The sequence below is a fragment of the Mirounga angustirostris genome, unplaced genomic scaffold (assembly GCF_029215605.1).
Source record: "Mirounga angustirostris isolate CCGP_5_RB_7025 unplaced genomic scaffold, mMirAng1.0.hap1 SCAF_4, whole genome shotgun sequence".
In the NCBI taxonomy this organism is placed as follows: domain Eukaryota; kingdom Metazoa; phylum Chordata; class Mammalia; order Carnivora; family Phocidae; genus Mirounga; species Mirounga angustirostris.
In genome coordinates, this window is record NW_026991712.1 from 175,493,009 (window position 1) to 175,635,728 (window position 142,720).

Here is a 142,720-nt window from a genome sequence, read left to right on the forward strand (position 1 = left end):
CCACCACCATCACTCACTATCACCACCATCACCACCATCACCACCACCATCACTCACCACCATCACCACCACCATCACTCACCACCACCACCACCACCATCGCCACTACCACCACCACCACCATCATCACCACCATCACCACCATCACCACCATCACCACCACCATCACCACTACCACCACCACCACCGTCACCACCACTACCACCACCACCACCACCACCACCGCCACCACCATCACTACCACCACCACCATCACTCACCATCACCACCACCATCACTCACCACCATCACCACCACCATCACTCACCACCACCACCACCACCACCACCACCACCATCACCACCACCATCACCACCACCATCACCACTACCACCACCACCATCACTCACCATCACCACCATCACCACCATCATCACTCACCACCATAACCACCACCATTACTCACCACCATCACCACCATCTACCACTACCATCACCACCATCACCACCACCATCACCACTACTACCACCACCACCGTCACCACCACCATCATTCACCACCATCACCACCACCATCACTCACCATCACCACCATCACCACCATCATCACTCACCACCATAACCACCACCATTACTCACCACCATCACCACCATCACCACCAGCATTGCCACTACCACCACCACCACCATCACCACCTCCATCGCCACTACCACCACCACCATCACTCACCACCATCACCACCACCACCACCACCATCACTCACCATCACCACCATCACCAGCATCACCATCATCACTCACCACCATAACCACCACCATTACTCACCACCATCACCACCATCTACCACCACCACTACCACCATCATCACCATCACCACCATCACCACCATCACCACCACCACCACCATCACCACCATCATCACTCACCACCATAACCACCACCATTACTCACCACCATCACCACCATCACCACCACCATCGCCACTACCACCACCATCACTTACCACCATCACCACCACCACCACCACCACCACCACCATTACCACCACTATCACTACCATCACCACCACCATCACCGCCATCTACCACCACCATCACCACCATCACCACCACCATCGCCACTACCACCACCACCACCATCACCACCACCACCATCATCACCACCATCACCACCAACATCATCACCACCATCACCACCACTATCAGTACCACCACCATCACCATCATCATCACCACCATCACCACCACCATCACTCACCACCATCACCACCACCATCACCACCATCATCATCACCACCATCACCACCATCACCACCACTATCAGGACCACCACCATCACCACCATCATCACTACCATCTTTACTACCACAATTGATACTGTTAATTATTAACATTTTTGATAGCTTTCTCTGTGATAGATGTAGAGCTAAGTAACTTTCATGCATAATTTTATTTAATCCTCAAAATGACCTTATAGGTATGTATGTTGTGTATTCTTTTCATTCAGATGAGAAAACTGAAGCTCAGAGAGGTTAAGGAACTTGCTCAGTATCACACAGCCAGTAGCCTGTGAAGTCATTTTTTTTTTTAACTCATCTGAGCAGACATTTAATGAGTATCCATTGGCACACATGATTGGTACCCCCATTACCAGGGACACAAAAATGAGTGTGCTTCTTGACTGCAGGGGTCTCTAGAGCCCTTTGAGGGAGATTGGATGCATATAATCAATACAAAGCAGCCTAAAAATGTGTCTTAGGCAAACTAACTGAGGGTGATGGGAAAGAAACGTTATGTGTCGTTCAGACCCATACCTAGGGGCACTCTTATACCACATACATTTTGATAAAAGCCATCCTAGGCTTTTTGGTCACTTAAGAGCCTTTTTGTCTTTATAACTGCGCCAGGAAGTCTCCAGGGAAGACTTGGCCCTCTCTAATTCCACGCCCCAAAGTCCTGGGCCAACTTCTTTTGCTGCTTTAGATTTACCTGAACCCTGTGTTGGTTTCCAGCTGGAGGGGAGTCTAGCAGCCTCTCATAGATGGGGAAACCAAAACTCAGGGAGGGGAAGAAACTTACTGAAGGCTCAGAGTATATTTCCTTTTTGTCAACTCCCTGACAGTGCAGACATTCTGTGAGAACTGTATGGACTCTAGGTTTATCAGGAATGAAAGGGGATGAAAGGCACCCACATTAAGACTGTCTTTCCTCATGGTTTATACAGTAAATGGTGGAGGAGGGGCTCCTCCCTCAGTCCCTTCCAAGGGGACCTCAAGACAGGCTGGTTGGGCCTGAAGGGGGGAAGCTGAGAGCTCTTTGTCCACCAGTCCTTCAGGCATTTATATTTCCCATGGCTGACCAGGGAATCCTTCCCTTAGAGGAGGAAGGTTCCAGAGCACATGGTATGGTCTCTAGATTCCTCATAAGAAAGATGACCAGCAGCATTTCAATCTGGGCTTCTGGCCTGGAGTAGCAGACTGGCCCCTTTTCCTGAGAGGCTAGAGCAGCCCAGAGACAGAGTTGGAAGGATTTAAAGATGTTTGGTCTGAGTGATGGATATACCCCCAACTTTTGGCATTCTCTCAAGAGACTACAGAAAGCCTTCAACTTGCCTTCTCATGATTTCTGGGTATAGGGCTAATGTTTCTCTGACTGTGACTCATGCTGATGTTGACTTCAGGGAGGAGGCGAAATGGTCTGGCTTGAGGAGGGCAACACTGGATTCTTTTGTTTGTTCATATGACAGATACTTGCACCTCCCACGAAGTGTCGGGCATTGTGGGTGACCAGTGGTGAGGACAAAGTAGAAGTGGCCCTTGCTCTTGTGGGGAAGAGAGACATAACTCCAGTAGTTACACAAATGGAAACGTTATTGCAAACACTTTTATTTAGCTCTACCCAAAAGAGACAGGGACTGCTAAGAGAAGTTATTAACAGGGAACTGGAATTGGTTTTAGGAGTCAGAGCTTCTTTGAAGAAATAATGACCATTATTTTACATATTGGGAAACTGAGGCACGGGAAGATTGAGTAGAATCCAATTTATACAGCTGGTAAGTAGTGGGGTGGGGATTTGAACCCAGGCCCTCTGGTTTTGCAGTCCAGCTTCTCAGCCATTTTACTCCCAATGTTTCTGGTGGATGAGTGAATTTAATGAGGCAAAGATGGAGAGGGCATGGGGATTAGGTGTGAGTTCCAGGCAGATGGAACAGAGCTGAATGGAAAATGCTGGGTGATAGGAAGAGTGCAGAGTGTTCAAGGAGCCAGATGGGGCCAGTGCAGCTGGCACAAGTGGTCCAGTGGTAGGAGGGCAGGGGGAGATGGGCAGGGCTAGACTGCATGGGGCCTAGTAGGAGCATTAGGGTTTGGGTCAGGATCCTGGCAGAACGAGCTCTACAGGGCAGGTACTCTGTCTTCCTCCACCCATGAGTACCCAGCTCTGAGCACACTGCCTGGCGCATAGTAGGAGATGATGAATGGCTAACTAAAGAGGGAGAGAACTCCCCTCTCTCCAGCCCTCACGCTGCTTGGCTTCCTCAGTTCCCACTGTCCCATCAGAATCCCCAGGGATCTTGTTAAAAATATAAATCCTGGGGCTGCAGCCCTGGAAAATCCAGTTTAGTAATTCTTGGTTGAGTCTGGGGATCTGTATTTCCAATAAGCTGCCCAGGTGATTCTGACCTGGCTGTCCCCTGGGGACCCCTGGAAGCCAATAGTTTGGCTTGCAATGGGCCACATGAAGGTGGGATGCTGCCCTGCCGACACTTGCTGGGGGACACACCTCACTGCCTCCCATCACAGAGTCTATCTACAGCCTTCTGGAGAGAAACACTCTCGGTAGGGGGTCTTCTGATGGCCTGGCAGCCCTCTTCCTTTGGGAATGCAGACAGCAGGTCTGGACTGAGCCTGACCACCTGACCACCTGAGAACCCTGGACTGGATCATTGTTGACCTCGAGTTTCATGTATTCCTAGAGGTCTGTTGGGAACCAAGAGAGAAATCAGTCAGTCAACCAACCAACCAATCAACTAGTCAATCCAGAAAAGAGAGGAAGAAGAGGGCGGGGATGGAGACAGGCAAGAAGGTGAACTAGGAGAGGAGATGGAGAGAGGTGGAGGATGGGGATGCAGAGGGAGAGGAGAAAGAGAGTGAATGGAGAGACAGAGACAGAGGGGAGAGAGAAGGCACCAGGGGGGATGGGGTGGTTCTGTGGGGACAGTCCTGAGCAGCGCCAGTTCCAAGAATCCCACAGCAGGGCACTAGATTTCCCCGACAGTTGTGGAGGGGCTCTGCGGGGTCACCAGGAAATGTGAGCACAGCTTGCAGGTGTTGACAGAGGTGGTGGGAAGATCTCTGCCCCCCGCCCCCTCTGCCGGGTTCAAGGCTTCAGTGGCTGGGAAAGAGCCCCCTTCCTTGCATCTTCACAGACCAAATAGGTTCAGGACTCCTTGCTTACCTGATTGGGTTGGCTACTCCCAAGGGCTCTCCTGGACATAAGGGCCACCTTTTCCTGATATCATCACTATACAGTGTTAAGGCACAGGAAGCAGGGAAGGCTGGAGGTGGCCAGGAAAGGTGGCCATGTCAGTCCCAGTGGAGTCCAGGGCTCCACTTTATGTTATTCAGAGTTTCAGCCCTGACATGTGGTGGCTCTAGGGACCCTCTCCATCAGGATGGACCACTGGGCCATTAGCGGATGGACTGTCAGTCACACAGGGCAGAAGAGGGCCCACCTATAGGACTTCTTCAGCTGAAAAATGAGGGCATGGGAGCAGAAGATCATACCTACAGCTATTATGTTGAGCTCCCATTATGTGTCCTACTCCTTTTGTAGGCATTCTAGGACCAATCCTGACCTGGCCACACTGGCTGCTCCAATCTCAGCCCCTGCCAATTCTCACCACTCCCTGTCTTCAACCTCAGTAGCCTCGTAGATGCCAAGCCCATTGCCACCCCAGGGCCTTTGCATGTGCTCTTCCCTCTGCAGAATGTCTCCCCCTGGTCTTTGCATGACTGGCTCCTTCTTGCCATTCATCCACATCACCTGTCTCAAGTAGCTTCCCAGTCACTTGCCATTCTGTGACCCACTTTTGTATTTTTTGTCACTCCACTCTTGGCAGCCCCCAACATGTGCAGTCCATTAAAACAGGGACCTTGTCCTTCTTAGTCTTGGGTATCCCACTCCCATCCCTGTGTCTTGCTCAGTGCCTGGCATACATAGGTACTGTGTGTCTATTTGCTGAACAAAATGAGTGAATGAGTGAATGAATGAATAATTGAATGAATGAATAAATGAAATGCAGCTAAAGCATTGGTGCTTAATTCATGTTATTTCATGTAGGTATTATGAATACTTACTTTCCCTGGTACTGGGGGGATATTACGGTCGGCCTCCTACACATGAGAAGACCCAGGTTCTCAGAGATGAGGTCCCATAGCTGGGACCCAGACCAAGGACTCTGCCCCCAGAGTCCTCTGTCTTTCCATTACCCCAGGCTGCCCCACCCTTTGCTGAGCCAAGAGGAGGCCCAGGCAATGAGGAAGTGGGAGTTATTATTGTATTTAGATGGGGAGGTGGTGGTTCAGGGTCAGTCACCAGCTCCTGGCTGGTGGAACTCAGCACTGCCACCCACAGGCCTTTGGTGATGACCTCCCTGAATGTTCTGGTTCCCACCCTCTGCAACTCTGTGATTCCGGGAAGCCCAGGGCAGGGCTGGGAGCAAGTGGCTGCTGTGTTGTCCCCCCACCGCCCCCCAGCAGCTGGGTCCTGTAGGAGCCAGGGACAGATGCCCAGTCTGAATAAGGTGCTGGGGCATGGGGGAGAGCGCTGCCCTCAGAACCATTTTGGGCTTACTTTCCAGCCAGACCTTGAGAGAGGGGGGAGGGGTGAGGGTAAGGGCCTTTCCTGATTTCTCCCTGGTGGTACAGGGTAGTTTGAGGCCTCCCGCCCACAGGACAGAGGCTCCTTGTCTTTGTGGGCAGCAGAAAAGCACCACGTGTGCCCGGAGCTTGCAGGGATGGGCTTCATGTGTCCCCTGTTGGCGGTGGCCTGCACCTCTGGGAGCCACTGAACTGAGGTTTATCATGGTCAAGGGGCAAGATCATGGCCTTTAGAGCTACCCAGGTATGGGTTCAAGTCCTAGCTCTGCCACTTACTGGCTATGTGATGTTAGGCAAGTCATGCAACTTTCTGAGCCTCAGTTTCCCTATCTGTACAGGGAGAGCACTTAGCAAAGTGTCTGGTCACAGGAAATCAAGCAAGAGGCGCCATCTCCTCACCATCTAGCCACACTCTGACTTTGGGCACACTGTCCTCACCTTGCCCTCCCTTGCCCCCTGGACAAAGGCCTCATCCTTCTGCATGGATGAAGCCTTCCCAGATACCGCAGAGGGCTGGTCAGCCCTGGCTTCTCTGGTGGGAGCTCTGGAGTGAGGGGGTTGTGAAGGTCAGTGTGTGTGCGTTGAGGACCCAAGCTGTGTCTCGTTCATCCATGTCCCCAGCGCCCAGCGCAGGACTCAATGCAGAGCAGGAGCAAAAGGGAGAGCACTTGAACAAATAGATGGGAGAGGAATTAAAAATAGGAATGAATTAATGAGGAGGAAAAGAGGGAGGATGGAAAGAAGAACACAGGAGAGGAAGGAAGGAGGGAAGGAAACGGGAAAGAAGAGAAATGAGAGAGAAGGCAGAGGGGGAAGATGAGTTCAAGGCTGTGTCCCCAGGCCCCCACCCCCTGTTCAGCGCTGACACCTCGGAGCCTGTCCCCTCTCCCCTGCCTGCTCCTTCCTGCCTGCTCCTTCCTGCCTGTCACTCCACTGAGAGCTTCAGCTGCCTCAGCCTCCCACAAAATATTCATTGTTCTCTTGCCTGCTCGGCTCCGTCTCTCCCTGCCTCTTAGGTGCCAGAAATGGTGGAATTATCAGAGGTAAAACATGTCTGTCACCAGGCCTGGTGAGCGGGGTTGCTACCACCGGCTGATTCATCAAAAGACGCTCCTCTTCCCGGGGCAGGGCTTAGGGTACACAGGCTGACTCAGGCCTGACTGTGTCTTCCCCAGAGGACTCAGGGAAGGTGGCAAAGACTATGGAAAGGAACAGTCCCTGGGGCTGGAGCATCCTTGGCTGGGGTGGGGGGCTCGGAGTGCTGGAAGGGGTCCGGGGGAGGGTGCACAGTGAGCTGGGCGTCCTGGAGGAACCCTATGGGCAACTCCTTGAGCACAATGTAGGGCTGCTGGGATCTTGGGATGGGCTTGTGCTCGGGGCAGGGGACAGACTCTCCAAAGGGGGCTGGAGACAGGCTGAGAGAGCAGGAGAGAGTTAGAACTACAGGCTGAGGGACTGAGGCCAAGAATCTGAAAGGGGGCTGAGGCCTGAGCCCGCCCAGGTGTGTAACGATGGCCACAGGGAGTCCAGCTACTAGATGTTGTTTACTGTGCACCCACCCTCTGCCAGGCCTCGATGGGTGTTCTAGAGGCCCTGTCTCATTTTATCCTCACACTAGGCATCATCACCATCCCTATGTCAGGAAACCACAGCACAAACAGGTCAAGGAAATCATCAAGCCCACGAGGACAAACTGTCAGAGTCAAGATTTGAACCAAGGACTGTCAAACCCTGTTGCCTCCCTGTCAAAGCTCACTTTAAAAAAATGATGTATTAATCTTTCTAGAATATAATAATCCATGCTAGCTGTAGGGATTTGGAAAGTAGGTTTCAAAAAAGAAGGCAGAATTTATTCTAAGCCAAGGTTTTTTTCTTCTATGCCCTTACAAAAAAAAACCCATACAGCACACACCACTTGGCAACTTGTTTTTCCTACTTAGCACCAGAGCATAAGCAATTTCCTAGGTGAGAACCAACTCCCAGTAAGTATAATTGTTAATGATTTTCGCAATATTCTCGTAGGGGATATGTGCCCCAATTTCCTTAGCCGTTCCTTAATAGCCAAAACATGGACTCCCAAGTCTTCCGTGTTATAAGCAACATGGATGCATTTCTTTGTGCTCAAGCTTCCTCCTGACTTCAGGTGATTGTCTGAGCCTAGATCTCTGGAAGGGGAATGATTGGACCAAAGGAAGGCCGGTTTTCCAGGGGCAGGTAGATGGGAAGGGGATTGAGGTTCCAGGCAGTCTGCCCCAGGAAGGGTGGTTTCTTTCCAAGGGAGACCAACTCATGAGGGAGGCTGGCTTCCTTTGGACTAATGTGTCCCTGATTTCCGGCCATGGGAGTGAGACCTAAAACAGAGGTTTGATGATTCCCCTTTGTTTCTCAATCCTCTCTGTGGAGCTGGTGGGTAGTTGTTTGGGGAGACCTTCATGTAGTCACTTAGTTACTGGAGGCATCTACCAATTCAGAGATCTTTGGGATCATCCCATCCATCCCTCCCCATATTCACATAGGTGTGTGTGTGTGTGACAGGTGGGGTCCCAGCAAGGACAGGTAACTTGGGGGTCACTCTGCCTGATAGTAACTTTGCTGCAGCCAGAGGCAAGCCCAGTCTGTTGTTCTTCCCATGATGCTAGATGCTTCTCATTTTTTGATTCCAGGCCATATAATTCTACACCCTGAGCATAGTGAATAACAACCGCTGGTATCATGGTTACCATGGTAACGTTGGCCCCAAATGTTCTCCCAGAGGGGCTGGGAGTGGGGCTTGGGCTGTGAGAGACCTAAGGCTGGGTGCGGCCTGACCTGGATGGGGCCAGAGTCCACTGGTGTCTCAGGCCTGAGGGATGACATCACCCCTAATGCCCTCAAGGAAGTCCCAGGGCTGGGCCTGGAGCAGGGACCGTCACCAGTGATATTCCAATTTGGTGTTGATGTTACCCGCGGAAAGAGAAGCAGGATCCATGTTTCAGATTTTTTTCTTTTTTTTTAAGACCAGAAAATGAGAGACACAGCTGAGTCCTGGAGCAGATGAGCCACATAAGCAAGGAAGGGCCACTGGAGAGAAACCGTGTCAGGCCCTTTTGAAGTTCCGGGGAGGGAAGAGAAGTGCTGGTGAGTGACAGGTGTTGGTTTGTTCTGGAGAAACAACACAGAAAAGTGCCCTGAGAGAGGGGTAGGCCCAGAATGGGGTTCCAGGGATGGAGGGGCTCCCAAGACACAGTCCCGGGACTCACAAGGCAGGATGAGCTCCAAATCCTGCTCCCCAGGTGTCCCCAGAGCCCTTATGCATGGGGGAGGGGAGGGGTTACCTGGGCTGAGGCTGCAGAAGAGGGAGGTGCTGTCACAGGGGAGGATGGGGACAAGCGAGGCCCTAAGAAGAAGGTGGGCCAGAAGACTCCAGGGCCCAGGGACTGAGGGGAGGTGGTCCACAACTTCCTGCTATCCTCAGTTATCCCTCTGCTCCCCTCCATTCCCTGCTCCTTGCCTACCTCCCTCTTCCCCAGTCTGTCCCTGCCACCCTCTGCCCTTGCTTTCTTCCTTCTCTCTTCCCCTTCCTTCTTCCTCCCCTGCCCCTCTCTCCCTCTCCTCTCCCTCCTTTCTCTCCTGTCTCCTGTTCCCCACCAGGTGACTGGAAATGCAGCAGTCCTCAGCCCCCCTACAGCAAAGCCAACCTGAACTTTACACATACACACATAGACACACATACATTCAACCGCGTAGGCTCTTCTTGCCTCCTAGTCATCACCTGGGCCTGCCACTGTTTGCTCAGGGGATCTAAACAGCAGCCCAGAGCAAACAAAAGTGAAAAGGAAAATCTATCGCTAAAATCCGAGGCTAAATAGACATGCACCTGGGACAGCATTTCCCAGACTGTGGCCTGTGAACTCCAGGTCCTCCAGGTGGGGGCTGTGGTCCAGTGACGCAGCTATAGTGCAGCCTTTGGAGCAAACCAGCCACGTGACCTTGGGCAAGTATGTCATCCCTCTGTGCCTCAGTTTCTCTTTCTGCAAAATGGTAATAATGTATCTGCTTCATGGGTGGTTGTGAAGATTAAGTGCCCTAAAATGGGAAGATCTTAGAATAGCTCCTGGCTTATGAGAAGGGCTATATATGTAGTGTGTGTATTTATAAAACCATTAGCTGTTCCTATAGGTGTTCCAGGGAAGGACGTTTGAGAAACACTGAGTACTTCTTGCCCACCATCTTGGAAATAATTAACACACAACAGCGCATCAGAGGGCCCGGAAGTCCTACAGCAGAGAGATCTGTTCAACTTTGTTTACCTTCATAATTCTCAAACTTGTTTTGACTGTAGTATTTTCCCCTTCCTTCTTTGGAGGCACAAAACACCTATCTCTTGGGACACGCCCACTTTGGAGGGTCACAGTTTGAGAAATGCTGGCTTGGGATTATTCACTGTTTGGAGACCATGGTGAGTGAGGTAGAGGTAGAAAGCATTATCTGAGTCAACAAAAAGATCGGGTCAAACCCCAGCTTTACTCTGCCAGCCACAGAGCCCAGGAAATGGTGCGGTCAGGCCCCAAGCAAGGAAGTGGCTTGCCCAAGGGAGAGACTCAAGACTGATTCACAGGACCCCTCAGTCCAGGACTCTTCCACTTCCTTCCTTGCTTCTCCCTCAATGCCAAGTAAAAGCAGGAAGTCCTATTTTGGGGGGAGGAGGCGTCCCTCATCTTTGAGACTGGTGGGAGTCTCCGCCGATGCTCCCCATTGGCTTTTCATGTCCTGCAAGGCTTGGGCCACCGTGGCCACGAAGAACATATGCTTTCCTCCCAACCAAGAAGAAGGAGGAGGTAAGAAGTTCCCACTCTTCTCTCCCCACTGAAAAGACTAAGAGTAAAAGAGCTAAACTTCCTGCACGGGCTGAGTGACCAGGCACTTTTGAGAGAGCCTGTGCGTGTGCCCCTGTCCCTGGTGCTGAAACGTGTCTGGCCCCTGGGTGGTGGTCCCTCAGCCCCAGACCCAGCTGGAAGAATGGCTGCAGAATCTCTTGGGGGAGAATCCACCAATACTGTGATTCCCAGGCCTTGCACCTTATCTGCTCAGTCAAAATCTCCTGGGGTCAGGAGCCAGCCTCCTCATGTTTAGAAATCTTCTGAGGGGTGGTTTGGGACCCCTGTACCTTAGGGAGCATTTGTGTACCCCAACCCTAGCCTGCTTCTCCCATGGATCAATGTTTTTCAGTGATATTATTTTCTGAAAACAATTTGTAATTTTGATACTCTCACAGAAAAAAATAAATCATTTTGTATGTTTTATATTAATGGAGCAGATTTTATGGGGGGTTGGCAGTTCTATTATGTTTACAGTGTAGCCATTTTTTTCCCCCACTTGGAGCTTGAGGGTGCATATACCCTCCTGAGTCCATATATGTGGTGCTCTGAAGTCCACTCCATTCTTTCCCTCGGCCTGCAGGCCTGGCAATTTAGGGCGCTAGAGCGGATTTAATTATGTTTCTGTGTTCTCTGTCCCCATGTTGCAATGCTCCAGGCATCAGTGAGATGCCTCTAGTGTGGTATTTACTCTTTCAGATACTTCTCTTTCCCTCTGGGACCCTGAGGACCATCCTCAGTGGAGAAACGGTCGCACCAAGAGAGATGCCAGCAGGATGGGGCCAGACAGCTTCCCCAGCCTCTGATGACCCCCTTGGGCTCTAATGCTATGGGAGAGGGCGGATCTGACCCTTGAAGCTCTCATCACCTCTAACTTCGCGGATGCCAGAGTGGCAGGCTTTGAGGCTGTGAGGAGGTATAGAGTAGTGATCACAATTACAGGCTCGGAGTCAGGCCTGGGTTCAAAGTCTGGTTCTGCTTTTGTTGCCATGTGATCTTGGACAAGTTGCTTTCACTTCCTGGGCCTCAATTGCCTGAAGTGTGACATATGGACAGCTCTGTCCATGCCTTAGCAGGGTTGGTGTAGAGATATGGGAGGGAATGGACATCAAGGTGTCATCCTTCAAGTCATCATGAGTTTTTCTATCATACAAATTAATCTCTACCCAGATAATGGCAGCAAACTTAAGGAGGGCATTTGCACGTTAATGCAATATTCTTGGTGGTCTACACACTTCCACTTCTCTCCCCCTCCCCTGGAAATCAAGTTCTAAGAATGAAGTTGAAAGTACATGTTTGGGGTCATGGAAGAGCAGGGTTGTGTGTCCAGGCAGAGTATTGGTCACTGTCCCCTCAGAGTATTGGTCATTGTCTTGCTCTAAGGGCAAGTCCAGTCCAGAGGAAGAAAGGAAGCTGTCCCAGGGGTTGGAGAAGGTCATTGAGTTTTCCCAGGCCCGGGTGTGGAAGCCTTGGGCCAGTGTGGGCCTGGAGCTGCTCAGGTCTTAGGGTTGGGCGGAGGGGAGAAAAATCAAAAGTCACAAACTGGGGGCCCCTTTACCTTGTTTGGACAGATGAGAACATGGAGGCGCAAGGGGATCCAGAGACTCGCTCAGGGCCACAGGGTTAGTTGGCAGCAGAAGCAACGGAAAGAAACTGGTGTCCTTTTCATTGCACCACATGGCCTCCTGGGCATGGTGCGGAGTCCAACTGCTGCGTCTGTCTAGAGTAAAAAAGACTAGACTCCTGGGGACCTGGGTTAGTTTCTAGGAAGGTGGATTAGATTGGCTCTGTGTGGCCCCAGGGAGAAGCCGCAGTGCTTAGGTGTTGGAAATATAGATTTTGGCATCAGAGAGACTGAAATGTGAACCCAGGCTCTGCTGTTCTCTGTTGCTATGAGCTTGACCTCTGCGAGACTCCGTTTATTCACCTGGGTGGTGGGACTAATGGGACACACTACCTTAGTGATGTTGTGAGTCACAGAGCCAGTGGCAATGCGTATTGATCTGTCTGTGCATATGCTAAGATGCTCCGTGAGAGCAAAGAGGTGATGGTACGGCCAGAAGTAGCCGAAATTGTGTGTGTGGACGTCCAATGACGGAAGGAGCTGCCTTATCACCAGAGGTGAGCAACCCCTGGTGGGGATACCACCGAGAGGATTCAGGCATCTGCTGGAGAAACGAACCAGTGCCTCTGATGTTCTGTGAAGCCCACTCTCCCCCTTCTCAATTCCCTGGCTCCTGCTCACCAGGGGCCTCTGTTTTCCAAAGCAGCAAGCAGCCTGCATGGTAATTACTTTTGGACTTATTAAGCATAATTATCCCCTAATCGCATACAACCAGTAATTATGGTGGCCGTTACCAGGGGCCTACCCATGCAGCACCACCCGCGGCCCTGGGGTCCAACACCCAGCTGGGGCCTGAGGATGGCCTGGTGTTCCCTGCCCAGGGGTTGGGGGGTGCTGGCCTGAGACGGGGCTGCTGCATCCCCCACCGGGTGCTCCTGCAGCCTGGGCACCCCGCTGGTGAGGAGTTGCTCACATATGACAGTCCCAGGGCCACTCCAAGCTCCAGCCAGGCCACACGCTCCCCACCCTGTTAATGCTTGCCCAAGCCACCCTGCATCTGCCCATGCTGTTCCCTCCTCTTTTCCTCTTCCTTTTCTCCAACCAACCACCCTCTCCTCTTCCCTTCCTTCAAATATTTTTGAGACTCTTTTATGCTCTTGACATTACTCTAGGTACTAAAGTTACAGCAGTGTTGGGAGCAGGGGACAAAAGCCATGCTTTCATGGGATTTAGCGTCTATTTGGGGGAGAGAGAGAGACAAAGAAGAAAATGGGTAAGTTATGCTCTTAGAAGAGGTTGAGCGCTGCGAAGGAATAGAAGGCAGAGTGATGAGGATGAAGACGAGGGAGGGGTTAGAGAAAGTCATAGTTTTAATGGGATGGCCAGGGTTGGTCTCACGGGGAGTGGCACACTTGAACAAAGACTTGAAGGAGGTGATGGGTTAACCTGTGATGATATGTGGGGAGAGAATGTTCAAGGAAGAGGGAGCAGCTAGTGTGAAAACTCTGAGGTGGGAAGAGCCACAGCTGAGGAGGGGGTGGTGGCTGGGGCAGAGTGGAGGTGGGGGTGGGGGAGGAGGTCAGCACCAAAAGGGAGCAGTGGAGGGAAGATTGCTGGCGCCTGGTGAGCCATTTAAGGATGTCAGTTTTCCTCTGAATCAAACATTTGAGCAGAGGAGCGGCCTCCTCTGGCTAGTGTTTTTGTGTCTCTGTCCACAGAAAGACATGGGGGCAGGGGTGGGGGGAGCCCAGTGAGCAGGGGCAGTTGCAACAATCCAGATGGGAAATGGTGGGGGCTTGGCCCGGTAGCTGGGAGGAGTGGGAGGATTCCAGAAATATTTTCAAGGTAGAGCGGACAGGATTCCCTACTAGGAGGGGAGAGAGGCATCAAGGATGACATCCAGGATTTTGGTCTCAACAACTGGAAGGAGGGAGTTGCCACTTAGCAAATGGGAAAGACAAGGGTGAATCAGGTTTCTGAGGAGGGCAGGTGCTCGGATGGGGACGTGTTAAGGTCTTGGTTATCAGAGAGACGTGCTAGTCTGGGATTCAGAGGAGACAGGTCTGGCTGGGGCATGATTGTGGAAGCCCGCTCTCCCCTCTTCGGATTTATCCCTGTCCTTCCCTGTCCCCCACTCTCTTTTTCTCTCTCCTCAGGGCTTTTTGTGTCTTCCTCCGCGTCTCTCTCCCTGGCCTCCTTTCCTGGGCCTCGGCCTCCACCCCTCCCTGCCCAGCGCCGCAGGGGGTGAGGCCCCAGGGGTGCCGGGATCTCCTGCAGCAGAGGCGCCAGCCAATCTCCCGACGTCTTGGAAGCAGCTTATGGGCCAAAGGGCTGCGCCTCCTGCCCGCATAATGCGCTCCAATATTTATTTACATGCGGGCCAGACTATTATTTATTAAGGTATCGCTGCCAGCTGTGCGTGGGCTAATTGTTCTTAATGTGCCCCCTCCGGGTTCCCACGGCGGCGACGCCTTCCTGGCAGCGGAGCCAGCGTGGCTCGGAGCGGGGAAACCGAGGCCCGAGCGCGCGGAGGGTGCTGGGAGTGCGGGTGACCGCGGGGTGCGGGCGACCGCGGGGTCCGGGCGCGGAGAGAGGCCAGTGCGCAGCGCAGAGGGTGCTGGGAGCGCGCCATCGAGAGGTGGGACACAGGAGCGCGGGCCGGGGGTCGCGGAGCTCTCGCCTGGAGCGCAATGCGGAGTCTTGGAGCGGGTGGGGGACCCTGAGCGCAAGGGACGGTGCAGGGAAGACGGGGGGGGGGGGGTGTCTTCTAGCAGGTGAGGGACCCGGAGAGCGAGGGGCCGTGCAGGGGGACTCAGGTGGGGGTCTTGGAACGGATCGGGGATCTCAGGACGGAGGGGCGGTGCAGGGGACCCAGGTGGGGGGTCTTGGAGTGGGTGGGGGACCCCGAGCGCGAGGCCTGGCGGGAGTGAGTTTTGGACGCACGACGCTTGGGCCTCGCGCGGCTCGCCCGGCAGTGGGCGGACGGACGGACCACCGCGGGGCCCCGGGAGGGGGCCGTCGCCTCCCCCCACCCCACCGCGTAGGCGGCGGCTTCGCCTCGCCTGGTTCTCCCGACGTCAGCAGCAGCCGCCGGAGCCGGAGGGAGCGGTTTAATTGGCAGGGTTTTAGGTTAAGGACAGATGTGGCTTCGCCGGGTTTGGAGGCAGGACGCGCGGGGAGGGGGGGGGGGGCGGGGGGGCTGGGGGGGAGGTGCTGGACGGAGAGGGGAGGGGAGCGGGTAAAATAGACTGAGAGAGACCCCGGCTGGGCGCCCCTGGAGAGAAGAGACAAGGCAGAGGTGGGCGACAGTTGGGAGCTAGAAGCAGATGAAGAGGGATGGCAAATACAGCTGGGGAAGAACCGAGGCGACGTGGAGGCTGCAGAGACAGCCGGGAGAGGGCGCTGGCGCTCTGACCTTCCCCTTGCCTGGGACCCCCCCCCCCCCCATTAGCACAGCGCCTCCCAGGCGGCCGTCTTCCTTGCGGGAGGGGCCAGCTTGGGGACATTGATTCATTTAATTTTATTACTGGTACGGTGGGTACAGTGTCTGCCCATTCCCAGGCCTTGTTGGTGTCACCCAGAAAGTTCTCTCCTGCCTGGGAACTGCAGCTTAAGAAAACCCAGGGAACCCTGCCCTGCCCCCTAGCCCTCCCCCCTCCCCCCCCCCCAGCACCTTGTAAAGGCTGACTTCAGGCAGGCATCCTAGCAGCCCCGTGGGTCCCCCTCTGAGGGGCACGGGGCCAAGCACATTTCTTCCTGTGAACAGCGCTGAGGGAGGGATGGTGACAGGCCAACGCTGGATGGAGTAGCCCAGAAACTCGCATTTTCCACCACTCAGGGCCAAACCTCTCATTGATGGTGGTTGTAATTTCACCAGGCCTCTGGCCCTGAGGGACAGTGTTGTGCTGACCGCGGAGCTTTCTGGAACGGCATCCAGTGGATCTGTGGGGTCGGTGGTTACTCTGCAGGTTCCCAGGCTTCCAGAGCTCATGTCTCCACCCCTGGACCAGCTGTGGCCATGCAGGACGCTGCCACCTGCATGCAGGGGCCTTGTGGCCCAAGGGAAGAGTCCTTGTCTCCAGGAGAGCTGACACAACCTCATGGGCATCCCCCACCCATGGATGTTCTGGAATGTTCTGAAGTCTGGAACCAGGATGGTAAAGGCACCACCGGGGAGTTATCCAGCCCTCCTCCCTCATTCCCCAGATGGGGAATCTGAGGCCCAGAGTCTGTGTGCTGGAATGACCTGGGCTTTCATGGAGGGACCATTGGCGAGGGGGCTGTGGACGGTGCCTGCCCTATCTCCTTATTTCAGCATCAGGGCAGCTGGGTTTTACTACAAAGTGGGGAGGGCAGCAAGATTCATTTTCTGTGTGCCCAGCCTTCTTTCCAGCTCTGCTCCCCGTCACCTCGTGCCCTCTGCTGTACTCTCTGCTGCCCTAGGACTCAGTTTCGCTGCCTAAGTATCTAGCTTGTGGGAACCATCCTCACCCACACACCTGACAAGGGCCTTCCCGAAGACCTCCCCTTAGAGTAGCTGTAATGTAGGATCTTTAGACCCAACAAGGGCAGGCCTGGGGGGACCTGAGTGACCTGGGTCCAGGCCGCATCGCTTCCTGGGCCTCAATATTTTCATCTGTGGAATGGGGCAGGGTAGACATTTGGAGATTTCTGAGCACCCTTTCTAGCTCTGATAGCTCGGAACTGCCCAGTAGGAGGAGCAGCTGGGACCTGGGTCGGGTGGGTCAGGGCCCATCTGCTGCTTCCCTTCCTTGGGGCAGGAGTAGAGGGGGTGATGGGGACAAATAGCAGAGAAGAGGCAAAGCTCTCTGGCCCCCAGGAACAGCATGTGCTATGCAGGAGGAGCATTTGTTACCCATTCTCCTGTGCCTGGAGCCTCCTGGTCCTCCGCTGCCTTCTGGGGAGGGACAGGAAGAGTGGAGCTGTACTTGCCTCCTGGGGGGTGGGGTGGGGAGGGGAGGAGGGGACTTAGGCGGCAAGGGGGCAGTGAACCTGCGGCCCCAGCAGCTGAGCTCGGCAGAGGAGGAGAAAATGAAAAGCTTGGTATCAAATGTTCCCTGCCCCTGCGTGGCCCAGCTGCCCTGGCCTGGTGGGAGCCGGCACCCAGGAGATGTGGGGTGAGTGAACTAGTGGGGCAGTGTGTTGAAGGAGAGAGACCTGGCCCTAGGGTTGGGCGGACATGGGTTTGGATCCTTCCCCACCTGTTTCTAGCTGGGGGACCTTGAGCAGATTAATTAATGTCTGTGAACTGGGGTTTTCTCATCGGAAACACCAAAAAGCTACTTCATAGAGTTGTGAGGAGCCCATGAGAGGCATCAATGGAAAGACCTTAGAAAATGGCTGACATTTAGGACTCCCCAATTTAAAACTTCTGATTATTTTTATTAAAGAGAGGAGGACTGGCTCACCCTCTAAGTGTGCACTTCAGCCTACATGTACTGAGCATCTAGGAGGTTTCAGGCACTGCAGAAGCCCGGTCTCTGCTCTCAGGTTGCTTGTAGTCTGATGGGGGAGACACACAGCCCTGAAATACCACCTAGAAGTGCTGGTAACAGCCATTACCTGGAGGACAAAGGACTGTGGGAGAGGTCCAGTCGGCCCTGGGGGTACAGGTCAAGGAAGGCTTCCTGGAGGAGGTGGGCTGCATGCTGAGCTCTTGGTAAACATCCAACTTGGCAGAGAAAACATGGCAAGGACATGAACAGCTTGCTTGGGGGACACTTGGAATCCAGCCTGTGTTCCTCTGTCACCTGTCGGAAGGTTGTCTCTACCAGCCCGAGGAAAGCAGCATCCTCCCCACCCTAACACTCCCTTTCCCCTAACATTGCTTCATTTTTCTGCCTTTTGCCTTAATGTATGTTTCCTTGATTTTGTTTCTTGTCTGTCTCCGTGAGAACATCAGCCCCACGAGTGCAGCATTATGGGCGCAGTTGTGCCCCTCACTCCCAAATTCCTGTGTTGAACTCTGAACCCCTAGGACTCAGAACGTGACCATATTTGGAGATAGGATCTTTCCAGAAGTGATCAAGTTAAAATGAGGTCATTGTGGTGGGCCCTGATCCAATATGCCTGGGGTCCTTGGATAAAGGGGGAATTTGGAGACAGTTGCGTCCCAGAGCCAAGGCCATGTGAAAACTGGGGTGGGGTCTGCTGCCACAAACCCGGGAAGCCCCAGCAGCTGGGAGAGGGGACCAGACCCTTTCCTTGAAGTGCTCAGAAGGAACCAACCCTGCCCACACCTTGCTCTTGGACTTCTAGCCTCCAGAACAGGAGACATGGCATTTCCTGCTCTGTGGTCCTTTGCTACACAGCCCTCCGGCCGCCCAGGCCGAAGCTGTTGGGTCATTGCGTGGCCCCGGTCACTAGGGGGCACCAGCCACAGTTCACTCATGGACTGCCCGTGCTTGAGACAGGCGTTGGCGAGGGCCACATCCTGGGTGGTGGCCCGTGTGGAATGGGGGGACCTGCAGAGCCAGGGCCAGCGTGTGATGCAAACAGGGGGTCTGGTGTCTTCAATCCCTCTCGAGTCTCGCCTGCCCGCTTTCTGTTCTTTCCCGGAGTGGTGATCTTTCCTCTGATCCAACCCTTCTTTCTCCCGCCCAGTGTGCAAAGCTCAGGGGACTTGGGGGCATCTCAGATCTCCCCGTGGGGGCGGGGGAGGAGGGCCGTCTTCAGACTGAGTATTGTCTCCCCACAGGGTCCTGAGACAGGTGCCACCGGAGCTGCACAAGAGTTGCCTCAGAGAGCACACAGTCTGATGGAGGAGACCGAGCCCCATTTGGAAAACCCCTGGTCAGATGGAGGAGATAAGATCTGTGCCCCTGAAGAGCCTCCGGTCTGATCAGGTCAGGGAGGGCTTCCTGGAGGAGGTGGGCTGCACACTGAGCTACACAATCCTGCCCTGGGAGAGACCAGCAAGTATGGCTGGGAGCTCCCAGTCTGATGGGGGAGATAGAACACACATATGTAGACACTAGTAAATATCCCGTAAGAAGCTGCTGCTGGGAGGAGGCCTGGGAAGGCTTCCTGAAGGAGGAGGGCTCTCACGGAGTCTGGAGAAGGAGGGGTACTAATAGGGTGGCCAGGAGGAGGAGTGGGCAGGGCAGGGAAGGCCCAAGTAGGCGCCTCCTTTCCAGTTCCAGGGGAGCTAGTCCAGTGCCTGGACTCACGGGTGAGTACGTGACCGGCACAGCCTTTCAGTGGGCTTCCTAGCCATCACGAATCACCCATTTTTAGCAGGGAAAAAAGGCTGTTGACAGGGGACAGGAATAGCTTCTGAAGCCTCCCTTCATCCCTGCCGCTGCGCTCCTCTTTCCCCGAAACGTCTCTGCAGGCCCGGGCCTGGAAGGCAGTGCACGCCCACAGCGCCCTCTGCTGGAAGGCATCAGACAGCACCGCAGGCTCTGCGTGCCAAAGCATTTGTGCGAACAGCCCCGCATTCCGGCTCTGTGGAAGCCCCAGATTCTGCGGTCAGGAGTGAAAGATAGGCGGGAACTGGGTCAGTACCTGAGAGGGTCCATATCTGCAACCTGCAAGATCTTGGAGCTTAAGATCTACTTGGAGTGGCAGAAGGAGCCACCATAGACAACAGCCCCACCCAGCCCAGAGCTTACTGGAGGCTCAGGAGCTCTGAGTATCCAGGGCCCCGCCTCCCCCCAGGCTAGGAGGGGACCTTCTCCCAACGGATGACCTATGTCTCATTATATCGAAGAGGATGTGTCCCTTTCTTTCTCCAACCCTGGATCTGGGGTGGCTAGACTTCAGGTGAGTGGTCTGGATGCTTCCAGAAGGGATTCATCATTGGGAGATTCTAAGTGATGCTCCTACGAGAAGGAGGGTAGCTGCTGCTGGAGGGCAGAACGAGAGAGCTTGGCAGAGCTAGGCTAGGAGTCAACATACTGTTTTCTCCCATTTCAGACAGAGATAAAGATTAATGAAGCCTAAGGGAGCTCAGGTTTCTCAGGACGCCAACAGTGCCTTGGAGGGAACTGGCAACCACAGGACAGAGAACCCAGGAGAGCCAGGACCTGAACCTTGGGCTCCCTTCTTCTCTCCTTCTGCAGAGTTCCTGGAGAGAATCCAAGGGTACTGAGTCTCTGCTTTCCTGAGTATGTTTTTCATAGCACGAGGGGCTAGGAGATCCTTATTGCCGCCCTAGCAGGACACACATACACACACACACACACAGACACACACACCATGCACATGTACACACACGCACACACACATACACACAAAGTGGCTTTTACAAAATGCGCAACTGGAGAAGAAAAGAAAGCAGCAGGTTTCTTATAAAGATGGAGGTCGTGCCTGCTCATAGGTCAGTGAGGTGCTAAAAGAACTTCAGGTCCCCCCGCAGCCTAGACCTGTGGTGGGAGGTCAGAGAAAGGGCTTGTCTAGCTCAGCAAAGGCCCATTACCCAGCTGAGAGTCATCCACGAGGGCCACGCCTGTGTGCAGCATTTCTGTTGGCCTTGTCAGTCTCAGCCTGTTGACTCCTCAGATGGTTCCTATTAGGGGCTGTTAGCACATCACAGCGACGTTTTTTGGCCTGTTGGGAATTCCTGTTTTAGTCGCCTGTTCTCCCTGAGGGCTGCAAAGGGATGACCGATGTGAGGAAACAAGGTAAGGTGCTAAAGGATATCCAGATGACTTAGGTTTGCTTTTGGAGGCAGTTTGTGTGGGTTCCAAGACAAAATGGCGGCTGGGGATGATTTCCACGTAAATGTATTTTGTGACCACTAATTGCTTTGGAGGGAAATCGGAAATGTGGGAGGCAGCTGTGCAGAGCATTAGGGTCCTGCCGTACCCCCACAGCTGGGTCAGTTCCTGGAGCACATGGGCTGGACACCCACCAATACCTGTACTTCTCGACTGGTGGCTTTCTCTACCTGCAGAAGTGAGCCCAGCAGGGGCACCCGGGCCGAGGCCAGAAGTGCCACGGAATGAGTGCCATTTCTTAGGAGTGACCCTCAGCCAGTGACTGGAGCTGGAGCACACACCTCATTCCTTCTCCGTGAGCTTGGAGATGGGCATCTACTCTGGTTTCCAGTGGGATGAAAGTCCACACTCATAGCCGTAACCTTCCCTTTACTGGTGTCCTTCGTGTTGCTCTTTTACTTCCTCACCTGCCTCAGGGTGTTTCCGGGGATTGCACAAATACACTCTTTGCACTGAATCCTTATCTCAAGCTCTGCTTCTGGGGGAACCACCGTGACCAACTTGTTCCGATTTTCCCAGGATTGTTCCAATTTTAAAAGTTAAAGTCCCACATCCTGAGACTGCCCCGCACCTCAGTCCCAGGCAGACAGGGACGATGGGTCACCCGAGGGGGGATCCCAAACCAAGACAGATGTGAGCACACGGAGCAAGGCAGACAGACCACTGAACCACCAGTTTGAAAGCCAGGTATCGGTTTTGGAGAACAAAAGAGCAGACACAGTATCATTTGGTCATATCATCAGGTTCATTAGTTTTTACGAGCTAAAGGCCTCTAAGAGAACAGTAGCCACCAATGACAAATAAGCCATTCCTTTGAAAACAGACATGGTCCTACAGCCCCAGGGTGTGGTTTGCTAATTGTTGGTGGATTGAAGACGGCTGACAGTCAGGACTCCCACAGCATCCACGTGACTGGCTACTGGAAAACGGCAGCGGGTGTTCTATGACGTGTCACAGGCACAGAAGGGGACATTACAGGTGAGCAGGCAAGGGAACAGGGCAGCACGTTGTAGGCACTTAAGGCTCCGAGGGGGACAAGCACCGGCCATGCCACTTGAGCCAGAGCCACCTGGGCAAATAGCAAAACTACACAGCGTGTGTCACCACATTTGACCACATTGAGGCAAGGCGCTTTGCCTTGGGAAGCGGAGGTAAGCTGAAGGCAGCTGGCTCTGAGCCAAGGAGGTTTGCAGCATGAACAGGAGGAATCCCACTTTGTCAGGTGATCTGGGAGGCGGTTCAGAGGTCAAAGTCAACAGGCTGAGGGCCTGGAGAATGCGTGGGTCAGGGAGCTCCATTGTAGGGGGCTGGGAGCCTGGCTGGGAGATGCTGCCAAGCTCCTGACCTTAGGACATATTTCTGCAGATCAGATTATCCAGCTGCAAAATGCCACATACGCCCCTGCCCTGGTTATTTTTATACTGGCACTGCGGAGCCTGCTCCAGCTGAGGAATGCGCCCATTTGGTGGGGGGAACTGATTTCCCTAGTCCCTGCTAGATTGGTGGGAAAAAAAAAAATCTCCCAAATGCCACGGCAGTGAACACACAGCCCATTCCTGGGGTAGCAATGCCTCTTTCCCTTTCCCTTTCCAGGGTACTAGGATGCAGAATGCATTTGAGTTTGGGGACCACTTGGGAGAGGTTCCAATACGCAAGTAGTGAATAGCAGCATTTGGACCCTGCAATAGCAGGTGCTTCTCACGGGTTCCAGTGGGGCTGGTGAATGGGGTGGCCAGTCGCCAGGCGGAGGCTGCACACAGATCAGGGGAGACTCCTTTTCTCACTTCCTTTCATTGGGGGTCCCTGCCAAGGAAGAGGGAAGATTCCCCTCCTAGCGAGCAGGTGAACCCGCCTCCCCCCAGCAGGTGGTTTTCGAACTCGCTACTCCATTCACCCTGTTGCAGCAGCCAAGGACAGTAGATGTCTGTTTTGTCCGCAGGCAGGGGAAGGATGGGGAAAACGCAAGTGCTACCTGGAAGCCGGTGTTTATTTTCAAATCCAGAGCAAGTCTGCCCAAGTGTGGGGCCCAGTTTTCCCAAGATCTGGAGTTGATCTCAGCTGAGGGGGCCCGGAGGGAGGACTCTATGTGTGGCAGGAGGTTGGATCCTTGGGACACTTTTTGGCAGGGACTCCCTTGTCCCTCCTGGGAAAGGTGGCCCATCGCAGGCGCTCCTGCCAGGGTCCCACGCTGCTCTAACCCACCATCGGTGTCGGAAAGCTCAGGGGCTGTCCTCTAGTGCAAATGATGCACCATCTGAGGCCACCCCTACATACGGCAGCATCAGAGGTTGGGGATGTGGCAGGCGAAGACATACTCGCCCCGGAATGCCAGGGAGTGGGGAAGTGGTTCATGGAGCAGACATTCTTCAGATACTTCTCACCAAGCTCCAAAAGGACGGGAGCACCAGCCGATGTGTTCACTCTGCTGCCCCAGGAGGCCTGGCATACAGGAGGTTCTCAATAAAGGCTCTTTGAATGTCAGTGCCTGAAGATCCCTAAGGGAGATCTAGACCAGTGTTTTCCCAACCGAATAACCTGGGGGAGAGCAACCTTCTGAATCACCTCTTTGGAGACTGACAATACACATTTACATATTCATGACTCTGAGTCTGTCTTGACCTAAAGAAGTCTGTTTTCCTTGTGTTTCCCCAACATATTTGCCTGCTGGACAGTTTCTCGTGAATTGCTAATTCACATATCAACCAAGGAATAGTGTTGGAAATGCTGATTGAGTGTAACCTCCTCATTCTACAAAAGATGAAACAGGGCGCCGAGAAAGCAAGCAACTTGCCAGAAGTCACACAGCACGCTGATGGAGTTTAGACCAGCACTGAAATTCCCCGGTGCCCTCAGTGTTCTTGCCGCTGAAGGCGGCCTCTGTCGCACAGGGCCATTAGGCATGTGCACTCTCCTGATCCTTCAGCCAGGCAGGGCATAAATGTTTCTTTGCATCACCTAGAAGGCAAGGGCTAGCTTAACAAAAAATCCAGATCCAAGTTAATCCCAATTGCGGGAGCAGTGTGTCCCTCCTTGAGAATTTCTGGAACCATCTTAGCTTCAGTGCATGTGCTAATTACCTAAGGTTCTTATTTTTTCCTTAAAGCTAGTCCCTTCTGCTCTGGGCTTGGCAATCCTGGGGGCAGTTTCCGGAGACTGCGTGTCATCTCAATACCTCTGAAGGCCTTTAAGAAATGTCTCTTATCCAGATGTCCTCCAAAGCCCTGGGGTTATTTGATATCCATGAGGATTTGTTCCTCTACCCCTTTGGGTGCTAGGCACGGGAGCCAGGGGGTGTGGATGTCAGCGGCCCAGATTTCCAGCAACTGTTCCTGGAGCAGGATCCGAGGACATTCCCTGGAGAAGGGGGTGGTACACCTACCACCTTGCTGGGTTCTCGGTTACTCCTTCCAGTTCCACACTGGGCCACCTTGAACCTGCTCACTGTCCACACTGAGCCTGGAGACCCTGAATCAGGTGGCTCGGGAGGCTGGTGGCCCAGTCCAGTCTCATCGTGTTGAGAGGAGAGGGGCCCAGAAAGCACACATAACTGGTTCAAGGTTACACAGACAGTGAGCGCAAGTCCATGGTCACTAAGGGGTAAGCATCACAAAGGCAGAGAATCTGGGAAAGTTGGAGCAGGGGCAGCGCCCCAGCTCCTGCGCACCCAGCAAGGGGAAGCCACTTGCCCCAACGAGTGCCAGGAGTTCCCACCCTCGGCCTGACAGGTGCTTCCACTAATGGTGGGCCAAGGAGGGGATGTCACACCCCTCTCTCCTTACCCCAAAGCTGGGGCTGCTGGCTGCATGAGTGTTACTTTTGTGCGGGGAGGTGTGTAGGGAGGCGACAAGGCTGTCCTCACACCTGCTTGAGGCCTTGAGCAAGAGAGCCTAAAACCCTTATCCCGCTCAGTGGCACTGATTTTAAGCCAACGGCCCAGACTGTCATCCATGCGCCACCTGGGGTGGTGGTGGCCACAGTGCTGGTGACTGCCCGGCTGGGTTCCTCCCCGGAGGGTGATTCTAAAGCACAACACTCAGCCAAGCAGCAGACAGGACTTTATATGAGGTCTCCAGCCCCTTCCCCTCCCTTGGGGATGGATCACCAGGTTTTCGGAGCCTCAGCTGGACCCCAGGGGAGGGAGGCCCTCCTGGGGGATTTTGCAGCACGGCAGGCGGGCAGGGCAGGGCCCCAAATCCAGGGCAGGCTGTGTGGGGGGCAGGATACCACATCTTCTTCTCTACGCCCGAAGGGCATTCTGCTGGAGCCCCTCTCTCCCTCCGCACCTGCTGAAGACCAGGCATTTCTCGAGTCTTCGTGAGGCTGGGACGTGTGCCAGAGCCCACAGCCCCTCCACAGGTCAGTTTGCTCTGTGGGGACCTCCAGATCTCCCTGGAGAGGGACTGGCTTTGTGCCAGGGCCCTGGGGCCCGAAGGGACCACTTGGTGAAGAAACATTAAGGCCTGGAGAGGGTGGTGTGTGGGTTCAGCCTGGAGTCCCAGGCTGCTGGACTTCCAGAGGAGTCTTCAGGGCAGAGACGACTGGGCGCCAGCCCCCAGGGAATCTGAGGCTGCGCCCGTCACCACAGGGTACATGTGGGCTTGAGAGAGGGAAGTGCCCAGGGTCTCTCTGCTGGACAATTCAAGAGTCCTTCATTTCTTTGAATAAATCCCCCTCCCAGCTGAAGCTCCTGGCCCCAAATGCGCTGCAGCCAAGCACTGGTTCTTTGTTGCAGAGAGGGACCCCGAGACCCCAGAATGGAGCCGACGCGGGGGCTCGCGTGCCCCTCAGCGCCAGCGGAGGTCGCCTCGCACAATTCCTGAAACTGTGCAAATTATTTAAGGTGTTGCCTGGTTTCTCCACCGGCTTCTGTGACCATGTCTATTTTGTTTGGACTATTTTTGCACAGACTGAAGCTTAGTTTTCACACCTCCACTGGCAGGGGGTCTCCTCTTGGCCTCCCGCCTCCTCTTCTCAGACTGGAGGTCACCGAGAGTCTGCAAACTAGAATATACTAAGGGCTTCCAAGCCCGGGGAAAAGGCCCCTGAGTGACTCTTTGTAACATGTTGGGAAGGATGGTTCTCCAGTGGGTTTGTAAGTGGGATTTCGGGGTGCTGGACTGTCACCGTGGAGACAAGGTGGTCTCCCGTGCCTAGACGCGAGCTCGCGGGTCTGGTTACTGACAGTCTTTGGGTTCGCTCATCCACCCTTTTATTTTGGGGGGGGCGTTGCCCACGGGACCCTCTTCCAGAGAGAACTGGGGTTTAAACTGTATTTTCTCTCTCCCCACCCCACGGCTGCCTGGGCATCCGGCCGAGAGGAACCTTGGGAGCGTCTAGAGATCTAGTCCAACTCCCTCACCTCACGCACTTCTTTTACAGGTGGGGAAACTGAGGCCCAGACAGGGGGTAGGGGCTGGCCTACAATCGCACAGCTAGGTGGTAGCAAAGTTGGGATTGAACTCAGGCCTCCTGACTGCCAGTCCAGGGCTCTTTCTAGCAACCGTTATATTGGCTACAGCTGCAAAAGCTCCCCCCGCCAGGCCCGCATGGTCCCCCCCTCTCCTCCCTTCCCGCCCCGACTACACGTAATTCGGGTTATAGCAGAGCATGTTGAACTCCAGGTTCTCGTCCCAGTGCCTCAGCAGCACGAAGAGCTGGCGGGCGGCCGCCTTGAGCGTGCCCCGCGTGCGGCCCTCGGGCACCTCCTGCTGCTCCAGCCACCAGTTGGCTTTGGCGGCCACCAGCTCCCACTCAACGAAGTAGGAGGCCGAGCTGTGCTCCAGCCACGCCAGCGCCACCACCGTGGCCCACAGCTTCCCCGTGTGTTCTGTCACGGCCCTGGGCTCCCAGCCTGGCTTGGCCTCCCCCAGAGGCTCCGGGGAGAAGCCATCACAGGAGGGGTGCTGCGCGGAGGGGCTGGGGCACAGCTGGGGGCTTGGGGTCTTAGACTCAGGCTGGCGGGCGGTGAGGGACACTCGGTGGCAGGTGAAGGGTGAGGTCCACTTGAGCTTCTCCATGGGGATGTGGATGGCCTCGCAGAAGGCTTGGTTGAGCAGGAAGGCTCCGGAGGCCAGCTGCAGAGACACCTGTGTGTGGGGGAGCCCCTCAGTGGGCCTCAAACTTTTTAGCCTGTGGAGTCCCAGGCTGTGCAAAAGCCTGGGTCCACACAGCCCGCCCATTCGTCCCCCCTCCCTGCCCCCAGCCTGCCCCTCGCGCCTGGGAGATCTGCGGGACACCCCGGCCAACCGGGCATCTCTGAGCTTGTCCCACGGGCCCTTCAGACTGATCAGGCCCAACCCAACATCTTCCCCTCACACCTGCCTCTTGTCCTGCGCAGGTGGGCCCCGCTCGGCCACTGGGGCCGTCCACTGCCATCCGACGCACTCTGGGCAGCTCACCTCCCAGTCCCTCCTCCACACTGATCAGTTTCTAAGTCCCAACAGGTGTACTTTCGACTCAGCTCTGCAACCCACCAGCTGCTTCCACTTTCCTCCCCTGCGCCATCCCCCCAGCTCCTCCTCTTTCCCGAATTTGAAGGGTTTTGGTAAGGCATAGACCATGGCACTCTTTGGAGGCCATCAGCTCAGTGACTTCAAGTTTCTCTTAGAATCAGCGATTTCCAGATTGCTGGCTCATCCTCAACTATCCCCCCGCCACCCACCCCCAATTCTCCGGCCCCCAAGCTCTCTCCTCTCTCCACTGCCGGCCATGACTCCTCATCCTTCAGGTCTCGGTCTGACTACTGTACTCCTCAGGCAGTCAGGCTTCCTTCCTCCCTGACCTCAAGCCTGAAGTGGTGTCCCTCCGGCCGTCACATGTCCCGCACTAAACCCGACCTCTGCTCTCACATCGCCCAAGCATCAGGAGTGTCTGGTTCCTTGTCCATGTCCCCACTAGGCACTGAGTGCCATGAGCTCAGGGACTATGTCCATCCAGTTCAAGGTTGCCTCCCAGGGTCTAGCACGGTGCCTGGCCCCACAAACACTTAATACAAGCACCGTGCTCTGCAGCCCAGGAGGTTTGGAAATTCAATGTGACACTATGCGTTGGGTGTGTGGGGCCTGGGGCTGTGTGGTGCAGCTCACACTGGGGCCCCTCTCCCAGCACCCTCTAGTCCCCAAGCCCCGCTGGGCCCCCTTGCTCTTCAATGCAGAGACCCCCCCCCCCCGCCCCCGGGCTTCTCACCCTGCCACAGCATGCTGGGCTGTCTGCAGAGTCGCTTGCTAAACATGGTGCGTGTCCCTGGGGTGTTAATTTTACTTACTTGTGAACTATTTTGAGGCTTATTTTTATGTATTGGAAAATAAACACACATAGATGGTGGAGTAGAATGCAAAATTCCTGTGAATTTTTTAAAGCAAAGAGAGCAGATTGCAAAGAATATTCGTGATGCTGGTGCTGGCTTCTAGCAACACTCTTAGGCCCCCGGCCCTTGCCCTGCTGGCTACTTGGGTGGGAAGCTCTCAGTCTTCTTCCCTTTGTGAAGGGGGAGAGGTGGGCAGGAGGCTCACAGGAAGGCCCCTCGGAGTGTGTTGGGGGTTGAGGTCTGGGGTCTGGGACACTCACCAGCGGGATATAGTCGAAACTCTGGCTCCCCGGGGTTGACTCTGGAGCCTTGGTCAGTGGCTTGCTCAGGAAGCCCTTGGCTGCTCGAGTCAGCAGCCTGGACTTGCTCAGATTCAGCCTGTGTGGGTGGAACCGGGCAAGAGTGGCCAGAGCTGCCCCCCTGGTGTCCCTGGTCATCCCACCCCCCAGCGCCCGCTCAGCCGCCTCCGAAAGTCAGGGCCAGAAGGGAGGTGACAGATGGCTTTCTCCGACTTCCTCATTTGACAGCTGGGGAAACTGAGGCCCAGGGAGGGGGGCTTGCGTTTCCCGAGTCACTCAGTGAGTTAGCAGCAGCCTAGATGAGGAACACGTTAGTGTTCTTTCTGTGACCCTCTTCTGATAGTGTATTCTTGTTCAGCCCAGTGGTCAGAGAATCTTAGGCTAGCCCTCCCAGGGAGGGGGTTTGCACCTGCATGGAGACCATGGACATGTCGGGGGGCTTCCACAGTGCGAAACCGGAAGACAGTGTATCTGGGGGTAGGAGGCCTTCTCGATACCCTTCAGATTGTTCATTTTTGTCTAAATGTCAGGCTGGGCCTGCTTTCTGCCTCCCAAGCCGGGGACAGCCCTGGGGGTCAGCCTACCTCTGGTGGAAATCCCACGTACCTGGATCCAAAGAGAGAGTCTGAGGTCTTGAAGGAAGAAAGGGTATTGGTGGCCAGACTGCGCAGGGGACCTGGAGGGCCACAGAATGACGGTTGGGGCCAAGCGGGGAAACAGAGGCCTGGAGAGGAGAAGGGGCCTGCCTACATCCCTAGGGGTCCAAGCTAACCGTTAGGCTGCAGGGCTGCTTTTGACCCAGGTGGTGTCAGGAAGGGTGAAATACGTATGTTCACGTGTAAGAAATAGGCCTCCAAGTTTCCGTGGCTGGTGGCTGCTGGTGTCTTCTGGAAGGTTACCCATGGGAGGCAGTGATGGCTTCGTATCAGACCCCTCATCCCTGAGTGGGGACATCGAATTTCCTTCCCTGGCACATTGCTGGAGGCTTTTAAGCAGAGTTAGGTGGTAGAATGGTCCCTCAGCTGGGAACTGGGAGGTCCGGTTCCAGGCCCGGTGTTGTCACTAACTTGCTGTGTGACCTTGGGCAAGTCACTTTACCTCTCTGAGTCTTAGTTTCCACGTCGTTAGATTAAGGATACTCCTATTAATCTCACACAGGGATGTTTTGAGGAATAAATGAACCACTGAGGACTTTGTGGGGCTAAGACACTCTCCTGGCCCAAGGATCAATCACTGCCACCATCTTAATTAAGGACAGAGTTGGCTGACTGCCTACTCACCTTCGGAAGCAACATACTTCTCGCGGCCCGGGGACGTGATCTCACTGAAGGGCGCGGTGGGGCTTTCCTCCATATCTACAACAGATGATGAAGCCAGTGAGGCCTGAGCTCCTCTGGCCCTCCCTTTCTCACCTCTCATCCTCCCAAGGAGAGTGAAGGTCCAAATTCACAGTACCTGGGGGTGGGCTGGGGGAGCAAGGTCAGGGTTTCCACCCCTGCTTGTGTGGGCCTTTGTCTTCCAGAGAGAACACCATTGCTCCCCCATAAGAGTCAGATACACCTGGATTCAAATCCCAACTCCCCCACTAACTAGCTGTGTCACCCCGGGAAAGTTACTTCCTTTATAAGTTTAGACTGAAAATTGGGGATCGGACTATCCATCTCACAGTGTTGTTGTAGGGATCAAGGGAGGTAATACCCAGCTAGTGCTTAGTGCCTGGCCCAAGGGAAGTGCTCAATAAAGCCCCGAGCTATAGACCTAGCAGGGCAATGGGAGCAGGTCAGGGGCCTGAGGGTGGGGGGAGAGGTGGGCATCAGCTCACCAGGTCTGTGCCTCACTGAGGAGGGGCTCATGCCAACTCTGCAGGAGGCACCAGAACATGGCACTGACTTGTCAGAGGGCCCTGAGCCTCAGTTTCCCCATCTGTAAAATGGGGGATAATAACTGTACATAGTCTGTTCAATATGCATCATCAGGGTGATTATTCTTATGATCGTTATTTCAAGGGCTGGACCAGGATGGGCAATATACCACAAGGGAAGAGTATAAAATATGGAAAAGTCTTCATGCACACAATTTATCAAAGCCTCTGTCTCCCCTCTGAGACCATTAGTGGCTCTGTGAGGGCCCAGAAGCTCTGTTTATCGCTGGGGGCTCGGGGGCAGCACCACAGCGAATTAGGGACTGGATGTGGAGCAACTGAGGCAGGCGGGAGGCCAGCAGCATGGTAGTTCACCTCATGGGCTCTGGAGCCAAGCACTGCCTGGGTTCAAGTCTTGGCTCTACCATGTATCTGCTGTGTGACACTGAGTAAGTCACTTAACTTCTCTGAGCCTCGCTTTCCTCACCAACTTTGTCAGACGCTTGGAGGAAATTAGATTAGAACAGCACCCAGCACAAAGAAAACTCACAGGACGTGTTAGCTATTGTCATCCTTGGGGAGAGAAAGGGCTTGGGATAGAATAAGAGTTTAGAAGTTACAGACACTTGGGTGTGAATCAGAGGTCAATGAAAAGAAGGGATTGGGGTGCCTGGGTGGCTCAGTTGGTTAAGGGTCCGACTCTTGATTTCGGCTCAGGTCATGATCTCAGGGTGGTGGGATCAGCCCCACGGCAGGCTCCGGCTCAGTGGGGAGACTGCTCAGGATTCTCTCTCTCCGTCTGCCCCTCCCCCTGCTCTCTCTCAAAATAAAGAAATAAATCTTAAAAAAAAAAAGAAAAAAAAGAAGGGATTTGTGATTTTGATGGAAGCCATGGGCCACCAAGAACTGGGCTATGGAGAAATGAAAAGGTAGCCAGAAATTTCCTCTAGACAGGAAGCCCAGCTTGGCTCAGGGGTTCCAGCAGCTTCCCCCACCCCCAGTTTGGGAGGCTCTGAGGGACCAAAGAGCTGGCAGAGCTTTTTAGTTCTGTAGTTATGCATTCTTCTACCCCTCACACACTGTTCCTTTTTTTACTCCATCAATGTCTGTGAGAACTTTCGAGTCCCCCAGGTAAAAAATTATTATGATCTAGGTGTCTGGCCTAGGGGCCAGGTGGGACTTCTGATGTCCTTCCCATGCATAGAAGAAGGCAGGAGATACATGAGAGGGCACGAAGGAAGGGGTTAGGACCTACTGCAGCAGCCAGGCTGTCTATGGAGGGACCAAAAGACATGCAGACATTCAGGAAACAGAGGGTTAAAGCTATCCTGTGAATTAGTGCCAGGTCACAAAAGGGTCAAATCATGGATGCTTAAGCCATAGGCACAACGAAATCAGGCAAAGGCAGAAAGGAAGCTTTGGGAATTCTGAAAGAAGCAAATGGTAGGACCCAAACAGATGGAACTACCTCTTGGCCCTCGCTTTTCCCCTTGTTTATTAGTTTTCCTGGCATTTGGTGCCTGGGAGGACTCAAGAGATTAGAGTCAGGGAACAGCCCCTGGGCTCTGCAGACTTTGAAAGGGGAGAGGTGGAGGGATGGTGCGGGCCCACGGGCCCCCGGCAGCTCTCTCAGCAAAGCTGTGTTCACGGAGGCATACTTGGGCCAAGCTGAGCCTCCGAGAGCCTGGGAGGCCTGGCCCCACCCTGGTCCTGCAGGGGGCCCAGAGGGCAGACTCAGAGCCTGGCTTCCAGGGGGCCTTGGATATCAGGGTGCCTCTGGGGCCCAGGCTTCAGAACACGCCTGAGGCAGCTCTTACTTAGGTTCTGGAATTTGCCATCTCCTGCTGCCGAGTCTTCCCCGAGCAGGGTCTGAGACCGTCCGAAGCCAGCAGCAGCGCCCCTCCACTGTCGGGTCAGGACCTGAGAGTTGATCATCCGCCATGCAGCACCTTCATGAGGACAAGGAGAAGGGGTCAGATGGATACACTTGGGTCAGTCCTTGGCCTCTCCCCCAGGGCTGGCAGGAATGATTCTGCCTTCAGTCTGTCACTTGTCCAGAGACAGAAAGACATTGTACAACGTAAGACCATGAGCTTTGGAGCCAGAATGACCTGGGTTTGAACCTCAGCCCCATCTCTTAGTAGCTGGATGGGGTGCTAGCCACTTTGTGCCTCAGTTTCCTCATCTGGAAAATGGGGATAATAACCTTGCCAGGTCCATGCTATGGCCAAGACAATGCTCAGGAAGCAGCAATATTTTCTAGTTAGTTAAAAGTCTGCTTTTCTCAAGAACACCCAATTTTCTTTCTCTCCTAGTTTGTGGTCTCAGAGACCAGGGTCCCCATTCCCCTCCCACAGGACAGGGCCTCACCAACGGGGGACGGATAAAGAGAGATGAAGCTATAGCACTCTCAAGTGTGTTTTGGGGAACCCCACTCTTGGAGAACACTAGTCTGTAAACTATTCCTTAAAAAAACGAGGAGTTCTAAGGGGAGGTAAGTTTGGAAGAAGCTGCAAAATACAGTCCCTTCTCTGAGCCTCCTGATGTATATTAACATACTAAAGGCTCTAACAAGTTCTGCAATCAAGAAAACACTGGGCGTTGAGCTTTATTTAATCCAGTGGTTCCTACATGTATTTCCTAAACTGGGACTTCCTAGTTTGTGCTGAATGGCCATGCTCAGGAAATGCAACTAGGGTTCTAGTTTCCTGAACCACACTTTGAGAAGTACTGATCCAGGTCTTAGGGGGCTGTGGGACTTGAGTTAAGACATGGGCCAGGTCCCTGAACCTTCTAGGCTGTGGGCTATAGACACTAGGATGGTCTGAGATGGGCGAGGCGGGTGAGATATCCTGAATGTCATTCAGGATGACAAAGCCCAGTGAATGAGAATGTCCAGTGGAGTAACAGTCTGGGCCTCTGGCCAGAACCTGAAATGAGAGCAACCCAAAGAGGGAACAGGGTCCTCGATGATTTTGATACCACAGATAAAAAACAGCAGGGGGAGGAGGGAGACAGGAACAAGGAGAGGCACATTTTGTTTTTAAACATTCTTTAGAAGTTCTGCTAAAAAAAAAAAAAGAAAAAAAAGGAACTGCAGAGGATGCGAAAATGTAATTCAGGAAAGAAAAAGTACATATAGTTAATGTACCTATGAAAAGTATCTCACCAAAAAAACTAAAAAAATTCCCCAAAGAGAGATTCTTCCCTTGCCTACGAGCCTGGCAGTGTTTAGAAAGATAAGCAGCACACAGTGTTGGTGAAAAGCAGACCCCCAAACAACCTTTCCAGTCAGGTCACTTTGGCAAAACACATCCCAGTTTTAAATGGGCAGACGTTTTGATCCGCAATCTTACTTTGGAGAGTTAATTAACCCCTAGGAGATAACCAGACAGGGGCACAAAGATGTTCTTTGCACCATAATTTATGATAATCAAAAGGGGAATAAATTGAAGGTCTAGTACCTGGGGGGCTGGTGGCAAGGTTCTGATAAACCTTAAGTGGTAGTGGAGAGGAGTAGGAGAGAGTACAGATTCTGCAGCCAGGCCTCGAGATTCAAAGCCTGGCTCTGCCCCTCACTGCTGTGTGACCTTGGGCAAGTAACTTAACTCCCTCTGCCTCTACCTTCCTATCTGTAAAATGGGGATAATAATAGCATCTACTTTGTGGAGCCGTGTTGAGGATTAAGTCATTCGATGTAGATAAAGTGCTTTGGACCACTGTCTAATTGATGATGAAAGTAGAAAATACTGCAGCTATTAAAGTGGTGATAGACAGTCACCTTCATGGAAAGATTTTTTTCCACACCCACATTTGGTAGAACACAGCACATATTGGTATAATCCAATTCATGAAAAATTATCCTTTGATTTCTCTACATGTAGATATTCACAGCGAGAAGTCTGGAAGGATAGTCACACCAAGGAGGTAATTAGTTACTCATTTCTGGATGACTGTCAATTCCAGGCATTTTTATTTATTTTATGTCTTTCTATATTTTAGAATTTTCTACAGAGAGCACACACATTGTCCCAATTGGAAAAGTACAATAAAATCCTATTCATTCAGTGGGGAAAAGGGAGTGGGGTGGTTTCATTGCCTTCTGCAGAGCAGTGGCGGGGGGGTGCTCATGTACCCACCACCCTATGGTGACTGAATCATCGGCCAGGAGCCTTTTTGCTTCTAGGCCATTCCTAATACCCCTCTTGGCAGGTCTGTGCTCCTTTGTGTCCCAGCTCCCCTCTGACAGCCAAGGGGGGGCTGCTTGGCCCTCACACGTGCCCATCTGCCTTACCAGAGTTGGGGTACCCCACCACGGTGGGCAGGTACCGGCTCCTGCTCACGTCCACAGGCACAAAGACCGTATACTTGCTGATGATGTTGCAGGCCTTGCTGGCGTGCACAGCATTCACCTGGTAACGGCGGCTGGACCCTGTGGAGGGAGAAACCGGGGGTCAGTGTGTGGATCCGGAAAGTCCTACCTGGCACAGAACTTCTGGAAGCTAAAGGAAGGGCTAGACCAGTGGTCCCCATCTTTGGGATTCCATAAGCCCTTAAAATCAAGGGGTCTGCCCACTTGCCAGTTAAGGAGATTAACCCCCACCCCCAAGATTATTAACCTCCATCAACGTTTCATAAAATAAGGACATTTTAATGTAAAAGAGCTAAGACATCTAGGACAAAAAGATAGTTACACCCCTTAAATAACTTGAGTGTTATTAAAAAAAATCCTCTAGGTGTGCCTGGTGGCTGTCAGTGGAGTGTGCCACCCTCGATCTTGGGTTGTGAGTTCGAGTCCCAGGTTGGGTGTAGAGTCCACTTAAAAATAAAATCTAAAAAAAAAAACACAACAACCAAACAACAACAACCCAACACCCCTCTACGTCACCTGTATTCTCTATTTTCATTTTGCAGCTATCCGATAAAAACTTTGCTGCAGGATTTCACAGGTACCCTGGCTGGGTGGGGACCCCTGGTCTGGCCCATTGGGACAATCTTGCAGAGAAGATTGAAAACCAGAGAGGGAGAGCACAAAACACAGGGTCACACAGTGAGTTAGTAATGGCCCTGGGATCAGAACTCAGGATGATCTGACCCCCAAACCTAAGTTCTTCCCACGGAACAAGTGAGCAGTCTCCATGGCTGGCTGCCTCTGAGGGCTGTGTGAAGAGTCAAGGTGGTGAGGGATTGTACAAATATTTTGTAAACTGTAAGGTGAGGTGCTCAGAAAAAAAAAATGTGTTATACAAAAGTACAAATAATGTAAACTATAAGCAATATATATTACTGTATAAACAAAGCATGAACCTATCACAAATAGTGTTCTCTGTATCTATACCAATCTATTCTCCAAGCGTGCACCATCGTGATCTCAGGAATCACTGTCTTAGGAATGTTTGCCCCAATTCCTGAACTAAATTAGTTCCCTACCATCCCCGTTATAGGATTTCTTGGATCCCTGTATTTCTTAATAGTACTCAGGACAAATGCACTCAATTAATCGTGTGTATAATTATTTGATTCATGTCAGCTTCCCCGCTAGTCCGTGCCATAAGGATGGGAATTGTGGTGGTCACTGCACTGTTGAGCCTGGCCCCGGGATGATCCAAAAGTAATAAATGGCGTTGATGAGTGGGTGAGTGGACCAACTAGGTCTAGTGGGTTCCGTAAGAAGGTGTGGTCCCAGGGGAGCAGGTCAGGGGCTAGGGCTGGCCCCATTGTTCTGTCTCTGGAGCCCTACAGGGGGCGCTGCAAGGAGAAGCCCTGGGAGGTGAGAAGGAACGGGGGACTGCAGCAGAGGGAAAAAGGAAAGAGAGGACAGATCACCGGATCACGGGACGGGGTGGGAGGGGTGGAGGAGGCCAGGGCTGGCGGGGAGGCGTCTGGGGGCTGGGGGACGGGGGTGATCAAGGAAAGGATGGAACCCTGGGCTGTGTGTGTGTGTGTGTGTGTGTGTGTTTATGTGTGCGGGGAAGGGGGAAGTGGAGGGTGGGGCTGGGAGTGCTGGGGCAGAGGGGAGACACCTGGAGGCAGCGGTGGGGGACAAGAGGTGGAGCACTAGACACTGGCAGGGCTGTGGGAAGAAGGAGGTTGCCGAAGCCTGGGGAGGAGAGGGGGTCACCGGTGGGTGGGCCGGGAGGGGGATGGGGCGGGGCCCGGGTGTGGGGAGGAGGAGAGAGGATCCTGGGGGGGGGGCGTGGGATGGGGCATGGGGCGGGGCTTGCGGAGGGGGCGGGGCCCGGAAATGGGGAGGGGGTAGGATGGGGCATGGGCGGAGCTGTGAGGAGGGGCTCCGGAGGCGGTCCGGAGCGCGCAGGCGCGGAGCTCACCTGGCTCGATCTCGCCCTCGCGCTCCGCCAGCTGCTCGAAGTCGCGGATGATGGCGCGGGCCGCCAGGTGGTGGAAGGTCTCGCTCCACAGGTCGGCGTCGTGTGCCCCTCCCCGCTCCGGGCCGGGGGGCCCCAGCTCAAAGGTCACTTCCCACTGCAAACGTTGGCTGTCGCGCAAGCCCTTGACCACGGCCTTGCCCAGCACCGGGCCTGGAGTGGGGGGCCTGCCGGGATTGATCCGCTCCTCGGACTCTGCCGGGGGCTCCCAGTCCGAGGACGTCTCAGTCTCGAAGGCGGAAGGGTGATGGGACGGCTCTGCGGGCGGAGGGACAACCAGAGGTCAACCCTCAGGGACGCCATTCCTCCCCAGGGCGCAGATATCGCGAAGCAAGTGCAGCCTTCTTCCCCCCACCCTCCACCTCAAGGAACACAGGAAGCCTTCCCTAGGACAGCTGGATGGTATGGACCTGTCCCCAAAATGGGGCAGACCCACCTCCAGGAATCCAGTGCCCGAGGGAGCCAGATAGGGTGGGGTGGGGACACTTGGGCAGCGAAGAGTGCAGCCACAGGGACATCTGGGAGCCTCAGTCAGCCCAAGGGCCCCGTTGATCGGGGAAAAGTGGGATTGGTGAGGTTCTCTGGCACGGATGGGCAACAGCCTGTCCTTCCCTCCAAGGGCACAGACAAAGGCATTTGCCCTCAATCCTATCATCTGACGCTGGGCTACAGCCAAGAATTCCTCCCTGTCCCCTGGTCAGGTCCTATACCCTGTGGGCACTTACCTAGGTCCCCAGGGCTACGGCTGTCTGAGGCAGGCTTCAGGCTAGACCCAAGATCCGGCTCTTTCATGGGGCTCCAGGTCTGGGTCTCCTGGCTGGAAGGCAGGCTGGGCTGGCAGCCTTGGGGCAGCAGAGAGGGCCTGCGGGCTCCTGGGCCGTGGAGTCTGGGGCCCTGGCTCAGGTCCAGACCACTGTTCAGCAAGGGCTAGGAGTACAAGAGGGAGGGGAGGAGGCTGAGCTCCTACTGGCTGCCCCTTCCCTCCACCCCTAGCCACAGCTCTTCCCCTGGGCAGCCCAGGTCCTTCTGCAGTACCCGAGGACACATAACCTACTCTCCACTACCCATGAGAACCATCAACACAAATAATCCCAAAGCATGGATGAAGTCCAAACCATGGAAAACCATGGAAAATCACATACCATGGATAATATTCTAAACCCACTCTTTTTTTTTGCCATAAAGTTTAAAACTTTGTGTGTGTGTTGGGAGGAGGCTAAAATTATCAGCCTTTTCCTTATGTCTTCTCATATGTCATGCTTAAAAGGTCTTTCCCACTCAAAAAAAATTCTAGAATTTTTATGATTTATTTTTGTTTGCTTAAATCTTTGACTCACATGAAATTTATTTTGGTGTAAAGAAATAGGAACCAGCCTTTCCTTGATTTTCTTAGTACAGATCTCAACACCATTTATTAAATATGGTTCATTCATTGAGTTTCTAAGGTTTATCAATTCCCTACCTCTATCCTATCAAAGCTCTCATGTACATTGGTTTTATTTCTGGACTTTCTCTTCTGTGTTGTGGATTTAATCTGTCTATTCTTGTGCTGGTACAAAAAACACCAAAAGGCAAGGGATAAACTGGGAAATATATCTGCAACACGCATGACAAAGATCATTTTCAAGAAAAAGCTCTTATAAATCACTGGGGCAGGGGGAGCAGAGGTAGACTATGGGTTCAGGGCATCTATAGGCAATTCACAGAAAAAGTATCCAATAAACCCATGAAAAAAATGCTCTGCCTCAGGAGCATTGCTCTAAATTACAATAAGTTATATGATTTTTTCCACCTTCCAGATTGGCAAATATTTAAACATTTGATGACACCCATTGTGGCCAACAGGGAGACAGGGTTTCTCTCGTGGACCGTTGATGGGAGTATGAACTTGAAATGTGCACAAGCTCATTTGACCCAACGATTCCATTTTTAGAAGTTCTGTGGAAATGCACAGGATGCGAATATCTTTGTGCATGTACTATAGATTTGTTGCAGTGTTGTTTGTAAAAGTGAATATCTGGACATTCTCAAAATGCACATCAATAGGGGTTGACAAGTTATGGAAGATCCATGCAATGGAAGGCCACACAACAAACACTGAAATGAAAGAGTCACATTTCTTCATACCCGTGTGGGAAGATGTCCAAGATCAAACATATTTTAAAAAAGTAAATTGCAACCATTCTGTATTTTGATTGTGGAGATATTTACATGACTATGCGTTCGTCAAAACTCACAGAACTGTTCACCAAAAAGAGGAATTTTACTGAATACCAAAAAAAAAAAGAATTAAAAAGACATTAAAAGTGTAAATTGGAGATTTACTTTTGGATTTTAGAGCTATCCAATAATAATTGGATATAATTGGAGATTTACAATGTGATTATTCAAAACATATATGTGTGTTGCGTGTGTGTGTGTGTGTGTGTGTGTGTATTATTTCTGGAAGGGAACACTGAAAATCAGTGGGTTCCGGCGCAGGGAAGGGGTAATTTTATTTTTACTTTATACCTGCCTGAACTGTTTGAGAGTTTTTATTGCAAACTCTGAGTATGTATTACTTCTGTAATTAAAGAATATTAAATTAATTAAAAATGAATTTTTTGCCTCTGGGAGCACATATGCTTGGTAGGGGGAGAGGATGGGGGGCAAAAGCACTTGCAAGATGAAACAGAAAAAGTGGACTCTCAGGTTTTTAGGTCAACAGTTAACCATGGAGGCTTTCTTATCTCTATCAAGTATTTATTGGGAAGAGGATTGTGCCTCTCCTTTAGATAAGGGCTCCTTAGGGCAGGGGCTGGGGTCCTCCTTCCTGTCTCCTCTGGGCCTGAGGTCCTGGAGATGGTACAAGGGTGTGGGAGAAGAAAGGGACTGGTCACTGGTAGGACGGCCTCGGTAGGAGCTGGTATCCAGCCAGGGCTGCTGGGTCCCAAGAGGTCCTTAATCCCCATCTCCCATGGGGATTAAGGCTGGGATTCCCCTCACCCCTGCCCCACCATCACCTCCACACTGAGAAACGGACGCTGCTACAGTTTCCATGGCAACGGGTTAGTCTAAGATTCAGCCCTTCACCCAGCCAGAGGCTGCAGGAAGGGTGTACGTGTGTGCATGTGCATGCATGTGTGTGCGTTTGTACAAGTGTGTTGGGGAGAATCAGATTGGAGAAGAAGCCGAGCAGGCGACCAGGGAGACATGAGCAAAGATGGGTCAGAAGCAAGCAGGAGACAACAGATGCTAAGCTGCCCAGAGCTCTCACCAAGGAGAGTTGCATTTAAAAGACACCTACTGTATACCAGGGGTGCACCAGGCAGTTCATCTCCTATCAGCCATTGCCTGCAAGTCTTCCACTTAGAGTTGTCTCCCAGTCAATACCTGCTGATGGCAGTTAGCTCAATCAGCTGTACAAACTACTCTCCCCATTTCATAGATGGGGAAGTTGGGGCTCAGAGAGGGTAAGCAACATGTTTGAGGAGCGGAGTCCACCTGACTCCAAGATCAGTGTCTTCCAACCACATCAAATGATCCCTGACTAAGCACAGAGAAGGGCCTGCAGGGTCAAGGGGTCAATGTCTGTGCCCTTGGGGAGTGTAGGAGCTTATGGAGAGGCAGGGAGGGCTGGTGGTGGTGGGTGGGAGAGGGGAGACGGAAAGGGTCCTTTTATGGAATTTGACTCACAATGACAAAGCTACATGAAGCCCCTTCTTAAGAAAGTGGATAAGGTATGCAGATAATAACAAACACCAATTTGGTTTGGGACAGTATTTCTCCATCTGGTGGTTTTACCCTCTTCCTCAGGGGAATTTGGCAATGAGTGCAGACAGTTTTGGTCATCATGGTTGAAGGTGGTATTCAGTTGATAGGGGCCGGGCATGCTGCCAAACATTCTACAATACACAGGACAGCCCCTTCAACAAAGAATTATTGTGTCAATAGCGCTGAGGTTGAGAAACTTTGGTCCAGCTGAACAGTGGGTGACTAGTCCCGTTCTGGCTCTAATTCTGAGATGATCTCTGCCCTGAGTGAATGTACAACCCTTGGGATTTGCAGAAGGTGCAGTGTGAGGGAGGAGGGAAGTGAGGGCTTCACAGGCAGAGGGTCCTGGGTTGCAATCCCCTGACTGGCTGTGTGACCGTGGATAAGTCACTTGACCTTTCTGGCCCTCAATTTCCACATCTATACAGAGTGGGGGTGGTCAGCTCCCCCACTCCTTCCTCTCAGGAGTGCTATAAAACCAAATGAGTGTAGATGGGGCTGCTCTTTACCAGCTGGGAAGTGTTGCGTAGAGAATGGGTGATGTCACTGAGTACTGGGTACCATTATTAGAAAGGGGCTCAGGCAGATGAAGATCCCCAAAAATGAGGAAGAAGACATTCATTTTGCAGTATAAGTAGTGGACAGGCTCCATCCTTGTGGCTGAAGCAGGAGACAGCTCTCTCCCCGTCTATGGTCCCCCCCCCAACTCCAACCTGCCCTGCTCAGGTACCTGCAAGTCAATCTGCCACCACGGGGCATCTGTGCTGGTCTGGTTGGTGAGGTCCTGAAGCTTGGCTTTCCGAAGTCGGTATCTCCTGGCAGGCACTGTGGGGTCGCTGGCTGTGGGGGCCCTTGGGGAGGGCTTGTGGTTGGTGATCTGGTTGGTGCTATATGCCCGCCGTCGCTGGGAAAAGTCTAGACCTGGGTGGGTGGTGACAAGGGGTGCCGTCAGGGTGGAGGTCAGTGGGGAAAGAGAGAGAGGGGCTTGCATGCTCCTTTCCTGCTTGGAAACTTCTTGAGTTATCCATGGCTTGCCTGCTGAAATATTTGTAGATGTCTCACCTCCCTTGGCGTTCAAAGCCTTATGTAAACTGGTCCTAATCCATCTATCCGGCTACTGTCCTTTCCGCTCCTTTTTCAATGTACTGTGTGCTCCAGATGTACCAGATGAGCAATCACTTGTGTATGTGTTTTCTAGTTTTCTAGGTGTCACATTTCTACGTCTTTGCTCAGCCAGTTTCTACTGCCTGGAATCTCCTCTCCCATCCCACTTCTAAGAATCTGTGCCTTCATTATGTCTCTTGATATCGTCTAACAATGTGTCTTTTCTTGGCCCCCCCCCCACAGCTTATTAAACTTTGCTGTGGTCCCTGTCACTCTGCTTCTATCAAAGTTAGAGCCAACTGTATCTCTTCCACTAGGCAGAGAGTTTCTGAAGGACAAGAGTCCATGTTTGCATCATCCTTGCTTCCCACGCTGTGTTCAGGACTTAGCCATGGTAGGTGATCAATAAATGCCCTATGAATGGAAATTAGCACCATAAAGAGGCTTTGGATGCAAACAGCTCTGGACCTGTCTGTACCCTCCCTCTTGCAGGTTTCATGAGCTTAGCCAAGTTGCTTAAGGGCTCCAAGCCTCAGTTTCATCATCTATAAAATCGGTGGAATAGGATCCATCCCTACAGCTGCTAACTATTCAGTGAGATTCTTTGTATAAAGTGCTCAGCACATAGTAAGTGCTCTGCAAAATATAGCCATCATGGCCTTCCTGAAGAGAGAGTGAAGCACAAGGAACAGCAGACTAACCAGGATTAGTGGTGGAGTCTCCGATGGATGGCTGGGCATCTTTGGGCTGCCTCAGGTTGAAGTGTGACCCCACGCTCTTGGCACAGTTTCTGCTGTCTGGGCTGGGCCCCTCATCCTGGGAGTGGTAGAAGACGGAGCTGCTGGACCCCTGAGAGTGCAGCATGCTGTACCGTCTCCTCTTGTCCTGGAGGGAGGGAGAGAAAAGAGGGCTGGGAGTGGGGCTAGATGTCAGAAAGAACACCTGTAGGGCAGGCCGGGTGTGACGGGAGGTGGTGGGCGTTCCATCTTTGAGGATCTAGAATAACAGGAAAGCTTTTTGCTTGCTTGAGTAATTTAGGTAGACTTCTGTTCAAGAGATGGTGAATGGAACCAACTCTTCATAACATTTATATTGTTTATATATATATTTAAAGATTTTATTTATTTATTTGACAGAGAGACACAGCAAGAGAGGGAACACAAGCAGGGGGAGTGGGAGAGGGAGAAGCAGGCTTCCCGCGGAGCAGGGAGCTGAATGCGGGGCTTGATCCCAGGACCCCGGGATCATGACCTGAGCCGAAGGCAGATGCTTAATGACTGAGCCACCCAGGCACCCCCTATATTGTTTATATTTTTAATTATCTTCTTTATTTAAAAATTTTTTTAAAGGTAATTCTCAATGCCACTGCTGTCTCCAAGTAGGTAACCAAAATTAACAAAATGAACCATCTGCTCCTTCCATTCCATTCTCCACGATATAAACATATATATAAAACATAAGGGCTTTGGGGATAATTTTTATTTTACAAGAACTGGACTATATTACTTACATTTACTTACATTTACATGTATCTTGAATTTTGCACTTAAAACATTTTGGAAATCCTGCATATCAACTCTTCTTTTTAACTTTTGACTGCACAATATTCTAGCACTCCTTATTTTTAAGCATTTGCTTTGTGGCCATTTATTTTGCACCACAAAAAAATTGCTACAGTGAATCCTTGGACATAAATCTATTACATCACTTTTATTTCTAGGTGTTAGATTCTTAGAAGGGATTTCTAGGCTGAGAAGTTATGTATTTCTAATTTCTTTTTTTTTTAAAGGTTTTATTTATTTATTTGACAGAGAGAGACACAGCGAGAGAGGGAACACAAGCAGGGGGTAGTGGGAGAGGGAGAAGCAGGCTTCCCGCCGAGCAGGGAGCCTGATGCGGGGCTCGATCCCAGGACCGTGGGATCATGACCTGAGCCGAAGGCAGACGCTTAACGACTGAGCCACCCAGGCGCCCCTGTATTTCTAATTTCATTAGTTATTTCTAGATTGCTTTCCAGGAGGGCAAGTCATATTTACACCACAATGGGCAAGGGTACCTTTCCCCAAGAGCCCTGCTAGTACCAGGAGAAAACTTTGCCAGTCTCATGGGTAAGGAAAGGAGAAGGCATTTATTTGAGGATCCATTCCAGTGGTAGGGTCCGTTGATGATCTGCTTGCCTCCGAGACCTCCAAGGAGGGTCTAGACCATTCAAAGACCGACCAACATTCTGTTTAGCATCTTCTCCCTACATTTGAACACCCCACTCTCCATAACACAGTAACCATTACCCTGACATGATTCTTAGGAGATAGTATAACATACTAAAAGCTGGAAATATCAAACACAATTCTCACTTCTCTTGCAAGATTGAAAACACCTTTAACACAGAGCCCACGCTGGGGTGGGGTCACCCAGTTGAGATGGCCGTGTGCCATCCAGTTTGCCATATTCCTCACCACCCCTCTTGCCTCTCTGTGGCCCCCGTGATAATTGCTATCCTTCATGGCGTTTTCCCCTTTTATTTTTAGAAGTCCATTTCATTCATTTTATACCTGCCCAGTCCCTCTAGGCAATGAGTTGGTGACTCCTGCTTAAAAATAAAACGAGATGGCAAATCCTTCAAGCAGGCATAGAGAGACTCACTAAAGAGGAGAGATGGGGAAATTTCAGGCAATTCCCCACATTTTAGCATGAATTCCACCTTCCTTTGAGAAGTTTCTCACTTTTATCTCACTTCTGTCACCACAGACAAGAGAATGATCCATGTAAGTAAAACACAAACTTTTCTAAGGAGACATGACCTGAATAGAGTTTTTGAGGAAAGAAACCTGAGTGCAGTTGTTCTGAACTGAGTTGTTTGTCAAAATCACTTTGGGCCGATTATGTCAAATGCAGGTTCCTGGGCCTTACCCTCAAAGACTTTTATTGAGTAGACCTGGGTTCGAGCTTGGGTTCTGCGTTTTATTTATTATTATTACTTTTTAAATTAAATTAAAATTTATTTAAATTCAATTAATTAACATATAGCATATTATTAGTTTCAGAGGTAGAATTCAGTGACTGCATTTTATTTTATTTATTTTACTTTTTAAAAGATTTTTATTTATTTATTTGAGAGAGAGAGAGAGAGAGAGAGAATGATAGAGAGCATGAGAGTGGGGAGGGTCAGAGGGAGAAGCAGACTTCCTGCTGAGCCAGCAGCCCGATGCGGGGACTTGATCCTGGGACTCCAGGATCATGACCTGAGCCAAAGTCAGTTGCTTAACCAACTGAGCCACCTAGGTGCACCTATTTTATTTTTTAAAAAGATTTTTATTTATTTGAGAGAGAGATAGTTGGAGGGGCAGAGGGGGTAGAGAATCCTGAGGCAGACTCCCTGCTGAGTGCAGAGCTCCACACAGGACTCGATCCCAGGCCCCTTAGATCAAGACCCTGAGCCAAAATCTAGAGTTGGCCACTTAACCCAACTGAGCCACCCAGGTGCCCCTTGCGCTCTGCATTTTAGACACATTCCCCCAGTTTTTCTGCTGCAGGGGATCTTAAGAACCACATGTTGCAATGATAGCATTTACCCAAGAAGTGTCACCATGACCACATGCCCATGGCCTGGCAACCAGACCCCAAAACTGTAGACCGAGATCCAATTAGTTCCTAGTGGCCACCAATAGCCTTTCCAGCTAAGGATGGTTTTGTGGGTAATGCTCTGGAGCCCCGCTGTTCTGGAATGTCTAAGATACTTACAGATCTGGGATGGGAGATGTATAAGGAGGCATCACACACAATGCCATATCCCACCAGCCGCTCTCCGGGGAAGAGGGAGCTGGTGCTCACAGGCGAGATCAGGACCTCGGTGGTCTCGGGGAAGACCCACTCCACAGTTACATCACTCAGGACTGGGGCCATGGCCTTCTTCAGGGATTTGATCATCTGTTAGGCAGGGTCAGAACACAGGTTGGGGGCACATGTGAGCAGGGGCATGCAGAGATGAGGAGCACAGAGACCATGTGGGTATGAGCATGACGGGGTGTGAGCAGAGAAGAAGACACAATAGGCCTTGGGGTGGCTTGTTCAGCAGTGAACGTGCCTCTGAGCTTCTTAGACTACTAGAATGCCAGAGTTGGAGCAGATCTTGCTTCTCTAAGCTTAGCATTTTATAATGAGGACATCTAAGACCCAAAGAAAGTTTGTGTCAAAGCATGGACTGAATAGTGATCTTGAGCAAGTTAATTTGCCTTGCTGGGCCTCTGTTTCCTTTTCCGATAAAGTGAGTTAGTAATTTTCAACTCTCAATGTAGTTGGGAGGATTAGCTGAGATACTGGATTTGAAGTCGCTGCCTCATGATAGGTGTTCAATAAATGACAGCTGTGGTTTTGCATCACTTAGGCTGATTTCTTCAAATGTACTGCAGAGCTGGAGAAAAATGATTTGGGGATTGTGCAAGCCATAAGGGTGCACTCCCAGATCCCCCTTGGAGGAAGACTGTGTCCTTTTTCTGCAAAGAATGCCATTAGGTGATAGTCTCCAGATGCAGCCCCAGCTTTCCAGCCAAGACCACACCTCTCTCTGGAAGCCCTCAGGCAATGACTGAGCACGGCAGGGATACTAGTGTTGGCATTCCAGCCCAATTTGACTACCTAATGGGTGACCTTTGCTCCAGAGCTCCCTGTTGGGCTGGCTGAGACCTTGCCAGACTCACAGTCTGAAGCTCTCCCTGCTCAATCCTTTCACGGGTATGCATGTGCATTACGGGCTGCAGAGTTCTCCTTCCTGCTTCTTCCTCTTTTTTCTTTCACAGACATTATCCCCCAACGAACCTCTTGTAGTTATGAGCTTCTTAAAACCTGCTCTGTCTCTGCTTCCTGGAGGATCTGGACTGACCCAAGGATTTTTTAAGAGTTCGGTTATTAGTGCCAACTGTGCAGAAAATGGAGAGATGACTACAATCTCCTTGATTTCTGGGTCCTTTAGATGCTTCTGAGCCACCATTTGTCACCATCAGGAATGTGGCCAGAAATGACCCCCAACACAACTCCAGATCCATAGAGGCAGTGACTCTTTCAGAAGTCCCAGTCCTGCCCAGCCAGTGGATGGAGCATGTGATCCAGTGGCTGGAGACCAGTGGATCTAGTGTCCTGTACTAACTCCAGGAGTTGCCTGCTCTGTGGCCTCTACCTCTCTGATTCTCACTGGGGTGTATAGTGGCCTAGTGGGGAGCTTAGACTTGGATGAAATGAAATCTCAGCCCCACCACTGAGTTGCTGTGTGACTGGTCTGGGCCTCTGAGGTACCAGCACCAAAGAGACTGAGCCCCTTTCTCCTACCTTGGGTTGGAGCCGTTCTCCCTCCACCAGAAACTCAGCACTGCCCTTGGACACAGTTGCCAACCCTCTCACCAGTCTGTGGCAGACGTTGGGTCCAATTCCAAAGCTGTAGCACCTGGGGGAAGGGGAGGAGAGAGGGTGCTATTTCCCACCCTCTGTGTCCTCTTTGTCCCTTTGGTGGGGAAAGGGACAGAGCATGATCCAGCAGAGCTATCTTAGAGCTGATCCTAGCATCAGGCAGAGGGTGAAGGAGAAGGCAGAGGGCCATCAGTGGGCACTCACATTCACAACAGCCCATTAACTCCCACCCCAGGACAGAGTCAGAGCAGCAAGAAGGACTTCCTCCACCTAGGCTACCCTTTGGGAGCTATATGCAGAGGTATGGTGTTATCTCATCCCACCTGAACTCTTGAGGGAAAAAGGCAAACTTGGAAGTTAGCTACACCACCCTAGAAAACAAGCACTGTAGGAACTGGAGTTCTCTCCTTTCCTTCTGGCATTTTCCATGATGCCCCACTTCCGGCACCCCCCAGCCCAGGGCAGCCCAGGATAACCAAGGCCTAGACCTTCAGCCTGTGCCCACCTGGTGGAGAAGGCATGGTTTCGCAGCAGTTCTAGCACCTTGCCGGTGTTGTTGACGGCACCATCTGTGATCAGGAAGAGAAGCCGTGGGTGGCCTCGGCGCACTGGCTGCCGGATGATCCACTTGAGCGGGGAAAGGATGTTGGTGCCACCCATGTCAGCACGCATTGTCTGGATGTTATCACAGGCCATGGCCACGCTCTCCTGCAGGGAAGGGTCATGGACAGGGAAGATAGCCCCCAGCATCACCATATGGCACCACGACTGTAAGCCCCCTGGAGGATGGATCCTTTGTTTCCCTAGATCTTAGATCCATGGATCCAGGGATGCCTTAGATCCATGCACAGGAGGAACGGATGGCCACTCATCTGGTGTGATTCTGCCCAATAGCACCCCCTATGAATGCCCTAAATGCTGTTCGTGGTGTACTAACTTACCACTGTCCTTTCTTTGCTCCTCATTAAAAATATAAACACCCCTGGAAAAGGCAGTACATCAAGCTCCAATTGCTCAGTACAAATGAGTGTCCTTTTCCGATGAGCGAGGCAGGAGGTGTAGTGGTAAGACCATTATACTAGAAATCTTAAGACTCAAGTTCTGGCCTGCCTGTGTGCTAATCCCTACAGTACTTTGAAGAAATCATGTGCCCAATTTGGGCTTCAGATTCCCTTCCTCCTGGATCAACACTGTGGAACCCAACTGGCCAAGGACTCCTGGCACTGGATGGACATCAGATGTTCTGCTCCTGATTCATGAAGATGCTCTTTCAACACCTGTGCTTGGGATAATGGCATCTATCAAAAGTCTTGAAATGGATATGTACCTTTTGAGCCAACAAGACTAAGGATTTATCCCAAGGGAATCATTAAGGATGGGTGTGGAGTCTTCGCTACAAAGATGACTGAAGAGAAAAATATGGAAGCAACTGACATGCTCAACTGTAGGGATTTAGTTCAATAGGTCCTGATTGATCCGTGTAGTGAAATACTAGGCAGCCATTAAAATTATCTTGCAGATTAATATTACTGACACGGAACTATGCTCATGATAGGCTGTTGTGTTAGAAAGTAGGTTACAGAATGGTATGGCCTGTCTAATCCTATCGTTATTAAAAATGTATCTCACTAATACGTGGAATTTGAGAAAAAAGACAGAGGATCATAGGGGAAGGGAGAGAAAAATAAAACAAGACGAAACCAGAGATGGAGACAAACCATAAGAAACTCTTAATCTCAGGAAACAAACTGAGGGTTGCTGGAGTGGAGGGGTGGGTGGGAGGGATGGGGTGGCTGGGTGATGGACATTGGGGAGGGTATGTGCTATGGTGAGTGCTGTGAATTGTGTAAGACTGATGAATCACAGACCTGTGATACCTGTGTACGCCTGAAACAAATAATACATTATATGTTAATAAAAAATAAATTAAAAAATGTGTGTAAACACATAGAACAAGGTCTGGAGGGATTTATACTGAGCTTGTAATGGTGGTCTTTTTTTTTTTTCTGATGTGATCATGGGAGACTTTTCAATTTTTATTTTTGATTATCTGGATTTAAAAATTGTGGGACAATCAATATATATAATTTTTGTATTTTAAAAACCTATAAAGTTATTTTTCATTGAAACATGTTCTTCCTTTCTCCCTCCCCTCCCTTACGTTCTTTCTTCCTGTTCCTAGACCTGGACAGGATATGCTCCAGTTGTGAGTGTGCTGCTGGGGCCCCAGTCCTCTTGTTCTAAATTTTAGTTTGAGCCTTGTGAGTTCTATTCTTAGCCCACCTCCCCACTTATTCACTCTGTAACCCCTTACAATTCGCTCCTTTAGTTCAACCTTACATGAGTCTATCATTCTCTTGAAACAGAAGCAGGATATATCCTCTCTCTACCCCTTCCTTGAACCCCCTCTCCGTGCACAACCATACTTTGCCCAAAATGGTCCTTATTTTAAAGAGGAGGGATGTCAGAAGACGAGATGTCAGCAAATGGCCTACTCAGAGACAGCCTCTCTAGTTCTCTGCTGTGGGCATCATTGAGTTTCCACAGGGCGTGTGGGCGGCAGCATCTGAGGCAGGCCTCAGGGTTACCCACACTTTCTTTTTCTTCTTTTCCTCTGCTCCTCACCACCCACCCATTCTGGACCCAGCCCTGGCCCCTCCTTACCTCACTGTAGGTCTGACTGGAAGGGAAGAGGGTCTTAAATGTGGATCCAAACCCAATGACATTGAAGAGGCAGGCTGGCATGAGGCTCTTTAGAGCCACCAGCATGGCATCCTGGCGGGCGAGAGAGGGATTTTCAGAGCTCTGGAAGGAGTTACTGGCTGCCACCACCCAGCAGTATTCTTATCCCAGCACAGAAGCAGCCTCCAGACGGGCTTTCACCCCACTGCCCGCACGCAACAGTAACTTCTCCCTCAGATCAAGAAATTTGCTGACAGCAACCAGAGGCTGGACCAAAGCCATCATCATAAAACTTCTCATCCGTGTAGCAAGTCCAACTTCTCAAAGCCCTTCTATTATGCTTGCCAGTTCCATTTCACCTCCTGCTGATCCTGAGAGGTTAGAGAGAGCAGGGAGCATCCACTCCCTTCTGCAGAAACGAAATCGACATCCAAGGGAGGCACGTGGCTGAGCCGGGGGCACACTGTGGGGTGGAACAGGCTTTCATCCAGGCCCTTCTGCATCCTACGTGCCCTACCTAGGGTTGACTCTCTAGTTAACAAGTCTCTTAGGGGCAGTCTCTTCAGCTCATATTTGTAAAATGCCCAGGAGATACTTTACATGCATTACTTCATCTTTCCATGACCTCACCATGACTAAAGGGGGATCTGGAGTAGAGAATCTGTGCAGTCTCCTCTCTACTGTAAAGAGGCATGGATGTTTGCATCCTCACCATGACCCTTTAGGCAGGCACAATATTATCCCCATTTTATACAAGAGAAAACTGAGGCACAGAGAGGTGCGCTGACTCATTGGTGAGCATTCTGAGAGTAGCGCCCCCAAAGTCTGGGAACATTACAGAGTCCTAATTGGCTTTACCATGCAACACCAGGAGCCCTTGATGAGTTCTGTTGAAATGAATAATCACAAAGAGGAAAGGTGGAGGAGATGGCGGGAGGGATGACGATGATGACGATGATGATGGTAGCACCAGGCAACAGTAAATCTCAAGCAATTACTATGTGCCAAACCCTGTGCTGAGCACTTTCTATTAATTATCTCATTTAATCTCTATAACATGTGTTACAGCACAGTGGATAAGAAGATACATGTTGAAGTTAGCCATCTGTGGGTTTAAATCTCACTTTTATCATGACTAACTTGACCCTGGACTAGTTAGGTCACCCCTCGGAACCTCAGCTTGGCATGTAGTAAGCATTCAGTGAATGGTTACCATCACCAACCCAATGAGAAACGTATGAATAGCAACATTGCTGTTTTACAGATAAGGAAACTGAGGCTCAGAAGGTTAAGACGTTGCACTGGATCACAAAACTTAAGAACAAGACAGCTTTTAAAACATAGCTCCCGAGATCATTATTCATGTTGGCTCTCTGCCGTGGCACAGAGCTCGGGAATGAGGGGCTCTCCCTCGTCCCCAGGTAGCTTATTGATGGCACCCCGGGGATCTCAGCATGACTTCAGAGAGAAAAACTGTTTGTGTTCCAGAATCTAGAAGGAAGCAGTTGCAACTGGATCTTGGCATCTTCCACAGCATACAGCCTTGCAGGCTCCACAGACCTGCAGCCCCTCTCCCATCCCCCTCTGTAAACATCGAACAGTAACATCAATGTTCCCTCATCTCTTTTTTGCCCATGTCAATACATTTTGTTTCTCTACAAAAAAAGTCAGTATCTCCTTATTTTTTCATTAGCCACTAATGAATATTCCTGCTAGCAGGAGACTCTGCTGATCCATACAGATTGTCTCTGCTCACACCTATTAGAGTTTTAAAACCATGTTTTTGGCAGCCAGTGGTAGCTGGAGAATGAGACCAGCTGCAGGAGATTAAATTGGCTGAACTTTCCCCCTTTGTGTGGCTGTTCAGATCTCTATTCTCTCCCACCTTCCTAAGCCTAGTTTTTCCTAAAACAGTCTACTAATGGGCCGCAATTAATGACCCAAGCAAAACCCGCCTATGGCCTCATTGCCAATGGGGAAAGGAGTGTGTGCCCTGAGTAATTTCTGCACCTTTCTCTAAAAGGGGGCATGTGTAGCAGAATGGATTGTGCCAGGGCAAAGCCATTTGTGAAGGGATGACCTTGAGCTCAGTGAGCTGAACTGGAAAAGAGAGCAGGAGACTCCAAAGGGGAAAGGGACTGAGAGGAGAGCCAGAGGAAGTTATTGTCTGAACATTCTGGAAGGTAAAGGTTGGAAAGGTCTTTAGTTCAGGAAATGGATTTCCATTCATAAACTAACTCCATTTAACTGGTAGTAACAGCCTGGAACCCAGAGATGACAAGGATATAGAGAATGAGTCCAAGCTCAGCATGAGAAAAAATGCCATGGTCAATTATTGATGTCTGTCTGGCCTTGGGAGAGGGGAACAAAGGGACATGTGACATATGTTTGCCCTTCCTGAATTAATCTTTCCTTCTCATTTTATAGAAAGGATAACTGAATCCCAGAGGTGAGAAGCAACTTGTCCAAAGCCACATAGCAAGTCAGTGGCAGAATGATCCCCAAACCCAGCTACTGCTCTTTCTACTAAGCCATGCAGCAGAAATGACATAATCAGAGAAGAGAGCTTTTCTCAGTAGAGAGGTATTATCATTCCCTATCAGCAGGGTAAGGAAAATGAGCACTGATCCAACATAGGGAAGGCTTTGATTTCCTCATTAGCTCTGTGATGCTGGGGAAAACACTTGGCCTCTTGGGGACTCAGTCTCCTTACCTGGAAAATGGCAGGGAAAATGGATTAAATGCTCTCTAAGAGAAATCATAAGATCCCATGATACTTGAGAGTAACTGAAGAGATGTCTTACAAATTGATACAGCTATGGAATGAAATACACATGGCCACAGCGGCCTGGAGTGTGTTTCAGCAGGACTATGGACAGCTCCCCAGTCCAATTCTTGCCTTTGATGGAGGGCAGAGGTCGGGAGAAGGTGACAACCAGTCCTGCACCTCAGTGTCAAGAAGCTTCAAATGGGAACTTTGGTCTCATACATGATTGCTCAGTCATACTTCAAGACTAAACCCGGTCATAGCAAGCCCGAGGAGATAGCGGGTATCACAGATCCCACCCAACCCCTCTCCTCCTTGTCAGTCCTGTTGCCCTGGAAACAAGAGTTTTCTTTGGTCTCATACATGATTGCTCAGTCATACTTCAAGACTAAACCCCGTCATAGCAAGCCCGAGGAGATAGCGGGTATCACAGATCCCACCCAACCCCTCTCCTCCTTGTCAGTCCTGTTGCCCTGGAAACAAGAGTTTTCTCCAGGGACAAACTAGGGGGAGGGATGAAATTTCAGGTGACAGCAGAGCCTTCTAACTTCTTATTCTCGCATCCTTCATTTCCTTGAACTATGCGCCTTTACCCAGTTCAATAAACAGCGACTGGGGGCTTTTTATGCATAAGTACAGAGCCGGGCTCCATGGGGAGAGATAGATGAGAAAGATCTGGTCCTTTCCCTTAATGAGTTCATAACTCCAGAGGAGGAGACACCACATCCACACAACCAAAAATACCAAGAAGAGCTAGACAATGCCATAATGGAGGCGAGTAATCTCCTGAGGGGGATGAAACACTTCTGGATACACAGGGAGGAATGTTTATCACTCTTCTGCACTCCTTCAGAACTTCCCACTGTAATGAGGCCATACTCCCGGCTATGGCTGGTTAGCTGGGCTGCCCCCTTGCTTGACTGTGAACTCCTGGAGGGCAGGAACTATGTTTGCAACCTGCTGTTTTTCCAGACGGCCAAGCACAGCACTTTGCACATATTACACACTTGAAAAAAAAAAAGAATATTTCCTACTGGATTATACACACTCGTTAAGGCCATGTGCGATGAATCTCTGATGTCAGGTGGCAGGAACAGACAGACAGGAGTTTGATCTTAGACCACAGCAGCTGTGTGACCTTGGGGAGGTTACTGAAATTTTCACAATTGGCTTTCCCATGTGGAAAATGGTGACAATAGGGCCAACCTCACAGGATTATTGTCCGAATTAAACATCAAGCTGTGCATTAAGTGGCTGGGTTGTATCTGATACATAGTAAGCTTCAGCAAATGTTGGTTCCTTCCTCTCTTTTCTGGGCCCCTCTCCACTCAGGATCTAGTGAGGTGTTTCAGCCAGAGCAGGAACTCAACAAAGGTTTGCAGAGTGCCAAGGAAAGCTCTAGATGATTTTATCCCTTGGACAATAGTTCTACCTCCGTTCATACCACTTCAAAGTTTTATTTTGGGAACAAGTTGAGTTTGGGTGTCTCTGTTCAAACTGATTTTAAAAAGTTAAGTTGTTCCTTGTAGTCATGGGCAGTCACTGAGGGAAATAGTTCAGGTGTGGAAGGAGGGCTGCTTGGAACACAAGAGTACTGAGGAAGCTGGCTTGGGGGAGCACAGCTGATCTACCCTGGAACCCTAAGTCCTGGGTGGGGCGGGGGTCCTCTTACAGGTACCTTGACGCGGTGGATGTTGGTCCCACTCATGCTGCCACTCCGGTCAATGAGGAAGATAAACTCGCCATGGGTCTTTCTCAGGTTCGGCTGGACTGACTGGAGGTCAGGGCAGAAGTTGAGCATGATGACAGAATGGTGGGGAATGTCCTTGTGGAGGCGTTTCCGGATGATTTCTGTCTGGAGGAGAAAGGAAAACTCTCACTTGGGCATTCCAGGGGTCCAGAGCCGCTCCTGGGGGCTCAAGCTGGTCCCTGCATTACTCACCAGGCTTTGTCAAGATCCCACTCACACTCTGCACGAGAGAGTCCCAGGTTGACTGCACCTGGCTCTTCTGTGTGTTAGACTTTCGCAGTTGCATGGACTTTGGAGGCAGAAAGACCGGGGTTTAAAATCCCAGCTCTCACCATCCAGCCGTGTGATCTTGGGCTAGTCCCTCCTCTGGGTCTGTTTCTTCATTTATAACATGGGGCAAATGACGTCCCCTTTCTAGGGCCACTAGAGGATGACCCTGAGCAGGAAGTCCCCGCATAGGTACAGGCTGGAAAGCGTCTCTCTGGCTTTCACCCCCAGTGTCTAAGCCACTCTCTGGCTCATCTCCCCTGGGCTTACTGATTCTGATTCTCTCCCTCTGCTAACTTCCTACTCATTCTTCAGATTTTACCTCTTTAGGAAACCTGCCCCCATCTTTAGGGTGGACCGACTAGCTTCCTCCTCCGTGGTATGAAGACAAGAGTACCTATCTCACCGAGTTATATGGACTCAGTGCAATGCTTGTGAAGCCTGCTGCCTGGGACAGAGCAGCTGTTTCTGAACAGGATCCACCATCACCAAACCCTCTGGGGTTTAACTTAGAGCCCCGTACAGAGATGGGCTCCTAAACATTAAAGGGATGACGGGACCATAGTTCTTTATCTATTTTTGCGTGTTCTTTTCGCTGGCCCTGGCAAGCTGCTGCTGAACGTTGCTTCTGGACGCACCCACGCGTGCTGCACCATATCTCATTTCCTCCGTCCTCACTCTGCCCCTCTCTCTCTCCCTCCACTCCAACTTCCTCTCTCTGTCTCTTTATCTGACTGTGTCTGTGTACCGGTGTCTCTGTGTCTGTTTCTCCGTTTTTATTGGATCCCCTTCCTCAACTCAATCGATGACATCATCATGCATGCAGGTGTTCAAACCCAAGACCTAGGGGTTGTCCTTGGTTCCTCTCTGTCCTCACCCCGTACATCTACCATTCAGCAGAGGACCATTAGTTCTGCAGCTAAGATGTGTTCTGAACGTGTCTTCTGCTCTGTCTCCACCACCACGACCCCAGTGCAGGACAGTACCGTCTCTTGTCTAGACCCTGAGTGTCCTCTTTCTGCCACTTTTTTCTCCCTGTGGTCTATTCTTTTTTTTTTTTTATTTCACTTATTTGAGAGAGAGAGAGAGAGAGAGAGAGAGAGTGCACAAGCAGGGAGAGGGGCAGAGGCAGAGGGACAAGCAGATTCTCTGCTGAGCAGGCAGCCAAAGGGGGGCTCGATCCCAGGACCCCAAAATCATGACCTGAGCTGAAGTCAGACGCTTAACCAAGTGAGCCACCCAGGCGTCCCTCCCTGGGATCCCTTCTACATAGAGCAGGGAGTGTGATCATTCTTGTCATCTTGTTGTTTAAACAATAGCTTCCCCTCATACTTTGCATCATGGTTATGAGACTCCCTAATGCCTGACCCCTGCCTACCTGTCCACCCATCTTTGCCCACTCTGCTCCTGATACTTCAACAACACCAGCCACCTGTTTCCCGAACATGTCACCATTGTCCTGCTTCTGGTTCTGGGCACGGTCTTCCATTCCTCACCACTCACCAGGTCTCATTCTCAGACAGGCTTTTTCTAAACCCCAGGCTAACCAGCACGCACACTTATCACTTATTATCATATTATCCTGCTTTATTTCCTTCATGGTCCCCAGCCCTCTCCACACTCATCTAGCTCATTCATTTACTTGTCTGTGTTATAATGTAAGCTTCACGAGAACAAGGACATGTTATTTTTAGTGTTGAACAGAGCAGACGTCTATTAGGGACACAGTATTGGTTGAATGAATAAAGGAGAGGATGAATCTGTGTAGGTCTTTTTATCTCCCACTGACCTATGTGTGCATCTCTGGGGTTTTTTTTCCCCCCAGTCTCTCTGTCTCTACTTGTCTCTGCTTCTCTCTGCATCTCTGTCTCTTGTACATGGTGTCTTCCTCTGTCATTTGCCCCTCTTTGCTAAATCACAGCTTTGGACAGCTTGTCACACCCACTCTTCCTGACTGATGTTCACCCTCTGGATGCCTGCCTCCCTCCCTTGGTGAGGGATCGCGCTCTCCCTCCCACATGGAGCTCCTTTGCCCAAGGCCACTGCCCAGCCTGGCTCACTGGAAGACACAGCCCAAGGTAGCAACAGCGACATCTGCTGATGAAAGGAGCCCTTCTGGGAACCTGATTTTTGCCTCTCAGAGAGGTGGCGTGGGGCCCTGGCTCAGGATTCTCCAGTGTCCCCTCCAGCTGCCCTTACCCAATTACAATAAACTCATCACTTCTTAGCAGCTTTGGGTGATCCCTATCATCCCTGGAGCTCATGAGAATACAGGGTATTTGCATAACCGACCCAAGGTGGCAAATTCTCATTTGCTTCAGCAGTCCCAGATCTAATTGATAAGTCTTGGCAGGCAGGGGAGACAGCCCCAGGCCTGGGAGCCCCACTACCCCCACCCCTGCCCATGTGCTATAGTTCTCAAAGCTCAGGGGCACTCCCGCTCTGAGAACCTCACCCCAGCCTCTTCTCCCAGTTGACTCATATGGGTGAGAGGGCCCCTCTGGGAAGGCAGGTGTTTCCAGTGGGGTCCCTAACATGGGATGATATGGGTCGTGAGCTACTGACCCTTTCCCTTTGCTATCCTTCTTACCTCCCACCAGGCCCTCCAGTGGGATGTCCAGCAATGGGAATGACGTGAGCTGGAAGCAGTCTACACATTCCCATACCTCCCCGCTCTGCCGTGGTCCTCCACCAGTCAGGGAGGGGCTCTTAAATCCAGTGAAGCTGCCCCCCAGGATCGACTCTAAGTGCTTAGCCTCATGTCACCAAAGTCAACTCCCAAAAGAACGGTCTTCCCCTCCTCCCAGCTCACCAGTTCTTTTGGGGTGCTAAACCTCAGTGTTCTCATCAAAAACGGGGAGACCAGAAAAAGAAGTGTGCCATTGTTCTTAAACCTGCCTTGGCCTTCAGGGCCTGGCTTGGTGTGCAGAGCCATGAGCAGGAAAGACTGCTGGTGTAACTTGCAGCCAGTGTCCCAGCCTCTTACCAGCCTTCCCCAGCCCACCCCTCCCCTCTGCTGAGGCCTCCTCACGCTGGCACTTCCATGGGGAGGGCGCGGGCCGAGAAAGGGTCTTCTTCAGGCTTTCTCCACTCTGCCTTTATTCTTTACATAATAGTAGCAAGGATCTCAGAGGAAGAACGAGCAGGACACCCTTTCAGCAGGTGGGAAAAGGGAGGCCTAGGGGTAAAGATTGGGCTGGGAGGGCACCTGCCTGTAGGGTCCTGGGGGTCCCCTGGGGTGGAGTAACCTGGAGAAGACCAAGGTTGTTTCTGCCACCGGCCTAGAATGTCACCTGGCTTAGGCCTCTTGGTGACACCAGGAGAAGGTGGCCTGGCAGGAGGCGGGAGGACAGGGTGCCTGCTGCATCTGGATATCCATCTTCCCAGCAGCGGTGCCCCAGCCCACTGAGGGAAACACGGACGAGGATTTGCCACCAGCTTGCTGTGGGAGTGACCAGGCAAACCACCCCCTTCCCCTGCCCAGTATCTTCATTGGTCCAGTGATGCCCAAGTGCCCAGTGTCACCCCACTTCTGCCACCACGGACTCGGTCCCAGCCACCCTCACCTGTCTCTCTGCCCTGCTGTCCTTCTTCATCCCTTTAATGAACTCCGTTCTTCCTTTCAAGTACTGCTCAAACTCTCCCAGGGTCATGTCCCCTTTCTCCATCAGGACGTGTGGCATGTGGGGCTCTGCAGAGATGAGATGAACTCTTGGCACTTGTCCGAATTGAGGGCAATACCAGGGACCTTGGTTTAGGAGCAGGATCTTCAGGGTGGGGAGGACTCCCAACTGGAAGAGGGGGATAGATCCCTGACTGCCTGGAGGGGTGGGGGGGGCCTTAGCTGGCAGGCAGGAGAGCCTAATGGTCTCAGAGAATTCACTACCCCTCTCTGGACCTCAGTTTACCCATCTGTAAAATGGGAGAGAGACCAGGTTCTGATCTTTTCAGATCCTGACATTTTATGAATCCTTAAAGAGACAAAAAAGTTACTCTCTGAGTGTTCAGAGCTGGGAGGGCCTCACTGAGCTTAGGATTTCAAAGGTCATCTGTTCAGCTGCCTTGGAGGCAAAGTACCCTAATGGGTACCCTGAGGTCTCTGGAGCTAGAATCCGGGCACTCAGCTCTGCCAGCTAGAGTCATGTTTCCAGGAGCCACGTAGTTGGTCTCCTCTCTCTGCCACACCCCCCCGCGCTCTCCCTGGCCTGGCCACTGGACGAGGGGCCACGTGTCTGTGCCCCACGGGATCAGCATGTCTTCCTTCCCACAGGCCTCCCAGGGGCCCTGCCTGGTGCACTGTACCGCTGGGGTGGATGAGGATCTCCACGGGCCGGTCGAAGGTATGCCTGTTGGCCAAGGTGATAATGATGCTCTTGGCCGATCGCGCAGACGGGGCGGCGTCGGCACGGATCTCGTGGGTGGGACTCTCCACCCCTGTGTGGAACAGAAAGGCGGAATAGGCTCAGCACTCTTGGGAGAAATAGGGGCTCAGTGGGGGGAACATGGAGACCCAGATCAGAGATGAGAGGCTCCTGACTTGCTGTGTAACCACGGACAGGCCTCCTCCATTCCCCGCATCTGCAAAATGGGGGCTTAGACAGATGATGTCGATGGCCTTTCCTGCCCCGATCTCAGGATCCACTGGGGTCAAAGGGTTGCTTCCTCTTAGGGCACATAAAGAAAGAGCTCAACGTTCGGATCGCTGGGCACTCTGTAAATGCCTTTTGTGTTGGAACATCATGCTGCTCTGGGAGAACACTCATTGATAAGAAACCATGTCCTTGTATCCCTTTAAAACCTTGAGTGGGCTGGGGACGGGAGCCATCAGAACAATGGTCCCCAACTCTGCCTGCACATTAGAATCACCTGGGAGCTCTGAAATATTCCAATCCCCAGGACATACCCCAGACCACTGTCATCAGTAGTCTGGGTGGGGTCTGGGTGGCAGGATTTGAAAGCTCCCCAGGTGATTCAACCATGCAAGGTAAGAACCAGGAAGCACCTCTGTGCCTGTTTCCTCTAGGAGAGGACCAAGGATGTCCATGCCCCTATGGACATCGCCCCACGGGAGCCATTGAGGTGGGTATGGGAATAGTCTTGAAACCTGTCCTTGGGAGGGGCTCATCATTGGGCCACATGTTGGAGGGCATGAACTTCAGGATGTCTTCCATCTGGGCAGGACCACTTCCCTGCCCTCCCCTTCCTCTCTATCCCTGGCAGCTTTTGGCCCAAAGCCCTCTCCACTTTGGGGCCTCAGGCTCGCCAAATCCAGGGGATCTGGGCAGCTGTGTCTCACCTGCGAGCAGGCAGGGCCCACGAATCTCCAGCTGGAAGCTGAACTCGTATTCCATGGGGTTGGACACATTGGTGTCCAGGAGAGTCGCCAAGCACAGCTTGCTCCAGGGGTCCAGGGCGCGGGTGCCGAAGCAATGCTTGTCTTTGCTGGGAAGGGGGTGGAGAGGAGGAGGAAGGGGAGGAGGAGGAAGCAGGGGGCCAGCGGAAAGACGGAAGAAGATGGTGAGCCCTGGGCAGCCCTGGCAGCCCTGCAGCCCAGCTCTCAAGGGGGCTCACGAGCTTCCTCCCACCTCCCACCCTTACTCTGCCTGCCACGCCACATGCCTCCAGGGAGGGTCCGGACTCCGACGTAAGGCGCAGCTACCTGGTAGGCCTGGTGCCCCCTACCAGCGGCGCACGTTCTCACCAGCGCCCTGAGAAGAGGCATCAGGGCCCCCATCTCCCCATTTCCCACATGGGAAAACAGAGGCTCCATGAGATGCGGCAGCTACCCCAAGTTCCTACAGCTAGGACTTGGCAGAGAGTGCGTCCTTGCCAGGTCAGTCTGGCTCCACAGTGAGGAGGTTAACACCACATCACCCCATTTCTTGGCTCCCTGCCCTTCTCTGTGAGCTGGGAGCCCCTGCACAACCCACTTCTCCAAGCCTCAGTTTCCCATCCATGAAATGGAGGTAATAATGAGGTGCCTTGAGGGAGTGCCCTGCTGAAGGCTCAGGTTTCTGGGCTCTCTTTCTGGGTCATCCCCACCCTGTCTCGGACGGACTCTGCTCCATCCCCCACCCCCAGGGCCACACCCTTCTGTCCTGAATGGCATTCAATCACTTCCTTTGTACCGCTCACTGCTGTGTTTCTGAGCTCCATCTATGTGGCGGTCTGCAAACCAGCCTTTGCTGGGACATGGTATCACTTAGGAGCATCTGTTATCTCGGACTTATTTCTTCCTGCCCCCCTGTGTCAACAGATAACACCGCCATGAAGATCCTCATCTGCGTCCCTTTTTTGGGCTTAGGAAAGAATTTCTCTGGGGCTCCTGGGTCAAAAGCTTGTGTGCTGTCTTTAACCTGCTGACATTGGCACAACCGAGCCTTCTGTGTCTGAGAGGCAGGGCCTACCAGGGCTGGGGACATTCAAGGCCTCAGTGGGTCCAGGAACGAGAGGCCTGGGAGGCCCTGAGAAGCTTTTTCCTGCCCCTCCCGGCAGGCAGAGTGAAACAGATGCTCTCGGGAGAAGCAGGTAGCAAATCCCCATGAACCTCAAAGTCACTCAGACAGAGTGACACAAGAAAAAATAAGAAGCATAGGTAATACCAAGTGCTAGTGAGGAGGAGGAGAGAAGGAGACTCTTCCTTCCGCTGGTAGAAGTGGAAACTTACCAGCCTAGAAAGCAACCTGGCAATACGCAGCATGTGTCTGGTGTTCCTGGTCTGACATTGGCTTGTGCCGCCTGCTTCTCTGCTGTGCCGACAAGGTGTCCTTGCCCTAGGCTTCAGGATCCTATAATCGGACTCCCTATCATCCCTCTGACCTCTCTCTTTCCTGCTCCTACGCTGCTATAGCCATATTAGCCTTCTTGCTGCTCCCCCAACCCACCACACCCATTGCTGCCTCAGGGCCTTTGCACTAACCACTTGCTCTGCCCTCTGCCCAGATTGTTCTTCCTCCAGCATATTTCCAGCCTCCCTTTCTTTAGATCAGGCTTCAAATGTTGCCTAAGCCTAGTCTATTTGAGCTAAAATAGCACCCAACCGCACTCTCTCCTCCTCTAGCCTCTATGCTATGAAGCATTTAGCTTCACGGAACTCACCTAACATATTACATGTCATGAGCTTATTTCTTTAGTCTGTCCCCATGTCCCCCCACCCCCATCAGAATGCCAGCCCCATGAGGGCAGGGACCTTGTCTGTCTAGTTTACTGCTGTATTCCCAGCACCTGGAACCTTGCCTGGCACCCAGGAGGTGTTTAATTACTGCCCAGGTAATAACTGAAGAGTGCCCTCCAGGCTGACTCCACGTGGGAAGCTGCAAGAACCCTCCCCCAGCTCGGTCTGAGGCCGGCATTCTAATGGTGGCCTCCAGAACTTTGCTGACACCATGTTCTGTGTCCCCAGCTGTCCCCAGAACCCTACCAGGGTGTGTATGAAACTGTGGGATATGCCTGGTGCATCTTCCCAGATTTCAGCTTGGTTCAAAGGTTTGAGACAGGACTTGGGGTGGGGGGGAGTTCAGTAGTTTAACTGGTCATTAATTATGAGTGTTATTTTTATGTCAAAATGGTACAAAGATCCTCTGGAATAGATTTTAAAAATTCACACATGAATGATAAAATACAAGACCTCAAAAGACATCTGAATGCAGCAGGTAAGAAGGGCCTCCTCTCTCCCTGCACGGGAAATGCTCATCCTCCTCAGTCCTCAGGTGGGGAAAAGGGAGGAGACCCAATTTCAGCAGCCGGGGCTTCAGGCTGTGACCCATCTTCTCTTCCTGCCACCCCTCCAGGGGAGCAGAGAGAAACTGTCCTGCCCTGGGCTTGTAGTATTCCCAGCCCACCTTGCTGAAACCCCTTGTAATGGCTTTTTGTTGCTTTGGGAGAACCTGAAGTTGACCAGGGCCACAGGGCATCCTGTGTGTCTACAGCCTCATCTCCTATCGACCTGCTTCAGTTTCCCTCTGGAGTCCTGTCCTTGCTACCTCAGGGCCTTTGTCCCTGCTATTTTCACCTGTAGGAATGTTCCTCTCTGTGCCCACTTCTCCGTCATGGCTCAGCTCCCAGCTGAAATATCACTCCTCCGAGAAGCCTGGCCTCCCCCTTAGCCCCCCAGGGTGGGTCCCTCTTTTATAGGTCAGCCCAATGCTCTTCTCCTTCATTGCACTTTTCACATCATTAATTATGCATGCAAGCACAGAAACAATTACCTACATATCAGTAGTGTTCTTAGTTGGATAATGATCTCTCCCACCCAGTTCCACTTAGGAAGGAGACATGCTGGTTTGGTGCCCTCTGTATCCCTAATACTCAGCTCAGTGTCTAGCACCTAGTAGGTGCTCAGAAAATACCTCTCATGTGCTTATAGAATAAAGCCTGGAAATTCGCATCCCAAGCTGTCCAAATACCAGAGCTTCTGGCCTATAGTGACAGGGGGCATTTCAGGGAGATTCTTAAATGTTCTAAAAGTGAATGGAGGGGAACAATTATTCAGATGGTGACCACCTTAGCACTCAGCCTCGCCTTCTTCTCTCTCTCTCTCCCACCCCTCACTCCCCTGCCTTCATCCAACTGACTCCCTGTGGCCACCCAAGGCTCTGCCCCTGGTCCGGGCTGGGGCTCCTTACCTTTGGGCCTGCTGGGTGGAGGGGCCGATGCTCTCGGTGCAGAACTGAGGCACGGTCGGGGCGCAGACAGAAGGCAGCAGGACCCGCACAGCCCCGCTGGGCAGAGTCGGCAGCTCCGAGGAGGTGCTGACAAAGATGGTGACGTTCTCCATAGGGGCAATGGTCCCCAGGTTGACCACGAAGAGGATCCGCTCCAAATCCTCATCCAAAGCCACCTTCCCTGGTGTGCAGGAAGGAGGGATGACAGAAACCCCGTCTTGCAGAGTGTTCCCTAAGTGACAGGCCTGGAGTCAGCAGCTATGCATATATTATCTCTAGTTCCCTGTAACTGTGGTAGGTTTGCGAGCCCCTTTTGCTGATGGGAAAGCCCCGGCTTAGCGTTGGGATGTGACTTGCCCAAGTTACTCAGTAAATAAATTACTCATTGAACCCGGATCTGAACCCACAGGGGTCTGAGGCCAGGCCCCGTGTACTTTCTGCTGGGAGTGGCAGGCTGGGACCCACAAAACCCCGACAGAAGTCATGTCCCCGTTCCCAGACTCTGCTTCCCCTCAAAGAATCACATGTAAGCCCCCTCCCAGCTTTGGGGCAAGAGCTTTTGTTCAATTCTCTCTTGTTTGAGAGGCCCATTCCCTCACCCCTCCTTAGCCAACGTCACCCAGCCACCAAGCCCTTCATGGAGACCTCCCTGGTCCCCACTCGGCCCCTCTCTCCCTCCTCCGACATTATCCAGACCTCTTCTGCCATAGCCACTCCCACCTCCTGTTGTGGTTACCCTGAAGCATGTCCTAGCCCTTCTTCCAGACTGTAAGCAGCCCTAACAACTTGAAGGCAATTTGGTATCTTACATGTGCTGGGTGCTCATTAAAAGATTCTCGAATGTCTTAATGATCAGATCACAGACCCAACGGTAAGACTCTCTTACGTCACATGATACTTGGTCTGAATTCAAATCCTGATGGTCACTAACGTGCTGTGTGACCTTGGGCCGGTCACCCACCCTCTCTGTGCTTCAGTATCCTCAATAGCAGGCCCAGTAGCCATGATTTGAGTCCTTACACTGTATCAGAGACCGTCATCTCTGCAACCATGTCTCTGTTGAGCTGTGGGGGTATACAATTACTAGTTCCATTTTACAGATGAAGTTCAATTTTTTATTTAAGCTCATAGCATTTGCAAGCAACAGGATGGGGAGTCAAGCCCTGGTATGATCATTCCACAGCCTCTGAGCTTAAGGGATGTGCTCTCTATAGAGATATAGAGGTGAGAGCAGGAACAAGGTTCAGAGAGGTTAAATGATAGGCCTGAGGTCACACAGGATTCCTGACTCCTGGTTTAGTGCTCTCTCTACCCTATCCCACTGCTGTCCTTCCAGTCTGCTCGAGACCCCAGCCAGGCCCGGGCCCCGCCTCCGCCCTCTGTCCTCCTCACCTGTGAGAGCTGTGGCTCGGAGGCGGGTGCCCTCAAAGTGGGCGCTGTCCATCTTGGCTTTGTCCTTGATCTGCACTGTCACGACACGGTCAGCAATGACCGCCTCAAAGCCGACCACCGTGGTACATTCATCCAGTGGGTACACGAAGAGGCCTGCAGGGGAAGGGCCCAGCATCACGGGGTGCCCCAGCCGCACCCTGCACACCCCGCCCGAGGGAGGGAAGCCAAGCCTTTGACCTGCCAGATGGATGGACGGCACTCACTGCCACTTAGAAGATGCTGGGGGACTCCAGCTGGGGCGGGGCGGAGAGGGGGGCAAGTGCACCAGAAGCACCGTGGGAGCAGTGGGGCGGCTTGCAAAGGGACAGATCTTACTCCGCAGGCATGTGAGACCCATGCGGCCAAGCCGTCTGAGTTTTCAAGAGGCAGTGGAAATCTGGTGGAAAATTGTTGTGTGTGCCAAGGAGCTGGGGCATCGGAGGAAACAGATTAAAGCTCTAATCCAGTCCAGGTCACCCCTCCAAGCCTGGTGACCTTCGACAAGACACTTGGCTTCTTGAAACCTCACAGCCCCATCTATAAAATGGGGCCAAGAGAGCCAAACTCATGAGGTTGTCGCGAAACTGGAAAAAGTAGCCACCGTGATTTAGCTGTGAGCCTCATGGTTTTATACCTTAGTGCTTCTCAGACTCTAAGAGCACATGAGTCACCTGGGTGGGGGGCCCACGAACCCTGGGGCAGCACAATGCCTGGCCCATGGTGAGCCCCCCATAGACCCCGGCTCCCATCCCTCTGAGCCTCAGCCTCCTCATCTCCAAAATGGGGAGACTGGTTCTCCCTGCACGAGGAAAGCCCAAAGACCCTCCCCACATTGGCCAGTCCTTTATCTCCTGGGCCCCTAGCAAGTTCCATTTTAAGTCGCCCCCTGGAGATTTTCCTAAACAGAGGACCAGGGTGATCTGCTCTGCCCAGGAGGTTTCTGAGGAAAAGTCAGTTTCCCTGCAGGTTCCTCTGGGGACCGAGAAGGTTGGGACAGAGGGTGGTACCCCAAGACATGAAGCCTGGGGATTAGGAGGCCCCCATCGCTGGGGACGAGGAGGAATGTTAGCCGTAACAAGCCTTTACACAGCCCCTCTTGGCCAGCCTTCCCGTGACCCCCTTCCCGAAGTGGGAATGGAGGCGATGGATTGACAGACTTCAGGCCAGGGTCCCGCACTCTCTCGACTGCCCCACACGGATGATTCATAGTCTCACACTGCTTTTCATTCCGCATGGTCCTTCCTCATGCATTACCTCATCGGCTCCTCCTGCAAACCCTAGTGTCGACAGGCAGAAGAGCATCTCGACCTGGAGATGTCACAGAGGCAAGAGTGGGAGCTCCTGGTTCTCCGTAGAGTCTTGATGCCTCTCCTACTGGGAGGTTCCCTGAGAAAGTGGGGGGACTGGCCATTTGAGGCAGGTGGGCCTGCCTTGTGGGCTGAGCCCAAATCCTGACCTGATATGCTACTGGCCTTGAGGCCTGAGGGGCAGAACCGCCATGCCCATTTCACAGATGAGCAAACTGAGACTCCAAAAATGTACATAACTTGCCCTGTGTGGATCCTGTCAAGGTGAGGATTACCCAAGGGGGAAGGGACCCTGGGGAAGCTGCAACAGGGGTCCTCACCTTGGAAGGGCTGGGCTTCCAGGTTGCCATAGGTGAGGGAGGCAGTCAGCCCCAGGGCGTAACCACTGACGAAGGACGTGACATCAGAGGCGGTGAGGGGCAGGGCTGCCCCTGTGATCTGGTTCAGCAGACCAGGCATCCCGCTGGCTACTCAGGCTTCAGGGCCTGCAAGAGACAGGAAGGGTGGGAAGTGGGGAGATGGGCCCCCCATCCCTTCCCAGCCCAGGCCACCACTTCCGCCCACACAGGCAGCCAGCATTCACGCCCTTCCCGGGGAGTGACTCCTGCTCACTCTCAACCATCTGTGAGAGAAATGGGAATTCCATTTCTGCCCATTTCACAGCAGAGAAACCGAGGCCTGAAGACGTGTGACCTGCCTGGGTTCACTCAGCGGGAGGGAGCAGAGTCAGGACGAGAGCCCGAGCAGGTTCACGGCCAACCTGGAATTCTCCCCAATGGGCAGTGCTCCCCGAACTCTGGATGGGAGTCCAGGGACTCGGGGTCTGACCCCATCCCTTTGTCAGCCCTTTAATCTCTGAGCTGTGGCTGCTTCCTCAGCAGAATGAGGGAACGGGGATGGCTCACCACATCCCTCCTTCTCTGAGCGCATCTAGAATGAATCTACCCACCACTGCCAGGTTGTGAGGGGAGTGAGGAGTACCCCCAAAAGATACTCAGGTGAAAGGAGCCACCTGATTCCTCCAGGTGTGCAGGTCAAAAAGCTGGGAGTCATTCCTGGCAGCACTTCTTTTTCACTCCTCCCGCCCATACCCAGTCCATGGCCAAGGCTTGTGATTTATCTCTGCAAATGCCCTGGCGCCTATCCATTCTCCGCCATGGGCATCCTCATCCCAGGCACCACCGTGTCTATCTGGACTGTGGTTCCCAATTGGCCTCTTAAATCTGCCATCCCCCCCACTCCCATCCATTCTCTCCTCAGTGGCCAGGCCCCCATAGCAACGCACCAAGCAGAGAGGTCTCCATCCCCCGCCACCTGTTCCTGGGGTAGAGGCCGAAACCTTTAAGTGCCTGTGTGGTCTGGCCCAGCTGGCCTCTCCAGTGGGTTAGTCCTGCATCATCACACAGCCCTTGTTGGCTCTCCCAGCTTCCAGTCCATTCCTCAAACGTGTCTTGTGATCTCCCACCTTTGTCGTGCCATTCACCCCACCACCCACTTTTAAACTAGTAGCTAGTAACCTCCTCCTTGTCCTTCAGTGTCAACCGAGGGTCACCCCGTGGGGAAGCCATGCTCCCCGGGCCCAGCATCCTCCCATTCTCCGTTCATCTGCCTCCCGCAGAGCCAAGTCTCTCCCTCAGAGCACCTCTATCCATTTGTAGGGATGCAGTTTGTTGTGTGAGATTAGTTTGTGGCTGTCCGTCATCCCATTTACAGTGTGCGCTCCCGGTTGTATCCTCAGTGCTGATGAAATGAATATGGGAATGGATGACTGTCGTTGATCCCGAGGGATGGACCGAGCAGTTCTCAGGGCAGTGATGTGTCCATTGTCTCTTGGGCTCCCGAGACCCTCCCAGGTCATCGCTGTGCTTGAAGGGTGTGGTGGGAAGGGGAAGCGAAGTCAAAGGGTGGGGAATACAAATTTGAGGTTGGGTTCGCTCCAGATTTTCCTCCCTGTGGAGCGTGAGCCGGGCAAAGCTTCTGTGGGCTGGTAGCCTGTTGCTGTTATTTGCAAGGTTGTTCAATGTGTGCTTTTTACTCTGCCTTTTCTCAAAGAAGGGAAGTCTTCCCCTCCAGGTCCTCCTTGTGCCCTGCTAGGATCCTCTGGTGCTCCCACGCTCTGTGCCTGGCAGTGTCTTTTTAATTATGTTCTCCCTTGGGGCTCCGGCCCAGACAGCTCCCAGCCCTGCCTTATCTGGGCAGGCTGACTGACAGCAGGAAGCAGATAAGGAGCCAGGAAGGGGCTGCTGTATCCCCAGCTGCCTTCTCTCAGGCGTGTTCTCTGTCCTGGTGGCTGAGCAAAGCCTAACTGCTCCCAGGGGGCAGAACAAGATGGCGGAGTTCATTTCCTGAGCCACCTTGGCTGCCATGCACACTCCCTCCCTCCCTCCTCCTCAGCCTGGGTCACTCCTGGCCGCAAGGCTGACTGAGGAATGCAGCTTCAGGGACCCAGCGCCCAGATGGTTGGCAAACTTGGCCTTTAGTTTCAGTCCATCCTGGGATGGAGTTTGGCCAAGGGGTATCTTTCCACACTGTCCCTGGGGCCCACCCCTTGGGCACCTTGCCCAGGAAGTGGGGAGGGGTCCTTGCCCAGGAAGTGGGGGATACCTTCCCTTCTTGGGAAGAGTAAACTTGAAATTCTTTGGAGCCTAAACAGTACGGCGTATTTTTCATCAATTCATCCAGCACCGATAAGCATTTATTGTATTCCAAGCCCTGAATTAACTACTGAGGATATGAAGATAAGACACAGCTCTGTCCTTAAGGAGATTACAAGCAATCTAGCAGCAGAGGAAGGGGAGTGCGGGAGGAATAGTAATGGTAACTGGAATCTATCGAACATCGAATGTGCTGGATGCATGTATCATTTCACTTAATCCTCACAACCACCTTATAAGGCGCATTACTGTTTTGTAGATGGAGGCACTGAGGCCCAAAGAGAGATGCATTTGGCTTTGCACACGAGTTTGGGGGGTGGCGTGGAAGGACAGAGGGGTAAGTGGGTGCTTGTGTAGGGCTTTCCCCTGAAGCAGCCCAGGGCCAATCCTGTGAGAGGTAGAAGCCAGAGCCAATGGTGCTGGGCTCCTCTCTCCAACCATCCTGGCTGGAGTGGCCTCTAGGCCTTAGGAAACACCCAGGTTATAGGAGGCTCCCGGGGTGACTGTTGAAACCAAGACTGTTCTTGATGGTCTAGAGCCTGTAAATCTCCAGTGATCCCTGTCCTTTGGGGAGCCCTCTCTGGAGCCAGACAAGCCTAGACATGAGTCCTGGTGCATAACTGACTGCTTCACTCCCCGACGTGGGTGCTCTTTAGTCCCTGGATGCCAGCACCCTTGTCTGCAAAACAGGGCGAGTGGAGGGGCCACTGGCTCCCACCTCACCAGCACCATGAAGATCACATCAAATAATGTATAGAAAGTACCCAGTACTTGCCTGGCACATACTAGGTGCTCAGTAAATATACAGTGAAATGAATGAATGAATGAATCATAACACCAGGCTGGTAGTTTCTGGGTTCCTCATTCGCCTGGCTGAGGGAGAGATGTTCTCTGACCACCAGGCCCAGGGCAGCTTCTCAGAGAAAATACTGATGCTAAATCCATCAGGCTGTCATATCAGTGTTTATGTCAAGGGTCCAAATACACCATCTCTGGCAGCACCAGGGTCCCACCATCTTCTAACAGACAGTCCGTTCACAGGGGATGCCTTGATTCTGTGTCCCTGAGCCAGCTTCTGGCCACCCCCCACCCCCCGAGCCTCCTGCTGTGCCTTCTGCGGCCACCACTCTGGAGTCAGTGGGCGTCCTGTATTCTGGGCCTCTGCTGGGGTTCTCTCGGAGTCCCTGTCCAAGACTGACTCCTTGTCACCGCTCAGAGTCGGGAGGTGGGACAGGTGTCTTCCTTGGTCTCAGCTGCTGCTCTAAGACCACCATTTTTTTTTTATCTGCCTATAAAACCCCTTCTCTGTGGTGCTTGCCATTCCCAAGGTCCCGGTTACACCCTTCTTGTAGCAAACACTTGGCACCTGGCTCCCGTCTTCCTCTGCTCCCCAAGGCCTGCCATCAGCCCGGTGACTTTAGCATCCATAGCGATGGTGCGTCCAACTCCCTGCACTGTTATCCCCTGCCCCCTGGCCCTCCGAAACCTTTGCTCCCACTCCAGCTCACTTGCCACTTGCACTCCCACGCCGTGAGCTTAGGACGCCACCCCCCAGTGCTCCATCTCCAAAACCGCTCACTCGGTCATGTAGGTCGCTCTAAAAATCACCAACTCTCAGCACCCCCGAGCCCTCTTCCCTTGATTTCTCCCAAGCACTTGTCATCATCTGGCATGCTGCATATTCTGGTTTGACGTGTCTCCCCAACTCTCCAGAATGTCATCCCCAATGAGGGCATGGGGGTGGTTTCAGTTCCTCCGCTGGATACCCACTACCGAGAGAATAATGCCTGTTCTAGTAGATGCTCCATAAATATTTCTTTTTGAAATGAATGAAACATCATTCCACGGGCTTTATCTATAAAGCTTGGCAACAGCCCTCTGGGGTAGGTACTCCTAGCATCCCTGTTTTATAGATGAAAGCACCAAGCTCAGGGAGGTGAGGTAGGCTGTCCAAGGTCACACAGCCGGTAGCTCATGGGGCTGGGAGCTGGACCCAGGCAGAAGGACCACAGAGTCCATGGGCTTGCTTCACTGTGGGGCTGTGCTGCCTCCTGCTGAACCTGCCCCCCGAGCTGTGACATTTGTCTCCGGGCGCTGTCTTGACGTCCTCCTCGTCTCTCCATTTCCACCACTGCTTCTTCCTTACCCTCCCCTGGACCATCTCCACCATCTCTGACTTGGTCCTTCAACTTCCAGGCTGCGTCCCTTCCAGTTCACTCTGTCACCTCAGGCACGCGCCCGTGCCCACGTACACACACACACACACACACACACACACGCGCGCGCGCGCGCACACACACGCACACACTCCATCTTTACCCTGAGCATTATGGCTCCCCATTGCTCTTGTCTGTTGGGACGGGTTAAACCCTCAGTATGGCATTCAGGGCTCGTCCCCATTGGGTCTCCATCTCTGTCCACTTGTCACCTCCTACCACGTTCTGCATGGTCACTTTGTTCCAGACACCCTGACCTTCTCACTGTGCCCTGAACAGACCAGCTTCTTTCTCACCCTTGGGCCTTTTCCTGGGAGGATGGTCGCCTCCTTCTCTGCTTTTCAAAGTCCAGCTCAACCTTCAAGGTCCAGCTTCACTGTCCCCTCCTCTCTGAAACCCCCCATCCCCGACACCCCAGTCTGTCAGACACGCCCTCCCCCGGGGCTTCCACAGCCTCTGAGCACCTGTCTGTCACAACTGTCATCCGAAGCACTGTAACTGCTCCTTGGAGATGCTTGGCAACCCCGGGCGCTGCAAGAACGTGGATGCCCCTCCTTCTGTGCCTGGGTCCCAGCTCCCTGCGCGGGGCTCCGTTCAGAGGAGGAACTCTAAATGGGGCGCCTACCAGGTTGTAATGCTTTAAGAGGCATTGCTAATGCTCACACTCACCCTCCCTATAGGGTGAGGGAAATGAGGTGCCGGGGGACGTCTGGAAGTGTGTTGGTGAGTGGTCAGGCTGGGTGGGATAGGAAGCAGCCTGCCACCAGCTAATGCCTACTCTTCCCCTTTTCCAGCTGCTTCCCAGTCCATGCTGAGCCCAGGAGAGGCTGATGGAGGAGGGAGCCCCGGGAGCCTGGGGAGCGTGGGCTTCAGGACATGGGGCTTTCCCTAGCTGTGATGCCCCTCGAGCTGCCACTGTGATTCTGAGTACATGAGCTCAGCCAGCCCTGCACACCACCACCCCCTCCCCCCAGCCGCCGGCCCCAGAAGATGCCTCTGGGCAGGCTGTGGTCTGCTCCCCCGTTGTCTTGGAACAGCCTGGGGTGCAGGGTTCTAGGCTGAGAACAGACTGGGCCAACGGGGACCCGCAGCAGGCAGTGTGACTTGGTTTAGATGCCATGTGGGGCCACGTCCAGGGAAAGGAGCCAGGAGAAGAGAGAGTGGGGACCCTGCTTGTCTTCCATCATCATGATAGGCTGGGGAATGCCTGCTTCAGGGTCCTGGGGTCAAGGAGAGCAGCCTTCTGCCTGCTTGCCAGAAAGGGATAGGAGAAGGGGGAAACTTGCTTGTGGCTAGCAGCCAGGTCCCAGCATCTGGAGCACTACCTGGGTGAGAGTCCTAGACGGCCACTTCCTGGTGGCCTTGGGCCAACTACTCAGCTGGGCTCTGCCCCTTCCATACTTGTGTGACCTTGAGCAAGTTATTTAACCTCTTTGTGCCTTAGCTTTCGAATCTGTAAAATGGGACCACGACAGTGCCCACCTCCTCAGAAACTGGATGGATAAAGGACAGAATGCCTGCAAGTGAGTGGGCAGGAAGCTAGTGGGTCCTGGATGGGGCTGAAGGCTTCTCTTCCAAGGGCTCCTTCCCGGGCTGGGTAAGCTTGCACAGATGCCAAGTCAGCACAGCTGGGAAGATCCTTGGGAAGCTGGGCAGGTGCCTGCCCAAGAGCCCACCTCAGTAAGCCCTCTGATTCGGGCCTTGCTGCTGAAATGGGCCCTGTCCCCTCTCCTCGCCAGTTCACTTTTGGTCCCAGAGACAGCCCGGCAGCCCTCCTTTCCCCATCTGGAAAGCTATTCTGGAGACCTCTCGACCTCTCCCCTTCCCCCTGGCCAGATGGCCCCAGACTGTTGTCCACAGGGCCAGGTCTCCCCAGCTCAGTGGTCTCAGCCAGGCCTGGGCCAGACTATGAACCCACCAAGCAATTCAGACCTTGCCCCCTGCCTACTCACCTTGGGCTGGGGGTCCTCATCCTTTTCCTTGTCACCGAGCTGTTTAGAAAGTCCATGCTCTCATGCCCCCACTGGGAGCCTATGTTTCAAGGACCACCCCCACACGGAGCAACACCAACAGTCCCTTCAAAGTTGGGGCAGGTTCTCAGGCCTGGTTGATTATCCTAAGCTTCTAGAATTCTGGGGTTCTCACATTCTGGTCTCCTTCTCTCCACCTCCCCCACTGGGACCACATCCATGCTTCTGAACACCCCACCCCTGCCCCATCTACCCCATGCTCCAACCAGTCAAGACCACTTGCTCTTCCTCTAAATAAGCCTGATTTTCCTGCTTCCACGTCTCTTCTGAGGCTACTTCTGAGCAGTCCCCACCCCAACCCTGCCCCCCAGAGGAGTGCTCACCTATCCTCTAAGGCCCAGCTCAAATGCCACCACCTCCATGAAGTCCTCACCCACTCTCTCATCGGCCACTCAACGGATGTAGAAGGAGCGCCTCCCATGCACTGGAACTGTGCTGGGCCTGGGCCCCAGAGGCGAACACGATGGACAGGAACTCTGCCCTGAGGCCTTGTGTCCTGTCCCCTTGTGGCCCGTCAGCTCCCGGCACTTGAGGCCAGGACTGCCTCCCCCCGTCCCCGCACTGTCTGGCCCATAGTCGGTGTTCACCACTGGCCTGAATGGATGCTGGCAGGTGCTCCATTTGTCCAGTGATTGAATGAGTGAGGGAATGAATGAATAAATGAACAGGGTGGAATGTATCAGGGGTGGGAATAGGCCTTGGCTATGGGTTCCTTTAAAGCAGCTAATGGTGCGAGAAATCTCTCGATTTCAGCCCAAAGCCTGTAGGATCCCACCCCAGGGACAGATGTAGTCTTCTGGAGTGGGGAACTGGGGGATAATCAGGCCAGAAGATGCCCAGGCCACTCAGTGCTTGGCGTGCCTGCATTGCCGAGAGAGACCTGGAGTCCGGCCAGTCCGGATGTCCAGGTCCGCCAGCCCTGCAGGTGGCTGAGGCCCAAGCCGCCCACGGCGGCAGAAGCGTCCAGCTAAGAAGCTGCGTCTGGGCCTGCTACAGGAGGGAGGGAGAAGCACAATCACAACGAAAACTGCGCATCCTCCAAGCCCTGCATGAGGGCTGCCGGGTTTCTGAAGACTCTGTTGTCCACCATTGACAAGGTGTCGTGAGTCCTCGTAGGTGGTGCTGGTTGGCAGGTGCACAGATGCCTGTTTCCGGGGGGCCCCGGCAGGTCTCTGGGGGTGTTGGTCTCTGCCCACCAAGGGTCATTCAGAAATGAGCCACCCCATCACTGGGAAAATTGGACTCCATTGACACGAATGCAGTTTGCACCCATCTTTCCAGGACCGCACGCGCAAGGTGAGCCCCCTGCGCTGAGCCAGCAGCATCCGCGTGGCCCCAGGAAAGGCACTAAGTGGTCACCTGTGGCTTCAGCCTTGTCCATGCCTCCCTGGGCGCTGAGGAGCTCACGGGAGGATGGCGCTGGGGAATGGCTGTTTTAGAATCCCCCCCGCAGTGCTTTGCCTTCTAGAACTGCTCTCTTGTACAGGGGGGCTTCTAGGAAATTGAAGAGACACCCTTGCCCTGTGCTTTCCCCAAACACTTGGAAGTGACGGAATGACAGGCTAGGAAGCTACTTGCTGCTTCAGGAAACGGCCTTTCCTCTTTCCTGTCAATTCTTTCTCACAGCAACTTCTTTGAAACTCAGTTTTGCCCTCTGTATAATGGGCATGTAAACTGGCAGTTTATCCGCCCTGGGCTCTTGCAAGGATTGCAAGCGAGACACTGAGTCTAGAGGGCTTGCTTACCCCGATTCATGTTGGCGAGGCTTTCGCTTCCTTTCCTCTCTGGGATTTCTTCCTGGTCTTGCTCTCCCACCAACTCAGGCCGCATCTGGGCACCCGTGTTTTTGGCTTTTCCCCACGGTAGTCCTGGCCACCCATTGCCCCCAGACCTGCTGTCCAGCCACCCCGGGACCCCCTTTCCCATAGCACCCAGCCTGGGTGGTGGGTGAAGCATAGATTCATTGCCTTAACTTCCTCTGAGGTCCCAGGTCGGTTTGTGCCCTGCTGCGAGGTTGCTCCCCACACAGGTTGTCCCCTCGGATGGCACAGACAGGCTGCGTGAGCCGAGGGCACGGGACAAGGTCCCCAGGCCCGAGTGCCAGCTCTGCCGACCACTCTGTATGGGCCCCGGCCTGGGACCCTGCTGTCGCACTCTGCCAGTGCCCACCGCTTGGATCCCGTTCTCAGTGCGCCTGGTGGGACGCAAAGACGGGTGGGTTGCTGGCTTAGTATCTGTCTTTGTCCACCTTTCCCCGGGGTGTAGGGACCGAAGCTGTCTCATTCCTTGTTAGCACATAGAAGAGTGGCTGAAAGAGCTCTTTAAAAGTAGTAACAGCTAGGGGCACCCGGGTGGCTCTGTCGGTTAAGCGTCCGACTCTTGATTTTGGATCAGATCATGATTTCAGGGTGGTGAGACCGAGCCCTGCATGGGGCTCCAGGCTCAACATGGAGTCTGCTTGAGATTTTCTCCCTCTGCCCCTCTCCCCACTCTCTCTTTCTAAAAATAAATAAATAAATGAAATGTTAAAAAAAATGAAAGTAATAACAGCTAAGATACGTTGAGCAATTAATATCTGCTGGGCATTATTCTAAGTGCCTTTCATGCATCAGCCCCAGGAGACCTCAGGACAACCCTATGAAGGAGGCAGGTCTATTATCCCCATTTTCCAGATGAAGAAACTGAGGCCAAGGGAGTTTGCATCTCTTGCTCAGGTGATACACTCATAAGTGATGGAGTCGGGATTTGGACTCTGGCTTCAGAGATTGAGCTGTTAACCACAAGGCCCCTCCATACTTACTGCAGTGACCTGGTGAGGGTTACCTCCCAACTCTGACCCAGTCTTGGCATCTTTATCTAACAACTTGAAGAGATAGGCCTGGAGAATTAATCCTCTCTCCTCTCTCCCAAGTTGAAAGCCCAGGGTCCACCCAGAAGAAATTGAGTGCTCCCAGCTGCTCTAAAGGAACAGATGTGCATGGATTCCCCATCTTTTTTTTTTTTTTTAAGATTTATTTATTTATTTGAGAGAGAGTGAGAGAGAGAGCATGAGCAGGGGGCTGGGCAGAGGGAGAGAAAGAACCTCCAGCAGACTCCCCGCTGAACGCAGAGCCCAATCTGGGGCTTGATCTCACAACCCTGAGATCATGACCTGAGCCAAAATCAAGAGTAGGATGCTTAACTGACTGAGCCACCCAGCCGCCCTGTATGCGTTCCTCATCTTAAGGTTCCCATTTTAAGGGGGCCACATGTCTGACTTTTAGGCTACTTTCAGAGGCGTCACTGTTTCTGGGGTTCCCCAGGGGATTATCTCATTTAAGCCCCATGAAGACCTTATGAAGCAGATCATCTTCACTTTATAGCAGAGGAAACCAAGGCCCAGAGAGGTTAAAGGAATCTCAAGGTCACACAGCAAGCTGGTGGTGCAGTTAGGATTTGAACCCTAGCCGTCTGGCTCCAGAACGTAGGTTGTTAACTGTGTCCTTCTGCAGCCTCCTAGTCAGATCCAGGTGCCAAGGCCCCATCAGGGCACCCGAGAGCCCGCTTGCTCTTAATCAGAGGGTGCCATCCCTGGCATCAACCGGAGCAAAGGTTCCGCACACACCGGCTCCCACCCTCTGACGTTCCTTCCCCAAGCTTCGAGCAGCAATGATGGATCCACATCATGCTCTCCTCCTACAGAGTTGGCATTCCCGCTGGGAAAGCATCTGAGCTAAGAGGCAAACAGAACATTGCGGACACACAGAGAGGCCTCCCAGTGGGTCTCAGGGGGTAACAGTGCAGGAGAAACTCAGAAGAGGTTTTATGGGGTCCCTTTTCCTGGGAGGGCTCCAGCTGCTGAGGAGCCAGCTGAAGGTTAGCAGGGAATCTGGGGAGGCAGTGGAAGGAGCTGGGTGCAGGAGACGGAGTGCCCACTGCCAACCAGGCTTAAGGAGATAGGATTTAGAGGCTCCCGACACTTATAACAAACTGTCACTGAATCAGGCACTGCGCTAAGCAGTTTATGTGGATTAGTACACTGATTCCTCATGAGCTTATAGCACTTCTTTTTTCATTCATCCACTCCAGCTCCTGGTCTTGATCCTGGGTCCCTCACTGTCTCCAGAATGGCACCCATGGAAGGAAACACATCATGTTCTGGGCCCAGCAGTGTGATTGCTAGTGTGGTTACACGAACAGGGAGAAGAGCTTTGTACTAGGATCACCCGGAACTCAGGAACATTCACAGTGCAAAATCTAGCACAGAGTTTCAAACTAAGGACTGTGATCTCCCCAGATCCCAGTGACTATTCAAGAGGTGAAATTTGAATCCTTAGGTTTGTCAATTTGTCTTTCTGGGGTCCCCATCTGACCCATGCTTCCTTGCTTCAGGATTGCCAATAGCTTTGGCTGAAGCCCAACTCCTTCATGTCAAATTCAGCCTCCCTGATGGTCACCCACCTATTCACTTATGCCTGATCCCATATTACTTATCTCCTCTTAACACTATGTTCCTGGCAAAGCAGTACATTTGTTCCTCCTTAGACCCCTGTGAGCCCCCAAATCCATGTCCTTGTTTATGCATTTCCCTCCACCCAGAAACCATTGTCCCACCTATCAGTTTCTAAACCTCCTTGTGCTCTGGGCCCTGAGTCCCGCCTCCTCCCTGAAGACTTTCCTGATCCCTTTATCTGGTGTGAGTTTCCCTCCCCTGAGCCCCCACAGCAGTACCCTGCTATAATCATCCCCCTCCATGATGGTTCTAACATCTCCAAGGGGATGACACAGAGGCTATTCTCATTACTCTTCTGTCCTGGCACCAGGCATGTAGCATGCGCCCAGGAGCATCCCTTGCTTCATTTCTGGTGCAACGGCTCTGCTATTTGCTAGGTGCCCTTAAACCTAGTGCTTGGAGGTCTCCAAGACTCAGTTTCATCAGCTATAATATAAGGATTAAATAAAATACCAGGGGTAAGGTCCCTGGCAAGGGGACAACACAGGGCAGGGGAGATACGAGGTACTGGTCCCTCCCTCCGGCTGCCCATTTTCTGTGTCTTTTGCAGACTCATCCCTCCATGAGGCAAGTGACTAGGCATGGAGGCAAACATTCCTCGAGGGCCCGGCTCAGGCCTTCTCTGCTGTCCCCAGGTGGCTGACCCCTGCCCTGCTCCAGTGTATGAGCTGCCAACTTCCCAAGTGTGTCTCTCCAGCCTGGACCCATCTCTGTGCCTCAGGTCCAGAGAAACCCCATTGCATTCTCCTCTTGGCTAGCTCAAGGAGACCTCAAGTACAAGTGCTCTTCTCCTGGGCACTATTTTACACAATCTTGGCTAGTTGATTAATGTTGATCTCCCCACTGGAGACTGCAAGCTCCTTGAGGACAGGGACCCAATACTCAGTACAGAACCTAGCATCCAAGTACCTGGATGATTGTCATGCTTTTTCCTCTTTCCACCCTACTTTGTCTGTTCATTCAAACTGACCTACCTGATGCCCATTGACAAAGACCTCCTGCCCCTCCCAACCTGTACTCACACCTCCAGTCCGTATGAACCCTCCCCTGTTCCTCTCCGTCCATCCATATATCCACATCCCCCCTAATTGCTGCCTCCAAGTCCCCACTCCAACACCACCTTCTCCAGGAAGCCTTCTTAGCCCCACCCTGAACACCTCTGATCCTAACCCCTTCTCCCAGAAGCCTTCACGTGTCAGCCATGCTGCTGGGTAAGTGCCCCCCAAGAGCATCGGCTAGGGTTTTCATGATGGAGTGCCCAGTGGTCACATTCTCTTAAAGGAGGTTAAATGGGATGACAGGATGTGTTCATCCCTCGTGACCTAGAGCCACTTTGCTCACTGAGCCCACTGGGCTGTTCCCAATGCCCGTAGGGAAGTCTGCTGATATTTTGTTTATGGTGACCCTCTACTTGGTATTGCCAGACTGGAGATGCTAGTGAGACCATGAGAAATCTAGGTTGGCTGTGCCTTTGGTTACATTGGCCATGTAGATGGAGGGACTCGGCCAGGAGGTGCTAGAAGGGATGCACTCACCCAGCAGAAAGGACAGCTTGAAATCTGAGGTCAAGATCCTGGGGGAGTGGCTGACCTGGAGCCCCTGGATGGGATTCCTCCACTGTCTGCACTCCTCCAGGGCTTTCTCCTTTCCCTGTGGAGCTGGCCTCCTGCAGAACCATAGTCAGCATCATTTGTTGGTGAAGGAGAGGCCAGGGGACCAGTGCAGATGCCCACTCAAAGTGGCATATAGTGAGGGAAACCAGTAGGCACAGAAGTGTTGCTTCTTCCCTCTGGGTCAGGATGACTTCACTAACAGCCCATTCTACTCCCCAGCAAACCAAAGGCCAATGGCTGGAATCTCTACTGAGAGCTTAGTCTGGCCTGGATTTGGGGTTGGTCCTCACACTATTTTCTGCAAGGCCACAGACCCCTAGTTACCTACTCCCCTGGCTGGGAACCTTGGCCTGTCTCACGTCCAAAAAGTAGTGGAGTCTGCAGTCCACCCATCAGAACACAGTGCCCGTCTCACCTTGGGCCCTAGATCACAAGCTGTGTGGGGCTGGATGGAAAATTGCACTCTTCCTGGAGGGGGACGCTAACCAAAGCTGGGTGATGCCTCAGGGAGCCTCCCCAGCAGCCTCTGGGTCAGGTCCAATCCTCAATCATCTGTACACGTGCATGTGTGCACGTGCGTGTGCACACACATGTGCCCCACACTCTTAAATCCCTACAGGCACAGGGCGTCCCACGCAAGTACCCCTAAATACATGAACACATTTATACATGTGCCACTGCCCTGTTCCCTCCCCTCACCAACTTATGGAGCTCACTCCATACATATCCCTACTGTCCAGGGACACACCCCTGCACACACATGCCCCATACACTTGTCAACACACATCCTGTACACCACATACACACGTGCTCAGCACCCTCTAAGCCCAGCTAACCAAGGGAGCCTCCATGCTCTCTGCCCTCCACCCTGGGCAGGAGGGCAGGAGTTCATCCAGTGCCCTCTGAGCCTCTGCCCAGTTACCGAGGACCTGCCTGGGTTCAGACAAATGAACCCAGGGATCAGGCTCCTATGCAGAGGAGAGGAAGAATGTTCTGCTTCCTCTAAAGACTTCTAGAAAGAAAGAAAAAGAAAAAAGAAAAGAAAAGAAAGAGGGAGGGAAGGAAGAAAGAAAGAAGGAAAGAAAGAAAGAAGAAAGAAAGAAAGAGAGAGAGAGAAAGAAAGAAAAAGAGAAAGAAAGAAAGAAAGAAAGAGAGAAAGAAAGAAAAAGAGAAAGAAAGAAAGAGAGAAAGAAAGAAAAAGAGAAAGAAAGAAAGAGAGAAAGAAAGAAAAAGAGAAAGAAAGAAAAAGAGAAAGAAAGAAAGAAAGAGGAGTAGGAACAGAGACAGGAAGGCGCCTGTTGCTGTTGGAGGGGGAGAAGAGGAGGGGAAGCCTCTGGCCTCCACCCCACCAAGCCTCCACCAAGCCTCCGCTGCTGTGCCGTGGTGCGGAGGGAGCGTCGCGTCAGACGGAACTGTTGGGGCTGCGGGAGATGTAATGACAGGGCTCCGGCGGAGCTTGACGTGTTAGCGGACACCACTGCTGCAATCGGGGCCAAGTCTCCGGCGCCTGCCCACCTCCCACCGCCCACCTCCCATGGCCGGAGGACCCCTTCTCCGTCCTGGAGCCCTGCTTACCTGGCAGGAGGTGGGGGACATGTGCCGCACTCAGCCGATGGCGAGGGGGACAGTCACACACCGGGCACCTGGAGGGCAGCAAGCACAAGCCAGGCAGCCAGGGATGGACAGCCTGCAGAGCTCCTGACAGCTCCAGGGCTCCGGAGGACAGACAAGAGATGATGGGGCCCCGGAAACGGTGGAAACAGGTGGCTGGGATGGAGGGTAGGAGGGAGGCAGAGACAGAGAAGAGAGAGACAGAGAGAGAAGGAGATGCAGAGAGAATCACACACAGAAAAGAAGAGAGAAATAGACAGAGAGCTCCAGAGAGAGGGAGAGAGGGGGTAGGAGTGGGGAGAGAGAGAGAGAGGGAGGGCGAGAGGGAGAGAGAGAGGATGAGAGAGAGAGGGGATGAGAGAGAGAGAGAGAGAGAGAGAGAGAGGGAGGGAGGAAGGGAGGAGGAGTCCAGCAGCAACATGTGGTAGTAATAGCTCTCACTTCCAGCGCTGGAACATCCTGAGCCCCATCTTCTTCTGACCCCCTCCCCTAGTGCAAACACGCATCGTACACATCCTGACGCACACAAACACACACACACAGCCAGTGGAACACAGAGGCACCTGAATTCATCATGCCTACCCCCCGCTCCCCATGCACGCCCTTCCGCACACACACCCAGGACAGCCCAGCAGCCGGCCCTTCGTCCTCCCACGCGCTGGACCAGCCCTTACCTGCCCCAGAAGCAACACGTGTCTGGGCAAATACTGCCTTGGTCCACAGCCCCAGAGCTGGCCTCCCCGCACCCAGAGTTGCTGGAGGGGGCGCCCAGGGCTGGGCTCCAGTGCCCAAGCCCAGTGCCCGGCGCCCTGGCAGCCGGCTTGAGGGATGCCCACATGGCGATGGCTGCTTAGACGGCCTGCAGCAAGCAGAGCTATCTGTTTTGTCAGAATGTAACCATGACAATCACCCCATGCGCACACCGCTGGTGCTGCTCCCCCCCTCACCCCTTCTCCCCCCCGCCTCTGGAGTACTGGAGGAAGCGGGAGGCCACTTAGCAGCCTCTGCTAATTCCTGCTGGGGCTGATGGGAAGGGCCTGGCCAGTGATAACAGGCTTGCGGGCAGCCCCTCCTTGAGGGAACAGGGCTGCCTCTGGGCCCTTCAGCACTGTGCCGGGCCTGCCATGGCCCTGGGGCCCGTCTCCCTGGGACCAGAGCAGAGCTGGCTCCCTCTACATCTCCTTGTCCTCCAGCAAGTCCAAGCTGTGGATCCATCAGGGATCCACGGACCGCCCGCCCCCCACCCCCCCAAGCCATGGTGCAGCCAAGCAGATGTGGTCATGGGCAGGTTATCTGCCAAGACCTTTGGCCATGCCTGTCTAGCCCAAGAGCCCTGCGAGCCATCACCTCCTGCCCTTGGTCATGCCAAAGCCACAAAGGAAAATGCTAGGCTTTTTGGTGTAGCTCCAGGAGGCATCAGACTAGAGGTCTGGCCTCTGGGGTACAAAGTTGGACCACCCAGAGAACCAGAGGCTTATAGTACCAAGGACAAGTAGATCTGGAAGCAAGAGGTCTGCCAGGAGGGTCTGTGAAACCTAACTTGGAGTCTAGAGTTAAAGAGTCCCGGGCTGAGAAGGTAGCTGCTCCAGGAGAGCAGAACGGAGCCAGCAGGCCTCCACCTGCGCATCTCATTTAGCTCTTGTAAAACCCCGAGAAGAGGGGCTTCATCCCAGCACGACAGGGGCACTGCAGTTCAGAGAGGGGGAGTGACTTGCCCAGGGACACCTGGCAGGAGGTGATGAGAATGGATTCAAACCCATGCCTGTCAGACTCCGCTGCCTGGGAACTTTCCATCACACCTCGTTGGCCTTTTCAAGCCGTCACTGCGTGCCAGGCGCTACACGCAGGGCCTGGAGGAAGGGCGTGCTCACTTGCTCTGAGCCACACACGGCGAGGTAGATGCTATGCTCCTCCTCATGTCAAAAACAAGCCCAGAGAGGGCGCCTGGGTGGCTCAGTTGGTTAAGCGACTGCCTTCGGCTCAGGTCATGATCCTGGAGTCCCTGGATCGAGTCCCGCATCGGGCTCCCTGCTGAGCAGGGGGTCTGCTTCTCCCTCTGACCCTCTTCCCTCTTGTGCTGTCTCTCATTCTCTCTCTCAAATAAATAAAATCTTAAAAAAAAAAAAAAAACAAGCCCAGAGAGGTGAAGTAACTTACCCAAGGCCACACAGCAAATGGGAGAACCAAAATTCAAGTCCACGTCTGTCCAACTCGGTCTCTCCTCCCTGCCTTCTTCACCACACATCAGGCGACATCCAGGGCAGAAGACCCATCCCTTTTCTGGACTCTCTGCTTAAGGAGGGTGGAGTCTGAGGGGGCCACAGGGACAGTGGGCAGATGCAGTGGGGCAAGGAAGGGGTGAAAGAAGCAGAGATGTCACACGGGGTCCAAGACATGTGACCTTAGGCAGAAGCCTGAGAATTGACGGTTCCACCGTGGGAGAGTCACATCTTAGGAACCCCCGGGGCCTGAGGCTCCCCCAGACCTTCATTAAATGTCTACCTGAAACCCCAGGTCTTTCCCAGCACAGCAGATGTCAGCCAACTGACAGGGAGGCCCCCGCAAGAGAATTTTGGAGAATAGTCTGCAGGGAGGGACTTGAGAGGGTCCTGCTGGGCAGGGGGAATGGAGGGGTGGAGAGGGATGGAAGCTAGCCCAAGCAGAAGAACTTCTCTGACTTGGCTGTTCAGCCTGAATTACCTCTGGATGCCTGCTGGGCTGTCCTAGCATGGAGGACAGCAGACGAGGATGTTTGGGGGCTGGAATCCGGTCTTTGTCACATGGAGGATGAACCCAGGCACAAGGCAGAAATCACTTCAGCGCTATCGCTCACCCATAGTGAGCCAGGCTTTGGGTCCCGTGCTTGGAGAGAGTGCTGAGGAGTGAGACGCAGATTCCAGGAACCTGCCCAAGTGGGAAGAGGCTTCCCAACCAACTTTCCTTCCACTTGGCAGTCCCCTGAAGCCCTCCCCACACTGTCTTATTGAAGGCTTGAATGCTTGTGATCCCCCAGGAAGCAGGCAGAATCAGCCCTGCTCTTGGAAGGGTGGGGGACGGAGGCTGAGAGGGGGTGTGACTGGCACCTGGAGTCTCCTTGAGCCACTTTCCCTTGCAGGTAACAGACTGGGGCTTAAGCAGTGCAGCCATTTAGAATTCCCAGCCTTCCCCAGAGCCCAGTTCTCAGCCCCCATGAAGTTCAAGATCTCTGCCCCCCCCAGCCCCCCGTCCCCCGGTTCAGGCCACTTCCAGAATCATCCTTTCTACTCAGCTGTCCCATGCGTGGAGTTTGCATTTGAGGACCCAAATTCTCTGGGATTCAAGGTCAGCCTGGGTGAGTGGCGATAAGGCCATAAGGAGAAACGCGGGGTGGCAGGAGACAGAGGATCTGAGCCCAGGACTGGGTGGGGAGAGAAGCCTGCCAGCTAGGAGGTGTTTTCCAGAGGTGCCTCTGCTCAAAGCCCCGGGCTTTCCTTACCTGCTGTCTTGGGTTCCCAGGGCTGCGGTGACAAATGGGCTCCAAAATGAGTGACTTAAGAGAACAGACATTTATTCTCTCACAGTTCTGGAGGCTAGACGTCCAAAATCAAGTGTCCGCAGGGCCTTGCTCCTTCTGAAGGCTTAGAGAAGAAGCCTTTCCTGCTGTTTGCACCCTAGGTGGCTCCTGGCGATGCTCCGCCTTCCAGCTTTCCTCCGCCTGGAGCTGCTTGGCTGGATCCTGCCTCCGGTCACACAACCTCACACAGGTGGGTCTCCGTGTCTTGGTGTGTCTGTCCCCACGCTTCCCTCTCCTTCCTCTTATACAAACACCTGCCACTGATTAGGGCCCATTCTCATTTCCACCTGATTACACCTGCAAAACCCTCTCCCAAAGATGGTCATGTTCACACACCAGGGGTTAGGACTTGGACGTATCTTTTCAGGGGACACAATTCAACCCACAAAAGGATTCAGAAGGTAATAAAGATATGGGACTGGCTCATGACTCCATGGGGCCAGTTCTCTGGAATTCTAGAAATTCGGAGAGGAGAAAAAAGCAGGTCTGTATAATAAGGTGGTTAAGTGTGGACTAGGGCATTGGACTGCCTGGGTTCAAGCCCTGACTCTCTTATTCCCTGGCTGTGTGCCCTTGGGGAAATCACTTAACCTCTCTGTGCCTCAGTGTGTCCCCTCTATAAAATGGGGATATTCGAAGTGTTATTATGACAATTACATGAATGAACATTTGCAAAGCTTTTTTTTTTAAATTTTATTTATTTATTTGAGAGAGAGAGAGAATGAGATAGAGCATGGGGGGGGGGAGGGTCAGAGGGAGAAGGAGACTCCCCGCTGAGCAGGGAGCCCGATGTGGGACTCTGTCCCGGGACTCCAGGACCATGAACTGAGCCGAAGGCAGTCGCTTAACCAACTGAGCCACCCAGGTGCCCCAAAGCTTTTAAGATAGTATGGTACTTAATAAGCATCCCATGAGTGTTAAAATAAGCATTAAGTGTCCCCTAGACCAACGTTACTGTTTCATAGGTGTGAACACTCAGACCCAGAAGGGGGAGATGACATCACCTAAGGTCACCCACTTGGGCCTGCTGGGGTACAGGGTGGCCCTCAGGGGAGATTAAATCTCTTTCCCATTTCTTGTGCAGTTGGAGAAATCAGGTGGATGGTCCAGAGGGCGGCAAGAGAGGAGGAGGTGGGTGTAGAGGGAAGTGGGGACCCCAGGGAGGACAGAGGCAGTTCCTCCTGTCCCCAAACACACACCTCTTTTCCCACCCAGCCCTCTGTTTGCAGGATTGGAAGCAATCGTGCAACTGTTTCTGCCCACACAGAGGAAAACAAGCCTCCGGAATGTGTAATCAACACAGTCTGGGTAAGAAGGGAAAGCAAGTCCTCCAGTGACAAAAACTGGGGGCCCAGGGCAGGGCTGGCAGACAGATTGGGGAAAGTCCGGCTGGGGTAATGGGCATTGGGTTGGCTATTTCCCCGGAACCCCCTGGGAATGGTGGCCAGGCTGCACACACAGAGCATGGGAGAGGGCCCCCGTCTCAGGCTTAATTCCTGTGGCTATGTATGGCTGTGGGGTGCAAAGGGGACCAGGTCCCAGCTTTGGAGGCAGTGGGCTGACATGGGGTGCATTCTTGGCAACAGACTCATGACCTCCCTTCCTTCCTTTACCTCCCGTTCCAGCCCCTCATCTGCTGCGAGAAATAGTGAAATCGTCCCAGATCGTCACTGCTCCTATATCCATGCATGCTCTGTGCCCTGTGATTAGGCAGCTTTTCCTCTAAAAAGGTGGATAGAGCCCCCGCCCCCTTCACCTTGGCTTCGGCCCCATGACAACCAATGGGATGGTGGACGGTCTGACGTAACTAAAGACTTGCGAAGTGCTCGCCTGATTGGCCTTGCTCTCTTGTGCCTCTGCCCTGGTCGCTGTGAGAACAGGCCCAGATTGATGCACTGGTGCCAGGAGGGGGAGGAGGAGGAGGGACACACGGAGCAGGACCAAACCACCCCAGTCAAGCCCAGCTGAGATCAGCCAACTCTTAGCTGATCTAGAATAAGTGCTGTTGTAAGCCACTGGGATTGCAGTGGTTTGTTTAGCAGACTTTTCTGCCAATAGCTAAGTGATAAGCCACCTCTTGTAGATTTCAGCTTCCTGATGTCTTCTGAGCACATCCCTCCTTTCCACCTCCTGCCTCAGTTCCAGCCTCCTAATGGCTTCCTATCCCCCATGCCACAGCCAGCTCTCTGTAATACCTGATGATGCTGGTCTCTACTTATTACCCCTTTCCCAGCCCAGCCTAAACCTTTTCAATGTTCCTCCATGGCTTTCGGTAAAAAGTCCCCTTCTTAGCTTAGCATTCAAGGCCCTTTATGATATTGCCCCTGCCCTCTCTCTGGCCCTGCTCCTGCCCAGTCCCCCATATGGATCCTTCCCCCAGCCACATAGAACTACTTGTGGTTTCTTGCATGTCGTGTTGTTTTGAACCTCTGGCGTTGAACCAACCATTAATCCCTTTGGCGCACGAAGACGCCCTTCCCTGTTTCTGTTTAGCTATCTTCCACTTGCCCCGCAAAGCTGAAGCACCAGCTCCTTGAGGAAGCTAACTGTCCCGGCTAGACCACGTGACCAAGGAGCTGTAGTATCCTGTGCTTAGTACAGAGCCTAGCATACAGTAGGTGCTCAACTAATATGATGTTGGATGAATAAGTGAGTGAGGGCATGGACTAATGAGTCTCTCCCAAGGGCAGTCTCATGCTAACATACTTGTATTTACAGCATCAAATGTGAGCCTGTTGCATGCAGGGCTTCATGAATATTTGTTGAATAAGTGAATGAATGAACATGACTGCATCCCTCAGTGTCCCAAAGAGTTATGGCAAGCTGCTCCTCTCCTCCCCAGAGAAGGTGGCAGTGGTGGGGTGGGGTGGTGGGGGGCTTGGCTTTGGGCATAGTGGGATGAAGGTGGGAGGGGCCTTGAGGGGCAGTGGGAGCCATCTGCTCTGAGTCCAAGCAAGAGATGTTGCATTGTCTGCAGAGAGCTAAAAACCATCAGATAGACTCTAATCAGTCTGTGTTTTATCACTGTACAATGCTAAGTTAGAACGTCAGTGATCAAATCATCCTCCCCACTGGGCAGACCACTCCTGCCACCTGCCTTGACGTCTTGCTGCAGGGAGGACCTCCTCCTTCTGTCTCTGATGCTCACCACCCCCACAAGAGTCTGCATGCCCCCCCCCCCCCCCCAGGGACATCCTTAGAGAGATAGGGCAGCTCAGTCTCTGGGGAAAGGGACACTGGAAACCATAGTGAGCCCAGCCTGGGTTATAAAGGTGGCTTGCAGTTCAGGTTACATGCCAGGAAGCTACTGGCAGGGCCATGGGACACATGGCTAAAAGGGGACAAAGGCAGGATTTGCACCCAGGTCTATGTGCATCCAGAGCTTGTCATCTCCACTCCTTGCAGGTCCTGTCTCCAGCACGCCCTCAAGCTTGGTCCCCTCCTGCTCACGCTGCCACCCTTGGGCTTTGGCTGAAGACAGTACCGGTCAGCCCAGAGGTTGCCCTCATCACCTTGGGCAGCACGAGCCTCAGGAAAGAGGTCGGCCCTGGCCTTGGGCACCAGTCTTCCCTCAGCCACTCAGCGCTCACCTACATAAGGACACCTGACACTGGTCTCCTGGGGATTGAACACTGAGTCAGAAGACTGGCCGTGAGCCTGGTCCTATCACTTGCTATTTGTGGGGACCACTTCCCCTTTCTGAGGCTTGATGCTCTTATCTCTGGAGTGGCCATCCTGCTGTCCATGCTGCTGTGCAACCAGCTGCCGGATGCTCTCTCCAGCTCTGCTGCCCCCACCATTCCAAATCCACCCCAGCCCCCTCCAGGGTGACTGCCACAGCCTCCGGGCCCTTGCTTCCCTTCGGGCCCCTGCGGTCGGTTCTCCATGCAGCTGCCAGAGTGAACTCTGCAGAGCATCAAACCCGATCTCGTGACACCCTAATTAAGTCCGCCAACACTTCCCATCACTCTCAGGGATAAAGACACAATTCCTCTGTACCTCGGCCAACAAGGACCACCCGCAGATCTGGTCCCTGCTGACTTTTTCCACTTTGTTTCCACTCTGCACCCTCCAGAGGCACTGTATTCCTGCAGACCCTCATGGTCTCCAGGCTACCTTCTGACTCAGAGCTCTTCCCTTTCTCTGTTTTTCCCTGCTCTCTTAATGAACACCTCTACTTCATCAGATGTCAGCTCAAGGATCACTTCCTCGTGGGATGCTTGAGGTCAAATTCCCCAGTTCATGCTCTCCTTGCCCTGAGTACCTGTCCTCTGTAGCTTTTAAGACATTTGCAACTGAACATCTCCCCATGGGATCACGTGTGCATATCTTTCTCCCCCACTGCAATGACAGCTACAGGAAGGCTAATACCTCATCTCCTTTGGCGGCTGTATATGCCACACCCAGCGTGGTGCCTGCCCCGGGGTAGGCACTCAGTAAATATTTTTTGAAACAATCGAATAAGTGAAACGGAATGAAACCCTTCATGGAAGAGACCTTGATCAAAAATATAAACCCTGTGTACCCATTTGGAATTATTATTATACCCATTTTACAGATGGGGAAACGGATGATCACAAGAGTGAAGGGACTTACCCAAGTCTCCTGGCGTCGCGGCACAGCCAGAGCCTGAGCCTGGACATGGATGCTGGCACCCGGAGGGGCTCGGTCCCTGCTTGTTGAGCTGAAGCGTGTTCTCCCTCCACCTCCAGGGCATGTCCCCTGCACCCTGCCGCCTCTCCAGAAGGGGGGCTGCCTGGGGTTTGCAGATGGCTGCTGGCAGAGGTCAATGCTGGCGGGAGACAGCTGCTCTGCCATCAGGTACCTGTTCCTTATTCATGCTCTGTTAGCCTACGTGGTGCCTCGGTACAAACAAACAGGCAGCCACAGCTCCTGGCTTCAAAGCCGTCCTGGGGGCAGGAGCACAGCCACACCCGGCCAGGGGTCCAGCACGGCTCAGTGCCGCAGGGACAGGCGGGCGGCGGGACAGACGTGGGCGGCCCCGAACAGGTGGCTGCTCAACAGCAACGGGAAGGAGGCGAGGAGGGACCGCTCAGGGGACAAAGAAGGGCCGAATCTCTGAAGCTATCACTCTCGTACTGTGCCCTTCGGCTTTTGAAACATAGACTCATCACAAAGAAGGATGGGAGGAGAGCAAAAGAGCACACATTGCTTCAAGTGTGGACTCGAGCGCTGCCTACGTTTCTTGTCCTCTCGTCTCTTCACGCTTTTTCCCGGGAGAAGAGGAGAATGCATTTCGAGTCCCTGCACATCTGCAGGTCAGCCTGGGACCCTTTGTGCTTTGAGGACCTACAAGGAGTCTGGCACTGTGCCAGGTGCTTTCACGCTTGCACGCGCACACACACACACACACTGTTTCACATAATTCTCAACACAGCTCTGGAAAGCTTTTTCTGTTGTTGTTTGGCTTGTTTCAGTTCAACAAATATTCGAGTGTCTCCTCTGCTAACCTCGGGGCCACAGTGCTGAGCAAGGACACTGCCCCTGCCATCATGAATCCTACATTCTACAGTCAGGAGAACATTCAAGGTTTGAGAAATGCCCCAAAGGGGACAATCTGAGTGACATGGCACAGAGCCACCAGGGTGAGGGGTGCGATGTCAGATCTGGAAGGCAGGGGAAGCTTCTCTGAGGAGGTGACATCTGAGCTGAAGCAGGTGAGGAGGGATCCAGGTACTCAGAGATCGGGGTGGGGGAGGAGCAGAGGTGCAGCAGGTGCAAAGCTTGGGAGGGGTGCTGTGGGCCCCGGGAAGAGAAGGGGACCAGGCTGGCTGGAGCAAAGTAAGAGTGGCCCACGCAGGGGGCGGGGGCGCAGTGGGGCGACAGGAGCTGTGCCGTCCCTGTGGAGTGGGAATTTTACTCTGAGAGCAATGACAATCCCTGCAAGATGATAAGCTGGATGGAATAGGTCTTTGTTTACATTTGATGAGGTCTTCCTAGCCACTGTGTAGGGAATGGATTCGAGTGCGGTGAGCCGGGAGAAGGTCAAGGGGGAAGCTATCATGGAAACAGAAGTAACAGAGGGTGGTGGCGGAGGCTTGGGCGGAGAGTACAGGAAAGAGAAGAACCGAGGGTACTTTCTAGGTTATGGGCTTGTGCAATGAGATGGGTGATGGTGCCCTTCATGGAGGTAGGGCAGGTGGGGAGGACCAGGTCGGAGGCAGCGTGGGTGGGAATCTAGAAATCTATGTTGAACATAATGAGTTTATGGCAAATCGGGTATCCGGGGGGAGTTCATGGTTGGATATATGAGTTTAGAGCTCAGATGACACTGAGCAGAAGACACTTGGGAGTCATTAAGCTCTAGATGGTAATTAGCACCGTGCAATAGGACCCTCTGTGGGCTGAGAGTTGGCTGAGCGTCTGTTGTCAGGCCCATGACAGCAGTGACCATGTCTGTCACTGTCACTGCCCTATGACTCCAGTACCTACAATCCAACGCATAGTAAGCATTTGTTAAGTCATTATTGAAGATGGAAAGATGAAGATGCAAAGAAATTCAAGGTCCTGATCTCTTCTTCAAGGAGCTTAGGTTCCTCAGGGCTGCCCGGAAGCAAAGGCAGCTTCACATGCAAAGAACAATAGCCACAGAGACAGTTTGGAATCTGGGACCATTCCGATGAGCCAGGGATGACATTTAACTTAGCCTCTGAGTCTGCTTTCATGTGTGGTCCAAATGAATAGGCTAAGCACAACTTGTAAGGAAGACGGATGAAGAGCTCGAGAACAAGTCTTTGTATGCCCTTTGGAAGTATCTGTTCTATGCTCCATACCGGATACACATTTAGCAGGTTGATGCACCCTTTGCCTTTGCCTTTCTGTAGGCTGTTGGGAGTGTCTTTGCTACCGTGCTAGTCTATTGCATTCTGGCCCTTTCCTTTGGAGACGTCCTCACTGTCCTCCCCGCAAACATCCCTCCCCACCACCCACAAAACAACAAGCTTTGCAAGGGCAGGGGGCTTGCTCTGATTTGTCTTTGAAATTCCAGAGGCTTTCTGGGTGCTGGGCCTGCGACAGTTAGTGAACAACCAGTGTCCCTGATCGATAATAGAAGCTCGATGGGTTTATTGAATAAATGAATTCTTCGCTATTTGGTGAAGCAAATTCTCTAAGGATGTCTCTTAGGTAAGTAAGTCTCTTAACCTATCTGGGCCTCAGTTTCTCCCAAACACAGCCTAGAAAGGAGCTGCAGTGCCTGGCTTCTTGCTTGCTATAGCGTATATGAATTCATACATGTTCATTCGGGTGGCATGGTGCTCCTGGCTGAGCTGAAGCTATAACGCAGGCCACTGATGTAGCCACCAGCTCTGCTTGCGTCAGGGAAACTGAGTCCAGGAAGACTCGGGTGCCAGCGCCCAGGCCCAGAGAGGGAAAGATTTGTAAAGTGTGGCCTGGAGCACTTCTTGGTTGAGAAAGGAATTGAGATGAAGAGTGTGGGTTATTCTTATAATACAAAATAAACGAGCTATCTATCCGTGGTTAGTCCATCAGCAGAAATAGCTGATTCTCCCTCCAAAATATCTCTTCTATCCATTCCCCTGCCCCCAGAGGCCCCCATCCCCAGACTCTGCAGCAACCTCCAACAGCTCTGCTTTCCTCTTGCTTCACCCCACAGCGTGACTTTTAAAAACATAAATTAAACCACCTCCCTGCCCTGCTTAAAACGCTTTGGGAGTTATATCATGCTCAAAGTCCAAACTCCTCACCTTGGTCTTGGATGACCTGGCCCAGGGCCGAGTCTCCCTCTCCAGCCTGTGTTCCAGCTACTTCCCCTCCTCTCAGTTCCTCAAGCCTGGCCCCCCAGAGCCCCCCCCTCCCCAGGGAGTGCCCAGCCCCTCACTTTCGGCAGAATCCACTTAGACTCTCACTAGAAATGTCACCTCCTCAGAGAGGTCCTCCCTGACTACCGATTCCCAAGGCACACCCTCCTCTTAGTTTATCTTAAACGAACAGCATCCTGTTTATTTCCTTAGTAGCTCTTCCCACAACCTGAAATTTCTCTGTTCATTTGTGTGTTTGTCATCTCCCCCTCCCCCTGCCCCGCCCCCCAGACCACAAACTCCTCAGAGAATGAATACCACCTCACATCTGTTCCCCAGGGCATCTCCAGAGCTGAGCACAGCACCTGGCATACAGCAGATGTTCAATAAATAGTCCTTACATACATGAACACTTCCTGTTTTGCGTGGACCCCAGCATGGCTCCGACACAGTGAAGACGGAGGGGGAAAGGGGCTATTTGGGGATCATGAGGCTTCAGCCTGGGGAGCACCGGACGATAGCACCCTGGCATAAGTCGCAGCTGGTGCCCCCCAAACCTGCACCCGGCCCTCTCAGGGCCTAACATGTGGCTTAGCATGCACGTGTTCGAAGATGTGTGGCGGACAGCTTCTTCCCCTGGGGACTTCTAACAACACTTAAAGGGACTTTGTAGGGTTCTGAGCTTCTACCCAGGTCGGGGAGCCCCGGAGCCTGTGGGTTTATGTATTCATGATAGGACACTTGCTCGTGGTTGCTCGCCTTCGCTGTGGCCCTTTGCTCTCAGCGGTGACTGAAACTGCATTCGGATTTAGTTAGAGCCCCGCTGCCAGTCTCACAATCCTCACAATCCTCCTCGGGGCAGTCGGACTCAGCCGCATTTCAAGAGTTGGCTCTGATGGAAGCCAAGGGCCTCCTTAAAGCTACATGACTTAGGTCTGGGGAAAACGCAGGAACAGGACCAGCTCTCACAACTTATTCTTTGTCCCCCCTACTCTGCAGACATTCCATGGCAGGTGTAACCTGAGCAAAAAGCATAAACTTACCTGGCTTCTGGTGGAGGGTTTCTGGCCTGTGGTGAGCGTTCATTTTCAAGGTGTAAAAGGGGTGGAAGGTGCCCAAGAACCAAGGGATGCCCATTCACCTACTTACCCCCTGGATGCCCAGACATCCCCAAGGTGAGCACTTGTCCACTCCAGTTCCTAAAGCCCTGCTATGGAATCAGAAGGAACAGCCCACGTCGGCAGAGATGCTCAGAGTCCAGCGAGGACCATGGTCCAAGCAAACGCAATCACGCGACTCTCCTCCTTATCAAGGAGCATCTCTGTTTGGGGCGGGAAGGAGTTAGGGGAGAGGCCAGGGCTTGTGGCTGGTAGGCGAAGGTGGCCACGGACGGTGGTCTTCTGCAGCACGTGCTAGCCGCGACTTCTGTATCTTCTCAGTCGTATTTGTGAGAATGTATGAACTCATTCCCTGATGGACTTGGAGCAAATGACCTGAGCTTTCTGGACCTGGAAAGCCTCCTCTGAGAGTGGGGACAATGATAACCGCCTCACAGGTGGCTGTGGAGACAGATGAGATCAGGTAGGTCAAGGGCTTGGCACGGATTGAGCTGCCCCTGACCCTGACTTGGACTCTGCTCTTATAGCAGAACCAAAACATTGGCAGGTCACTCTCAACAGGCTGCCAATCCAATTTATTAAGTATCCACCTAGGAACATATCACACATCTTAATGGCGCGTTCTTGACATCACCTGCCACGCGGCTGATAAAAACAGCTATGATTTCGTGTGTACTGTGCATGTTCCAAGAACTTTTACTTGTCAACAGATCTGGCTCTCACAAGAGCCCTGCAAAGTTTTTATTACGACCCCCTGTTTGTAAAGGAGGACACTGGACTCAGGTGAAGGGAATTAGAAGGCACAACCAAGATTTGAACGCAGGATACCTCCCCATCCCTCTGCATCATGCCCATCTCCCACCTGCACGGGAGCTTTCTATGACCTCCTTAATCTTGATTCCCCATCCCCACCAAGGAAACTCGCCCCCGTGGGGACAGTCACTGTTGACATGCAGACAGGCCTATGGATAGGACTGATTGGCCTGTGGTTCCCCTCGGCTCTCAGAGGCAATGGCGTGCAAGGACACATTCCCAGCAAGGTTCAAGCTGGTTTTTCTCCCTCAAAGATTTTGTCCCTATAAGGTTGGACCCCAGGCCCCGTCTCCAGAGAATGGAGAAGCTTGATGTGGCATCCCCGGGAGCAGTCTGGGCCCTCCCAGGAGCTAGGCTGTTGCCATGGCATCCACCTTAGCTCCTCTGAGGCTGGGCCCAGCCGGCGTGGTCCAGATAAGCATCAGATCATGCCAGGCTGGTGGCGACGTTGCCAAGGGAATGCCGGCCTTCGAGTTGCTCCGGCGCTGTGAATACTGATGAGGAGCCACAGGGACGCAGGGACAGATGTTCAGAAGGACATCTCCCTCCTAGGGGCTGCTCCTCTGCTCCCAAAAAGTCCCTGCCTGTTGATGCCTTCCAAAGTGCCTAGTGCCGTGCCTAGCAGATGGCGGATGCTCATTCATTCACTCAAGCAGTTTATTGAGCACACCTACGTGCCAAGCACTGGGGAGGCAGGGAGAGAGTGAAAACACACACAGGACTGACCCTTGTGGAGCTTAGTGGAAGAGGGGGCCGCTAATTAATGTGACAAATGCCACCAACAGAGCTCTATGGAGCTTGCCAGACACGGGGAATTTGACCTAGTCAGGGAGGTTGGAAATCTACCTGAGTTGAGATCCAAATGCGTAGGTGTTCATTAGAGGAGGAGGAGGAGGGAGAGCAGAGGCAGAGGGAACGGCATGTGCAAAGCCTGTGTGGTAGGGAGGGACGAAAGAGGATGAGGGCCAGACCTTGCAGGGTCTTGCAGACTGCGCTGAAGAATCTGGCTTTAATCTCAAGGGTGGCAGGAAGCCATCAGAAAGCTTTTTTGTTTCTTAAGATTTTATTTATTTATTTGACAGAGAGAGACACAGTGAGAGAGGGAACACAAGCAGGGGGTGTGGGAGAGGGAGAAGCAGGCTCCCCGCGGAGCAGGGAGCCCGATGCGGGGCTCGATCCCAGGACCCTGGGACCATGACCTGAGCCGAAGGCAGACGCTTAACGACTGAGCCACCCGGGCGCCCCGCCATCAGAAAGCTTTACAGCAGGGGCTGATGTGGATCAGATCTGATTTGACACTGTCAGGTGGGTTCCGGGTGAAGATTTGGAGGGAAGGCCCTGAGCGGCTATGGAAAGATCAGAGCTGATGCGAAAAGTGCTCCATCAGTATTCTGAATTCAGAACTCCATTCAGAACTCCAAGTCCAATCACACTCTCTCCATGGACCACATGGTGGTTCTCTGTCTCCCTTCCTTTGGGCTGAAATGCGGGGCTCTCATCACAGGTCCAGCAGCGCCCTCTCTCTGAGCAGGGTGCGAATGGGGGTGTCATTGGGCAACCCCCCCACCCCAGGGCTCATTGCACCTGGGAAAGGAAGGACTCGAAAAACAATGCAACTAAAGAAAGGTAAACCTCTTATTCTCCCTGTATCTGCTCCTTGCTCCAGGTCCCTCTGTCTCGGCAATGATATTATTACTGGGTGTTTGTATGTTATAAACACTGACACGTTATGTTAATGGTACGTATAACTAATGTTATTACATATGTATGTTACGTATACACAACACTAACATATTTACTGCACACGTATATGTGTCAGGCTCTATGCAAACTGCTTAGCTAGCATCAGCTCCACAAATACTTTACAGGAAGCCTGCAAGGGAGATGCCATTATGTCCCTTGCTATAGAGAGGAAACAGAGCCAAACCCTCACCTACAACAGGAGAGGCAGAACGGGGCTGGCCCCCAAGCCCACAGTCCCTTCCTCTATAGACTATGCCTTGCACGTGTACAAGGAATGGTTTACCCTGGGTCTCAAGGCCCTTAAGGGCTCAATTACTTCCATGGTCTTCATAGTTTTCCCCAGAGCCTGAGCCCCACTGCTCCCCCAGCCCAGGGTCTTCACATGCTTCTGCAACTGTCTGGCAGAAAGGAAACAATTTTCAGTTCAGCTCACTGTACTTCATAGATTCATCCATCCATCCATCCATCCAAGAAACATTTATTAGCACCTACTGTGTGCCATGCCCTACTATGTTTGGGAACTACACGGATCAAAAAGGCACAATCCTCCAAGAACCCACAGGCCCATGCTGTTTTCTGCCCACCAAATCGATTGGTGACAATGCAGAGACCAGTTAGAAAATCTGATTTCTGGAATCTGGTGACTTGTCACAGTTGACAGCCTGAAAGCATGTCCAGAAAGTCCTTATTTTTCCAGCTCCGGTAAGGGCTGGGCAGATGCTGCCGATCTATGGGAAAAGAAATCAGCTCAACAGTTGTTTGTCTCTCACGAGCATCCACAATCAGGTAACGTCTTGCAGAGTCTGGGCTGTGTCGTCATGGTTGGATTTCCCCTGGCCCAGGCAGCTTGCTGGGATCTTTCTTGAGGCAGATTGTCCCGGCTTCTCTGCCGGCATCTGCTCAGGAGGCATCTCTCACCATCTTGCCCTTCCTGCTGACACTTCCTCCAGTGGGGATGGCTGTAAGGCAGGCTCTACCTTCCTGAAGGAGCTACTGTAACAGCTGGTGCGTATTCTTTGCCTTCTGTAGCCCGGGGTCCTCAAAGGCCGCGTCGCCACTCCCCACCGTGATCCTGAAATGGATGGGGCATCATCCCCACTTTACAGCTGAAAACATGGAGGCTCGTGGAAGGAGGGCAGCTTGCCCAAGATCAGCCAGACAGACAGTGGAGTGCTGGGTGGGAGCCCAGGTGCCCCTGATGCAAACCTGCATTGACTGTTATGTACCACATTGTTTCATTGCCGGGCAGCGCTGCCGGCGTGGTAAGCACTGGGCAAAATTGTGATGTCTCCTAAGTTTCTGATCCCTTTGTTTGTGGGGATTAAGGAGGTCTGAGGGCCTCGGGGATACCAGCAGACAGAGCGCTCGGCCAATACGAAGGTAGTGTCTAAACGTTTGGAAACTGGGATCCATTTGCCTAGGTAAGATAGTGGTTGGAGTTCCAGACTGGCCTTCAAAATCCCATTTGACCCCCCTAAATACTCAGAGGATTAGTAGTAGTGTTTCAACTACACTCCACTTATAACCTTGTCGCTGCAAGAAACTAGTTCCAAGATTTCACTCATGACACTGGCAATATATATCTCTCCTTTTTGATGCCTCCTACCCCTCAAGCCACAGCCTCAGAGCACCTCCAAAAGGGCAGACACGGGGGCTTAACTCCTTTAGAAGGCAGAGACCCCTTTGAACACTGGCAAACTCTCCTAAGATAGTACTTGACACACAGCAGGTTCTCAGGAGATTTTGCATCCCCCCCAAAAAAAAGAAAGAAAGAAAAAAGAAAATGGGTGGGGTTGGGGTGGGGAGGATGGCAGGCAGGAGGGAAAGTAAGAAGCCAGGAAGGAAAGATGATGTACAGACGGGAAGCAAGAGCTTTGTGCAGGTGTCTGAGGGGCTACGAGCAGATGCTGCAGGTAAACCAGCCAGACAGGCCTGTGCTATACTTGGCCTCCACCTACACACTTTTGCTTCCGGCTGGCTGGCCTGTCTCAAAGATAAAGAGCTCTCTCCCAGGCAGGGAAGGCAGTCCTGGCTGCCCTCCGCAGGGACAGAGACACGGCTGCACACCAGCCGCAGCCCCACCGGGCCCTGGCTGCCCATGCAGGGCTCAGGGGGCTGCCATTGTGCCTCACAAGCGACTCCTTCCCATCCTGGGTGTCCGTTTGCCCTTTCCTGATGGGAACGACTTTGTCTGGCAGACAGTCATCGCTGGGCGTTGCCATGGTGATGGCTATGATGTCACCAGGGAGTAAATCAAATCGCCAGCCTCACAGTTGAGCCCTTCTGCGTTGCGAGGTCCTTAGGAACAGGAGAGCCGAGGCAGGGGAGGCACAGGGTGGGTCGGTGGTGAGACGGTCTCCCACCCTGCAACACCCCCCCTCCCCGCTTTGTCTCCTGAGATTAGGCTCATTTGTTTATTCATTTATACAAATGATTTTTGAGCTCCTGCTCTGTGCCAGCACCAAGCTAGGAGCTGGGGATGGAGTTTGGGATAAGAAGACAATGTGGTCCCTGGATGGTTGCACACCTCACAGTCTAGTGGGAGAGGTGGTCACACAAGAAAGTACACAATAACACATCATTTCCATTGTGGTTCATGCTAGGAAGGAAAGTGCCGCAAGTGTATTAGTCTGCTTGGGCTGCCATAACAACGTGCCACAGATTGGGTGGCTTAAACAACAAAAATTTATTTTGTCACAGTTCTGGAGACTAGACATCTAAGATTCAGGTACCGGCAGGGTTGGTTTCTTCTGATGGCTCTCCTTGGCTTGCGGATGGCTATCCTCTCCCTGGGTCCTCCCCGTGGTCTTCCCTCTGTGTGTGTGTCCTAGTTTGCTCTTCTTATAAGAACAGCAATCATTGGATAGGGCCCACCCTAATGACCTCATTTTAACTCAGTCACGTCTTTAAAGACCCTCTCTACAAATACAGTCACACTGTGAGGTGCTGGGGGTTGGGACTTCAGTACCTGAATCTCAGCCCATCACAGGAAGTTAGAAAATGTATAAGAGGGGATCCAAGGTCACAGGGTGGAAGAGGGGCAAGGTCGAACTCCCTAAAGAAATGGCACTTCCATAGGGCCTTGGAGAACTAGAAGGTTTCCAGGAGGGCAGGTGGGGGAAGACAAAGACGAGCTTCTAGGTGCAGGAAACAGAGGTGGAAAGGCCAAGAGCATGGGGCTCCTGCGTGGCTCAGTCAGTTAAGTCTCTGACTCTTGGTTTCAGCTCAGGTCATGATCTCATGGGTCCTGAAATGGAGCCCCACATAAGGCTCTGGGCTCTAGGCTCAGCAGGGAGTCTGCTTGAAATATCCTCTCTCTCTGCCCCTGCCCTGTGCACTCTCTCTCTTCCCTCCCCCCCGCCAAATAAGTAAGTAAACCTTAAAAAAGAAAAGGAAAGAAAGGCCAAGAGTGGGCAAGTATCCTGGTGAGTTCAAGGAGTTAGAAGACCAGTGTGGCTGCAGTAGAGTGAGTCGGGGTGGGTGGTGTGGGAGGTAGGAGGTCACACAGATCACACAGCACTTAGCAGACCACAGGAGGAACCCGGACTTTATCCTATGAGCAGTGGGAAGCCATCAGTGGGTTTCAAACAGAGGAGCAACTTGATCAGGATGTTCTTTTAGAAGATATGTCTTCCAGAGTTTTCGGGAGGATGCCCATTATAGAAGCTATCATAGTAGCCCAGGTGTGGTAGCTTGTATTATTTGCCTTCGATTCTTCCTCCCTTCCTGGCCCTTGGCTAGCTTCCCTTTTATGGGAGGAATAATATTTTTCTGCCTCATCATCTTTGGGCTTGCTTTAATAGAATATGAGTGGGTATAGCACAGCAGGGGCTTTTACTTGCCAGGTTTGGCTTACATTCTCATGCATCTGCTACCTGTCATGAGAACCTGCCCCGGCTAGTTGCTGCTCCATGGAGAATGAGGAGACCTACAGAGAAGACCAGAACCTGACCTGTAGCCCGAGCAAGTACTGTCCCAAATGACTCATAAGCCTATCATCGAGAAAAATGAATGTTTGTTGTGGCCAAACACTGAAATGGGGGGTTGTTTTTTATACAGCATTATTATAGCAAAAACTGGCTAATATACTAAGCAACAGATGAGGCTGGATTGAATTAAGGTGATGACAGTGGGACTGGAGAGAAGTGGGCAGATTCAAGATATATTTTGTAGTTGTCAACATACAGGTGGCAATTAGTTCCTGGGTTAGATCCACTAGGAATAGAGTTTGGAATGAAGAGAGAGAGCGGGGATAACTCTTGAAATTTCCCACCAACAAATGAGTAGTGCATTAGTCTGCTGCAGAACACCCCAGACTGGGCGGTTTAAGCCACAGAAATGTATTTTCTCACAGTTCTGGAGGCTGGAAGACCAAGATCAAGGTACCTGCAGGGCTGGTTTCTGGTGAGACCTCTCTTCCTGGGTGCAGATGGCTGCCTGCCAGCAGTGTCCTCACATGGCGTTTCCTCTTAGAAGGATACCAGTCCTATTGAATTCAGGCCCCACCCTTACGATTTAACCTTAATTGTCTCCTTGAAGGCCCTATCTCCAAACATAGTCACAATGGGGGTTAGGGCTTCAACAAACACATTTTGAGGGGGCACAATTCAATCCATAACAGGTAGCATCTCCTAAGCGCCAGGTACTGGGTACAAAACCAAAGCTGCAAGGCCTCTGAAGCTTTAGATGGGAAAGTCACACAACATCGCATCCAGCAAGGCAGAGGGCCGGCTCAGATTCAAGGGGGCAGGAGAAATAGATCCTTGATGGGAGGAGGGGCAAAGCCAATATCTGCAGAAGGGCACACAGGAGGGAGGGATTGTGGGCCCATCTTGGAAAGCGAGCATCACAGAGGGAGCCTTCAAGGATGAGTGAGTAGGAAACTTCAGAATTGCCCCTGGTCCTCTGGTCACCACCAAGGGACTTGACAGTTATCTGGAGGCAGAATCACTTGGAGGCCAAGACACTCCCAGGAGAGTTTCCTATCTCCCTTCCTTCAGCCTCGCTAGGTATTTGAGGACATCCATGTGGGAACCCACCTCATTTGACAGCTCCGATAGGGACCTAGAATTGCCTGGAGTGTTAAAATGATGGACCCCTCGGTATCCTCTAAAGGCCACGTGGCAGATGACATTGGATTCCTATGGTTTGCCTCCTTTTGAGGATCACGAAGCTCTGGTGCTGCTTTTGTGAGCATTCCCCTCCTTCACCATGGGCAGGATTTGTCAATCAAGATGTCCTGCCCATCACCTGGCCAAGAGGTGAACACAGAACTCAGGATGCTTTGGAACTCAAGTCTACAGGGAAGTCACCTAAAGACAGTGCCGGGGTGAACATGACTCACCCACAAGGCCCTGGCTTATGCTTTAGCTCCTGCTGCCTGAATCCTTGCTCTCTTGTTCTTTTTGAGGTCTGATTTATTTTGTTTTCAGTTTTTCTTCTGATCTGTAAGCTTCCCCAAATCTTCCCAATAAATTTCTTTTTTGCTGAAGGGAGTCCGTATGGGTTCCTGTTCCACGCAATCAAAGGTCTCTAACCTCAGTCTTGTCTGCAGAAATCTGGCATGGTGCTACTTTCCACAGCAGCATAAAGAAGCTCTGGCTCAGAAAGGGGAGTGGTGTAAAGGGGCATCCAACAGTCCTGCGGGGAGTGGGAGGTTCACCCTGCTAGGAGGCATTGCTTGACTTTCTCCCTTGCAATATCTTGATTACATGGGGGTAAGACAGACGTCCCAGCTTGCTCTGAATTTCTTGCCTGTCCATTCTGCGTTGCCCTCAGAGGCCACTGGCATAGGGGGAAGGTTTCTGGACCTTGTATGACAGCATTAAATGCTGGAAAGAAACAGAGCTTTGAGCAACGGGAGAGCCACTGGCGGCCCTCCTGACGGTCACTCTGGCCCAAAGCCACTGCCGGGGACTCAGGGAAGTGTTGGCCAAGAGGGAATTGGGTGGCTGTTTTTCAGGGCAATGAGGAGAGGGAGCATCAGTAACCAGGAGTCCCAGGTTCCCCAGTTTGCTGGCTGTGCGACCTTGGGTCAGTTTCCTCATTTGTCAAATTGAGAGAAACAATAACCCTACCGCCTAGAGGTTGGTGGGGGGACGCATTAAGTGCACACCAGTCAGAGTTTTCTGGATCCACATCCAGAGTTTTCTGGATCCATCTATCACTGGTGGAACATTATGTAATTTCAATTGCGACACAAATAAGCACACTTTATTTAATAGTGTGCGTTTATTTCCATGGACATCAACATGAATAATGAGCATCCTATGACTGCAATTTTGTGGATATTATTCTTCAGGAAGAGGCCAAGTTGAAAGTTAATCACTTTAAAGAAAAGTACTAAGTAAATAACAGGACAGGTGGCAAAAGGATGTGGCAATCAGCTTTGGGCATGGTGCTTACAGAGGGGGTATCAGGAAGATGCACGTGGCTGGTGAGAGAGAGTGGGGCAGCAGGAAGCAAGGCCTGGCTGGATGTGGGTCCTCTGAGGTCAGAGATTGGAGATCCCTGTGAAATACTCTGCCTCCGGCAATGGTGAAAGGGTGTCTGAAGCCCCACTGAACGGGGCCTTCTGGACTGGACTTCTGTCCACCTCCTGATGCCATAGGGTGGTGCCTGCTGTGTCTCAGGAAGACAAGCTCTCGTCCTCCGCCCCCAGGACAAGCCACGCTGTGGCTTCAGGGACAGAGGAGGGTAGCCTCCATCTGTTCTCCTTGTGCCTTTGAGCTGATTCCCTCTCTCGAAGGGGGCATCGACAGGAACCATGGGCTTTGGGATCAGTCAGGGATGGGTTCAAATCCTGGCTCTGCCATTCCCTGGCTCTGAGGCGCTGGTAAGTCTTCTTCAGCTCTCAGCCTCAGCTTTCTTATCTGTAAAATGGGGGGCCATAGGAATTTTTGGAAAATGTGTACCCCACTTAATTCCCAAAAAGATTGGCATGGCAGCTGATAGGGAGCAAGCAGAATGGCCTGGTGAGCTCCTACAGCTGCTGAAGGGACGAGGTGAGGACCCTGGGAGGGCACCCAGCACAGGGCTCTATAAACATGCGCTTCCTTCCACTGCTAATACAAGGCCTCAGTTTGTCCATCAGTGGGAGGGAGGGGCTGTGGGAAGCCTAGGCAGCACCCTCCCCGCGGTTTCTCCCAGCTCAAACCCACCCTCTCTCTTCTCTGTGCTAGGCTTCGTTCTGCTGTGAACAAAACTGGGAAGCAGGATCGGCGTCGTGTGTCTTCCCTTCCCTGCTCACTCCCATCCATCTCAGGGCAGGGGGGCTAGAAACAGAGACACCCGTCTTAGACCCCCAACTCAGCCACAAACCAGCCTGATGACCTCATCTAAGTTCCTTAGTCTCTACGTGCCTCCATTTCCTCATCTACAAAATGGGAATAAAAATTACGACTCTTATGCCTCATCAGTAAGATGAGGGATGTGAAAGGTGCCAGAGGGTTCCCAGCATATAGCGGGTCCTGTCCTTTCCCTTCCTGGCAGAAACGCAGCGTGTCTTGTTCCAAAATTATTATTCTACAACCTCACTTGACCCTCAGTGACAATTCCAGGTCCTTCTCTCCCTCCCTCTATCCCTCGCTCTCACTCTTGCTCGCTCTGGCCTCTCTCTCCCCTTCCTCCCTCTGCCCCCCACTGTGGATCCTGCTGGAGGTGAATGAAGACAGGAAACCACTGTGTCTGTGTGTCCAGGGCTCTTGGATGACAGTGGAACTGGGGCAAGGGGCAGCTGGCTCAGTGAGAGCAACCTGGGCGGAGGGCCTTGGCATGGCGAGGGAATGCAATTAGTACTGATGGGGCCCAGGGATCCCTCTCCGTATGGGCCTGTGAACTCGGCCATTGCACTCCTGTCAGTGAACACTGATGAGGAATGTTTGAGCAGGGTGCTGCCCCAAGGCGGGTGAGCAGGAAAAGCAGGGGTGTGTCGTAAAGATTTTCGACAATAGCTGTCACTTACTGAGTGCTTAGCTTGGTTATTCTAAGAGCCTTGTGTGCGTTATTTTCTTGAATCTTGATCTTTGCTCTTTAAGAGCTTATGCTAATATTAATAAAGATTGTAACCACCATTATCCTGCTCTAGGCTGATGACATTTTCTCAGTCATTCCCCCCACAACCCTATGAGGCTTGTACTATTACATCCCCATCTTACAGGTGAGGGAACTAAGGCTCAAAAAAGTTCCTGGTGCTAGAACAGAGCTTCTCACACTTTAGTCTATGTATAAAACAGCTGATGATCTTGTCCAATTCCAGACTGTTCAGGTCTGGAGCGGGGCCTGAGATTCCACATTTCTAACAGGCCCCTGGGTGATGCAGATGCTTCTGGTCCCCACCACACCTGAATAGGGAGAGCCTAGATCACCCAGCTGGAAAGTGACTGATCTGAGATCTGAACTCACAGCTAAATCAAGTGTGGGGCTGACTTTGAAAAGCATCATTGTGAGAAATCTATGAGAGGACAGAGAAAGGAGGGACTATGTCTGACCAGAAGGTTGAAGGAAGCCTGCAGGGAAGAGGTGGTCTGAGTAGGGCCTTCAAGGATGGGTAGGATTTCGAAGAGATGGAAGGGAAGGGGTGTCTCAGGTCATGAGCAAAAACAGAGAGAAAGAAAAGAGTGGGGGATGTGTTTGGGGGATACTCTTGTTGAAGCATAGGGTGGGTTATGGATTGAACTGGGTCCCCTCCCCCAATGCATATGTTGACATCAGAACCCCTAACATCTCAGAATTGAACTGTAGTTGGAGTCATTTCTGATATTATTGGTTAAGATGAGCTCATGATGGAGTAGAGTGGACCTTTAATCCCATGTGGCGTCCTTAGAAAAAGGGGAGATTTAAACACAAGGCTATGCGCAGGGAGAACACCATATGAAGAGGAGAGTCTCACCTCCACCAGCCGAGGAGTCATCAGACACTGGGAGGATGGCCTAGAACAGATCCTTCCCTGAGCCCCTCTAGGGAGTGTGGTCCTGAGGACAGCTTGATCTTGGACTTGTCTCTCCGGAGCTGTGAGACAATATATTTCTGTTTTTAAACTGCTCAGCGTGTGGTACTTTGTTCCGGCAGCCCTAGTGAAGGATATAGCGTATCTGCTCTGTGTGTTGACAGATGGCCTCGAGGAAGAAAAATGCTTTTTGTACCCAGGAATTGTACTTTTAGACCCAAGAAGATCCCTTGTCCCAAAGGGAAACAGGTGGGGCACCTGAGTGGCTCAGTTGGTTAAGTGACTGCTTTCAGCTCAGGTCATGATCCTGGAGTCCCGGGATCGAGTCCCGCATCAGGCTCCCTGCTCAGCAGGAAGTCTGCTTCTCCCTCTGACGCTCCCCCATCTCATGCTCTCTCTGTCTCTATCTCATTCTCTCTCTCAAATAAATAAATAAAATCTTTAAAAAAAAACAACAACAAAGGGAAACAGGTAGGAGAATGGCTAACTGGTTCAAGAGGGGTTTCTTCCCCACTGCCTGAGGACTTGGTTGAAAGCACACGCAAATGCATACACAGAAAACTAACTTAAGGTGTAACTCAACGTATTTTTAAGTATTGATTTAGGTCTCTATCTCCCCTGAGAAGGTCGTAGGGGAGAAAATGGGGCAGGAATGACCAGGCATTGAGTGTTACTGTGTGAGGGACTCTCCATGCTTTAATTCTATCCCTCCTGCACTCTTGGAAGGAAGAGCATGTTATCCTCATTTCACAGAGGATGAGACTGAGGGTCAAAGGGTTTGGGTCACTTATCCAAGGACCCATAGACAGGAGGTAGCACAGACACTGGGACCCAATGGTCTAACTTCTCCCATCCCTCCTGCCATTACGGAATGCGTAATGATGGGAAAAGTGACCTGGAGCTGGGCCGCAGTTTGAGGAAGGGAACAAACCTGAGATCAGGAGGTTGGCGAAGAGATCTGTCTACAGAATTCTTACCATATGAGATAACAGCCCCCTTATTGTTCAGGCTACTTTTAGTCGCACCGTCTGTTGTTTGCAACCAGAAGCATCCTAACAGAATCAGCTGTTAAAATGAGCCAGGTCTTCAGGTCCAAGATATATTGCAAGTGCTGCACATCAAGATGAGCTAATAAACAATACCCTTGTTTCCCCACCCACGTTCGGAACCAATGAGAAATAAGAATGAGAGAAAGGCAGATGGAGCCCCAAAACATTGCCTCTACCAAAGATAAAGCTGCTATTGGAGAACATGGTTCTATGTGCGGGAGAATAGGCTGCCTTATGTTACACCAGAATAGGCAGACTTGCCCCCCCTTGCTGGGGTGTAGGCAGCTTTGGGCCGTGGCAGGGACTGTGAGAACCAAGCAGAACCTGGCTCCCCATAGAGAGAGTGGGGAGGAAGGCTCTGGGCTACTGTTGCCAAGGTCCTTATCCCAGACCCACTGATGAGCTAGGTCATTCAGTGGGGCAGGCCTGTGAAGGGATGGAGAGTGGTGAGTGGCATCTAGAGAGCGTTGCTTCTGGAGGATTCATCTGGAGTGGGGGAAAAATGTTCTCTCAGGAGGGTAAAATTGAAAGAAGAGAGAGAGAAGTGATTATATAATATGAACTTTTTCTTGTTTTTTTTTTTTTTTTTTTTTTTTTTAAAGATCTTATTTATTTATTCATGAGAGACGGAGAGAGAGAGGCAGAGGGAGAAGCAGGCTCCCAAGGAGCAGGGAGCCCGATGCGGGACCCGATCCCAGGACCCTGGGATCACGACCCGAGCCGAAGGCAGACGCCTAACCATCTGAGCCACCCAGGCGCCCTTTTTCTTGTTTTTTAAAAGGGGAAATCCTACATGTGTATGCTTGTGTGAGCACAGACAGGTGTGGTAGATTAGACACCAAAGCTGCCCCAAGGGCTGAGGGTAGAGAAGGTAGGGACAGATGGTAAGTGGGAGTAAGAGACAACAAGGCACAAGGTCCCTGCCCACTAGGAGCTGCCAGTCCTTCGGGCAAACTCAGACAACGTGCTAGGATTCCATCTGGAAAGTGAGATAGGGTCATGGGTTCGGGTTGGAATTGGATCGTGCAGACTGTTCACGGGAAGTTGAAGAAATCAGAGTGTTCACAGTGGAGATGACCACTGACAGGGAGGCTGAGAGCGTTGACCAGTGGTTCTCAAAGAGGGGCCCATAGACCAGCAGCATCCATGTCATCGGGAAACTTGTTACAAATACAAATTCTTGGGGGCTCCTGGCTGGCTCAGCTGGTTAAGCAACTGCCTTCGGCCCAGGTCATGATCCTGGAGTCCCGGGATCGAGTCCCACATCGGGCTCCCTGCTCGGCAGGGAGTCTGCTTCTCCCTCTGACCCTCCCCCCTCTCATGCTCTCTGTCTCTCATTCTCTCTCTCTCTCTCTCAAATAAATAAATAAAATCTTTAAAAAAAAACAACAAATACAAATTCTTGGGCCCCATCCCAGATCTGCTGAGTCAGAAACTTGGGGGACGTCTTAACTAGCCCGAGGTGACCCTGATGCCAGCTAAAATTTGAGAACCACTGGTGTAGAAGATACAGCTTTAGAGTCAGGTCACTTGGGTTTAATCATGGCTCTGGTTCTTAATAACTCTGTGGCCCTGAGCAACTCAAGTAACTTCTGTGAGTCTCAAGTTTCTCACCGGGGAAAATAGGAATAGTGTCCTATCTTAGGCAATGATTATCACTAGGTATATGTGAGGCACCATTCTTGATACTTAGGTTCAGAGTGGAACAGTCCTGACCTCTGACCTCAAAGAGCTAGCAGTCAGTGAGTTGTAATAAGAGCCAATATTTATTGAACACCTGCTATGTGCCAGACATTATGCTGAGTGCTTTATATGTATTATGTCATTTATTTCTCAGAACACCCCTCTGAGGAAGGAAGGGTCATTATCCCTATTTTCAGATGGGACTGAATGATCAGGCAAAATACACATGGCCACTGAGGGTGGACAGCTGAGAGCCAAAGATAGGTTGTCTGGTTCCAAAATCCAAAGCAGAGAAAAGAGGGAAGGAAGCCCAGCCTGAAGACCCCCTTTCCCGCAGGAGAGGGATCAGGGCCACAAGAGAGGCCCACATAAATGTGAGGAGAGCTTTATTAGGATCCTTCCCTGGCTACTCCCAAACCCGAGTTTGGGGGTAAATTTTCCCACAGTTTCGCACTACTTTCCATTTCAAAGGATCTATATTTTTTATTATTATTTTTTTATTCTTATGTTAATCCCCATACATTACATCATTAGTTTTAGATGTAGTGTTCCATGATTCATTGTTTGTGCACAACACCCAGTGCTCCATGTAGAATGTGCCCTCCTCAATACCCACCACCAGGCTAACCCATCCTCCCACCCCCCTCCCCTCTAGAACCCTGTTTGTTTTTCAGAGTCCATCGTCTCTCATGGTTCGTCTACCCCTCCGATATCCCCCGCTTCATTCTTCCCCTCCCGCTACCTTCTTCTTTTTTTTTTTCTTAACATATATTGCATTATTTGTTTCAGAGGTACAGATCTGAGATTCAACAGTCTTGCACAATTCACAGCGCTTACCAGAGCACATACCTCCCCAGTGTCTATCACTCAGTCACCCCATCCCTCCCACCCCACCCCCCACTCCAACAACACTCAGTTTGTTTCCTGCAAAGGATCTATATTTTTAAAACTTGAAAGTTTTTGGCTCAAGGGACTTGCCAGAATTCTAGAACAAAGATTTAGGGCTCATGGCATGAAAGTCTTGTCATGCCAAACCATCACCACCATATTGAATTATTGGTTGGGTTTACCTTTGGTCAATCTTGGTTTGTCCCCTCCCCACTTCTACTGCCTCTTGCTGGGTTCTTATCTGCTCTTCTCTGACCTGCTCTGTGTCCCCAGAAGCTGACCACTCCACACCCACCAGTCAGCTGCCCTTAGCCTCTAGCTTCCAGTTGGAGGTACCAAGAGGGGATTAGAAGGCAAGAAGAAAGAGAAATGGGGCCTCTATTCTCCCCACTCCCTCCTGCCTGGTTGTGGTGGGTCTCAGAGCAGCTGCTTTTCTCTGTGCCACAGCCCCGGTGGAGCTCCCTCTTCCATGACCCCTTCTCTTGTCCCTCAAGATCTGGAATAGTAAAAGCCTTCTGCTATTGCTGGCCCCTTGGGTGCTTCACCACCATTTATAGCTTCCCTTAGCCCTGCCCACGTCTCATAAACAGCCTCTTTATTACCTTCTTTCCCGGTAAACCTTTTGAGCATTCCATCTGTTTCCTGAACGGGACCCTTGCTGACACAGAGAGCAGCACCAATAATGACTATAGCATTTATGGGGTGCTTTCACATGTGTGGTCCTGCTCTAAGAGCTTCACATGCTTTCACCCATTTAAGCCTCTCGACATAGCGGGGGCTATCTGGCACTGTTCTCGAATGAATGCTAGTTACCTTTGGCCAATGAATGTCAGGCACAGTTCCAGGCATGGTAAATCAAACAGTAGCTCCCATACCGGTATCTGACGTTCATTACTATGCACAGAAACTGATGTGACAAAGGCCTGGCGCCTCTGCCAGCAACAGCCTCTTCTCGGGGTTTATTTTTCCTCCCCCAGCCGTTCGAGCTCTGGAACTGTTTCTTATGCTGCTGGGTCCTTCCAAGCACCCAGCACAGGCCAAGAGGCTGGCAGCAGATGCACCACGGGCTCCTGGGGACTGATTGATTGGCTGATACCGTGTGGCTGAATGAGTGGATGCTTTCAGAGCAGCTGCTGCGAGGGGAAAATTTCAAGTGCAAAATATTATTATTAATGATCACGATTGCTCTTTCAGCTGTAGGCACTGTGTCTGCTTAGGAGGAAGAGATAAGGCATTCCTGCCAAAGCAAAAAGACTGATTAATGCTGATTGTGTCAGCATTGTCTCAGAGGATTGTGTCCTCTGAGAGGAGGCTGCAGAGTGTTTTTATTTTCTTTTTAACGACTTCTAGACTGAAGTTAATGAAAAAGAAAAGAAAAGAAAAGATAAAACCCTGGATTTGAGGCCTGGCTAGGTTCAAGGTGTGTGACCTTGGATGAATGACTTAACCTCTCTGTGCCGCAGAGTCTTCACTGATCAAGTAAGTTAGGACTAGGAAATGTCCGAGATTCCTTCCAGCAGTTCTCCGAGGATGCTGGGCAGTGCAACCCCAGACCCCCGCTGATTGGCTGTGCTCATCCATCCTTTCTCCTACCCACAGGGCACTCTCAAATGCCAAGCCCCTGCCTCCTCTGGGCTCCTCAGGATGTGAGAGCTGAATGTGTCCTCCTTTCATTGCTGTGAGAGTCATGGGCACGGTGGGGAGAAGGGCCAGAGGTAGGGGGCTGACACAGAGTCCCCTTCCTCTTCCTCTTTCTCCTCTTTCCTCATGGTCACAGTAAGAGCAAGAACAGCTCCCGCTGTTGGAGGCTTTCCATGGTGCCCATCACCGTTATCAGCACTTCACAGTGCTGACACCATCCTCATGACACCTCGATGAGGGATGTGCTGTTACTGCCCTTTCTTTCCTGCTGAGGACATGGGGGCTCAGAGACTTTCAGTCCCGTCTCTGAGGTCACACAGTTGGAGGAAGTAGTATCCGACCTCGGAGCTGGAGCTGGAAGGACCCCTAGGGCCCGTCTAGCCCAGGTCTCAACCCTGTCTGCACATTAGAATCACCGGGAGAGTCTGAAAAATGCTGATGTCCGGGTCTCACCTAGAGATTCTGAATTGGTTTGGGGCACAGCTGGGTTCTGGGTCTTTTTTTAAAATCTCCCCCAGATGATTCTAACATGCAGCATAGTTTGAGAAGCCCAGATTTCATCGAATAACCTATTTGCAGATGAGGAAGTTGAGGCTCAAAGAAGGGAAGTAGACTTCCCTGAGTACAGAGGAAGTGATGCCGGTGGGGGGAGCTGATCCTGCTCTCTGAGGCCCCTCACAGCCAGCATCTCTGGATCTCCCCGAGGTATCACGGGGGTGGTCTCCACTACCTCCCCCCACCCCATCTGGTTGGCATTAGCCAAGCCTGGAGGTAACCGGAAACTCCATGGAGGGGGCAGACATGGAGGAGACCTTGCTGGGGTCAGCCCTGGGGACTTAATTACCCTTCACCTTGTCCTGAGCCTTTGTTCTCATTCCCGCCCAGCACGTGATTTCCTGAGCTGGGTCCTCACAGGACTGAACTGGTGGGGATCGCCAGCATCTGCCCCATTCTGAGCACCGCTGTTTGGCACACTGACCCCAGGGGGCGACAGCCCTGGGGGCTCGGACCAAAACAAAATCCTAAGAGCAGCTGCCGAACAAGTGCTTCCTATGAGCCAGACACCATGAACATTATTTCATTTAAGCCTCGCAAATATAAGTGGAAAATATTATGAATTCTACATTTCAATTGTAGGAACGGAGGCCTAGAAGAGTTAAATGATTTGCCCAGGGTACATTAGCTAGTAAGTGACAGAGGGAGATTTAAACACAGGTCACCTGCCACTGCTAGCCTAAATGCCACCTCCTCTAGGAAGCCTTCCCTGAAAACCAGGACAGGCCAAAACAGATCCTTGTGGTAGCTCCAGCATTCTTTCTGTGTTACCCATCTCCCTTTATAATTAAGTATTCATCAGTGCTGTTGTCCAAGGAGCCTTGTCTCCCCCACTAGACTGTAAGCTCCTTAAGGGGGGCTATTTTTGCTCAAACCACGCCCTCCCATATCCCCAGTTCTCAGAATAGTGCCCACCCTCTGGCAGACCAGCTGCTCGATATGTGTTGATCCCAAAGTCAATACTTACACTCATGCCACAGTCTGACAATTGCCTCAAAATTTACATCAACTAGTTGGGAATGGTCTCCAAAACTAGCCTCTTTTAAGAAAGGTGGTGCCCCAGATGGAGAAAGCCCTGGGCTCCTTGCCATATTAAGGATACCGGGAACTTCTGAGAATTTTTAACCCAATAAGAAAAATCTTCAGGATTCCATCACAGTTGTGCATCCCTTATGCATGTTTTTTGGTCCAGTGCAGGCCAAGTGGCCTGAGCTGAGCAGGTGGAGATCTGGCCATTCAATTGGATTGTCACAATTCACTAAGCATTGCTTATACACCCAGTTATAGAATTTAGCATTGCATGGAGCTGCATATACCAGAAACCCATCCAGTAGACTAATCATCCTTGGGTTTGATTTTTGTATCTGACAACCAGTCCAGAAGAGGAAAATCCCAAGAGCTCACAGCTGCTCGAGGAAGTCCTTAAGGACTCAGGATTCTTCCAGATGCCAGCTTAGCCATCCGCATTGTGATTTTTCATCCTCATGGTCACAACATGGCCACTCCACCTCGAGGTGTGGAGTCCAAGGTTACAGGCAGGAAGATGGGGTGAGAGTGTGTGGTTATGAGGGGCCAAAGGCAAAGAGCCAGACAGGTCTGGCCCCTAATCAGGAAAGCAATGGCTTTTCTAGAAGCCCACCCTATAGAACTCACCTTGCATGTCATTGGTCTAAGCCAGGCCACATGGCACCTGAGCTTCGAGGGCACCTGGAGAGGTGAATACTTTTTTTTTTTTTTTTAAGATTTTATTTATTTATTTGACAGAGAGAGAGACAGCGAGAGCAGGAACACAAGCAGGGGGAGTGGGAGAGGGAGAAGCAGGCTTCCCGCCGAGCAGGGAGCCCGATGTGGGACTCGATCCCAGGATCCCGGGACCATGACCTGAGCCGAAGGCAGACGCTTAACGACTGAGCCACCCAGGCGCCCCGAGAGGTGAATACTTTTGATCAAACATATTGCCTGGTTGGGATTCTGTTAGAAAAGAAGATGGGAGGGATGAATATTGAGTAGGCCACTAACAATATCTGTTACACAGGCTCTGTGCTAGGCATGTGGAATGTGAAGATGTACAGCATACGGTCCCTTCCCACCATGGGGCATACTGCCTGGTAGGCAGGCCTTACACAAAACAACCTTTTATGGTACAACGGATATATTGTTAGAAGAGTGGTGGGAGCACAGAAAAGTAAGGAGAGAGTATGTACATTACCTGGGGGAGCTGGGTTGGTGTCACAAAGAGGATGACATTTCAACATTGGAGATAGATGACAATGGGACGATAGTTTACCATGCAAATAGAGTGAGGGCCTAGTCTTTCAGAAGCTGGTCTCAAACTCCCTATTAGCCCCAGCTCTTGGGATTATTCCATTCTGAATGCTTCAGACCCACATATGACTATCTCTATTTCTCGTTCTTTGGGATGGGTCTTGAAGGATGAGTAGGAGTTTGGCAGACAAATAGTAAGAGCCCGGCCATTCAAAGTCTGGTTCTGATCTCTTTCAGCCTCAGTTACTGGGATGATTGTACTCTGCAGGCTTTAGAGCACCCCAGACAACTTGCCATTTCCGCATATTCCATAGTTCATAATTTCTCTATGCCTTTCCTTCCCTCTGTGCACAGGCTGTATTTTTTTTTTTTTTTCTGCCTGCAATGCCCCTCCCGTTACGTTCTTTGGGATACGGCTCTCCTGTGGTGGTGAGTCATCCTTGGCCAGCTGTTTGGAGGGCAAGAAAGGACTTCATCAGACTGAGATGTATGCAGAAAGTTGGATAGCAGTCACATGGCCCAGCTGCAGGACTTGGCTTTGCTGGTCTTAGAAACGAGAGAAAAGGGAAACCAACTACGTGAACCCCGATCACATGGCACTAGATGCATCATCCGATCCCTGAAACAACCCTGTGCTGTGGGTATTTTTATGTGCCTTTCATAGCCTGGGAGACCAGAAGTCTGCAAGGCAAAGCAATTTGTCCACTGTTGAGCAGTAATAAGTGACACACCTGCCCGTCACGGCAGCCTTTCCATCAAAACATAAGGTCTTCTTGGTGCCTTTCCTTGTCCTGGGCTCTACCTTGTTTCTGGAGGTCAGCCCTTCGGTTTCAAGGTTTTATTTCTGGGTATTCCACATGAAGAGTTTCTACTCGAGTCTCTCTCCTACTCTTCACCTTCATTCCAAGCTAGCGCAGTGGTTCTCCAATGGAGGAGGGGTGCTTTTCCTCTGCAGGTGGCATCTGAAAAGGCTGGAGACACTGTTTGTTGTCACACTGGGCAAGGGGGCTACCACTGGCATCTAGAGGGGAGAGACCAGGGATGCTGCTCAACATTCCGCAGTGCACAGGACATCCTCCCAAAACAAAGATTTATCCCATCCAAGATGTCAGTAGTGCTGGGGATGAGAAACCCGAGTTAGTCTCTTCTAGTCTTTGTGAACATTGAGGAAGCAGGTTTTTTCTGGAAGGTTCCCTCAGCAGTTCTTGCTGTGCTTTCTCCTCCCACTCTTAACTCAGTGCAAACTAGCGACATTACCCAGCACTGGAGGGTAATCTGTGATGGTTGGGGTTTCCACACATGGGGTGTGGGAAGGTGAGGTGGGAGGGTCTCCCTTCTCTGCCCCTCTCCTAAGTTCTTGCTCATCTTTTTTTTTTTTAAAGATTTTATTTATTTATTTGAGAGAGAGAATGAGAGACAGAGAGCACGAGAGGGGAGAGGGTCAGAGGGTCAGAGGGAGAAGCAGACCCCCCGCTGAGCAGGGAGCCCGATGCAGGACTCGATCCTGGGACTCCAGGATCATGACCTGAGCCGAAGGCAGTCGCTTAACCAACTGAGCCACTCAGGCTCCCCAGTTCTTGCTCATCTTAATTGATTCTTTGAAATTGTAATTCTCACAAAGAGCTTGGCCTCCAGAGTCAGACCACCTGGGGTTTGGATTGTGAGCACATGACTTACCCAGAACAAGTCACTTAACTCCTCAAAAACTCAAGGTCCATCTTCAAAATGTAAATAACAAGAGCACAGAGCTTGTTAAGGTGGTTTTGAGGATTTAATGCGATAATTCATGTAAATCACAGTGCCCAGGAAGAAGCTAAATATTCAATATGTGTCCGGCATTATTGTTACTCTGAGCATCTTATTTCACCTGTTAACTTTTTTTTTTTTTTTTTTTTTGAGCCATTTTGTTTCTTTGGAAAGCATCTGGTAGAGTGAGAAGTACACGGATGCTGAAGGGTTCTGGTCAGTTCTGCTAACTTGCTGCCCATGTGACCTTGGTCAGCTTCCTTCTCTGAGCCTCACTTCCTCCTCTGAAAGCTGAGATAATACTCTGACCTCATAATTCTTGTCAGGATTAAGCTGGTTAGCTGTCTGACACTTAATAGGTGTTCGGTAAATGTTAACCACCCATTCCTCCTCTTTTGGAATCCTCCCGGGCATTGATGACTGAGCATTTTTGAAGCATCTTACGCACACCAAACTTGCAGAAGATGATTTGTGCCTGAGAAAGATTGGAGAGGATAATCTTCTCATGGGGGTGACCGAAAAGCCTACAGAGTAAAGGTTTAGGGGCTCAAGTCCGTGGGAGGCAGGGGCTGAGACCGTGTTACCTTTCTCAGAACATGTTCTCAATAAAGCAGAAGTAAAACTCAATGCAGGGACTCATTTGGGGGGTCTGTGACGAAATTCAGTATCGAAAGTGTGGTTTAGAAATGGCATTCCCAGACTGCAGGAGCTGAAGATGAAGGTGGATTTGGTCCATTTCTCTGCAGGAGTTAGCAAGCAGAAGAGAAATCCTTAGACAACAATGGGGACAGCGGGTGTTGTGCTGGAACTTTCCATCTGGCCCTCCAGACTTACTCTCCACCTGCTCTCTGCCCCAGAAGGCTAGACCCCAGGGACCGCACCCATGACTTCCGCCATTTTGGAGCCTTGACTGGCAAGGGAAGGAAGAGCGTAACATAGGGGTGTTTATTTCCCTGGCCCCCTCCCTGCAGCTTCACTGACAGCAGGCTGGTCCCCAAAGGCCACAGCTTTTATTCAGGCAACTCTGCTTCCACAGAATGTTCTCTGTTCCTATTCCAGCTGACGGCTCCCTGCCCTGTCCCCGGCCGCCCAGGGGTAGTAATGGCTCCCCATGGTCGCTAGCCCCAGCATCCTGCACTCTCCCTCATGCTGCCCCCCACTCTGCCCACATCTCCACAAATGGTCTTTTTCTTAAACTCACCCCAAATTACCCAATTTGAGTGTGCTGAGCCCTTGCTGCTAGTACCTTAAATGATGAGGAGGAACTCCTAAAAGACATTCCCTCCAGGGGTTTCTTGCCAGCCCCTGGTTCTCCTCATAGTGGTGTGGATGGGTTTGCTAGGGCTGCCCACAAAGCACCAGACAGACTGGGCAGCGTGTAGACAATAGCAGTCTGTTTTCTCACAGTTCTAGAGGCTTGGAAACTTGAGATCAGGGTGTTGGTAGGGCCCTTCTGAGGACATGAGGGAGGGATCTGTGCCAGGCCTCTCTTCTTGGCTGCTGGATGGCCTTCTTTCTGTGTCCTCTCATGGTCTTCCCTCTGTCCCTGTCTGCATCCAAACCGCCTCTCCTCATAAGGACAGCAGTCATACTGGATTAGGGCCCACCCGACTGACCTTATTTCCATTCAATTACCTCTTGAAGACCCTCTCTCCCAACACAGGTGCATTCTAAAGCCTTGGGGGTTAGGACTTCAACATACGAGTTTTTGTGGGGACACAGTTCAGCCTGTAACTTGGTGGTTGAGAAATGGGAATGTGATCACTGGGTAGGAGTAAGACAACCCAGCAGCATTCAAGAGGGACGAGGTCCCTGCTTTCAAGGGCAGACATTCTAGTTGGGTGGAGAGAGGGAATAAGAAAGAGATAGACCACATACAAATCAATAAACAGAACTATTCCAAACGTGATAAATTTGGTATATGATGGAATGAGTGGGCCAACTCAGACAGGTCAGGGACAGCCTCTCTGAGGAGGAGATTTGAAAGCTGATCCCAGAATGAGACAGAAAAATCACCACTTGACTGCCCCACTTGGGGTGGCTCAGTCCTGACAGAAGAAATGGGGCAAACAACGAGCCGTGAGCGGTTTTCATCCAGAGGGCAACTTTTGCTAATGTGGAAAGCAAGAGAATTTGGGGGATATGTTTGTTTACATTGGAGAGAAAGTTTTAAAACAAGGTTAAACAAGCCTCATTAGGGTGGGCCATTTTCCAGGACATTCTGTCACACAGTGGCCATCTCTGCACTTGGGCTTTACCCACTCCTTTGCTGGCCTGCCTAGCCACAAAGTTCAGCCTGGCTCCATCCTGTTTTAACCACCACCAGGCAGTGCAGGACATCGACGGGCCGCCTGTATATACAGAGACGCCTGGGCATTCCCACCAAACTAATCACAGCTTCCCCCATGGTCTGCTCTGTGGCACAGAAGATTACGGTACTACAGCCAGGCTCATAGGAAAATATTAGTTTACATTTAAGATGTCTTCAATATGTCCATGAGGATCTCCATTCCATAGGTTTGCAAGAGTTCTGGGGCCAGTGGTGTGTTTGATTTTAGGTGCTTTAGAATGAAGGCTAAAGGTGACTTGCAATAAAGCAGTGCAAACAATAGCACATGGGCTAGATGCCCCCTCAGTAAGTACTGACCCCCCCCCCCGCAAGGCTTTCCTTCCCACAAATAGCAGCAGAGGCTAGTAGGTTGCAGCAGACCCTAGAGACCATCTCCTTTAACTGGTTCCACCTCCCTTGGCTTAGACTTTTCCCTTCCCTCCTCCCTTCCTCTGTCCCTTCTTCCCTCTCTTCCAAAAATGGGCTAAGCTGACCACCTCTATTAGTTTCTTATGACTGCTATAACAAATGACCACAAACTCAGTGACTTAACATAACACGAACTTATTACCTGACACTGCTGGAGGTCAGAACTCCAAAACAGACCTCACCAGGCTGAAATCGAGGTGCTGTTCCTTCTGAAAGTTCCAGAGGAGAACCCATTTCTTTGTCTTCTCCAGCTTCTAGAGGCCACCCATGTGCCTCAACCCATGGCCTCTTCTTCCATCTTCAAAGCCAGCAGTGTATGGTCAGGTCTTTCTCATGCTGTCTCATTCTGACTCTCCTGCCTCCCTCCTTCACTTATCGGGACTCTTGTGATTCCATTAGGCCCACTTGGCTAATCCAGAATCATCTCCTGTCTCAAAATCCTTCATTTAATCACATCTGCAAAGTTTCTTTTGCCATGCAAGGTGCCATATTCACGGGTTCTGGGGATTAGGTGGTAGACATCTTTGGAGGGGTCGTTATTCTGCCTGTCCCACTACCCCTCAAACAGTTTAATTTCTCCAAGTTATATGCTTGCATAGCACCTACATTCTTTATTCACAGTGCCCAGAAACACTGGAGCTGACTGCTTAGCTGTGCAATTATTGATTTAATGTCTTTCCCCTATAACTGCACAAAAAGTTCTCTGAAGGTGGTAATCAGAGATGTTTTGACTATCACTATCACTTTCTCAGAGCTTCCTAGCAGCCAAGGCAAGAGAGGAAGCATGTTGAGAAGAGAAGAGAAAAGAAAACAATGGCTAACACTGAATGATCACTCATCTCTGTGCCAGGAATATTCTGAGTGCTTTTTTTAAAAAAAGATTTTATTTAGTTATTTGAGAGAGAGCACAAGCTTGGGGGAGGGGCAGAGGGAGAAGCAGACTTCCCACTGAGCAAGGACACGGGGCTTGATCCCAGGACCCAGAGGTCATGAGCTGAGCTGAAGGCAGATGCTTAACTGACTGAGCCACACTTTATAAAGGAAGAACTGTCATCTACTACAAGCAAGTGGCATAGTAGGGACTTGAAATCCATGCTCTTAACCACTGTGTCATATAAACACCCTCAAACAGTATTTCATGTGCGATAAGAGAAGTCTGAGAGGCAGAAATGAAGGAGGGAGAGATCAGTTTTACAAACATGTCAGGCAAGACTGTCCAGAGGATGTGATAAACAGAAGGCAGAGAGGGGTGTGCCAAAGTCGGGGTGTGGAGGAGGCAGGAGGGTTGTGGGAGAGAGTAGGACAGGATGTTCCAGGCAGAGGAGAGACTGCATGAATCAAGTCCCAGGCAGGAAATTGGCTTGGTGTTTTCTAGAAATCGAAGGTAATACAGTCCTGCTAGAGCTTAGGTGGTAGCAGGCAAGGCACAGGTGAAGAAATGGGGCTGACTCAGGAGGCAGACGTGACATTCTGAGGATGCTGTCGGCCGTACCTGAGCTTCAGATGTTGTAAGAAGCATTAGAGGACTTTTGATACAGAGGGTTGTTTTTTTTTTTTAATTTTATTATGTTATGTTAGTCACCATACAATACATCATTGGTTTTTGATGTAGTGATCCACGATCCATTGTTTTCGTATAACACCCAGTGCTCCATGCAGTACGTGCCCTCCTTAATACCCATCACCGGGCTAACCAATCCCTCCTCCCTCCTTCCCTCTAAAACCCTGTTTGTTTCTCAGGTCCATAATCTCTCATGGTTCATCTCTCCCTCCAATCCCCCCCATTTTTCCCTTCCTTCTAATGTCCTCCATGCTATTCCTTATGTTCCACAAATAAGTGAAACCATATGATAATTGACTTTCTCTGCTTGACTTATTTCACTTAGCATAATCTCCTCCAGTCCCACCCACGTTGATGTAAAAGTTGGGTATTCATCTTTTCTGATGGCTGAGTAATATTCCATTGTATATATGGACCACATCTTCTTTATCTATTCATCTGTTGAAGGGCATCTTGGCTCTTTCCACAGTTTGGCTATTGCGGACATTCCTGCTATGAACATTGGGGTGCATATGGCCCTTCTTTTCACTACATCTGTGTCTTTGGGGTAAATACCCAGTAGTGCAATTGCTGGGTCATAGGGTAGCTCTATTTTTAAATTTTTGAGGAACCTCCACACTGTTTTCCAAAGTGACTGTACCAACTTGCATTCCCACCAACAGTGTAAGAGGGTTCCCCTTTCTCCACAACTTCTCCAACATTTGTTGTTTCTTTCCCTGTCCATTTTTGCCATTCTAACTGGTGTAAGGTGGTATCTCAATATGGTTTTGATTTGGATTTCCCTGATGGCTAATGATGATGAATATTTTTTCATGTGTGATACAGAGGTTTTAACAAAATCAGTTTTCTCACTCTGAGGAGGGAGGACTGATTGCAGGATTGGTATGCTAAAGGCAAAGGGGCAAATGGAGAGTATGTGAACGGGAAGCCTAGTGCCAGAACCTAGAGCTTTGTGGCTCCAGTCTCGGGCATTCTCAGCTATGCCTTTGGACCCTCCCAAAGGCCTCACCACCATGCACAAAAGTAGGGGGTTGGGGAATAGCAAACCTTCTGCTGTTTGGAATGAATAAATTGAAGTCCAATCACTGAGTCAGAGGGAGTGGAATTGAGCCAGGGAGAAATGCACTTAATTCTTAACTCACAACCCCTTCCTTCAAGAAGCTCACCTTGCTCAACTCATTCAGAAATTATTTCTCCCTCCTTCCTACTATTCTTACTATCCTTAGTTATCCTCTTACTATCCTCCTACTTCCTACTATTGTTTCTACCACTCACACTCATTCAATCAACACTTACTGAGTACCTACCATGTGCCGAGCACTGTGCTAGGCACCATGTTAGATCCAGAAATGAACAATCCTGATGTGTTCTTTGCCCTTGTGGAGTTTATTGTTCTGGGAGAATAAAACATCAAAGAAATAAATGCATCCATTGTAACATGATTTTAAGTGGGTCGAGCCCCATGAAGAAGTTGAAGGTGCCTGCAAAGGACATGAGAGGGAATCTGATTATGGCAGATTGCACCATTGGTCCCAGTTCTTTGCCTCTCCTTATAGTTTCAACCTTGTCATGTGACTTTGGAAGTTTCTCCCATAACACATCCTGTTGACTTTTGGCTTGGCCATGTGACTTGCTTTGGCCAGTGAGATGAAGTGGAGTTGACAGTGAGCCAATTCCAAGTGGAGGCATGACAGGTCTTGTGTGTTCCCATTTGCCTTCTTGTGCCTTTCCATCACCTTGAAAATATGCCTCCTATGAGGAGAAGGCAGGTGGAGCAGAGCCTCCCCTTGGGAGCCACTCTAGCTAAGCAGAGTCTAGATTAACTGACCCCTGAGCCTTAAAAGTGACTGAGAGACGCTCACATACTTCAGGCCTACCCAGGAACCTGTAGGAACTGAATCAGAGTCCACTGAGCTTCCTATACATGGTTCCTTGAAGTTCCATCAAACCATAGTAGGATCACTGCAGCCGCTTCTCAAACCCCAATACTCATGTGCATGGACAACCTTTGGAACAGCCTCATTACAGGCTAAGTAAATCAGGTTTGGAAAGCTCTATTTTTCCTCCCATGCATCAGTGAGGAATATGAGGAAAATTACCAACAATGCTCAAGCACTGAGTTTTTAGAAAAACATTTCATGAACTAAATCTCCTGATTACTAAGTACACAGCATCATACCATCCATTTTTCTAGCACATGGTAATTTAAAAGCCATTCAAGGAGCCACATCACAAGCTCTGAGTAACATGGGAGGTGTGATAAGCATGATCCTCAGGTTGGAGGACTTTCAGGAAATCTGTAATTGGGCAAAGGAGGGGAGAGATGTGACATGACAGGGGTGGGGTCACTCCCTGCTAGAGAAATATACATGTACTCATCAATAAAGAGATGGATGTGCTATAAAAAATGAGTGAGAGAGCCCAGCTGAGATCAGCAGAGCTGCGCAGCCAATCCCAACCCAGGTCAGCTGACCTCTAGCTAACCTGCACCCTTGTGAGTTCAATAAACACTCATTGATGTGAGCTGCTAAGTTGTTGTGGTTATTTGTTACACAGCATTATTATTTATAATTAATGATACACTGACACTCTGAGCAGGCTGTGGCAAGATTCCCTTAAAAAAAAAAAAGGCATCTCATCTTTTAGTGAAAGCTAAAGTAAGTGGATGAAGGAGGAGGAAAGGAGCATTCTAGGCTGAGGGATGAGCAAAGGTCCCAAGGCCCTTTCCAGGTATAATTCCCTTGGAGAAAGGGTCCATGGTTTATTTACGATCGTCTCCTCTTACTCAGCCAGAGAAATATTCCACATCACAGTAAATGCCCGGTAAAGGAAGGAGTTCAGTTAATGGGAAAGGTTCTGAAAGAACAGCTCCCTGGCGTCTCCTCTAAACTTTGGACAACGGCTACAATTTTTCTTCCTTGGTAATTAGTTCATTTATGTAGCTGTTGTTTGAAATGGGAGGCCCTTCTGCTTTACCTATCACTCTCTATTTTCATATTGAGCTTTTTGTTTCCTCGTGGCATGTTTTACTACCTGATGCTATATTTACAGAATAATTGTTCTGGCATCTGTCTCTTCCACAAGAGGGCAGGGACTTTGTCTTGCTCATGACTGTATCCTCAGTGCCACGGACTGTGCCTGACACAGATGTAGATGCACAAAAAATGTTTGTTGGACAAAATGCATGCTCAGGTGCTGAAATAGTTAATGCTGAAGAACCTTCAAAAAAGTACAACCCAGAAGTTAGTGTATTCATTATCTGTTGGTTCAGTAAGAAAGTGAGACAAAGCTTTCTTATATTGGATGCGGAGCATTCATGGACAAAGCAGGAGTGGTTAAGTCACCTATGATTCTTGGTGGGACATGTGGGGCCTTGGCTAAGGCCCTGCAGTTAAGGGGTTAGAGTATCGTATCAGTTGTCTGTTGCTGTGTAACAAACCAAAACTATGTGGCTTAAAACAATCACCATTGCATTTGCTCACAGATCCGTAGGACAGAAATGTGGGATAAGTTCAGCTGGGTGGTTCTGCTGGTCTCATCTGAATTAACTCACATGGCTTCCATCATCTGGCAAGTAGACTGGGGCTGGAAGAGCCAAATGCTGGTGGTGCTGGATGTTGACTGGGCTATTCTCTCCTCAGGACTTCTCATCCTCAAGGATGATGGCTGCTTCAGGGCAGCAGGTAGGGTGACCAGCCATGCTGCTTTGCCTGGGACTATCTTGGTTTTAGCAATGAAAGTCCCATATCACAGGAGACTCCCAGGAGAATCAGGATGGTTGGTCATCCTAGCAGCATGAAGAAAGAGAATGGGAGTGAGGTTTCTGAGGTTTAAGCTCAGAACTTCCACAGTGAGCCTCCTGTTGCATTTTGTTAAGCATGTCCCCAAGGCCAGCCCAGATTCAAGGGGTAGAGAAATAGACTCCATCTCTCAAACGCGTATTGCAAAGGGGGAATGCATGATGCTGGGATGGGAGGATTTTTGCAATCTACTACAGGTATTGTGGAAAGTAAGACCACAGCCTCAGAAGTCAAAGTAAGGCTCTTTTGTTTATTGAAAAATCTGTACAAGGAGGGAAATATTAAAGAGCCATCACTAGCCAATGCTGAGTGACAGCTGACTTTAGTGTCTTAATAACATGAAAACTGTAGGCTTCTTTGGATAGGTAAGCACAACCTAAGACCCCCTCCTTTGGAACAAAGCTTACAGTCAGCAGCTGAGGAGGGATGGTGAAATATTCAGGGGAAGGAGAGAATATTTCTTGGTAATTATGAGAAAGGAGATCAAATTTCATCATCACATGTTAATACCAAAAATGCTATTTCAAGGGTAGTATTGATAACCCGTTTGTCCAGTAAAATATTTGGGATCATAACACTTCACATTTATACAATGCTTACTGTGTGCCAGACACAGTTCCAGTGCAGGCGATTCACATCGATTAACACATTTAAAACTCACATTTACAGATGAGGGAAACTGAGGCCAAACATCACCTAGGTAGTAGGTGGCAAAGTTGGCATTTGAACCCAGGCAGTCTGGCTCTTCATCTGCCCCTCCAGGAGCTACCATTTAGCTGAGACTTTGACTTCCCTTTTCTAACTAGCCGTTTGGAATAATAACCTAAAGGTCTATCTCCTAGGGAGGTTACTTTTGCTCATCAAGGTTAGGGAGAGAGGGCGGCTGGAGAGTTTGCCCCGGAACAGAAGTGCAAGGCTTGGGTTCCCACCCGGGCGGGAACGGAGGCGCCGCCTGCGCAGGCGCACCCTGCACCGCCGGCCTTGGTGGGCTAGCACCGCTGTCGGAGGGTCCGGTCCCCTTCCGCCTTCCCCCTTTTCACCTTCCCCTGGTCGCCGGACTCGGCGGGTGGGGCGGCGGTGGGGAGCGGGGGTGAGCGGGTGGACCCCGGGCAGCTCTGAAAAATGTGGAACCCGGAAGGGCCCTCGGTGCCGCGCGTGGTGTGTGGAACCTCGCAGACATCGTGGCCCCGACCTCGGAGAGAATCGGCGCTGTGCTTGCGCCCATTCTGCAGATGGGCGCACTGAGCCCTGTCCTCCTGGGAGCGCTGGGGAGAACTTCGCTTCCTTTTCCTTTTCTCTGAGCTTGGGTTCCTCATCTGTGGAATGGGACGCTCGGCGCCTGTCCGGCCCTGTGCGTTCAGAGAATACCAGGCACTGTGCTAAGCGCTGCTTACTCTCAAGATTGTCGTGGGGAAATCAAATGAGTTAACGAAAGAGAAAGCACTTGGCAAGCTTTTAAGCATGTGATAGATGTGAGCTCTTAGGAACTCGCATTTGTGTTTGCAGTCGTTTTTATTAAGAAAGAGTTCAAGCTTTGCTGTTTCCTGGCCTCAGGTCACCCCACTCTCCCTGGCCAGATTTCTTGCAAATGGATCCAATTAGTCACTGGAAGAGTTGAGAATAGGATTGGCTCAGTGCAGATAGATGACTATGATATCGCCCTCGCTCTGCAGTATATCTTGACTGCTCCTTCACAGGGATTAAAGTGAATTGGTGATTTGTAACTGCTCTAAGTAGTTCTCTGGCAGGTTCGGAATAGATTTCAATCTCCTAATTAGTTTGAGAGGTTGAAAATTGTTGATGTCGAAATGGAACACTTGGATCCTGCTTTCCTTCCTTCGCCCTTTGGTTGATAAAAACCCAGTGACAGGAAAAACACCCTTGACATTCTCATTCCTTCCTCCTTTCATTCAGAAGCCTCGGGGCTCCATTTGTGGACATAGAACATTTATTTTCTAATAGTGTAAAACATGTTTGTACACCGACTAAGTTGGACAAGACCTTGTGCCAAGCCGTCAAGACATGAGAAAAAGACTATGATATGGTCCCTGCTCTCAAGAAACTTACATTATCGAGGGGGAAAGACTGTGGTGGGAGATCTCCTACAGGTTGAGTTATATTAGGACTAAATGGGGATTTCACGCACCACCTCCATTATTTTATTAAAGCCTTTGGTTGTTCTATTTTACTCGGATTGGCATTGTGTTTCAGGGAATGCTGTTTAGAGCCAAAGTTACATGCTTTCCCAGCCCCTTACTTGTCCTAAAAAGTAATTTAAGTACTTCACCTGCTCCTGGTCCACGCTCCACCATCACAGACATTCCCCTGCCTCTGGGAACGTATTCTCAAAGGAGCTGTGTGAGACACAGAAGAGGAGAATTTCTGAGCCTTAATTTTGCTTTTCTTGTTAGTGTTGTAGCTTTGGGTTTTGCTGCCCTCTCCCGTGAACACATATTCTTGACCCTCAAGCTCTCTTACCGTTATTTCAAGGCACAGGGAACTGTGTCCATCTCATATTGATCTTCTTTTTCTTTAAATGGTAGCATCCACGACGGTCCATTGCTCTTACCTTGACATTTAATCATAGACCACTTTGCGTTGTTAGTTAACTCTCATATGCATTGTATGTTGTTGAGCAGGGATTCAGGGACACCGTACAGTAGATGCAAAAGCACAGGTTTGGGAGATCAGCAGATCTGAGTTTGAATCCTGGTCCTACTCCTTAGTGGCCGTGTTTCTAAAAGTTTGTGGACCTCAGTTTGTTCAACCATCCCATGTAAAGCTGTCTTCTGCAGGAGTGTTCTTCATAGGCATGTAGTGAGACTTAGATAATGAAATAAGATGGGAAGCACCTTTTTCTTCCCCTTTCCTCCTCCCCTTTATGTTCCCTGTTCCGGACCCTATCCAGCGTTTGTGTCTATAGGCTCTAATACTAGTGGAATGTCACTTACAGTTAAATTATGAGTGTGGATTGAGGCTTTCACCCAGAATCATAAAATTTTAGAATATACGTCTTCTGATTCTCAGCCCAACGCCACTGTTTAGTGTAATCTATACTATTTCTTTAATATATATTAAGGTCAGAGCACTGTTTCTTCAAAGAAATAGACGAGGCTGGGTTCCTGTACCCGAGAGGTTTCAGTCTGTCTGGGAAGCTAGAGATCTCCATCTCCTATCTGTGTTGCCTCTATCCCAACAACTAAACCTCTAAAAGTTGAGATGTTCTGTGGTATGGCCCAGGTCATCATTTGGCTTTACAGTCTCCTTGGATGAGCTCGTCCACCTCCCTGGCTTCGAATACCTGGTACATGCCAGAGACTCCCAAACTTATATCTGAAGTCTAGACTGTTCTTTTAAACTTCAAACACATAACTACTTAACTTATTCTGCAACAACTTCAAATTAAACTTATCTGAAACAAGCCTCCTTTTCCTCCAAACCTGTTCCGCCTCCAGTGTCCCCCATCTTCCTTGCAGTCCGCTGTGCCTTGCATCCCTCTGCCCACATCCAACAAATCACGAAGTCATACAGCTTCTGCCTTCAAAATGTAACTGGACCCATGTAATTCTCTCCAGCTCCACTGATATCACCAACATTTAAGCCACCATCATCTGTCCCCTGTACCACCGTAACAGCTGCCTCTCAACGGTCCCCTCTAATCCGTTATCCATATGCCAAAAAGAGTGATCTCTTATGGGGCGCCTGGGTGGCTCAGATGGTTAAGCGTCTACCTTTGGCTCAGGTCATGATCCCAGGGTCCTGGGATCAAGTCCCGCATTGGGCTCCCTGCTAGGCGGGGAGCCCGCTTCTCCCTCTGCCTCTGCCTCTCTCTCTCTCTCTCTCTCTGACTCTCATGAATAAATAAATAAAACATTAACAACAACAACAACAAAAAGAGTGATCTCTTAAAGTACAGAGCTGGTCAGACCACTTCCCCGCTGACAATCCTCCAGTACCTTTGCTGGTAGGTTAAGGTTCTGAGTCATTCCCAGGCCCCTAACCGTCCATAGACGTTGCCCTGCTGACTTATCTGGCTGCATCTCCTACCACTCCCTACCCAGTTGCCTCCTTCCAGCCACACTGAGCTGTTCTTTGTGCACCAATTATCACTTTTTCAGGGAAGCCTTCCCTGCCCCGCAATAGTTGGATAGATTCCTTTATTATACCTTCTTATGGAACCCTGACCTTTCTTGGGGAGTACTATTTATCTTAACAGTAATTATATAGTATTTTTTGCATCAATATTTGGTCGTTGGTTTGCCCACTAGTCTGCAAGCTTCTTGAGAACAGACATCACATCTCCTGAGCACCCAGGACTGTGCCTACCATACATGGATGCCCATTAAATAATGGTTCAAAAAATGAGCAGTAAGATGTCAAGTATCAAAGAAAAGCTCAAAACAATGAATGTGATGAGAATTCAGAGGCAGAAGAGATCACTGGGGCCTCGGGGGGCTGAGACGAGTTATTTCTTAGAGGAAAACAAGACTCTTCAAAGGTGGCTGTGGGCTTTGAATATTCAGGGGACAAAGAGTGTGCCAGTTTGACAGAAGGAGAGTTTCATATAAGGAAGCAATTCTAAATAAAAGTAAAGTAAGTCAAGGGCGCCTGGGTGGCTCAGTTGGTTGGGCGACTGCCTTCGGCTCAGGTCATGATCCTGGAGTCCCTGGATCGAGTCCCGCATCAGGCTCCCTGCTCGGCAGGGAGCCTGCTTCTGCCTCTGACCCTCCCCCCTCTCATGTGCTCTCTCTCTCTCATTCTCTCTGTCTCAAATAAATAAATAAAATCTTAAAAAAAAAAAAAAGTAAAGTAAGTCAAGTCATCTTGTGGATGACCTTGGGTGCCAGGCTAAGGAATTTAAACCTTATTCTATAGACAGTAGGAAACCACTGATATTTTTTGAGCACAAGTGGTAACATTTGCAAATCAGTGGTAAACCAATGGGACTGTCAGCTACCAGTAAGAGAAACCCATCCCAAATAAGCTTAAACAAAAGGGAATTTATTGGCTTGCACCAACTGGAAAGTCCAGGGATAGACCTTACTTTAGGCATAGCCTAATCCAAAAGCTCAAACTGTGTAACTGGTGTCTTCCTGAATCTCTGCGCTCAGCATCCTTTAAATAGGCTCCTTTCTCCTATCACCTCATGGTGACAGAATGGTTGCAGAAGCTCCAGAATCACATCTTTCCAGACTGAAGTCCAGGAAGAAGGGATCATCAACTTAGAGCCAGTGGCTCTAATAGCGATCCTGGAATTGAGTCTAGATGGCTGGGACAGCCTGGTTTGGTTCAGGTGCCCCTCGCAGGACCAGTATTTCTTACCAGAGGAATTCAATGTGCCGGGTGGCTGAGGCCCATGTAGTTCAGATTCACAGCCCTGCTTCCCCAGTTCAGGATGGAGTCCTCCCAGACCAAACCACAGTGAAGGAGACCAGGGAGGAGTGAATTTTCAAATGAAAAGAGAATTGCTGCAAGGCACTTGGAGACTGGACCCCAAACCAGTGAATGCCCATAACAGGAAGGAGGGTCAGTCTGGTGATATACAGAATAGACAGAAGCAGGGAGCAGTGCCCTGCTGGGGTGGTTCATTCTTCTGATTTCTGCAGTGGCCTGAGAGTGTGCAACTCTGCCAGCGCTCTGTTTGCCAAAGGTCCCCGTAGATCTGCTGGGTTGTCTCCACAGAGATACATCAGAAGGGGAGGAAGGAGTTGGGAGGGATACAAGGTGCCTAGGAGTATGCCTATCTCCTTGTCCACAAATTGGTCACATGCTGCCCTTTAAGCAGAAGACTCATTTTGTTTTAGAAGCTGTTGTAGCAGTACGTTTGGAGGATTGCGAATTTGGCAGGATTGTTGACCTATCTAGGCTTATGGGGATTTCATTCTTTCTGGATGTGTTGTTATAAAAATTGGGTTAAGGGTACTGCGTGGCTCAGTTGGTTAAGCATCTGACTCTTGGTTTCGGCTCAGGGTCGTGGGATCAAACCCCATGTGGGGCTCCGTGCTCAGCCAGGAGTCTGCTTGAGATTCTCTCCCTCTCCCCCTCCCTCCCCCCACCCGCTTGTGTGCACTTGCGTGCACGTTCTCTCTCTCTCAAATAAATAAATAATCTTTTTAAAAATTGGGTTAAAAAAAGACCAGATTCTTTTTAAGTTTTCTCATCATTTTTATTTATCGCACAAATAACATCACAACAACAATAAAGAAAGAATAAAAGGTGGGGGGGATAGCAGGCTACTGTAAATGTCTTCTTAAAAAGACACAAGGCTGTGGCAGATGTGTAAATCGTGCCTTCAATTTATCTTGTATCCTCTCAACGCTCACTTGTCAAAAAAGCCACCTCATTTTGTAATGGCACCAAGAGGCACATTAGTACAAAGTGCAACGTAGCTCTGGTGAAGTTTTTAACAAGGACTGGCTAGACAAGAAAAGCTATAGTCCATACTTGTCCAATTTGAGGAGGAGGAGCTGGGGGAGAGCGGAAAGGAATCTGTATAATGTGTTTTTACTTTCTGCCTGTAGGCATTTCTTCTACTGCGCAGCCTCCCAAGTGAAAGCGATGCAAATCTTTCTAAACCATTTTCTATCTTCTGATTGTATCTCTTGAGAGCTGGCTAGGTCTCTGAGCTCTTAACTTTCTGAAAACTCCATAGAACCAAGAGAGCATGAAATACATATTTGTGAAAGAGGGTGATGAATTGTTTTGTCGTGACCTTGGCTAAGAGGGGGATGGGCTGGTGTGGGAAGCTCTCGTGGAAAGATGGACTGACCTACTTTGATACAGGTTTTTTCCCTCTGGCACTCTTAAGTCTTTTTAACAATTCATGGCCCGTCTATTAATTTAATGTGATTTTTAGACAAACATTTTCAGACTGTAATTGAAAGAGCGTAGCTTTTTCAAATGTGTGGGGAAGACTAGTATTTGCAAAGCCTCTGGACATTGGGAACATCTGACAGGTATGTAGGTGGTAAATGGAATAAATAGGATCTATCATGTGCTGGAAAGTGGTTTCTGTAAATAGGAAATTAACGTCGCCTGCAATGAGTCAGATCTGAAACAACGGTGTTTAAAATCATTGACTCCCACCCAGGTATTTTAAGGACTAAGTCAGCCATCCTTAACCCTTTTCAAAATGCAAGATACTAGAATATGACAGGCGGCGACCCTGAAGCATTATCTATCCCCTTTGGGTTCATTTGCATAATACACACACAAGCCAATACAATCAACATTCATCAGCTCATGCCCTTCAAAATTAATGGAGCCATTTCCTGAATGCTTCTGCAGAGGTGTCTTTTTCCCTGTCTCTCTGACACGCAGCCTGCAGTCAGCTGATTCTCCTTCCTTTCCTGTTCCTGCAAAGATGCTCCTGTCTTCCCTCCCTGGCTAGGCAGAGAGAAACTCTAGCTTGCTGCCCCATCTTCCTGGCCTCCCCACCCCCGTTTCAACGTCCCATCCACTTTCATTGGGTGCTGCCTCCAATGAACTATTCGGAGCTTCGTTTTTGTGAAAATTGAACATAATAATGATGTCATGAATTATACAGTGCAAGCACCTGACTCGTGGGACCAGCAGTCTGAGCCTGGCTTTTCATTTGAAGTAGCGCTGTTCTCTGCTTCAGCAGGTGCTTTGTTAAGTGCAGACAAAAGTAAATTGCATCACCTCCCCTCTCCCTCTTAATCACACCGTGTTTACAACTGTCCTGGCTCTTTGGGGAGCAGGGCTCTGACCGCAGTCCCTGCCCTGGCCCCTGGCACTGCAGAGTGCATTCCCAACTCGGTCCCTGCTCTGCAGTGGATGTGGGTAATTCTTCCCCACACTGCTCTCTTTGTCAGCCCTGAGCATTTCAAATGAAAACGTGGTTGGCAGGAGCAGATGTGTGCTTTGCTCCCACCCTTGCTCATCCTCATTAGCTGTCTTTCTTCAAGGCAGAGCACCAGGGAAGCGAAAGTTCCAGCCCTGCTACTGATGCTGAAAGCCGGATGTTCGGATGCTGGCAGACTTCTCCCTAAGCAGCAGCTGCTTCTTCCTGTTTCCCTCCCGTGCATCTCTCGAACCCAGTTTGAGAAAATAACATCCCTTTGATGCCTGGGCCAGGGATGTTCTAAATAGATTGAGGTACAGCCGTTTGTCAAATGTTTGTCATGCAGAAGGCACGTCCACTCTACTACATCTTTTAATCCCCTTACCAACTCCAGGGATGGGCATGGAGTCCAAAAGACCTGGGTTTGAATCCTGGCACTGCCACTCACCAGCTGTGTGACCTCAAGCACCTAAAGTGATCTCTCTATGCTTCATTTCCCTATCTGTATAATGAACATAGTCATCCCCCCTCCATTGGATTGCTGTGAGATTTAAGCAGGATGGTTGATGTAAAGCCAGTGCCCTGGTGTATAATAAATGCTTCGTCAGGGGTAGCTATTACCCTGGAGAGTTTGAACTTGGCCAGGTTGCTTGACTTATCTAAGGTTGTACACCTAACAAGTGATAGAACTGAGCTCTGTATTCAAATCTTTATAATCTGTTTCCTTTTCTCCCTCTTCTCCTTTATTAAAAGGCTGCTGTGTCCATGCCCAGGCACTGCGAAAAAGCAACTGGGGCTCCTGGATACGTTGGCAGTGAGCTGTGCAATTAAATACCAAGGCTAATAATAAAAAAAAATTACAATACGATAACTAGTATCTACTGAGTACCCACCATACGGGGGGGGGGGGGGGCGTGTGCTAGGCAATTGGCAGCATTCTCTAATCTCTTCAACAGTGTTCTCCAAAATTTAGTCATTTGTGTTCTGTCTTCATGATATTTACCATTTTCTGTATACCACCTACACCGCTGTCTTACTTAACTGTCCTTAAAATCGATTCACATTATCACTTAAATCAGTGATTTTTAAAAAATTGTTGCCACCATTGTAAATAGAAAGCCAACATCATTTACCATAAATAGAAGGTGACCAGGAACATAAATACAATAAAAACAAAGCATTATTGTCAAGGTCTGTCCAGCCAGATGATGCTTGGGACCTGAGCCCTGTTCTCTGTTCAAAAGGGAGATTAGCAGGTGTTAGAGAAGCAGTAAAGACATACTGGAGCCAAACAGGTGGTTCTTCTGGCCTCAACTGCAACAACCGGGAGAGAACAACATCCTCACGTGTGATGCCATGTTCTTCGACGCCCTGCCAGGATGCCACCTGCCATTTCAGGGTCTCCGTCCCCTGCTGAGGGACACACTGGCTCACGGGGAGCTGTTGTTGCCTCATGCTACTGATGATGGTGGCAGAAGCTCAGAGAGGTCACATCATTTACTCAAGATCACACATCTGATAGATGGTCCAGGATAGAGTTAGAACCAAGGTCTTTTCTCGACAAAAGATGAGAGAAGTGTGTCAGACTTCAACAAGCTTGATGATGGGGTCCGCCCAGGGGCGCCAGAGTGCTCGCTTGAGTTTTCCATTACAAGTTCATGGTCATGGAGCTCATTGAGTTGCCAAGGACCTTAGCAGGCAGGGAAACCCTGACACCTTTGGGGAGGCAGGTAGGTGGTCCAGGTGCCTGGAATTGGGCAGGAGGGGGATCTGTGTGGTTGGCAATCAAGTGCCACTGGATGCTGAGCTGGGGCAGTGGACACCACCACCTCCCTGCTGGGAGCAGGACTGGCTGGGTCTGCAGTGGGATGTGGGGGAAGTAAGAAGGAGGTGGGACCCGAGGCTGTCCTAGGCATGTCAAAGTCAGTGACTGGAGGCACCGGAGTGGTGGAAAGAGGAGAAGCCCCAGTTCAAATCCCAATCATTCCAGTAAATCACTTACCATGGTAAACTTGGGAAAATGCTTGCTTTTTTGCCCCTCAGTTTCCTAATCTGAGAAACAGGGATGATGCCAATACCCCCTCCCAGGGTTCTCTTGAAGATGAAATGAGCTAAAGCTTGAGTATCTAACAACATACTGACCAATCATCAAATAATTTTCTCTTGTCCCTCCTCCTTCCCAGACTGGCCTTATCTGCTTCCCTCAATCCTCCTTCCCCTCCCAGCCCCACCTTCCTAAAAATGGATCTAATCTTGAGGACATGGGTTGAACCCCTTGCGTCTCTGGCTAGGTGATGGGAATATAATGTCTCTCACAGATTAGGAGTGCCTTTACCAACTGGGGTTGCTTATAGTCTCCAACAAATCATGGATCATAGCCCGGTGAGGGGTTTTGGTTTTTTTCGTTAAGAAAGCTTTGGGCTTTCTGCCTGTTGCCATTCCCACCAGTGAAAACATCATGGCGTCTGACATTTGCTGAGGTCACTATTCTCCCCTGGTGGCCTCTTCTGTCTCCCTCTGGCTGTGTTGGTCAGACCAGCTTTCCTGTGCTTGGGAATGTCGGAGTGGGTTGACTCTAGGAACTGCCAGGCCCCACCCCCCTTTCTGGGTTCTTCCTGACAATGCAGGAAGGGACGGCCAGCAGAGAGAAAGCAGTTGTCTTCGGTGACACAAACCTCCAAAGGATAAGGTTGTGTGGCCAAGACCTGGTGTTTCCCTAAGGGCCTCTGGCGAGTTTGTCCTATGTGAATTCACAGCAGCCCCAGCAGCTTCACCTTATTTGTTCCTTCTCAATGGAGTATTGGGTTTCTACGAAACTGGGGAGGAAGCCTTTATTTAGTAGCCTTCAGTCTTCCCCTCTTCCCCAGGTGTGGTCTGGAACGTCCTCTCCAGTAAACGTTCTTGTACAAATCTCCATCTCTGGATCTGTTTCCCAGAGAATCCAGCTGTCATCAGAGATATATTCAGTGGAAATGTCCACACTCTGGTGCCCCAGCTTCCGGGGCATAAGCCTGCATCCTGCTAATGGGAGACAGAGAATGGCTAGCAAGCCATGTGGTCTGGACTAGAATCTGAGCCTCCACCACCCACCGTGGTGGGCTCTTGCAGATTGATCAGCCTTTCCACAAGCCCGGCTTCATTATCTGTAACAGGAACATAATAGGATTCTCGATCTCATCAGCTGCGGCAACTGAGGTCGCTGATGCATTAGAATAGAGCCCAGCACACAGCAGGAAACGCTGGGCCTCACTAGTAGCAGATGCTGTCGAAAGCTCCATTTTCCCGGATTCCTTGGTCTCCTTGAAATCATAATCTTCTGGTTCACCTGCTTCTCCCGCCATTTGCCGTCCATTTGCTTTGCTGGTTCCTATTCCTCCTCCTGCCCTTTAAATTTGGGCGTTCTTCTGGTCCTGGCCCTTTTCCTGCTCCCTCATTCCTCCTTTTCCCTTATTCTGTCTCTCCAGTCTCTCCCACTATGCTGGAAGTGGCCTGCAAGCCCTCTGGTACTGTGAATAGCCCTCCAAGTCGGCTGCGTGTATTGTTTTTAAATGCTGTGGTTTTTAGGGAGGATGGGCAGACCCGTCATTTGCATGAATAAACCAGAGCATCTCCCATTTTGGCTCCAAAAGTCAGTCCGTCAAAGCTTGTGATTTGTATTAGTAATTTTGTTTTCAGCTTATGCCCTTGAGTAAGGGCACCCGCCCATCTTGTAATAGGTGCTATTGTCAAGGCTGATAATGCACTGAAGGCAAGAGGATGCAGGCAGAAAGGTAACTACCATTTGATGTTCTATGACAAGAGACAGGATAAAGAGATTCTGTGAAAGTCCTAGAATAATGAGGACAATGAGCCATTATTCTCAGGGGTTCATTTTTAGACTGTTGTAGTACACACCCTAAATCTCAATTGTTTACATATAAATTATGAGACTTCCAGGAAAGCCTAAAGCGCATGAAAATTATACGCAAGAAATTGTACTGATGGCCTTGATCTCAGTTAAATCGATGAAAAAATATTTTCTGACTTCAGAGGTTAAATAATGTGTTTATTTCTAGGAGGAGAAGAGGAAGAGAGGGACTGAGCAGAAAAAGGGGAGGAGCAGAAGGGACAGGAACTCACATCTGCATGCTCAAGCGTTTGACAAATGTCTTCTCAGCTCTTAGCCAGAAAACCTTTGTAAGGAGAGAGTCCGTTACTCCCATTTTACAGGTAAGGAAACAGGGACTCAGAACAGAGAAAGACCCTCCCTAAGGCCACACACAAGGTGGTCTGCACACCCCGCCCGCTGCAGGGCTGACCTGACCGCCTCAGGAGCAGGGCGCTGTGACGTCATCCTAACTTCAAGATGATCTTTAGTCAACTTCAGTTCTGTCATCACCCTTGTGACATGGAGGGACAGTGATGCAAGGGCATGACCAGACAAGACATTCCTACGTAGCAACCTTGATTTATTGACAACACAAACCAAGGCCAGTTTTGTGACAGATGCATACCTCTCTCTCCCCACCCTCCACCCTCCCCTGAATTCACACAAGGCTTTCGGAAGGCTTCAGTTCTGTACCTTCTCACATTATCTACAGTTCCATCCAGTGTAGCCAAATGGATTGAACCTGCTTTCGATCTACTTTCGGAGCTTAGAAAATTCCAGATGCGGGGTGGGGTTATAACATCTGCACGCCCCATGCTGGCCAGCCAGTGAGATCCTTCTGTCACATTGCTCACGCTACAACTGCAGTAGGTGACTGATGGTGGCCCCCTGTGACCGTCTCAAGTGACCTCAAGGAGAAACCCAAAACAAGAAGGACAGGGGAAACAGTGGAGGCATGCCAGCAATGTTTTTGAACGGTCCTACATGATTGAAACATGATGTACGGAGATCACTAAGGGCATCTTATGTGTCTGTGTGGAGATCAGCAAGCCTTAATTTTTTTTTTTAAGATTTTATTTATTTGCGAGAGAGAGAATGAGAGACAGAGAGCATGAGAGGGAGGAGGGTCAGAGGGAGAAGCAGACTCCCCGCCGAGCAGGGAGCCTGATGCGGGACTCGATCCCAGGACTCCAGGATCATGACCTGAGCCGAAGGCAGTCGCTTAACCAACTGAACCACCCAGGCGCCCCTGCAAGCCTTAATTTTTGCAGCCAAACACATTATACCTTGAGACGTGCAATTGCAAGACTGCTCCCAAGCATGTATGCCCCTCCCCCTTCTTGCATATAATCCCCTGCCAGCTGACTAGTTTGGGAGCAGTTCCTTCAGAGCAATCTGAAATACCATCTCCCCAGTAAGACAACGAATAAAACATTTACTAACCTAATTTCAGGTTGGCTTTTTTTTTTTTTCAGCCGACACGTGTGTGGAAAATTCTTGCTTATATGAGGAACCTTACCAAATCATTTCTTTGATGCCCTTTTACGACTGCCGCCAGGAAGAGAAAGCTAAATTATTTTGAAGGAGCGAGTTTAGGAAATAAATAAAGGTGTTTTCTTTCCTCTGTGCTTGATTTTTTTTTTTTTTTTATCTTAGCGGTTGAAATTTGGTGCTTGTGGTTTTGAAGACTACAATTCCCAAACCTTTATGTTGGACTTCCATGGGGCACTGAGCTGGCTGCCATCCACAGTCTGTTCAGCTGAACATGACCAGAACACTTCATACTGGTGGCTGAAAGGAACATATTAGCTGGTGAGCACCTGCCCCCAGCTCACAGCAAACAGCTCAAAGAGAAATACTTCTAAAGTAGACTATGTGCTCAGGTCTTTGCTTGCCTCATGGCGGTGTTGCAAAGCATGGCACTGGGTTTCCATGAATCTCAGGTTTGAGAGGTCTTTCCAAGGTCCTTCTTGGTCCTTCTCAAGTCCAAGTGTTTCATAAGGTCAGAGAAAGTCATCCAAGAGAACTTGCGTGGAGAGACTGAGCCACAAGCATCAATTTTGTTTTCTGCCTTCATTCCTGCCTATGGAATATTTTCCAATTAGGTTTCCATGTTATTCTTTTTTTTTTTTTTTAAGATTTTATTTTCTTTGACAGAGAGAGACACAGTGAGAGAGGGAACACAAGCAGGGGGAGTGGGAGAGGGAGAAGCAGGCTTCCCGCCGAGCAGGGAGCCCGATTTGGGGCTCGATCCCAGGATCCTGGAATCACGACCTGAGCGGAAGGCAGACGTTTAATGACTGAGCCACCCAGGCGCCCCTCCCTGTTATTCTTAACCAAGCAGTTCTTTGTGCTTTATTGCCCCAGACTTTCTAAGCACGGGGTTGAACCATTCGCTCCTCTCTCTGGAAATCCAGAAAGCCGTTTACATTTCTTGTAAGTGTCCTGTCCAACCTGTCTTTTCTGTAAGAAAGCCGTTTACATTTCTTGCAAGTGTCCTGTCCAACCTGCCCCCACCTTCGCTTTTCAGTTCGCACCTCTCTCAGGTTCTGATTTAAAAGCACTTAATTAGGATGCTAATTAGAACGTAATCAGGTTGCTAATGAAGTAGCTGGCAGCCCAGATCAATTAAAAAAGGGAAAAAGCATCCCTGGCCTTTTGTTTGCAGCCTCTACAGGAGATGACATTCTCTTTTTAATTGCTTTGAGGCAGGCTGCATGGAACCAATCAGCCCCTGTCGCTGCTTGTCTCCTGGTCACGTTGCCGTGCTGGCCAGAGGCGGCACTGCCGAGGAGGCGTGTAGTCGGACTTTGGAAAGCAAGCTTTCTCCTTTCTGTGTGTCTGAAGCCCGTAAATCCCACACTTCCAAGAGGACTGCTCTGCCTACCTGTCCCTGCTCCTGACCACTGACATAGTCTACCCAAAAAAGTGGCAGTGAGCACTGAAACCAAATAAATGTTTTAAATAATGTTCTTCCTCGTCCTTCTTCTTTTTTTCCCTGCTAACCTGGAGGCTGGAGTCCACACAGAATTTTGGTGATGATTTTTGTAGAAATAACAAGTAACAAATAAATCTAACACGGCAGGCATTACTCAGTAGAAAATAAGATTGCTTTCTAGACTGCAGTCATTTCGGGAATGTGTGAGGGCTGCAGTGAAGCCAGGCCCGTGAACCCAAAGGCGATCCTGATGACCGGAAGCAGACCAGTCCCCAGGAGATGGGGACTAAGGAGAGAAGGCCAAGGAGGTGAGGCGAGGAAGAGAGCTATGCAATTGGTTTAACAAAATATATTTTTTTCATACATATTGAGCATCTATTGTGTGCCAGGTGCTCTGCTGAGCTCAGGTTATAGCGCAGTGAACAAAACAAGATAGACAATTAAACAAATGATTGTAGATAAATTAAATGTGTGCAGTGCTGCCAAAGACCAATCCTGAGCACTACCAGCAGGTCCTGTACAGATGCCCCAGACTTCCCTGAGGAATAAAGCTACAGCCGAGAAGTGAAGGTCAAGGACGAGATGGCTAGGCAGTAGGGCCAGAACAGTCCCCCTCGCAGGAATAGCACCTGTGAAGGAGGGTGAGCAGTTATTGTTCTAGGAGCTGAGAAAAGTCCCCAGAGCTAGAGCAGATAGAAGGGAAGGATTTCGTGATTTGAGGCTGGGGCTTTGCCCAGTCATTCATAGCCTTTTAAGCCACAGGAAGGATTTTGGACTGTAGGGGGTTTGAGGAAGGCATTAACAGCTTTTAAGCAGGGGATTCTTCAGAGCAGATTGAGTGCTTAAAATACGCCAGCAGCTGTGTGGGGGACTGATCAGGAGGCGTCCAGATGGGAAGTGGGGGGATCAGTGGTCTAAGTGGACGCTGATGGTGGCCCGAGCTGGGATGCGGGCAGTGGGGACGGGAAGAGGTGGGTAAGCTTGAGAGGCCTTTTGTAGAAGGAAGGGGCAAGAGTTGCTGGTTAATTGCATGTTGGGGACGAGGAAGAAGAAATAGCCAAGGGTGGTTCCTAAAATTATGGCTGGAGCAGTGGCTTTACTGTAGGACTGTTTACTGAGAGTAGGCATCTGGGGAGAGAAAGAGTAGATCTGGGGGTGGGGGTGGGACAATCATAAATCCAGTCTTGGCCATGTTTGGTTTGAGGCATCAAATAACCAAGTCAAGGAGGGCAGTGGGATTGGAGGGTCTGGAGCCTGGACGAGCTGGAGATGGGTGAGTCATTGGTTGGCCAACAGTGGGCCGTGGTCTGTGGAGCTCCACAAAATTCTCTTGCAGGGGGAGGAAATCCCCTCCTTTGAGAGGAAGCTCAAGTCCAGAGGAATTCCAACATTAAATGGTCTCTGAGCAGAGGAGGAATATGGAATCAGCCAAGGCAACTAAGAAGGAGCTGCCAGAGACGAGAAGAGGAACTGGGGAGGACCTTTTTAGGGATGGTTTTTGTATACAGGGCTTTCTGGGAGGAGATCATTGTGAACTGATAACCACTCCAGGCCTGAGATCAGTGGTTTTCAAAAACATTTAAGCAACAAAAGTCCCCTGAGAGCGAAACCTTCTGTAGATGTCACCTGGAAAGGTAGAGTCTGGGCTTGAGGTCCTGCTCACTCTACCTTCCTCTTGTCAACCCCACCTCCCACCTCTGAATCCCAGGCTCTGAGGAAGGGGGCCAGAACAGCTTTGCCCTAGGGGATGCCCACTTGAACCAACCAAAGGCCTGGCTCCTTTGCACGGAGGGAGCTTATAGAATCTGACCCCTCTGCATTGCTCCAGGTTGAAAGCATCGGGGAGGCCCTTACCAGACACCACACCTTCTATCCCCATCAATAAATGCCTTGTAATCCTTAGAAGCTCAGCTTAGACCTCACTGGCTTCGTGAACCTTCCTCGGGCCCCCAATTCAGAATTGATCATGGCTCCCGCGTTGGGCTCCTTCCTGCACTCCTCACGTGGACTACTTTGTTATTCATTTACATGCCCTTCTCCTCCATCAAACTTTGTTTCCCCAGGGCAGGGACCCAGTCTTTGCATCTCAAGGCCAAGATAATGCCTGGCACAGTGTGGGTGTTGAATCAGTGTTTGCCCAGTTGCCCAATTGGATTAAACTACATTGAATTTAAACTTGGAAGGGCACTCCGATCGGCTACGGCCCTTCCTTCTTTTACATAAAGGTGAGAACGAGCTCCAGTTCTTTGCTGGCAGAAGTGACTCTGGAATCCCGAGTCCTGGTTTCCAGTCCAGGAAATTCTTAGGATCCTTAATTCAGTTCTCCAGAGTTAGCAGTGCTGGATAAATATGGAAATGTTGGAGAAAGAGCCCCTTGGTCTGAGAACTGTAGGTGGCTCTCGCTGGTTTAAATGGCATTATCTCTGTATCATCCACCAGGCCCACAGCATCAAGTGACTTTCTTTGGACTCATTTTTCATGAGCAGAAGTGTGACAGTCTCTCCTACTTGTCCTTACCACCTGTCATGGCTCCAGCTCCTTCACAGATTCCCCATCACTTTTAATTCTTACCTTCAAGAAAGAGCCCACTTCTCACTTTTGCTCATGGACATGCTTCATTTGTTTTCTTTTCATCTCCTTTCCCAGGATTTGGCCCAAGGATGATTCCAATGTAAAGGCTCTGTGGCGCTTCCTCTGGGTGGACAGAGGTAGGGAATTCCTTGCGGGGGAAGCAGAATTGGCCTCCCTTCCCGGGAGCCTGAGTAATGGTTCTTTACCAGTGAAAAAGGGATTCTCAAGAGCCATCCTTAAGGAGAGAAGCTGTAAACACTTCTTGTCCACCGTCTGTGCCTGCCGTGCTCTGACCCTCAATTTAGAAGGAATGGGCCAACTGCGCCGGGAAGCTGGCTGCTCGTTTCTCTCTCCCACTTATCGTGGACCTGGGTCAGTCGTGTTTCCCTTCGGATCTCCCCTTCTTCAACCATTCTGCCTCCCCGGCGTTCAGCCAAGAATTGCTGTCAGCCTACCAATCCCATTGAGGAAGCAGAAGGAGGCAGAGGGAAGGAAGAACAAGGGTTCTGGACTCAATCCCACATTTAAGCTCCATCCTTACCCTCCACCTGTGGGATCTGTCCCTTAACCTCCGGGAGACTCTGTTTCCTCCTCCGCAGATTGGGACTGAGAGCCCCTCCCTGCAGCAGGCTAGTGGTGGGGATGGGCAAAAATTACAGAAAGCCTCCGGCAGTGTGTTTGGCCCGTGTGGTCACCTAAGAAACGTTTATTGTTCATAAACCAGATATTTTTTTCAGGAGAAATCATTCGTTTCACTTGCTCTCATCCCGGTGGCACATCCCAAACGGTGAGGATTGATCCATCGACCCACCGAGTGCACGGAAGAGAGTGCCTGGTGCAATCGCGGTTTGCTGTTCTGAGTTATTGTTGTTCATGCCACTATTGGGATGCTTATCGACAGGACAAGTCTCTTTTAAAGATAGATTCTTGCATGATAAGTAGTTGCTTGTGGCTGAATGCATACGAAGAATGAAACCCAGATCGCTTTATGAATTTGGACTGTTTCGTGATTAAAAAATATGAATTAATCTGTCAAAAGAAAAAGAAAAAGTGTTTAACCAATGGGGACACTTGGACTAATTGAGTGTTGATTCTGGAGCTACTCGGGGTATCCTTGGCAACTGTTTAGGGGAGCACGGAGCTTCCCAGAGCTCTGCTTTCAGATGGAGGACACACAAAGGTTATCCTTTCAAAGCTCTCTATGTCTGTCAGTTAGTGTCTGCGGCCATATGTACTTTTGAGAGAGCCTGATGGATTACAAGGGAGATGTGGGTGGCCAGATTCTTCCTCTTGCATAGACATGTTACACTTTTTTTTTTAAAGATTATTTATTTATTTATTTGAGAGAGAGAGAATGAGAGAGAGAGCACATGAGAGGGGGCAGGGTCAGAGGGAGAAGCAGACTCCCCGCCGAGCAGGGACCCCGATGCGGGACTCGATCCAGGGACTCCAGGATCATGACCTGAGCCGAAGGCAGTCGCTTAACCAACTGAGCCACCCAGGTGCCCCGAAATGTTACACTTTTTTTTTTAAAAGATTTTATTTATTTATTTGACAGAGAGAGAGATAGCGAGAGCAGGAACACAAGCAGGGGGAGTGGGAGAGCGAGAAGCAGGCTTCCTGCCGAGCAGGGAGCCCGATGTGGGACTCGATCCCAGGACCCTGGGATCATGACCTGAGCCGAAGGCAGACGCTTAACGACTGAGCCACCCAGGCGCCCTGTTACACTTTTTAAACAAATGTCTGATGTCTGATCTTGATTTAATAACTCTCTGGTTAAGAGGTGCCATATCTTAACCCTAGTTTAAAAGCAGCCTGAAAGGTTACTCTTTCTTTGCATCTCTATGCTGGAGGCCAGTACTTTTCTATTCACAGGCCTTCCCTGAAGGTACTCTGCTACTTGAGTGAGCCATTTGTGACGTCAAATACAATGGCGGGACTCTGTTTACTTTTTTTTTTTTTTTCCAGTATTGAGTATTTGCTGGGAACTGTTTTAGTACAACCTACTTGCACATGAGCGTATACCCAAAGAAAATAATTAGGAACACCAAAGAAGCTTAAGAGATTCATCTCAGCCACCTAAGTTGTCCAGCAACGAAGTCCTGGTTAAGGGGTTTAGAACATACCAGAAGATGGAGTCTCACAGAGCCACTAAAAGTCATACTCATGGGAAGATCTTCATGGGAGACGTGGGGAAATTCTCATGATGTGATGTTAAAGAAGAACATAAAATCGGTTGTTGGTTCTGATCTTGACTTCACTAAAAAAGATATAAAGACTAAGCGTGAAAGGATGTGTGCCAAGCTGATAATTGTCCCCAAGTTGTGCATGTGAGTGGGACTGTGATTTTTATTTTATTCTTTATACCTTCCCATATTTTTTTTAACTTTGCATAGTACACATTAAAAACTTCAATTTAGCGGCCCTCTTGGTGCAGTGGGCAGCGCGCATCAGTCTCATAAAAACTTCAATTTAAGTAAGAGTGTTATTTAACAAAGGTTAAGGACACAATCTCATAGGTTCATGGAGGTGATAGCAGTAGAATTTTTAAATTAGAAATTGGTAGCAAGGGATAGCCGTTGGATATTAATGTTTAGCACTTACATAACATTTCATGGGAGGCTTTTTGGGTGTTTTATAGTACCTGAGCTCTCATCTTCATACCATCCCCTTGCGGTAGGCAGCAGGAGTTGTAATGATTTTGTGCATTAAAAAAAAAAAAAGAAAAAGAGCAGGTGCAAAATGAAGACTGCATTTTACTTGCTTCTACAGATGTTTTTTAGCTGTGAGATTGGACCCTATATGAGGACATACTGCCACTGTTCCCCATTCATAGACGAACAGGTGGTCAGGATTCGCAGGAACCCTAGAAACAGCGTGTAGTCCACTACCCCAAAAAGAGGAAATGGACGTAGAACAGTGAGCTTGCCTAGTGTTTGAAAAGCTAATTCCCACGCCTTCGTGCTCAACATGGAGAACGTTCCAGAGCTTTTGTTTTTACATATAATGCTATTCCTGCTGAAGCCC

At 51.1% G+C, this 142,720-nt stretch overlaps 1 protein-coding gene across 1 annotated transcript; it reads right to left on the reverse strand.

Annotated features, from left to right (window-relative positions):
* Positions 1-26,072: 26,072 nt before the first annotated feature.
* On the reverse strand, positions 26,073-66,473 carry VWA5B1 (von Willebrand factor A domain containing 5B1). The gene is made up of 21 exons (XM_054512369.2): positions 66,316-66,473; positions 64,650-64,802; positions 63,219-63,489; positions 59,891-60,036; positions 58,897-59,028; positions 58,161-58,285; positions 54,256-54,432; positions 49,793-49,903; positions 47,634-47,836; positions 47,051-47,165; positions 45,470-45,655; positions 42,430-42,613; positions 41,355-41,545; positions 37,597-37,798; positions 36,815-37,129; positions 34,780-34,917; positions 32,303-32,434; positions 29,905-29,979; positions 29,231-29,300; positions 28,586-28,703; positions 26,073-27,105 (listed from the first exon to the last, which is right to left on the reverse strand). Exons 1-21 carry the CDS (start codon positions 66,452-66,454, stop codon positions 26,599-26,601), a joined length of 3,690 nt encoding a protein of 1,229 aa, XP_054368344.1. The 5' UTR covers positions 66,455-66,473; the 3' UTR covers positions 26,073-26,598.
* Positions 66,474-142,720: the final 76,247 nt, after the last annotated feature.

Excerpts from the sequence above, each read along its gene's own strand:
- VWA5B1 (XM_054512369.2), bottom strand. The coding sequence starts at position 66,454 with ATGCCTGGTCTGCTGAACCAGATCACAGGGGCAGCCCTGCCCCTCACC. Across the intron at positions 63,490-64,649 it reads CCGAGCCACAGCTCTCACAG|GGAACACTCTGCAAGACGGG; the intron begins GTGAGGAGGACA and ends CCTGTCACTTAG. Across the intron at positions 37,799-41,354 it reads GGTGGCAGATTGACTTGCAG|CCCTTGCTGAACAGTGGTCT; the intron begins GTACCTGAGCAG and ends TTGTACTCCTAG.